Source organism: Catharus ustulatus, chromosome 3 (assembly GCF_009819885.2).
Source record: "Catharus ustulatus isolate bCatUst1 chromosome 3, bCatUst1.pri.v2, whole genome shotgun sequence".
NCBI lineage: Eukaryota > Metazoa > Chordata > Aves > Passeriformes > Turdidae > Catharus > Catharus ustulatus.
In genome coordinates, this window is record NC_046223.1 from 11,460,538 (window position 1) to 11,604,292 (window position 143,755).

Sequence of the window (143,755 nt, forward strand, 5' to 3'; positions counted from 1 at the left end):
TTTTGCCAGCATCACTCGTTATCATGTGGAAATCTCACTCCACCTGATCTGGAGCAGGAGCAGCAGAAGGTGTGTTCAAGCACCTTTGGGCAATGATGAATCATGCTCATGGCAAAGTCCGTGGCAGCTCCTGACTGCTGCCTGCTAGGAAAAGCCGTCACCGGAGCAGGCTAAGTGCCTCTACAAAAGTGGAGTTTGCCTGGAGTCCATGCCAGCCCTAAAGCAAAAAAAACCCAAACAACCACCCATCCCCTCTGGCCCTACATCACTATTGCCAAATACACCTTATTTATACAGTGGAGTGTTTTTCATACCGTAGAGGCCTGGGAATAGTGTTTGTCACAACATAAATATATTTATAGCCCATATGTGTCTGCATTTTGTTACACGTTTAACTTCATAGGCTAATAATTAATAAAGCCGGGCTCTATTTATGCTTCTGCAGCAAAAAATATGTTGAATAGTATTGTGCAAGAGGCTTAGGATCTGCTGGCCCCAAACAATCTTTCAGACTGACAGAATAGAAGGATGAAAATGGTATGTCCAAGGTTGGCTTCCCCAGAGCACAACAAAGGAAGAGAAGAGCAGCTATAGGAGTCCCTGGGACAGGGCATATTTAATGCACTTTTGTTCTTGATACTAAAAAAAATCAGTGTGTCTGGAGTTCCTGTACTATTTAAAAGGAAGAAATCTCCAAACAAACAACAACCACCACTAAGAGTTCCCAGGTTGCATCAAACAAGCTTGTTGCAAGTTTGAGATGCAAGTTTTCTTTGCACCAGCTGATTTTAAAATATGTTGTTCATTGTAACCACAGATCCATGCAAGGTCCTCTCATTTCTTTGTCTGCCCTGTGGCAGGGTCAGTTCTACCCAAATACTTCTTCTAAGTATAACTGAAATGGTCCTATAAAAGCAGACTTCATGGACATAAGCTGTATGTGAGGAAGTAGACTGACAACAGATCAAGTGAACTATAGTTGACTGACTCAAAATTTCCTCACCTCACCAGCTGTGCTGGTGAAGCAATGGTTGTTCTTATCCACAGAGTGCATTCAAAATCTGCAATAATGGAGACTCCACCACGTCTCCGGGCAGCCAGATCCAAGGTTCAGTTAAGATCTAAGTTAGTTCATAAACTTAGATCTGCTGTGAAACTGTAGAACTCTCAAACTTGTATCTACTAAAGTAAACTGAGGAGCAGGTTGGGACCAAATATCTACCTACTGTTGGGGGTTTGCTTTCTTAAAGAAAAAGAAACAACCCAAAGCAAAAACTTTTGTATTCTAGGCACTTCTGCAGAGTTTGGAAGTAAAGCAAAAAAGCAACTTCCTGCAAAATGTATCGATTGGCACATTCACCTGTGTGACACTGAATGAACTTGTCCAACAAATAGACCTGGAAGAAAAAAAAAGGGAGGAAAGGTGCTACAAAGCCCTAAACCTCTGATATTAATTTTATTAAAATTTAACAAGGAGTTATTAATAATGAATGCAGCCGGGAAGATGGGAGAACGGCAGTGGAACAGCCTCGACATTCCTTGTTAGCCAGATTTCTCTCCAGAGCTGGGAAAGAAGAGGGCAGCTTTCAAAGGACAAGAGGGCTCCTGTGAGGGACAGCTGGAAGCAGCAAGCTCTGTGGGCTGCATACATAGGTGGAAGAGTACAATAATTTCATGACCATAAGGCGCACCAGACTATAAGGCACACCCCCCAAGGAGCTGGCACATTTCGGAACTTTGTACATCATATAAGGCGCACCGGACTATAAGGCGCACCCTTTTTTTCATGCAAAGATCTGTGCCGTGCGCAACAAAGTAACGAATTAGTAACGGAATCCCGCGATCGTGGAGTTTACTGGCAGGTGCTCAATTTGCAAACATTTTTCACAGATCGGTGTAGCCTTTAAACGCAGCCCCAAGCGTCCTCTCCGTGCACGGGGCCTGGCACTCCCACCCACCCCCGGCGCCAGCTGGCGAGGCAGGGCTTGGGGCGGCGGCGGTTCGGGGCGGTGGCGGTTCGGGGCGGCTCAGGGCCATGGCCGCAGCGGGGGCCGGTGGCACTTTCGGGGCCAGCGGCGCTGCTTACAGGGCCTCAGCGGCGGACACAGCCGGCGCTGTTTACAGGGCCGACGATGCTGCTTATGGGGCCAGCAATGCTGTTTACGGGGCCGGTGGCGCTGCTTACGGGGCCGGCAGTGCTGTTTTCGGCACTTTCCTGCGGCGCTTTCTCGCCACTTCTCACCGCTTTCCCGTGGCGCTTTCTCACTGCTTCTCAGCGCTTTCCCGCGGTGCTTCTTGGTGCTTCCCCACGGCCGCGCTGCTTCCGCCCGCTTCTCCCGGCCTGCAGCTGCGCCAGTTCCCGGTTTCCCCCGCCCAGCAGCCACGGCTCCCGTGGTTCCCGACTCCCCCCGCATGGCTGCAGCTCCCGTGGTTCCCAGCTCAGCTCGCAGATCTCACTTCCGGGTTCGCAAATTTCCAAACTTTGCACATCAGATAAGGTGCACTGGACTATAAGGCGCACTTCCAGTTTCGGGGGAAGATTTTAGTCAAAAGGGTGCACCTTATAGTAGTGAAATTACTGTATTTTAAGTATTTTTTTCACTTTTTTTTCACAAGCTGAACTGAGGGTGAGTTGTACGCATGTTCTGTAAGGAAAAGATGCTCCTGAATTCAAATGCCTTGAGTATAGCCTGGGGAATTGGGGTAATTTCCTCACTGATGGTGATTTACTGTGTGAAGTTAACTCTGTCTCCCTGTGTCTCCCATCCCACACAGTATTATCTGCACAGAAATCCAGTCTCATAGCTCTTCAGCCAAATTTTGGGAGCTGATGTTCCCATGGCAATGGCTGATGTGACACACAGAGCTGGGGACATGATGGATGTTACACCTTGAGCATAAACAATTCCATTGCCTGTTCACCTCACAGCAAAGCTGTCTGGACCATTTCCTTTGGTGCTGCATTACCCAGCGTGATTCATGGGGACATGCAGCACATCCGTGACTTCCCTTTCCCTCTTGCCAGGCCAGCTGCCTTATCAAAGAAAGGAATGGAGCTGATTAGACACAGCCTGGATTTTTTTAAGCCCCTAGCAGTTGCTTTAAGGCTTATGCGGGCCTTTAATTAATGTTGTATTTGGATGTCCCCCTAAATAGTGCTAAAAGGTTCTCTGGTCCTGTGGGACCTCTTCTGTTCCCTGAAGATTATAGTGTCATTCATTTGACAACAATTTGATTTGTTTCTTGAAGGTTCCAGAGTAAATTTTACTTGGCCCTGCTGAGTCTGGATTCCTCTTATCTCTCTTAGCTGTTGTTTAAGCTCTTCTCTTCCTCATTTGGCCTGTATTTCCTGTCTCTGGTTCTTACCATGAAGCGTGTTAATAAGCATCTGGATGCCATTAACATGTTTTGTGAGAACAGAAGCAGAGTAAAAAGTAGAAATTGAAAGCAGAACCTGTGTAGAAGTAAATCTGTGTTCTTTTGTGTTTCCATCAGAAGCAACCTCCCAGAAGAAAATATCTTTGCAACTTTCTCGCGCTTGTGAAACAGACCCTAATGGCAGTCAGGTAGCTTGTAAGAACACAGTTTAGACAAGGGAGTTGCTATGCAGCAATAAGAAATGCTTTCAAGGATCCAGGAGGTATTAGAAAGAACTTGGCTATGGTAATCTCAGAAACCCCTGTCCCAGTAAGCATTCCTCTTGTGGAACAAAAAGGGGCAGGAGAGAAGAGCGCTGATCACTTTTCTCCTTACTTTTCAGGGCTGGGTGAATCCACAGAGCATATCTGAGTCTCTTTTGAAAAGTCACCAGCAGATGAAGTAATTTGAGGCCTCACCCACACCACAGTTTATTCAGCCAGCTGCGTAGGTTTCTTAAAAGAGGTGCTTTTTAATACAGCATGTCAAGCACTGAGAAATGTCACTTTGATTTTGACATACTCCCCACTAAGTATCATGTATTTTCTGTTATGCATTGTTGTCAAGGTGAAGAAATGAATTAGCATGGATTTTTAATTGCTTAAATGTTGAACTCTGATATAAGCTGGAAGGGAAACACCATCCTAGATGAATAAAGAGGCTGTACAAGAGCTGATCATCCTCTGGTGAGAATCCAACCTCTCCAAATGTAAGGAGGAGATTTCATGTTGTTTCTATCTCTAGCTGCATTGAATCAGTTGCTGGGTTGTACAGAGGCTTCTGCTGGCCGCTAGCAGACAGCAGGGGACAAGAAAAGACTCGATTGTCTGAAATCCAGGTACTCCTCATTTCTGGAAGTCTGGGGAAAGGCTGCCACCTGCTGTAATGCAAAGTAATGCTGGAAATACATTCGACTTAAATCTCAGCAGCCGCGTTGAAGCTGAGATGAGCTCAGGATAGGAGCAAAGTAAAACAAGTGAAGACAAACTGTGCACTTAAAGACCTGGTGATGCTTTTCACACAGATCCCTCTCCTAAAAATGGCTAATACCTAGCACGGCCTTAGAGGAAAAAAATCTTCCCTGTGGTCCCCACCTGCTTTAATCCCTGGGATTTCCAGTCAAGGTCAAAGACAGGACAGAGGCACCATTCAGAAAGCTGCTGGCCGGGCCAGCCTGCAGTGAGGGTGCTGCTTCCTCAATTTAATCTAGGCACCACATCATTCCACAGCCTTCCTGTCACAGAGTTATAAAATGCTGAAAGGCGTGTGGTTTTCCTCTCAGCAGTATGTGTATGATACCTACACTAGCTACAAGTGAACTTGGCTGTAACCTCTATCCACAGGTCTTGCAACCTCGAACGGAGCAAAGTCTAAAAATATCTACAACTCAGGGCTTTTATCTCTGATCTTTAAAATAAAACCTGTACTGAGCCCTGTGGTATCTAGAATCAAATTCTTCTCTTCAAAAGTCACTAAGACGCCAGCTCTGCTCTCTCAGTACCAACATGGTCCATTTTTTCCGAACTTTCTTTTTTTTTTTCCAACCATCACTTTCTTTGAAACTGCACATCTTGATTCACAAGTAATCTCAGAAACAAGAGCTTTTCACTTGCCTGAGGTGCTGCTTGGATCAGACTGTTTTCCATTACATTTTCCTGAAAGCATACCACCAGAATCCCTCCCTTTGTAATGCTGGAGTGGCCGTGGCTGGATTCAAAGGGAGCAGTGCACATAACAAAGCTAGCCTGGAAAGCTGACATAAAGAAAGCCAGAGCCCCTGATGATTCAGGTATTAATGTACTCCATCAGAATAAACTGCTATCTGATAAAATGGGTTCACTCCAGATACAAAAGAAAAAGCTTTTAATTTTACGAAGCCTCTTCTCTGGAGACTGAGAGAACCAAGAACTGTGTGAAGCGCAAGTCACATCTGCGGCATATCTAAAGTGCTGAAGAATCACCTGGAGCCAGGAAGAGCTCTGCTACCCTTGCAGACTTGGAGGAATACATGGTAGGGCATTCAGGAGCAACAGGAGAGACTTGGCATCCGAATTGTATGGGCTGTCAAGACATGATAATGTCTTGATGGAGTCTATTAAGAATTGTTCTTGAAAGAGCCATGTGAGGTGGTGGCCCTTGAGGTGGGCCAGTCATGTCTTCCCTACAAAGGTCTGAACCTGAGTTCTAACAGTTAGCATTTGGTTGACATGATAAAAATAATCTTCAAAATTGTCACCTGTGTTAATTTTGAGAGTCAGTAACATTGCCCTATAAAACTGCCATCCCATTCTCCATGTTCCTAAGCTCCTGTCTTGAAAGGTTCTCATGGCACTGAGCACCAACAAGGCCTGGAAATATGCTCCCTGCGACTGGCATGAAATATTAAGTCTTAATATCCCTTCACATCACTTGAGACAAGAAGAGGAGAAACTCTCCATCTGCCTTTTCTGCAGTGTTCATTATTTTACATATTTCTTTTATATCCCTTGCTTCCTCCAAGGAGAGCTTTTCCTCGAAGTTTGGCTGTTCCTATCATTGTTTAATGCTGCTCTTTTAGAGACAAGATTACCCACTACACTCAGGGTTCCTGGGGGACCTGCCCCTCTAATTACATTTAATCACTGTTTTCCCTCACATTCCCTATGGATTGCAGTACCTTCTTCATTTTTTTACAAGCTGAGCAAAGGTTTTCTATGGAAAACTGAAAGCTAGTAAGCAAGGATCCAAAACACTATGACAAGAAATGAGGCCAGGTATTCCTAGAGATGACCCAGTTTTTACAATAGTTGGATGCTAGTTCTGTCACTAAGCAGTAATCGGCATTTCCTTATTATTTAATGTCTCTCGTATCTGAGAAAACATCGAGCTACTTTGTTCTTTTTACTGTTTATTTTCTACAGCACAAAACTCACTGTTTCCCGTTTCTTTTCCAGGAAGACTCCACCGAAGACTCCTGAGCTGGCATGAGTGTAGGAAAAAAACCCTGTCATATTTGTTTTGTAAGAATGCCAGTTTAACTCACATAGATGAAAAAGCAGCAGTGGAAAGATTTTCCTGGCTAAAGCCACTTGGGGTTGGAGAGCCTTTGTGGGACTATATCCTGCGTGCCCAGGGTAAGGGTGTTTGTTGGGCTGAGTCACAGTGCCCACAGTGCAGAGCTGACGTGGCCCTTGGCAATCAGTAGGAAGCACAGATAACTGAAATGCTCCCATAAAAGCAGACTTTATGGACACAAGCTGTACGTGAGGAGGTAGACTGACAACAGATCAAGTGAACTACGGTTGACTGACTCACAATTTCCTCACCTGACCAGCTCTGCTGGTGAAATGATGGCTGTTCTTACCCACAGAGCGCATTCAGGCTGTGAGCACCTCAGTTCACAGGCCCAGCCACACCATGTGCCTTGGGGAGCTTTGTTATGCTTTAAACCAGCCTTTCTTCTCAAAGTCTCCAGAAATCACCCACTGGGTCTTCTATGATCTGGAGGAGAGGAGCTTTCTCAGGCTGGACTGGTGTTGTCACTGTCACCACGGTGTTTAGCAGAAAGATGACAGTCAGAAAAGCAAGCAGCAGGAGGTAACCCCATGGCTGTCATCCTTTCCTTCTGATCCACAAAGATGATGCAGTTCTAGTTTATTTTTCCGAAGGGGAACAGAGGGCTTTGCTGCTAATACAAAATGCAGCAGAACAGTAACAACATTTAGCTCAGAGGTAATGTTAATGAAGCATAAGGTAGAAAATCAAACAGTTTGTTACTTTCCCTGCATGAGCAGATAACAAGACTCTTTTCATTGCAACTGGAAAGCATTAAAGGTCATGGGAGGGTGCATGGCTTAAATGTCACTTTGAGGGTATGGCTTTCCCCTGCATCTCTGACACAATTAATCACTGGCTTTGAAAGTACCTCTCTGGTGCAAGAGAAACACAGACCCAACGTTTTCAGCTAGATCAGGGCTTCCTGGGCAAATGTCAACTGAGGGGTAAGCCAGCTCTACATAAAGGTCATTTCATGCTAAGAAAGTGACGCAAAATTTCTTCTTAAGGCTGCTCTGACCAATTCACTGAGATGAACCCGGCAGGATAGCTCCCTGACTCACTGAAAATACCGCAAGAGCAGTGTTGTGAACCTCAGCAGCTGAGCACTTAGGTCAGTCCTGCACAGCTGGACTTGGCTCTGGCTCAGTTTGCTGACCAGGACTGGACACATTTCAGCAGTGAGTGAGTGGATCAACCCATGATTCATACACGGGAGGCATGGAAAATTGTATCCATGCTGCAAGATTCACCTTCAGCCTCAGGCTGACCCATAGGGCTAGAGGGGAAAATTGGTTTACCACTAAGCCTGTAGGAAGGGCTTTCCCCTCAAATCCAGCCTCTGTAGTTAATAATCATGTACAGCTGCTTCTCTGCTGGGGATTCCCTTTCCTTTTGCCTTCTATTCTCTTCCTATCCCCTTCCATCTGTTCTCTTTGCTAGTGGAAAGTAGTTATGTAGATACTCTCAGGTCCAATTCCAGAAGGTCATACTACTGAAAGCAAACTGTGAACTCCGTTTGGGCAAATCCAAACTTTCCAAATCAGTTATGAGTGGTTGCAGGAGCCATGGAGACACCCCCAGCCAGCTGGCAACAATGTTGAGGCAGGAATGTCATCCTCAACCCACACAGCCAAGGACTTTTGTCTGGGTCAACAGCAAGTAACAAAGCAGGACAGGGCTAACACCACCTCCCTCTTAAGTCTCTCCAATTTCCTTACCTTTATCCACATTACTAAATCCTGCCAACTCAGTCCTGCAGTTTGGATCAATACACAGCAATCAGTTTTACATTATGTTTGTGATCTTTTTGCTCACTTTATTGCTGGTGTGTCATATTTTAGTGCTTAGGAGACAAACAGACTCCAACTAATGTGATCTCCAAAAGGAAAAAAAACCCAGAAAAACCCCAAGCCACCATGTTTTGCCCATGAGGAGTGTCTGAGCACAGCAGAGGCTGTAAGGCACAGAGATTTCTGCCAGGGAGGGGAAAATATGCTATGAAAATATTGTGAGTGACATTTGCAGGTTGCTGGAGGGAAATCCCCATTGGCTTCCAAGAAGCATTTAATATTTAACATGGTTGTGTTTTTTGACTGCTTTTGCTATTCTAGCTTCCAATGAAGTCTGTTTGAGCTGTGGTAATATTAACTCCAGAAAGCCAAGGATAAGAAAGTACATCTTTATTTACCAAAACATGTCTATGAAAGGTATAATGGGTGGCCACCGACACTGAAGCCCACAGCTATGAAGTAATAGTAATATTAAACTAGCCTTTCTTTTTGGTAGTGTCATGATTTCTGCTCTTTAAACTCAACTTTTTAAAGGGTAAGCGGTGGTCAGGTCAGACAAGAAAGTCATCAAGGAGTCCCTGATCCTGGTGATACTAATTTGCGATTTATTGGCCGAGTCTGCAGAACAAATTGTACGGAATGAAACCCTGCCGACCTTGACCACCAAGGAGCAGAACAACATCTTCGGCCCAGTCTGTCTGCGGCCAGCACCAGACAAAAACACGACTCAGCGGGCTGCAATCCCAGGCGTGAACCCGTGCGACCCACGGATTTCCACACTCGTGCATCCACACAGCCACATGCTTGGGTTATTAAACACCGCCGGAATCGCTGCTGTTGATTAACCGGTTTCCCTGTGTTTTGTTGTTTGCCACAGGACCACGGCCGAGAATTCAAGCGTGTTTAAGGCACGATCAAGCATGAGGCTGCTACTGCTTCAGTGGGACTTAACGCGTCCTCCAGCAGCTTCTGCGGCCTGACGGAGAACTACAGCCTGAAATACAAACCTGAGTCAAACGGGCTGCAGAGCCCCCACGGGGGTGTTCAGGGCCGAGGTTTCCCAAACGTCGACCGTAGGCACCGCAGGCACAGCCCCGCAGTCCCAGCGCGGGCAGCGGCAGCGCAGCCCCTTCCGCCAGCCGCGGCCGCGGCTCCTCCCCCGGGCGGTGGCAGAGGCGGGGCCTGGTTCCTCCCGCCGCCGCCCGGGCCCTTCCTGCGCCGCCCTGCGCCGGGGCACCGACGTGTCGCGGCGGAGGAGCCGCGCTAGGCCGCGCATCCCGCCCGGCGCCGCAGGTACAGCTCAGGGGGCCCACCCGCCGCCGGCCCCGCCGCCTCCCGCTCCCGCCCCCGCCCGCCGCTGGGGCTCCCCCGGGGAGCGGCCGGGAAAGTTTAATTTCCCCGGGCGCCCTTTGTGTGGGCGGCCCGGGCGGCCTGGACCGGGCGGCAGAGCGGAGGGACGCGAGGGGAGGTGGGCGGGGGGGACTGCCCGCGGCCCGCTTTCCCTCCTTCTCTGCAAATCCCCGTTCGGAATTTCTATGGTAACCCCCGGTGGGCAGCGGGCGGTGCCCGGCGGGAGGCGCGGGCAGGGTGCGGAGGTGTCGGCGTGCGGCCGGGCCTCCCTCATGCGGTCACTGTCCCGCAGGTCCCCGCAGCATTCCCGACCATGCCACGGGGACAGATATGACGACGGCCTCCGGGAGATACTCCTGGCCTGTTCTCTATAAGGTATGGCCGGCTCGAGAGCTAACGTTTAGAGCAAGTATTGAGTGTTTTCCTCTGGCGCATGGCAGTCAGGATGGACTGGGATGTGGAGCGCTGAAGGGCTCGTTGGTTCCATAAGCCATGTAGGAATGCCATGATCCTAAAACTGTGTGATGGGCAGATTAATTTCTTGCATTTCTTTACTTTAATTTTTCAAAGACGGTGCGTGATGTTAAGAGAGGTTTACCTATGGGGGTGTAAATTGCCTTCTGCAATCCCAGAAGAAACTTTCCCTCTCCGACTGGCTAGTTTGGGCCTCAGTACGTTGCTGAGTCCCTTTTTCTTCTCAGTTTTTCTTATATTCTCTAAATACTTAGGATTTCTGTTAAAAGACATAGGGTTATCACAATCCAGTGTCTGTTTTAAGGTGCATCAAAATAGTTACTGGGCTACAGACTTGTATGTATTTGGTTTTTTTGAGTTTCTAGCATAGGTGGTGTATTGACTTTATTGTTTTACCTGTACTGATGAAGTCCTGAATGAGAAGTCCTATGGACTTGTCCAGCTGTTTCTGTGCAGCCCTGCGAGAAATTGCTCTCTTACTTAAACACCCAACTGCAGTACATTAATTGTTGTAGTGGCTGCAGCAGTTACTGTCATGACCTGAGAGTCAGTGTGACTCTTTGACAGACTTTCGCAGACAAAAGGTCTTGAAATCCTTTAGGTGTGGGCTTGGTTCATCTGTTGGGTAGGAAAACAGTGCCTAAAATGGACTAATTGACAGGAGATCCATGGCTGTTCATGCAAAAGTCACTGGACAGCCTCACCAGTGAGGTCAGAAAGTTGCACAACAAGAAGCATCTCTACCTCTCCCATCCCATTTGCCAGTAACAGGATCTGTCCCAAATCTCCCTCTGTCTTCGGCACCATTTTTCTCTGTAGTGGGAGTCTGGAATGTGTGCAGGAATCTTGCCTTGTTGGCAGGCACAAACTTCAGGGAGTAGAAGGAGATGGACATTTCCAACGTTGAACGAAGATATTGTTTGCCTGGAAAATGTCAGGAGCTACTAGAAATGAGTGGAGAAAGCTGACTTCAGGCTTCTCTTTGGCAGTTTGAGCAGGAAGAGGTTGGGAAATGGAATCATGATCATGTAGGTATTGTTTCTTCTTTTGGGGCAGCTGCTCTGTGAAGAAGCCACTTCTGCTTTCCTTCTCCAGAGTACAGGGAAAATGAGGAGCTGTCAGTCTGAAGAAGAGAGAAGGCCCATGAGCATCATATTATCCTTCCAGCTGAGAGGTTCATAGTTTGCTTTTGGTTTCTACTTTTTTCCTTCCCTTCACACTTTATTTCTTGTCTTGTTTTATGAATGGAGCAGAAAGAGTAAGCAGGTGAGCATGAGTGTGGATGTTCTATGTACATATTTCTGGGGCCTCATACAAGTAAATCCAAATCATATTTTCCAGCAAATCTAGAATTTGTCTTCCTATTTTTAGCTTTTTGCACCCACCAAAGTACTCGTACTTAGTAGCTTAAATATCCCAGCTTTTTCTCTTATCAATCTGGTCCTTAATTTTTAAAAAAGGGGGCCGTTTTGGATGTGTGTGGGTGTGTGTTAGGGCTAGATTATTAGAATTGGAGTAGCATATCTGGCATATTGTAATGTGTTAGAGAGTTTCCATCATTTTTATACAGTCACTGTAAGCAGCAGTGTAAGACCTTCCTTTTGGTTTTTCGCATTCTAGGTGTAGCATGACCATACTGGGTTTTATGCCATGGAATTATTTTATTCTTTGTATCAACGGAAGCTGTTGGAGGGGTGAAAAGGAAGTGATGTGAATAGAGGTGATCAGTTTTGTTTGATCTTCTGTTGGGCAGGTATGAATACCGCAGGGACCAGCAACAAACATGGGTGGCACGGTCTGTTGCTCACGAAGTTAAAGTTTGGATGGTCTTGTTTGCAGAGTACCTGCCCTGTAGAGTGACAGTGCACTGGCATCCTGTGTCAGGACTTGATGTGAAGTGCACTGAGCCTGCTTTTTGACAGTCTCTGGTCATAGCTTTATGCATGGTGTCAAACTGTGCAATATTTTTATTTGGCTCCCTCATAGCTACTTGCAGTTCAGGACTTGGGTAAGGCTTCGGAAACACAGGATACCCGTGAAAATTCGTATTTTTCGGAAGTTATTTTCTGATGAACAAGTGGAACCTAGCCCTGCTGAAGATGGCAAGTGGAGGGGCTGTACAGGGAATCATGGTTGCCATGAGAATCTTGTTGGACTCTTTTTGTCACGTCAGGACCTCAGTGTTGGGATTTTTGCTGGGACTGGTGCAGTTCTTCTGCCTTTTCTTCGCATGTGACTGCTCTGCGGTGTCTGCCTTTGACAGATTCATAGCAGGAATGCCTGCTGGGGCTCCTTGGTCTTTGTTCAGCTGTGTGGACCTCTCTGGAGCTCTGTAAGATGCTCGTATTTCACTGTTTTTCAAGGGGGGTAATGCACTCTAATGCTGATGCCTGGAAGAAAAGGTACAAAGAGACTTCATTCTCATCTTGTGTGATAGTAACTAACCACAAGGCCTTTTCTGACATGTATTTTTACTGCTTTGATGGTTGTTTCTGAATGATTCTGACACCTCTTGTGTGGAAGAAGTGGGTGCATAATGACCTAAATAGCAGTAGGTAGGTCTGTTTCTCCAGCACAGAAACTGCCTTCTGATTTCAAATTAATGTTCAGCGTTGGGAGGTTGGGTTTCCAGATGAGAGGAAGTGTATTTGCTGCAGTGGGTACATCACGAGTGTTTAATGTAATTATTTATTTGGTACCTTAATGAAAGCAAAATACAACTTTGCAGATAGCTTGTCCAAAAGGAGATAAATTGCTTTCCAGTTTTTGACAAAATGTTTCCACTTGTGGATTATTTTAAGTAACAAGACATTATTCAGTGATGGGACTTTTGAGGGTAATTCTTTTCAGAGGATCTCATTCTTGTGTTTAAAGAAGTGAAGCTCAGCTAAAGCTTTTTTCTTTTTTTTTTCTTTTTTTTAAAATCTGCTGTTCATGTGGCTACAGCTGTGAAGGGCAAAAGAAACCAGTACAAAATGTGATAATATGAAAGTCAGATGTTGTTTTATCCTGGCCATGTGGGCTACCCATGGTGCTTTGCAGTGGGGATGCAGCTGTTCTGTTCCTTCTTTGGAGTCACTACTGTTTTTTCTTGCCTGTTTCCCTGTTTGAGGAGAGTGTTTTGAGATGGCCTTATGAAGGAGACAATTTAAGGGGAGGGTGGTGGTATTACTCTTTGGGCTATTCAAGTGCTCTTGCTGTTCCACAGTCCCCCTTCTGCAGTTTGCTGGGAAGGTAGCACAGTCTGAGGAATTAGAATCTGCTGGAGCATAACAGCGTGTGTGGCTAAGCAGGGCAGATGGTAAATGCAGATAACTCATACATTGCTTCCTTGTTGGGTTGATTTCATCCCAGCAAGGCTAACCTGGATGGTCCTCAGTCATGCTAACTTTGCAGAGAAGGTACACCCTCGCTGTGGGAACATGGGGCTGGGGATACTGTTGGGGTGTGCAGAATGCACTCAAATACATGTTTGTTTGTGAATAAAAATACAATTATATTTATTAGGCTCTCAGACCAGGCTCATATGGCCTCCTCTCTTAAGCTGTGTGAAGAGGTTTCATGTTGGAGTATGCTCCAAACATAGGTGGCTTGCCATGGGGACGAGTCACAGCTCTCTTCTGATTCTGGCCTCGTTATTCCCCTGGCAGTCATCACCTTCCTCCTCTGAAACCCCAGGGTGGAAGCAGGTATTCAGAAAGAGCTTGGATCAGCAGAACAGCCCCCCACAGCTTTAGCCTCAGTCTCTGAAACTGCTTAAATGTTTCTGCTCCAAGCTAACCTTGGCTCCCCTGCTGCAATAGGGATGTCTGTTTCAGGGCACCAGTGACAAGCATGGAATTTTCAGCCTGAGGAATTAGCTGGTTGAAAAAAAACGTGAAAGCTTGCGCTGTGCAGTCTGGCTCTCATTGTCTTACAAAGGTGCTGTGTACTTTGCTCGTACCATGGTTTCCCTGTTACAGGGTGGAATCCTGCTGATTTAGCAAAAAGAGCTGTGTAATAATACATAGGGAAAGCTCCACTTTTGAGAACAGAGTAAATATGTTAGGCCAATAACAATACACCATTTATTAACTGTTGAGGTCGTGGAAGGAGTCTCTTGTGCATTTTTGTCTTTTAGTTAAGTTTCAGGTATGCTTTTCTTTAGTGAGTGTCTTTAGTATTTATCATATCTTCTAGAAATGGTGCAATATCTTGCTTTAGCTTGACTTGTGGCTTCTGATAGTTTTCTATTCCAAAGCGTGTTGGGTAGCCAGAAGAGTGCTTGAAATGTTTTCCTTTCACTCTGTTGTTGCCAAAGCCATGACAAGCAGCAGGGACTTTAGCATGCCATTTGTGTTCACAGAGAAACTTCTCCTGCCTTACCTTTGGGATGCAGAGCATGCCCCTTGAAAAGTGCCTGCTGGCATCCAAGCTTGGCTTGTTGTGGACAATGAGGAATACTTGAAGGAAACTTGCTCAGTGTTGTATGTTCAGTTGGAACCCTGGGGACTCTTCCCCTGAAATCTGAGTGTCTCTTCTTAGGTGTCACTATTTTTGAAGCTAAAATAAAATTTGGAGAGCAGATTGGATGAATGATATTAGAAAAACAAAACATGTGAATAATCAGAATATGGGAAGGCAGTTTCTGAAGAACTTTTGTACAAGTCCTGATACTTAAAAAAAACAAGCACATCCTCCAGAGTTACAAGCACCTTGTGCAATTACTTCTGAGTAATACACTTAGTTGTTTGTTGTGCTCTCTTCCAACAGCTGAAACCTCGGGTGCGAAACTCAAGAGTCACAGCGTAGTCATCTCAGAAATAACCTCATGTGATTAATGCCTTGCTAGCTCACAGAGCTGCTGTTTCGCTGACTGTGCAGTATCCAAGTGTGTGGCTCTTACTCTCGTCACCACAGTATTTTGTTCCGTGCTGTGTTGTACAGCTGTGTCATATCGTACTTGCTGAGCAAGTTACTGAACAAGAATATTTTTGAAGAGGAGGCTGTAAGTTGGAGTACAATTCTTTGTGTGCTCAAACTGTAGGAATACTGTCAACTCAGATCATCACAGCTATTTTCATTGTTACCATGGCTGATTTGGTTTCATTTCAGCGGTATTAAGTCTTTACAGTGACAGTGTAATTTAATGTAATCTTTTTAAATAAGGAAATTAATACAGTGTGTACAAAATGGATGTAATATATTGTAGGCATGTTGCAAAGAGAACCATAATCCTGAGTTCCAGGTTCCATGACTACTCTGGTGTCTAACCTCTAAACATTTTTTTAAATTGCATTAGTTTAATACACATTGCTAGACAAAATTTGAATAAATTATGGTGATTAGTGGAGAGAACACGGTTGATCTAACCCATTTTAATTGTGTATAATTTAAACGCTGACGTCATTAAGTTACACAGGCGCACGTTATTACTACAGCAATATGTTCTAAGTAAGAGACTCAGGGGACTCACCATTTCATAATTCATTCTGCACAGTTAATGCAGTTAACTGCATTTACCTGCCTGTCATTCTGCACAGTTAGTGCAGTTAGCTGCATTTACCTGCCTTTCACTTGCATGGAAAATTGAATGAGTTAAAATACTCTGCCGAAGTTTTGTTCGGTATTAACACTTTGTTCTGTGTTAACACTGAGTTTCATTTTTTTGGTATGTTTAGATCAGCAAGTTTGTCTCTTATTGGGTATTTAAGTATGTTGGTTTAAGAGCTAGTTATAGGTTCATTTGTCTATAAAATGTTCAGTAGTGGAGCACAAGGAGCTGCTGTTCTGTTGGTGAATAAATTAAAAGTTTTTAGTTGTGGGTAAGGTTAGTGTACAGAAATGAGTGTAGGGCAGTATTTTTGCCTTTATATGGGCTTGGCACGTATTCCTTTGTAATGTGCATTTAATTCAGGTACTGTTGTCCAGTTTTCTTCATCTTTTTGAAGTTACACTTTATTGGACAATTTAAGGACTGCATTTTGAGGAATGCCTGGCTTTGGGCAGTACAGAGATGAGTTTTTTCCTGTGCAGATGTGGTTCATTGGAGTTAATTATCCATAAGGTCCTGACTTTTGAGGGTACTAGAATAGCTGCTAGCTATGAATAATTTAGTATAGCATCAGATTGCGTGCCACTTAAGAAGGCCTCTGCCTATGAAGCCTTATATCTTGTTGAAATACACTCAACAGTATGAAGGTTACTGCTTGCACTGGTGTTTTATTGTACTCTTTTCATTCTATTTTAAGGTTTGTCAGTGAATATTTTATGGCGATATGTAATGAAAATATCTGTGCAAGAATAGATAAAGCTTGTTTTTGAAATTCTGAGGTGTTGAGCTACTCTTCAGTCTTAAATTGTCTTTTAAATTTGTTCTAAATCTTTGACTAGCATCACACAGATAGCATTTTCTCCACTCAGATTTATGTAGTTGAGACAATTCATATCCTAGACAATTCTTTTAGTTGGTACTTCATTGTGGGGAAAGGAGAAAGGCTTAATGTAAGGCTTGCAAGAGTTACAGTATTTCAGTGCCTTCTACAAATTGCCCTAGTTGCTCATACATCTAACTAGAGCAGACTGTGGCTCATATTACAGAGGATTTTTCAGGAGAAAAACTGCATATATAACATTTTGAAGCAGTTCCAAGTGCAGGTAAATTTACTGTATACCTTCAAGAGACTTGGTCATGGCTACATAGCACTGGATGTGTTTTTTAAGAATGCTAAAATGGTAAGTGTTTGTCATCATATACTAGATTTTTCACAAAACCACCTCAAAACATTTGGGAAGAGCTTAATGAAGAAGTTACTTTGGAAATGTCAAGGGAAGAACATAAAAATGTGAAAATGCAATAAAAGTAGTAGACAAAAAGGGTTTTGTGGGTCTTTTGGGGGAGAGAGATTAATGCTTTATGATATTTACAGAAGATATGCCAGATGTTTGGAAAAGTTTTTTGTCTGACTACTTCTGACTGTGCACACTCTCTGCCTGCTAGTTATATTTTTCTTAAAAGGTGCCTCTTCATTGGGATGCTCTGTTATAGCTGAACATCTTTTAGAATTGTTTTGTAAGACACTTTCAACTTTGATTAGAAAGTAGAACCTTTTCTTTTTCTTTTCCAAATGAGATTTGTAATATATGTGATGCTGCTGAAAGCCAACACAGTGAGGTACAGCCATCCCTTGGTGCCTGCTTTAGCACTTGAAGATAAAATTGGCCTTTAATCTTTCTGTTCTCCTTTACAGGGTAGTGAGTAATTTATGTGTCCATTAAGGGTTAGTAGTTAAATGCTAAGATTTTGCTAGATGTGTTTAATTTCTCCTTAAAGGCGAGGATCCAGATGGATCCTTTTGAACCGGCACTCCTTGAGCTGCACAGTTTTAATAAGCTCTCAAACCTCTCTAATAATTTTGCAGTGTACTACTGTCTGATACTTTGATGGAAATGCAGTTTTGTTTACAGATGGAAAGAACTCACTAAGTTCAGCCCTGGTGTAAAATTTTTAAGGCCATTTATTTTCAAATTGGGATCGTAAAATTGAACGGAAAATTAGTGGGACTTTGCTTACTCTGGAGCTTTTTGATCTATAATTTGTCTTCTCTGTGCAAATACATTATGCTGAAATAAACTGTACTTTACTAGGCAGCCATAAAAGTTGAATTGTCAGTTTTCCTGATTGAAGTACAAGGTTTCCTGATATTTGAGAGGAAATTCTATTGTGAATATGTGCACTGTGGCTGCAATAGTTGTGGCAAGAAAGGAAGAAGTGCCTGAAAGACTTGCTCTTTTTCCCTAATATAACATTTTATTGGTACTGTGCACAACAACAGTCTATCCTCCAAACCTACAGGTGTGTGAGGAGTAGACTATGAAGTTACGTTCTGCCTTTTATTTTTGTGTTTAAAATAAACTTTCTCCTCTTGTTGAAATGTGTCAGTTGAACTATTGCAGTTAAAAGCAGTGCTGGAGTGTCATTGTTTTGATGGTGTGTCCCCAGAGCTTTATTAAAGCCTTGATATCTATTGTTTCCTATTTAGCTTTTATCAAGTGGTGATTTTATGCAATGGCATCAAGCCACAGTTCTTCACCAGTGCCTCAGTCAAGCAGCAGTGATACTTTCTTTAAAAAAGAAGTGGATGCCACGAAACGTTTTCGTCCTGTGCAGTCCCTGCCGGATGTGTGTCCCAAGGAACCCACAGGTAATGCTGGTGTGCAAGGAGTGGGAAAAAGCAGCTCAGTTTGCTGAACCATTACCAGCTATCCAGTCAATATTTCTTGTATACTGGGTGTAGTGTACTAAGCCATAGTCTTATTTCCAAGCATGCCATGATTCTGTTTTATATTAAGTCTCTGGTGTTGTTGTTAAACCAGATTTTGGTCATGGTTTCAGCTGTTGTGTTGCACTAAAGCTTAGCTTACAGGAGTAGGTGGAATGGGATCTTAAGAATTATGGCATACAGTGCTAACAAATTGCAGCTGTCATTCTGATCCAAGATCAGATTATTAGAAATACATTTGTGGTTGGAATCTTTTTCTCTTCAGTAGAAGGTAATGTTGAGCTGAATCTATTTAATGAGTGTCAATACAGCACTTCTGTGTTCAAATCTTGAGTTGGTTAATCTCATAGAAGAAATGCAAGGTGAAGTGTTGCAGAAGGAGAATATGATCTGTTGTGTGCATAGATAGTTCTAATCTAGTATGTAATTGATAAAATATGGTTTGCTTAAGAAACATATTTTAGCAAAAGCTACAGCTTTGTTTCTCACCCTAACAAACTGTCTTGTCTTTTGTGCTGCAGGCAATCCCAATAACTTACATGACAGCCCATCTCTAGTTGTGGATCAGCAAAGATGGACTATTTATCATTCCAAAGTCAATCTCCCAGCAGCACTAAATGATCCTAGGTTAGCAAAAAGGGAATCTGATTTCTTTACAAAAACATGGGGAGTGGACTTTGTGGACACTGAAGTCACGCCTTCATTCTACCTCCCACAGATCACCAAGGAACATTTTGCATTATACCAACAGGAAATCACTCCGGTAAGAACCCCCAGTTAGATGCATATAGTCCTAAGGACCAGAATGAGAGCCTGTTAATTAGATTGTTCCTGCTAGTAGCCCATTGTACAGTTAGCTGATAATTAATTTGCTTTGTCAGTGTTGGTTGGGTCCGTTAGACATTTCTGGTTTCCATTGTGTGGAAAATGCTCTCTGAATTGTCCTAAGACAATTTCATGATATTTTTAACTTCTATTTCTGAGTACTGAGCTCTGCACCTGGGCTTGCAGTTCATATTTATTCTTTCTGGTTGTTAATATGTTTTTTTCCTGTAAGGATTGTTTAAGGATTGGGCTCTACAATGCAACATTAGCATTCTCAGACCTTTGGATCTAATGACTATATGCTGCAAAGGTTGGAGATACTTTTTAGGAGTCTTCAGTCTAAATTTATACATTAACTTCTTAAACTATAAAGAGGCCTATTATCTTGGTGATTTCTTTTGTAACAGGGAAGTATAAGCTACATCTAAGGACTCCAGGACCAGTAGGAGACTTCTACAATCTCTTAAAAATACAAGTGTCAGTAAGTATGTAGTATTCTTTTTTTAAAAAAACTGAAAGAATGTGTAGAAGTCTCCTGCTGTTTTCTGCTTCCTTGGTTTGTAACTTTTTTTTTTTTTTGCTGGTTTAGAATCAGCTGCAGGAAGTGTTACTTGTGTAATTATAGTTAAAGACTGTGGAAGGGAATTGTGTACAACTGAACTATTGCCTTTAACTGACATATTCAGCATTTAAAATGTTTTAAGGTTTCATTCTTTAAAATTAGTATTTCGTGCAGTGAATGCTAAATGAAGGAAGATTTTGTAACTGAACTGTGATGTAGCTTCTAGCAGAAATCTAGTTAACATTGGTGTTCTTTAGAAACATAATTTTTGACCACTATAATCTCTGGTGGTGGTTAAAATTCAAAACTGCATGATGAAACAAGATATGTGGTTTCAGCAAGGTATTCTTTAGTAATATGTGCAAGTATTTTCTACTTTATCCAATTTGATTTAGCACTGAGAAAGGATTCTTTGTGTGTTAGTGTGATTTCTGAATTAGTGAGCAAATAAGTGTTTTATGTGTAATTACACTTGATCTATGATTGTATATAATTATGTAGAGAATTTATTACACCTCCTCAGTAACTTCTGTGTTCATTTTCTCTTGAGATGTAAAGATGCAGGAAAAAAGCAACATATCCACTGTAGGCTGAAGTTTTTGGTACCTTTCACCTGGACAAACTTTTTCTGAGCTTGTAAGAGGAAGAAAATACTGTGAACTTGCGGAATTATTTTGCATAATTTAGTAGTGTTTCACTGAATGTTTTGCTTCAAATGAAAAAATTCTGGGTTTTAAGCATCAGAATAATTCTTTAATATATTTTCTCTTCCACAGAGAGAGAAGGTTCATGAAAGGTGCAAGAATATTTGTACTCCTAAAGATACCTTTGACAGGACACTATTACACACTCACGGTACAGTCAAAGCCTCCTTTAGCCATTAAAAATTGTTGTCTTTTTGTATCAATATGTTATAACATCAGTAGCAAATGTTAGGAATGTTACTCATCATTGATTCTATAATGTACTAATTGTCTCTGTTACTTGCTTGAGGTCTTCATGTACAATAATAGCTGATGATTTCTTTGAAACAATAATTGAAAACTCAGACATGGTAGGCGGAGAAGTATTTATGACCACTGCTGACATTTTATAGGTCAAAACATTTGTGATACCTGCTTCTAAACTTTTTCTTGGCATGTTTGGATTCGTGGTGGGTCATTGTGGCTCTGGCAGTGTTTTCTTTAACTGCTTTTTATTTTAAGATCCATTGAAACTTTTGCATCAAATTTGTATCACCTGTTGGCTTCCCAGTGAAGACCTGCATTGCCATTCCTGTATCTCTGCCATGAGGAAATTGTATCTCAAGATGATCTAGTCTAGACCATCTGCTCAAGCCAGGGCCACCTTTGGGAGGACAATGTCCAGTTGGACTGTGAATCTCACAGATGGGAATTACACAATCTGGGCAATCTGTTTCAGTGTTTTACCACCCTTGCAGTAAAAATACTTCCTTGTGTTCAAATGAAATCTTTCATGTATCAGTTTCTTTCTGCCCATTGCCTCTGTCCTGGCACTGTGCACCACTGAGAAAAATCAGCTTTGTGTTCTCTGCACCCCCATCAGACCTTTAAGCACATTGACCTCCCCTGGACTTTTCCAGTCTAAACTGTCTCTCCTCGTTTCTTAATCATCTTTGTGGCTCTTGACACAATTCACTCCAGTATGTCTAGGTCTGCCTTGGGCTGGGGAGCTCAAACCTGCATATGAAGGCTCAATTTCAGGACTTCATGGAAGTAGTTCAACTAAAAGGAAACTAATAGGCAAGAGGCAAAATATAAAAAAATAAAGACAAGTAACAGGAAAAGAAACACTCATAACTTGGAGGAAGTCTTTATTATTTAATTTTATTTACTTTCTCAAAAATGTTAGTATAAAAGGGTTAATTTATCAATCCTTATTTGGTAAGTCTTACCTCTATCAATGTCTACAGGTAATACAGTAAAAAAGATTCAGTGGTTCACTCCTTCTGATCAAGTTGTTTCAGTTTACTTTCTTCCTCCTTTTCTGTGCAAAAGGAAGCCCTTCTGCAGGGTTTCTCTGTATTGGTGTTACTTTGGAATAGCTGTTCCAGAATGAGTCTGTGCTGCATCCTGCAAAATCAAAGTGCCATCTTCAGTCTTAGCCTAATCTATTTTAAAAGAGTCTGAGTGTTTTTAAAAACTGTCACCAAAGTAACTGGGAGCTCCTTGCATAGCTGGACAGTTCCTAGTAGAAGCATCATTTGGTAAACTGAAGCTTGATTTTCTGTAAATTCTGCTGTTACTGTTTCCTCTCTTTCTCAAACTTTATCCCACAACACTTGGCCTTTCACTTATGTAAGAATTGGTGTGTCCAAAGTCTGAGGACAGCAGGATGATTCCAAGGTTGCCTTTTGTACTTAGATGCAAATAAGGTAAGAAACAAATGAAGTAAAAACCAAAGAGAGCAGCATGGGAGGTGATGTTGAGGTAGCACTGCCATGTTTGTCAGGGTTGAGCAGACTGTCCAGCAGAGGTATGGACTCGTTGCTTTTAAATTCCTCAACTTTTTTGTACTCCAGTATGCCCCCTCTTCATAATGCCCCCTAAAGTAATGAGTAAAGGTGGGACGGGGGTTTTGGCTGAACTTCAAAAGTCTATATTTGCCTTTTCTTCAAGTTCTGCTGGGATATAATGAAATGAGTCTCTTTCCAGCTCAACTCTCTCACCCTCTGCAGTTGTTAGGTCAGCTGCTTTCTCAGTGCTTGGGACTCTGGCCCGAGCCCTTGTTCATCCTTCTTGCCAGTCTTTGTGCATCTAATCTCCAAGTGCTGTGCAAAAGCGATTATATGGGCAGCTTCAGTCTGAAGCATTAAAACTGGAGTGGTGTTAGAAGGACCTTTTACTGGCCCTTGCAGCACACTAATGAATGTGAAGTGCTAAGTAGATTGCTTTGTATGACTAACACTGACACTGCCAAAGCAGCCAAGTGCAAGCTCTTTTGAGTAGTCTGAGCATGAGACCTGAACTGCAAAGGACAAAAGAGTGCTTCAAGGAATCAGAGTATTTCAGGTTGGCAGGAACTTCAGAAGGCCTTTACAGCAACTGCCATCTCAGAGCCAGTTCAGCTATGAGGTCAGGCCAAGCCATTCAAAGCTTTACCAAGAAAAATAGAAATACCCAGAAAAAATCTACAAATATATGTCCAGAAAATCTCCAAAGTGCCCAGCCCTTTTGGGCAGCTTGCTCCAATGCTTGGTTGTCCTCATGTTGTCGAGGTTCTCCTCATGTTCAGTCAGAAAGTTTCATTTCAGTTGGTAAGCCTGTTCCCTCTCTGTGAGGAACATTATATCATTGTCTTGAAAACTTCCTCATGAGATTCACTTGTTCAAGGAAATTGTTTCCCATTGTTTGCTCTTGAATGACTACCTTTGTTTTGTTTAATTTTAGATAAATCCAGGACAGATCTGGAACAAGTACCTAAGGTATGGCTTCTGTGCACTCTGAGCTGTTGTAAGGCCTTCTCACATTAAGTGTTGGATATGTTCATGTGCTCTGTTTTTTGAGAAATTTTGTCCTCGCTGATGACTTAGGTTGATTCTCAGGGGGATCTGTAGCAGTCAGAATTTAAAGACTAAGGATGAATTGCTTTGGTTTTTTCCCTTCTTGTTTTCATAGTTTCAGTTTTTCTCTTAAAGTATAATACCATTTTTTTTTTATCTTTAAATAAATGAAGTTAAGACCTCAGAGTGTAGCAGAATTAGCTGGTCTAGGAGGAAGTGAATAAAGGGAATACTGAAGAGTTTGAGAAAACTTGAATATTGCCTGGTGTATAGCTCAGCATTAGGTTTGAATCCATGATCAGAGCTCTCTTGCATGTAAGCATGGAGTGTACATGATGTGGGTTTTTGTGTCAGGTTGACAAAAAGCACAGCTCCAGATTCCATTTTAGTAGGAATAATTGTTTATAGGTACAGTAAGAAGTCAGAGTGTTAATATGGGTCAGCATCTCTGTGCCAATCGTGTAGGCTACAACTTGAGTAGCTGTCACTGCAGTGTTTAAAGTCCAGGAAACAAGAATGCTTGAGTGTGGCGTGATGTGCAGTCTGTGTTGAACCTTTTAAAATTGCACTTCATAAATAAAACGAAGAGGGTCCTACTGTTTGCCTGTGAGCTCAAGGTTTTGCCAAGTATGAATAATGTCATCAGAGAGAATTTTAGATTAATAGTTCTCCAGGAGGTGTGGTTACTGTTACATGTTGCTGACTCTTCCTGTGGCAAGCGCGGTTGCTACATCCTGCCTGAAGGATGTCAACTTGAGGCTCTTGTTCCCTTGCGGCCCCCTGACAGCTGGCTGGATCATCAGCCTCCTTGGAGCTGTGGCCCCAGGAGTGACCAGATCAGCAGCAGCAGGATGCCCTTGTTAGTGAAGAAGCTTTGCTCAGATCCTTGAGAGGGCCCACCTGTGCTTCAAAGCTGCCTATGTTTGCACACTCAGGGTGTTTAGGTCATCTCAGGTGGATGGATACATACATAGTTTTGGAGCTGTGACTTCCACTTTCAGGAAGATAAGACTTTGTCAGATCACCCAAGCTTTTAAAGTACATTGGTTGTAAGGTCTGGAATGAATTGGTTTGCCTGGATAAATGAAGATCTGGATTTTGAAATCAACAAATAAGGTCTCTGTTAGCTCAATGAGACAGGAGATGTGCTTAACTGGGGCAAAAAATATAGGGGTGAGTGAGGCACATTTATTTCTTTTGTTTTTCTGTTTCAGATTTTTATGAAACCAGATTTTGCCTTGGAAGATTCCATAACATTTAATGCCGTTTTACCATGGTCTCATTTTAGTACCGCTGGTGGGAAAGGAAATCGTGATGCAGCTTCCTCCAAGTTACTTCAAGAAAAGGTGCAACTTTGACACAAATTGTGGTGGTTATCCATCAGTGCTGGTGGATACTGCAAAGGAACTCCATGGCTGCTGCTGTGTAGTGTTTCTTGAGACATCATTGTGGGCTTTGCTGTCTCTCATTTTACATTGGGTTGCAGATTGTTAGTAAATTATGCAGGGAGCATCCTACTGAAAGAGAACTTTTTTCGCTGCTCAGTAAATGTGTTGAATCTGGAAAAAATAATCTGTGTATGATGTAACAACTGGCTCTTCATGACAGCTGTAACTTACTGAAGCAGCTATATATGGAGAACTTCAGAGGTGTGGGGTAGTTTTCTTAGGGAGGAAGACCAGTTCCATGAGAAGGAAAAGCTGGGTTGCACAGATTGTGTACACTGTGTAAGACTATTACTTTCCAACATCTCGGGAAAATTTAAAATTCAAAAAACCACAGGCACTGTGGTTTCTGTGCTAAAAGCAATACTAAATCCTATGGTGTTTGTGTTTTAGGAGATTCCTTCTGCTTTTTTTGTTGTCTGCACTGATCTATTTTTACAATGCACAAAGGAGAACACGAAAGAAGAGCTGTTTCTTTTGTATTGGAAACGGAAGTGTTTTCTTGGTTGTTTTTATCTTTTTTTGCTAGTTATGTAGTGATACTATAGAAAATCTTATAATGAATCATCTTTACAGTACACCCACAAAATGCTTTTAGAAAATCTGAGTTATTTTGGAGTCTGTGAGGTACATTAGGAAAAAATAACCTGAGATTGTCTGGAAGGTGTTTGCAAATTTCTGGGAATTAGTCTTCCTGCTCTCCTGCAAACTCCGGAAGAAGAGACAGGCTCTGCTGGAGGCTAACTCAAAGGTTCGTTAGGTTGTCCTCTACACCTGAAGTTAGAGGAGAGTTTCTTTGGGAGGTTTTTGGGGCAGTTGCTGTCTGAAGATAAAAAAGCAGTATCTGGCATGTGCTGTGAACTTTCCAAAATGTGCCTGGCAGCAGCAGCATAGACACTCAGAAAAAACTTGTGTTGAAGCAGACCCAGAGCCCTCACTGATGCAGAGGAGTGAAAACAATACTTCTTATGACTGAAATTAAGCCTTTTTTTTTTGTTTTGCTTTTTAAAGCCTCTGAAGTGCATGAGGTTTACACTGAACACGTGTAAATATGCACCCTGCTGCCATAATTGACCCTAGCTCCAGGCACCATTTTCCAACAGAATTTTGAAAACCTTGTCTTAACCAGATCTAATTACAGCCTTTTGGATTGCTGTTGATCTACTTGAAAAATTTCCTCATGATGTTTTCTTCTTTACCCCCTCCCATGTGTTGCCCTACATTGGGACTGTAAGCTCTTTAGGCAGGTGCTGTTTGCTCTGTTTGTTCTGCCTTGTTTAGCATAGTGAAGGGACCTGGGGCGTTTGGTTGGCACAATCACATAAATAATTATTTGTAATAGCCCTTTCCTTGATCCTTGTGTCAGAGTCTGTCTTGGCTTTCCCTGTGGCTACGTGTGTCACAGCTGGTTGTGGAGAATGCTTCTGATTAAATTAGATGTGAACCAAATAGGTGGGTTTGCATATTGTATGATTCCCTAGTGTATCCGTAGGAAGCAGTATGAAAATACCTCCTAGAAGGAAATGTTCTCCATCTGAATTCCTTTCCATCTCCAGTTGGCCTTTTGGAATTCAGCAGGAGGTTTGTATGCTTGGCACCTCTGAGAAAACAGGTCATCTGAATATTAACATTCAGATGAGCATCCTAAAGCCTCAGTCCTTTGAGTTTGCATATTCAGCGTAAGCCAGAACACAGAGCTTTTACAGTCAAAGAATCAGGCCAGCACAGTGGTCTGGTAACTGCTGGACAGAGAATTTGAATTTCAGGTTCTGAACGTGTAGGTGTACTCTGTCTCTGGGAGTCCCACATTTCCAGCACACAGGAAATAGGCCTAGTGCTAATTCCAGCTGGTTGACAAAAGTACAACTGCAGCCAGAGGTACCCTGGAGATTTTTCTACTAAGAAAGTACTACAGCTTTTTAAATAAGCAGAGCCATTCCAGTGGTATGTCATCAAGTGTAGTGGCTGCACCTTTAGCAGCTTCAGTGAACCAAATTTCATAGCATATCTGCATGTATATACTGTTGCATGCAAGCAAGTATCCAGAGCTGTCTCTTGTAGCCATTGTACAACCATGTGGTACAAAACTTTGGGTATTTTAGATTAATTTGCTTCTCTAACTTTTTATTGTCAAGGAAGAAAGGCATCAAATCAGCCTTCCCACAGTGATTTTGATTTAATTTCAAAAGAAGTTATTAAACCACAATGACAAAGGGATTTAACTTTTCTTAGCAAAATTTCCTTTTGATACAGTGTGACAAATACTCTGAAAGTGTATTTGCATGGTGATAAAGCTTCCAGGTCATAACAATAATGTTGGGTTTTCCTCTTCCCTCCTCTTCCCAGCTGAGCCATTATCTGGACATCGTGGAAGTAAATATTGCTCATCAGATTTCTCTCCGCTCAGAAGCATTTTTTCATGCAATGACCTCTCAGCATGAGTTGCAGGACTACCTCAGGAAAACCTCCCAGGCTGTAAAATTGCTTAGAGAGAAAATAGCTAAAATTGATAAAGTAATGTGTGAAGGATCGCTTCGAGTTTTAAGACTGTCACTCACCAGAAATAACTGTATAAAAGCATACAGTAAACTGAAATTAATGGCTACTGTACACCAAACACAGCCCACAGTACAGTTGCTGCTCTCCACTTCGGAGTATGTTGGAGCTTTGGACTTAATAGCAACAACACAAGAGGTGTTACAGCAAGAGCTTCAAGGTATTCACAGTTTCCGGTAGGTAGCAATGTGGGAAATACCTAAAATGTAAGCAGAGCTGGAATGTGTTGAGCATGTTATGTTGGCTGAAGGGATTTGTTCTACCTTTGTTCATTCATTCACTCATTCTTGGAGGACTTAATACAGAAGGTATAAAATCTAAGTGTGGCAGAAGCAGCAGTGTGACTGATGCCTTTGCCAGAGATGGGGTGGTTTTTTTGGTTTTTTTTGGAATGGGATGAACTTTTGACATCTAAATGTTTTGTCCTCTCTTCTGGTTTACAGATGTTTTAGGGGTGCAGAGATGAGAGCAAAGGTGTGGCTGGACTTTAATCTTGCATGCCTTGTAGATGAGAGGTGTTTTCCATGTGGGGGTCTGCAATCCTCCTGCAGGCAGCACCCCAGGGATGGATAGGAGTATTAATACAGTAGAATCCTTCTAGCTGATGTAAAATAAGCTATCATAAGATCTAGATAGTTTAAAAGTGGTGTATGCAAAGCTGCCAGTGTGGCATGATATTGGCAGAAGCAGTGTGTGGTTAAATCAGCTCCAAGGCTTGCATCAGCTAGCTGAGGAGCTGTGTGCTGTTTTCTAAGTTGAAGCTGGGTGAGGAGTGGTTTGTTTAGAGGTTGTGTGGTTCCTGCACCCCAGTGGTCCACAGCTTGCATAATGGAAGCATGGTTGCTGCTCAGACTGTAACATGAATGCTCAGAACTTTATAGTTACTCTTCTGTTGAGTTCCTAACACCCCTTCTAGCTAGTTTGGAAAAATAATCAAATTTTATGTAGAAAAGATTTCATGAGAAAGTACTAGGAAAAGTATTAAAAATGAAAAAAGCAATTAAGAGCTAATAAATTATTGTGATAAAGTTGCTGTAAGTGTTTTTGTTGAAAAACCTAGAAACATACCATCTAAAAAGTGTAACTTGTCTCTCTTCAGACACTTCAAAGTTTGTCCTCTTTAGTGTTCCTGCTATTAACCACTTGATTCTGGTGCACAGCACTTGTCTGAGTCACCCTTGTATTGACCTTGGTGACAAATCTGTACAACCTTGTGACAGCATCACTTAGAATCAGCTGTGTTTTGCAGCTGGGTAACCTGTGTACTCTGTCAGCAGAGAGTGCTGTTCTCTTGTCATTGTGGTTGATTGACAAGATGTCCCAAGGATCTGCCGTTGTTTCAAAATTACCCTCAGGTGTGGAACATATCTGCAGGTAGATCATAATCTTGTCTGTAAAGAATAATTTCTATGAGTAAAGCTTAGCTAGTTGTTTTGGTAGTTACAGACAGTGATGTGAGTGGGAAATATCCTCTCTGCTTTGGACAGTAAAGGCTTACCAAGGCGGGTTAGGGGCTATCTAAGTGATGTACCCCACCAGAAATGCAAGCACAGTTGAGAAGTCCAGCACAGTTTCCAAATCTCACAATGGCCTGTGTGTATAACTTGTGTGAAGAAATAATGTGCAGTGGAAAGATGGTAGAACTTCTCAGTAGAATGTTGTGTTTCTAAAAGTAAATAAAATTTTTAAAAAAAATTAAATTGGTGGCAAGCACATATTCTTCACCTTTCCCCAAGAAATAGCAAAGAGATCGTCTTGCTTTATTCTGAGCAAGAATGATGCAGTTGTCAAGTTTTTATAAGAGACTTCTACAGCAAGAACACGTTTTCTAAATACCTACTATTTTTTACTAAATATCTGATAAAGAACCCCCCAACATCTTGTTTTAGTGTTTCCATGGCAGCTTGTAGAATTTGGTGTTTCAAATTCAGTCATGTCAGAATCATCAACATAAAACACTAAGAAAACTAACCAAATCAATTAATTTTTCCCTTGTCATATTGTATGCAAAGAAAAGTGTAGTTTCTAGTTGTAGCAAAAATTGAAAAAAACATAGAGGTTGTGTGAAGTAGCACATTGGTGTCTTTAGTCTAAGTTAATGTCCCTAATGTTATGTGTCAGTTCTAACTGCTTGCTTCTACTCCAGGATAGAATTAAAGTTTTAGAGCTCTAACCTTTTCAAGTTTCACCCTTTTAATTTTACAAAAGAAAGCTAATGTTTTAACTAACTTAAAAATCTGTGAAAACACTTCCTTCATCATTTTAACAGTCCTTGTTGGGGTGATGGAGGTACCGTGATTTCATTTCTTTGTGGGGAGTGGTTGATTTGGTTTTTTGTTTTGTTGGGTTTTTTCCACAGGTATTCTGGCAAACCACACTTTTGTAGTATTTTATGCTGTAAAACACAGATACATGGAAAAATAGTTCTCATTTGTGTATTTTAAAAGAAGTTTTACCGTGCAGTCATCATTTAACATGATCAAGTTGTCATAGTCATTGTAGGGATCTGATGTGTGAGTGATACCTGTTTAGAGATGATTACCGAGTTGTTTTGCTGGAGTGTGAATTAAGGTTTGACTTGTTCCTGAATGTTTCTGTTTGGAGGGATTTTTGTGGCTGCTAGGGACTAGAACCTCTTGGACAAAGTGGTGAGGGCAGATACTGGGGTCTGTTGTTGGATGTTTCCATAGCTGGAGTTTGAGAGGACAGGTTTTGGTGTGTTTCAGTGCAGTTCAGCACAGGTAGAGAATAACGTACCAAGGAGCATCTTCATGCTTACCTCAGTAAGAGCCTTTGTGTTGTGACTCCTAGTCCTGCTCTCAGTTTTGCAGCTCCAGTTATAATAACCTTTCAGGTATTTTCCTGTTGCATCTGTTCTGAAATGCCCATGGCTTGGATTTTCTACAGGCTATTTTTGCTTAAATTAGATATTTGCAATGTGTTTGCTTTGTCCATTCCAATAAATTATTGAACAACAATTTCAAAAGCAGGTACATCCCTGGTCACCTTGAAATTAAAATAAATAAATAAATCTGCGCGACTCAGATCCAGCAAGATTCATAGACCTCTGCTCGGTGCTGGCCATGTGGGTTTCTGCAAGGAGGAGGAACCTAGCATTATGACAGCAAAGGTTCCAGCTATACCAGCACAGAGTGAAAGCCATGTTCATCCCCCCCATTTTGTGTCTAGCCTTATGTAAAATATCACAGCTCTTCTTAATTCTCATTTTCAAAGTGTCTGTGTGTTTGTTTGTTTTGTTTAAAAAGGCAGTCTGATTTTTACAGATACTTGTTCCCAGCTGTTAGTGGAAGTTGAAAACTGGAGTGTTTGACATCTCTGAAGTTCCCACTTTTAAAGGGTGGTTGGTATTTCTGATGTGAGAAATTCCCTTGTGGCTCTGTATGACAACAGTCTGCAAAATATGGTTTAAAATCTCCCATACGTGGGAAAAACATTTTTCATTTAGAGCCGCATAAAAAATGGCAAATTTGAAAACTCCTGTGTGTTCTCTGAAAGACATCCTGTCATGTGAATTTAGTCTGTGACCACATCAAAAGCTCAAATGATTGAATTAGACCTTGTGTGGACTGATGATCTGAGGAACTTGACAAGCAAAGGAAGTATTCCTTCTTTTTAACACCTTTATACTGACAAGCACTGAGTATTCATAGTTCTGGTGCACTCATTGGGCAAAAAGGTACTTGACACCTTCCAAAAAAAAAAAAAAAGCCCTACTTCCAAATTTTATCCTCCATCAATATTCAAGTCCATATGTTTTGGTGTAAGGTGACAGTGCCTCTGAAAAATGCGTGATTTCAACTGCTCTGAGGAGTGAAAGATTGGAGCCTCCCATTAAGCCAGCGTTGATTGCATGGAAATTTCCTGCTGGGTGGTTATTTTCTTCAACTGTGAACTAATGATTCGTTTTCAGGTTGATTATTTGGCTCATATCTCAATGGCTGGTTTTTTTAGGCATCTTGGCTCACAGCTTTGTGAACTGGAAAAGCTGATAGATAAAATGATGATTGCAGAGTTTTCAACTTATGCTCGCAATGATTTAAATAGACCCCTAGAAGATGATTGCCAAATTCTAGAAGAGGTATGTCTGTTATTGAAATAAACTGTCTCATGAATATGTTTGCACTTTAACATACTTAATTAGTACCAACTAATTTACTCAGGTTCCTAGTAGCAACACTATAATTTTAGACTATTTATCTTCTCATCCCCACCTCTCTCCTCCCATTTATTTTTGTGCTTGATAAGATTAAATAATTCTAATTAAACTCTGAACAGCAATCCAGGCCCACTTTTTCAAAATCATCAGTTCTCTTTTCTCTGATTAAATGTATATTGAGTTAATTTCATAAACCTTAGCATGTAAGTGGAAAAGAACATGGACTCTCATTTACTTGGTTGTAAAATTCCACTTTTGCAGTGAAAGCTGATATTTGCATGTTGTTCTTACCCTGTTTCCCCATGCTTTTGTGGTTGCTTATACCAAGCATATGTTTTCCCTGAATGCATGCTTCATTCACAGTATATCTATAGATATTTATTCCTCATTCCTCTGAAGATCATAAACATATGAAGATGAAGCTATTGTGGTTGCTTTCTAGCCCGGAAAAGATTTTTTGGGATTTTGCCTGTGGGGCTCTTCAGTAATTGCTAGAGCCTATGACCTGTTCAGCCTTGTTTAATCCATTTCATGAGATGTAGTGGTTGGCAGTAGCACTGCAATGCTCCCATTTCTGCCCTGTGGTTTCTTGCCCTCTGTGCTGTAGCGTGCCAGCCTCTCGCTTGGGCTGTGCTAAGTGTCAGTCTTGCTCAGGATCAGGAAACTCACTCATGGTCAGAAATATCCACAGGTTTAAGCACTTGTGAATGTGGCCAATTGAGGAATTGGCAGGAAAAGGGGTGGGAGAAAGAGACTGGTATACCAGAGAGCTGGTATTGCCACAGGGAACTTTTTTTGTATAGGCAAAGCTTGGCATTGGTCTGGAGGAACTGGATTGACCTAAATGCTGTTCACTGTGTGCTTGATACATGAACTTTCTTACTGCTGTGCAGTTTCTTCAAATTGTTTCTTGTCTTCCCCTTGATATTTTTCATGTGTGTGTGGGTTTTTTTTACATGTTCTTTTTTCTTGATAGGAGAGACTTGTATCTCTAGTATTTGGACTTCTAAAACAAAGGAAGCTAAATTTTTATGAAATATATGGAGATGAAATGATTAATACTGCAAAGAATATAATTAAACAGGTAAGACAAACATTTCTAATATATCTGACAAGCTTTCCTCTACCCCTTGCAAATAATTTTTTTAGTCATTAAGAATACCTTTGATGAAGTTTTTTGGTGGCTGTTAGTGTCTCAGTTGAGAGCTTGCAGACACTTAAAGGGCTCCCTGAAACACAGAGGTGTTTACAGAATAACTTTGGGAAGGTGTAGGTAACACAAGCTCCCTGTTTTCTCTGTAAAATTAACATTGTTATGATCTTTCCTTTCTCTTAACACTTGGGTCTCCAAAATAGTAGAGTTGTGTCATAACACTGCATTTCATTAAAATGCCACAACAAAACAAACACTTCAAAACCCCACTGCAAACCTCTCCCTCCAAACACACTGTAAAGCAAAACCCTCAAGTTCTTGGTGTAACACGTAAAGGTGAATCAAAGAATTTACCATTTTAAACAAATTAATTCCCTGCAAAGGGTCCAGAAAATATTTCTTGCCTTAATGTTAACACAGATCTAGCATAGGCAAATGATAAAAGGTTGAAAAATATCCTTGCCTTTTTCTGAAAGAGCAAGGTGAAGTAATGGAGAAGGTAGAAGTGCTTACCTTTAAGAAAACTTTAAATTTAGCCCCAAGTCCTTTTCTGCACTGGTGTAGTGGTTTGCCATTTAGGGCATAGTATCTTTCAAGCCAAAAAACCTTATTGATAAATAAATAACCAGCTCAAACCTGTAACTGAACATTATTCATATTACTTCTTTAGGGAAAATACATTGGCTAATTTGGATAGTGACATGATGACTTTTGTTTGCAAACAGATCTTAGGCTGATCTTAGTGTGTGTGTTTGGTACTTCCAGTTTTACTCATCTTGTTTGCATGCATATGTGAGAGTATTATGTAAGAGTGTAAGAATTTTTTTTTTCCCTAGAGATAGATGATTATTTGAAGAGTTATGCTCTGATGTGCTATGAACCCCCTCTGATTTGTATCTCAAAGGCTCAGAAATAGGTGCTGAGTTGGGCATCTCCTGTCCTCATAGCATAGTCTGCAATTCACAGCTGTATTATGGGTTGGGAACTTGGTTTATTAAAGTTTGGATTTGGTTTTTTAATACTGTTATTTGAAGGTTTTTGTTTTAAACCAGACTTGCAGACTTGGCTGTTTTAATCCCTGTCACATTGCTACCCTGTGGTTCTGTTGGTCTGGTTGTACAAGGTGGATAGGCCCATATTACCAGTAAATTAAAAAAAAAAAAGGAACTATAACACAGGATAAAGTTGTTCATCTACCTGGCAGTCTCCACTGGCTTTTCACTTGGCTGAATCAGCAGTCATAAGGAGACATTTTTCCTTTCAGATTCTATGTTTGATCATATAATAAACAAGGCTCCCTATTTTTCTGCTCATTCTCGGTCTCAAAATGTTTTTCTCATTCTGCTGGGAAAATTTAAGTTAGGTTTTTCTGGTTTCCCCTCTGCTTAATAGTAGACAACATTTAATCAAATTCCAGTGTAAATTTCTGTTGAATAAGGAAAATAGGCAGGATTTGAGTATTCCTGTGTGGTTTGTGCAATGCTTTTGTATGGTGGCCCATTGTCTCAACTCTTAGGGGTACTTTTCCTTAATAAAGGAAACTGTTTTCTTGCCACACCTCAAATGGGCTTCCTCTTCAAATGCATTGCTGGGCTGTTTTGGTCAGTAAATTTTAGTAGGTTTTTGTTGCTAGGCAAGTATAAGAGCAAAGCTTTGTAAGCACTGAGCACACTGCATGGTTCAAGAACAAGGTTCTGTTCTTCAGAAGCTTCTGTACTGACCACCATTATTCAGAACACAGGTAAAACCCATGTGGCTTGAGTTAGCAGCCCTCAGTCACCATTGGAACTGTACAAACTTACTGTAAAGCAAGATGAGTTCACACTCTACTGCTCATTTGTTCAGTTTATTGACTGGTATTTGGGAGAAAAGCCCTTTTTCAGTCTGAGTGGAGTTGATTTGTACCTTGGGCTTACAAGTAATGGAAAAAGAGATTAATGAAATGGCTGTAAAACTCTAGATGTGTTTGGAATGAGAATTGGTTGTACTGGAGACCTGAGTTGCTTTGGAGGGTTTCTTTTGTTGTTTTTTTGTTTGTTTGTTTGTTTGTTTTTAGAGAAACAAATTGTTAAGTGATACAAGCATGTCTTTCTTTTCTTATTTTCTTATTTTCTCCTTACTTAACTTGAGGGTTAATGTAATGTGTTTGTTATGAAACTCAGCAGTGGTTAGAAAGAAGCTAAGATCTTTTGTTTTGTTTTTTTCCCCCTTAAAATTTGGCAGTGTGTGGTTAATACGGTATCGCAGATAGAAGAAATAGATACAGAAGTGGTTGTTAAGTAAGTATGCAGCCAGATTTTATGTTTTTGTTGTGGTGGTGGGTGGGGATAGTATAGTATGTTTTTTAGCACAGATAAATTTTTTGTTCTAATTTTTGCTTAAATTTCCCTGTAATTAAGGATTATGCTTCTCTTGCATTTTAAGACTCTGCCTTTGTCCACCTCTGGGTGGATATTATTTTACTTCCCATTCAGATTCTAATGTTACCTTAAATCTACCTTTTAAATAAATACTAAAATTCTGTGAATCTCACTACATGAAGCATATATCTTTTGAATATATGGGGATACTTCTTGAATGAAGAGATCTCCACTTGAAAGCATTCCCTGTTGCCTTAATCTGGGAGTTTGTATTAAAACACGTCGTTAGTTTAAGTTCCTCCCCCATAATCAAGAACAAGAGCTATCCAGAGAGAAGACCAGACAACTTTAGCCCTAGAAACGGTCCATCCGGAACCTCACCAAGCCCAACAAAGTCAAATGTCAGAGCAGAAATGGAGATGTAGCCAGGCTCTTCTCAGAGTTTGCACAGAGGGCAGTGGGCACGATGTGGAAGATGAGAAATGCCGGTTGAATCATAGGGAGAATCTGTTCCCCGTAAGCCTGGTCAAACACTGGAACTCAAGCCCAGTGAAGCTGTGGGATCTGTGCTCTGGGACTTGGGCTTTGACTGACCCAGGGCTCAGAGCCCAGAGCAACCCAGTGCAGTTGGACCTGCCTTGAGCAGGGCTTGGCCAAGGCAGCTCCGGAGGCCCCAGCTCCAGGGGCCCCTGCCAGCTTCTGTTTTTTCTATGGCTTTATGATTCACTTGACTCAGCAAAGTGTTACCCCAAGATAATAAAAATAGTCCAGCTGATAAAGCAAAGTGAGTTGCAAAACCTGCATGGATTTTATACCCAGATTGGAAATGACTGAACACATGGTCATTTTTACACGTTGGATATTTGGTCACCATTCTCCAGCATTTAGTCTTCTGCTCTTGGGACCAAATTGTGTATTACAGGGTTTAACTTTTCTTCTGTCCTTGATTTTTCTGCCCTTTTGCCACAGACAGCTGACTTGTACTTTAATAGCAGAAGTGGTCTCATTTTTTTTTGTAATTTTCCACCGATGTGGTTTGTGAAAATGTTATTAACCCTTCCCTTGTTGGTAATACATACTTATCCCAGAGAAGAGAACATTATGCCCAGGAAAGAACTAAAGGATAAATGTGAAGCTTTTTTCTTACAGTATGATCTAATTCTATATCCCTCCTTCCCCACTCCACTTGCCTTGTGTTGGTCATGACTGTTGTTTAGGTGGTGTCTGTTGCTTACCAGGTAAAAATCTAGTTTTCCTTATATTTGCAATTCCATTTAAAGCATGTTTTCTTTTCCTTTGTGTGCCAGTAGGCATCATGGCCAGCAAACAACTGCTGTTTGCTGAATACTGCTCTTTTTTCAGGCTTGCGGACCAGATGAGGAAGATGAATTTTCCTCAGTGGTTTGATTTACTGAAGAATATTTTTTCTAAATTCACCATCTTCCTCAAGAGAGTAAAGGTAAGACATTAATTTACAAACAATTCTTGTAGTTCAGGCATGAAAGGGAATGAAGTTGCTTTTCCATTTGAAGTCTTAAGATGTTGGTTTTGCTTGTAGAGTTCAAACTTCTGATTGAAGGGAGATGTGAATATCGGCATCCAGGGCAAAAATGATTAGTGCTAACAAAGAGAGCAGTGGCAAAGAGATAATACTTCTTTTGCTCGATTACTTCTATTCTAAGCTGCTAGGGATTAGGACAGGGCTTTTGTACATGTTAGATTGCTCCAAATGAGGTTTCTTTCACCTGTCTCAGAAACATCAGATATTGGTTGCCATCAGACAAATGGGTCTGCCTCCAAATGCTAACTACACGACAGAAAATACAACCAGGATTTAGTTTAATTTTGTGGCCAAAAGAAAATCTCTTTCTAGCACAAGCTTGTGGCACTGGGTTTTGGGGTGGTTTTTTTTGTAATAAAAGTTGTATTTCATTCTAGGCAACGTTAAATACTATCCGTAGCGTGGTTTTCTTGGTTCTAGACAAGAACCAAAAAAACAGAGACCTGGAGGACACGTTACAGAAGAACTCTGCTAAGGAGAGCATGGTGGACAGCGAGGTGGCCTACCTGACCCACGAAGGAATGTTCATCAGTGACGCCTTCAGTGATGGGGAGCTCCCAACCGGAGCAGCTGACTTGGCCTCCCAAAGGAACACCTCCCCCAACAGCGAGCCCTGCAGCAGCGACTCCGTCTCGGAGCCCGAGTGCACCACTGATTCCTCATCTAGCAAGGAGCACACGTCCTCTTCTGTTACTCCAGGAGGAGTAGAGATGATGTGAGTGAACACCCTGCCTGTCTCCACCTGGCAGCATGGCTGGAACGAGGGGTGAGGTGCAGGCGGTTGTTTCTGGTCACACAGTACAAAAATTACTTTGGAGGAATGTGCTTTTTAGGTAGGTGAAGTGTAGTGGCTCTCCCGCTAGAGACTGCCATCAGAGTGCACTGTTATATTTGCCTTTTTTTCACCTCCATATGTAGTGGTACAGGGACTGATTTATGTCACTTCTTCCAGAAAAGAGCCCCTTCTTCATTAGTTTTTCTGGGGAGGCCACTTGTGTAGAGAGCAAGAGAAATGTGAGTCCCTGAATGACAGATTATTTGTCATTCATGCCTTTAGAAGGCAGAAAGCATTGCTGTTCCCTGTCTGTGTTCCCTGTGGCTATTTTTCCTGGTGGTTTTTTTGGTTTTGGTTTTTTTTTTATTTAAGATGGCTTCATGGCATATACCTTGATAAATTCTAGACAAAAATTTTCTGTTTGTCATCAACTATCTGACCTGCATACATAAATAAATAAATAAAATCCATCTCAGTGCTTTGGTTACATAGGCAGTGCTGCCCTGAGGTGTTCCAGTCTCCAGAGTACCAACCTTTTGGCATCCTTTTATGCACCCCTTACTTGTGGCTGCAAGTCAGAGCTATCTTTTGAACAGAACAAGGCATAATGTGTGTGGGACTCGGGCATGAACCACTTCAAAAGCCAGCATGTCTGGATACAGAGTTATATGAAGCAAAACTGAAATACCTCTTGTTACCCTGCTGAGAGATGGAAGACAGCAAGTGGCCTACTCTTGCTGCTTAGTCCTTGAGTATCTGTACTTACATGTTGAAGCAGCTGTTAGTTTTGGTAGAAACCTTCCCCATCAAATAACTGCTGGCTGAAGAAGATAGATTTAAAATAAATATGCTGTGCATAAAACACAGGCATTTGTATGTCTAAACATCTGTCGTGTGCAGGAGGAGAAGTGATTTGTGAAGGAGTCCAGGGTTACATGTAAGAGCAGGAAAAGGGAGGGGGGTTAGATCCAAACTAGTCTGGAGCACTTTGCCAAGTTTGCTAAAAATGCACCATCCAGCTAGAGCTTCTCAGGAATAAAGTTGTTTCTGAGGCCGGTTGCATAACTTTGTTCTAAAATGAATTTAATTCATCGCTCTTCTGGTTTTGTTTGCACCTTTCCTCTGTATTTGGATACACAGAGCAATGTTAGCCCAAGTTGCTGCTCAGTGGTGTCCTGAGTTCTCTTCTGTTGTGCTGTCAGTCCTTGGGCTGGCCCAGAAGATTGCCATCTTCACTAATGGCATAAACCATTAACAGCAGAGCTGTAATAAGTGCTGGCCTCAGAACAGTAAACAAGTCATACAAGATTTTGTAAAAAGCACTGCCTTAAGAACCTGGAGCCTAAAGTGGTAATAGAATGAAGGCTAGATAGATTAAGGCTGTGGAGAGTGCAGAGTAACTATTTTAGGCCTTGCACTTGCATCAGAAGAAAAGTGCTGTGTTTTATCTGTCACATGCTTGCGATGCTGAAGTCTCACAGGAGCTGGATAAATTTTAACTCAGTAAATTGTTAATTGCATTTGTTGTATCAATAATGACGATGTCATGTTTACTCTTAGATCATTAATAGCAATTAGAATGCAGAATTAAAAAAAAAGGATGTGCCGTTATGACTTTCTTTGTTACAAGAGGCTGACAGGACCTTGACAGCAGCTTAGAAGATCCCATCTGTATAAAATTATTTTGGTGATTAACTGACTGCATGTGACAGGTCCTGCAAGGCTCTTTCCTTCTGTGTGCAAAAATACTGTTTGCTCCATAAGCTGATGCTCAGCCAACTGGTTCTGTCATTTGTAGGATCAGCGATGACATGAAACTGACTGACCTGGAGCTGGTCAGGCTGGCAAACAATATCCAAGAGTTACTTTATAATGCCTCTGATGTCTGCCACGATCGTTCAGTCAAGTTCCTCATGGCAAGAGCAAAGGTGAGGTGCTTGGGTCAGACTGCTGTGGTGCCTCATGCTTGGTGAGCATTTGCTTCCAGGTTACTGCTTTAATGAGGGTTCTGAAGCAGCATCCATGATGGGAATACAGGAACTGTTCCTGCCGCCACAGGCTTTGCATGGTCATGCTCAGAGCACACCAGTGTTAACATAAATCATTGCAAGGCAGCATTGGTTTCTTCTACCTATTTCTCTTTTTGATATTCCAATTTGCTGTCTTGGATGCTTCATGCAGAGAATTCATGTCTGTGGCAAGGTAGTTGCTTGCACTGCAGTTTGCCCTGTCTGTCACATACAGGGTTAAATAATGTGCCTCTTCAAACTGTAATAGCCCTCAGACATGCTGACTAGTTATTTCCGCATGTCTCTGAATTTTTGTGGTGTTATGTCGCCTTACAATGGTTTTCTTTGCATGCAGGATGGCTTCCTAGAGAAGCTGAATTCAAACGAGTTCGTTACTCTTTCTCGCTTGATGGAAGGCTTTATCTTGGATACTGAGCAGATCTGTGGCAGGAAAAGCATGTCCTTGAGAGGAGCTCTTCAGAGTCAAGCCAATAGATTTGTGAATAGGTTTCATGAAGAGAGGAAGACAAAACTAAGGTACCTCTGGGTAGACAATCTTTGTGTTCTTCCATTAATAATTTTATGTGTTGTATGCCAGCTGAACACAATCTTTTGTTGCCTACAGCATCAGTAAACTAGTTATACTTAAAAGCAGGGAGCGAAAAAATGGTATTAAATCCCAGTTATTTCCACTTGATTTGGACTTTAACTGTTTTCTTAACTTGTTTTTTTCAAACTGAATTGTTCTACAGTTACTTAAATAAGTACAGTAATGGCTATAGAGAATAGACAAAACTAACACTTAAGGGCAGGATTGCTCTGTTTCAGAGGTTTAAGAGTAATTCACTTTCAACTACTTTCTTAAAAAAACCCAAACCGCTCAGAGGAGCAGCCTGACCAGTAACATCCATCAAGTCTGTTTGCTCTCATCCATCAAAAGCTGTTAAAATTCCAGTATTTATACATTACTTCATTGGCAGTGATCTCATAAAGACCTTTATTGCCTGGTGTAGTTTTTGGTCCCCTATGAAAGGTTGAATAAACAAATTGTGAGATCTCCAGACCAGCCTAGTGTTGTTCTGTTTTGCTGCTGACAATTGTTGGGCACCTCCTTCTCATGAAGATGACTGACATAACATTTTGGGCCAGTGTTTGTTTTTTTTTTAAATTGTTTGTCAGCATTACAGGCAAGAGAAGTGTCAAGACAAGGTATTTCTTTCTCAGCCTCCTCTCTTTTCTGTTTATAACCAGCTTGCTTTTGGACAATGAGCGCTGGAAGCAAGCTGAAGTTCCTGCTGAGTTCCAGGACCTTGTTGATTCGGTGTCAGACGGCAGAATTTCTCTTCCTGAAAAAAAACCAACAGGTGTGTGTCTTGCAGTCTTGGTGTGAAATGAATTTATTATCTGTGAATTCTGCTGTTGAATATTGATGAACATATTCTGATGACATGCTGGATCTGTGTTTGCTTGCTGTCCTTTGTGGGGATGAGACGAAAATTGATAGCTGTTCTCTTTTCTTTTTCTTCATTTTTTTTCTGTTACTGGTTTTGAAATGCTTTGTGCTGAAAGATTATCTGTTTGTTTTTGAAAACGCCCAGAAGTGTTAGCACAGTGAGAGAGCTACCTTTTTATACAAATATTCCCAATGTAGAAGCTTGCAATCTGTGCACAAATTCAGCCTTTTCCCACAAGGTACTGCTGAGGAATTGCAAGGGATTGAGGGACACGTGCATGTGCTCAGCCCTCCTTGTGTGAAACAAAGCCTACTCCTTCCCACTCCTTCCTCTGCCAGTTCAAATAAAAGGCAGCATGCCATGTGGCTGCTCATGGAAGGGAAAACTCATGTTTATTCAATTATTTACCTTGCCACAGAAACCTCATTTGACCTCAGAAGTCATTTTTTCCTCCTTCCCCATGTGCACTGTGGGAATGCTTAATGTGTTCTTACCTCATGGGGATACTCATCCTATATTGCAGTGATGGTGGGGGGAAGTGAATACCCAGAAGAGGAAGAAAACATGCAGAGAGGGGGAGAAAAATGGCAAGAGATTAGAAGGAAGAAAATACAGTGATGTCATGGTAGAGAAACCCTGACCTACCAGAAGGAACATGGCTGATAACAGAGAGTGAACTAAAGCAATAATCGCTCCAGTTATGGAATATGACACCAAAATGTGTTCATCAACCATTGCTCATAAAATAACCTCCTTCGAGCACATGATTTAGCATGAAAAACTGCATCAGTAAGAGCTTCTGTAATGAAGCCTAAAGAAAAAGTAATTTGAAACTAAAATATTAATATACACAGCAAATCACTTGAGAATGTATAGTAGAAAACCTAGTGGCTTTTTCTGCCTTTCTTCTATTTGTAACCTGTTGTATTTGGAGTTTTAAAGTCCATAATGACTGTGGGACTATGAGATTTTTTGATCTTAAATCACAGCAGATAATGAAGTAACTTTATGGGTTGTAAAAATTTTGATGGGTGATCAGCTATTTACTAAATCCTGTAAAAGAGAGAAGTGCTTGCTACAGAGACTGTGGGTTTTCTCAAACCTTAGCAAGTGAGCACTGCATTTTTATAAACAGTATTTTTTGCACTTGTTTTTAGTCCAACTCACTCCTTTTCCTGTCTTACTAAAATATCTAGCTACTGAAGAAAGAAAGCCAGCTGAATTCCTAATTGTTGAAGGACAAAAGTATGCAACAGTTGGGTAAGATGCACTCTTTTCTCTTAGCAGTGGGTTAGTTGGCAAGAACTTTTGAGTAGAACTGTGATGAATGCTAACCACTTTAGCAATCTTACTTAAAATAAAAATCCCTCTCCTTTCACAGTCTAGTTTCTCTTTGGTTCCCAACAGTTATAAAACACTACAAGCTCTTTGCTACATTAAAATGTCATTTTTTCCCTGAATGGCTAGGTTTCAATTTATAATTTTATTTGAATGTTTTTTTCCAATTATTTCATGAAATCACACACCTGAAAATACAGGTTTGTCTTCTGAGCACACTGCTATTTCTTGCAATCTCGGTCATCTCTAGCAAAAATTGTAGACTCAGAATAGTTTGGGATGAAGGAGACTTTTAAAGATCATTTTGTCCACCCTGTCTGCAGTGAGCAGGGACACCTTGCACTAGGCTAGGTTGCTCAGAGCCTTGACCAGCTTGCCCTTGAATGTTTCTAGGGCTGGGGCATCCACTACCTCTCTGGGCAGCCTGTACCAGTGTTCCACCATTCTCATTTTAAAAAATTTCTTCCTTATGTCTAGGGTGAATGCACCCTCCTTTAATTTAAAACTGTTTGTTGTTCCTTATCCTGTCACCAGCAAACTAGAAAGTTTGTCCCTATCTTTCCTATAAGGCCCTTTAAGTACTGAAAGGCTGCAGTAAGGTCTCCCCAGAGCCCTCTTTTCTCCAGGCTGGACAGCACCAAAATACCTGAGTCCACTACTGAATAGTTGCTTATCTTACTCAGAATAAGCATCTCAGAAGCTGCATATGCTATTTCTTGGTATCCTGGCTGATTTGAATTGGAAAGTGGTTTCTTAAAGCTGGTTATATCAGAGACATTTTAAAATGTATGATAGTTATTTCATTCATTTAAAAGCATGCTGTTTCCAGAGACTGTGAGGCTTAAGCATTAATTATGCATGAGAGTGTTTTTGGAGAGGGAGTAAAGCCTGGAAGATCTCACTCCCCAGAGTTCTAACATCAATTTGCACCAAACTTAAAAGGTGTGATGTACAGGATGTCTTGGACCAGCTGTCATTTTATGAGTTGCTTCATGATGATGTGTCATTATTCAGTTGGAAACAGAATCTGATGGCTGAGATCTTCTGTGCTAGGCAGATGATATCACTGCTGGAGAGCATTTCAGGTCAAGTAGGAGCATTGCTCTAAAGGATAAAATTTGCTTAATATATGATGTGTTTGATAATATACCTCTGCTCACTTGAAACTTGATATATTTAGCTCTGTGAGGCAATTGAGAGCTTCACAGTGCAAATATTTGTTTCATTTCTACACACTTCTACATCCAGTTTCATTGCATCTAATCAAATAAAATGCATTCATCACAAATGCCTCGTGTTCACAGAACATTCTCCAGGTGTTTATTTTCCATTCACTTGTCATCATCTTTCTGCACTCTACTGCCTAGAGGAAGAAAGAGATATAACTTTCTGAAATGTTAAAATATCTATTCTGAACATTTGATCTTGCATCAGTTTTCCTGCCTTCTGTGTGTTTGAATTCAAAGGACATGCTTGCCCTATGGGCAGCCTTCTTAATTCCATTCAGGAGCTCCCAAATTCTCCAGTGCCTGCTGACTTCAGGAGAAATTACAGGTGTTGAACATCTTTGAATATTTGGTGCTGTTTCTTCACAGCTGCCATCTCTGTTTCTGGCTCCTTAGCATTTATTACATATTTTTCAGAGATTTTCTTTCCTATGAAATACTTCCACACACCACCCTGTGGAATGGGTATTGGTTGTAACTATATCTATGTAAATCTCCTTTTATGTTTCACTTCTGCTTCCACATCAGTTAGTGGATTTATTCAATGCTATAATAATCTCTATAGAAAGTGTTAGGTAGCTTTCTATCAACATGACTAGCCTGTGTTTGATTTTGCAGCATCTTTTGTGCACTGAGATTACATACTTGGTTTTTTCTTCTTTTTCAGGACAGTATTGCTGCTAATAAGAATAATCCTGGAGTACTGCCAGTGTGTGGATAACATTCCTTCCATCACCACTGACATGCTGACCCGCCTGTCAGATTTACTGAAGGTATGGCTCCAAATGGGCTCCAGTGCCAAGCAGGGGCAGGCAGGGTGCAGAGAACATGTCTTACTCTCAGTAATACTCATATGTGTCTGTGATTTCATATAAATCACAAAAATTATCTAGGATCATTTTGTTTGCTACTGTGATATAAGGAAACCTTTCAAGCCAAAGGCATTAAAGATGCAATTTGTTGTGGGAATTAACTCTGGCTGTTCACATGGAATATTGGAAATCCCATCTAGTAGTATTTGACGTAGCTCCCTGTCCTTCAGGTTGGGTGTAGGATTAATGCTGCTGAAGGAAAAGCAATTTGATCCCAGATGCCGCAGAAGTATCTATCTGTATTGAGGAAGGAAATAAGTTTCTTGTTTTTTACAAATCAGTAGAGGTATAGTCAGTAAAAGCATGAGAAATAGTATGGGATGAAGGTTCTGTTGTAAAATGTAAAGGTGATGAAACACCAGAACCTGTTGGTCATTTATTTCTCACTAGAGAAGAGGAAAGGTGGTAAAGCCCAGACACTGCAAGGTAATATAAGTAATCAATAATAAAAGGAGCACCTTAACGCACCTTAAAACCTTATATATATATATATGTATGTGTGTGTATATATATATATACACACACATATATACACATATATATGTATCTGTATAGGCTCCAAAGCCTAGCAGTTAATTTATGTCAAGGTTTTCACTTTTATCTTTGCCCACAAAAGTCATATCAGGTATATAAGTTCTGACAATGAGCATAATCAATGAAAGATAAACAGATTCAATCTCCAAAACAATATTTTACATAAAGTGGGGGGCAGGGGAGAGGAAACAAACTCTAGGAGAAGGACCTTTAAATATTTGTCCTGTTGGTAGTTCATATTTTAATAATCAGATGCAGGAAGATTGCTCCTTGCGGTTGTCAGATTAATGCACAAATTTTCCCTTTTAAAAGCACTATCCAAGGCAAGTCAGTCTGTCTGAGCCTGCCCCTATTCAAGTCTCCTCCAGCTGCTGCTTCCCTCAGGAATTGCAGCACCTTTTCACAGGTAGAATAACAGTGGATGCATCAAACTTGCCCAGATTTGCATATCTGTGTTACTTCCCTCTCCTTATCTTACCTCATTCTGGCTCTGTCATTTGTGGTTTAGTACTTGGTATTCAAACATCAAGTGCAGTTTAATTACTGTATTTTTTATCTGTCAGGTACCATCAATTGGAGAGATGTCAAGAACAGCTAGGAAAAAAAAAAAGCTCATTTATTACACTTTGAACAAAATAGAGCCACTCCAGGTGTCCTGGCACTGTACTTTTTGTTTGACAGCTGTCAGAGCCAGCAAACTTTGAGAGTAGCAAGAGCTAGACTTGATTGTGATACAAAGTGGAAAGCATTCCCAGGTAATGAAGTTACAGGCAGTTCTGAGTTGTGGCTGCAGCCTGAGTGAAATGACATCTGCTTGTGGGAAAAATAATGGAATCTTTTAAATTGGAAAAGACCTCTAAGATCAATCGTCCAGTCATTTACCCAACACTACTAAGGCCACCACTAAACCACGTCCCCAGGGCTACATCTACACACCTTTTAAATACCTCCAGGGATGGTTACTCCACCACTCTCCTGGGCAGCCTGTTCCAATGTTTGACAGTCCTTTCAGTGAAGAGATTAGCCCTAATATCCAAACCCTGGTGCAACTTGAGGCCATTTCCTCTTGTCCTGTTGCTTGTGGAGGAAGAGACTGACCCCTACCTGGCTACACCCTCCCATCAGGGAGTTGTAGAGAGCAAAAAGGTCCCCCCTAAGCCTCCAGTCTTTTCTCCATACTAAGCACCCCTGTCTCCCTCAGCTGCTCCTCATCAGACTTGTGCTCCAGACCCTTCTCTGGGCACACTCCAGCACCTCAGTGTTGTGAGGAGCCCATACTGAGCACACGTGGCTGTAATTATGAGGGTTGTTCAGTTGGTGCAGACAAGAGAAGGCTCTTGGCCTTCCTGCTGGGTGCAGGAATGCTTTCCTCCCAGCAGGCACAAGGAGGAGGTGTTGCTCTGTTCCAGGCATTCTGTTCCCTTGCTGCTCTGTCTGCGTCAGGACTTCATCTGGGAACAGTCATTACCACAAAAGGCAGGGGACAGTAAGTGTGCCCAACACCCTTTACAGACCAAGTTTTTGATGGTTTGCCTCACAGTTATTACTAACCTGAGCTAAATACCTCAGAGGAGCTTAGGCTGTGTGGGATACAGCTGCCTTTGGCTCAGTGATTCTATTTTAAAGTCCACACAGAGGCTTTAGAAAAGTTTTTGCTTTTCTGGAGAAGGTGTTTCAGATGTTTCAGTGAAGTTTCAGCCACTGCCCTCTGTCTGAGAGCAGTGTAGGTTATGCCTCTCTCAGATCAGGGGCCATATGTAGCTCTGGTTCAGAGGTCCGGGTTGCTTTTCTGGCCCTGGATGCATCATTCTGGGAGCCCCGAGTAGGAGGAGGCGTGGTTCATGGTGACTCTGTGGGCCTGCATTTTGTGACTGACACCAGGCAACAGACAGAAAATTATTTCCCCTTTTTACACAAGGAGTGTTGAAATTTTGGGTTTGTTCTTCCATTATCATGAAGAAAGACCTGTGAAACGGAATAATGCCCCTCTGTTGCAGACACAAGCTGCAGGGCAGCCTTGTCACAATTTCTGCTGCATTTTCAGGTGTATGAAAAAGGGTCAGGTCTCTCTTAAGTTTTGCCTCTCAATATCAGCAGACAGTTCTGTTCAAATATGAGCCTTGGGACTTCTACTCTGCATTCAGTGCAGGAGTTGGGGACAACAGCAGTGGCTTTTCTGCTGCATCACCCAGACCCAGTCTGGAACATCTGGTGTCTCAAGCTGGATGAGGAAGCAGAATTCCAGTGTAAGACAGAACATGCTGATAGCAACTGTCTTACTATCCAGAGGCTTTGTTGGCCTATGGTGCTTTTAATGATAACTTCTTTTTCCTGGAAGTAAGTTAAAGAGATCTAAGCATGAGCTGTCCACACTACCTGGAATTCTTACAGGATCGGCTTTTCATCTTCTGTGCGTGATTTCTTTAATCCAGTTTTTCATAATGTTACAAACATAGATTCTGTCACCTCAGCAGGAGGGAGTTTCAGTGCTTTCAAGTTTCCTTTAGCACCAGCAGTAGAGAAGGTCAAGAGCCTGAGCAGAAACCTTTTGTCTTGATGTTTTCCACTCTGATATTATGTGGCTTCTCTGCTGAGGAAAACTAGTGAAACTCTGGAACTGGCCTTCATAATAAATTTATTTAATCTTGCAAAATTCTGTTGATGGTGTTTCTAAACTGTGGGTTTATGCAATTGGTAAAGAGTCAACATCCGTTTTCACTGTCCTTTTTCTCACAGTATTTCAACTCTAGAAGTTGCCAATTAGTGCTTGGAGCCGGTGCATTACAAGTTGTTGGCTTGAAAACAATCACTACGAAAAACCTAGGTATGGATTTCTGTATTTAAAATGTAAAAGCTTGTTCCCCTGCCTATTAAAAAAAGTACAGAAAAACCCTAAATATCTATGATAAGCTGTGTTTGAGTTGTGGGGCTGTCTGTGGACACAGAGGGTGATAAGACCTTGCCAGTTACCTGCCTGAAATGTAGTTTTAAACTTTCTCCTGAAATTAAGAGCCTTTGGTTGATGGGTTGGAGCAGGTGTTTAAACTAGAGTTCCATGTTTCAGGGTGAGAAAGTGGTTACCAGTCTGCATTTCCCTTTTCAAAAGGGAGCAGACTGATGAGAATGGGTTGAGAGGCTGTAGGCCACAGCTGGATCAGATTTCTGCTGCAGTATTCAGCCAGTGTGGGGACCACACTGGCACTGGTGTATATCCTGCTGCTGGCTCAAGTCCTGTTGGAATTGGTTTGTTTGGGATCCTGTTGACACTGCAGCAGGAGCAGGTTTAGGGCAGGTCAGTGCTGGCAGGGCAGGGTGTTATGTATACCACTGCAGCAGAAACACTGCTGCCTTGGGAATATGGTTGCTGAGGCTAAGTAGCTGATGAGTCAGGTCTTTAGGTATCTCTCCAGTGTCTGTGTGTGCTCAGGGCTCAAAATGTCAAGTAAACACTTAAAGCCTCTTGTAAAATCAGTCCCTTATCCCATCTTACCAAAACTGGGTGTGAGCAGCCAGGTACCAGTCTGGCATCTTCACGGGGTGGGGGTTCCCAGGGAAACAAACGTGTCCCTCCATGCTTTTAGAACAGACAAAATCCCACTGTGTGAAATGGTGTCAGATCTGTTACATATGTCAAAGGAGACATTGCACTTCCTGTGTAATAACTATGTTATTTCTCTTCCTGGATTCACAGCCCTTTCTTCACGTTGCCTCCAGCTCATTGTACACTACATTCCCATTATCAGGGCTCATTTTGAAGCTCGGCTGCAGCCAAAGCAGTTCAGCATGCTCAGGCATTTTGACCACATCACAAAGGTAATTCTTCTGACATTTCCTGAAATGCAAGGTTCTGCTTTTCAACTGTACTCTGAAGAACATGAATGCCACTAGAAAATGAAACCTGCTTTCTTTCCTTACAGGATTATCACGACCACATAGCTGAAATTTCAACAAAGCTCGTTGCCATAATGGATAGCTTATTTGACAAACTATTATCCAAGGTAATGATTTATGGAAATAATTATACACTCTCTAAATTGCAACTGAATGTCTCATTGTATACAGTCTAGATGTTCCAAATGGAGTCTTAAACTTTCCTAACCAGGACTTGTTTGAACTTCTTTTAACTATATAGAGGGAAAACTCTGTGCTGTTCTCATGAAAGTGTCTTGTGTTCACATTTCCCACCTGGGTGTCAGTCACCTTCACTCGCTCAGAAAAATTAAATGTTTCATTGACTGCTTCAGCAGGAACAGCAGTGCTATGGCTGGCACGATGCTCCAGTGCTCAGGAACTGAAGTGCTCTCCTTCCACTGACAGCTCTTGTCTGCAGCCAGGCTCAGCCAGTCCCATTTCCTGCTCTTTCCAACGGCAAGGGCGGCATTTCCAGCAGCTGAGGAAACAGTAGGAAAGTGCTGAGGAGGAAAAGTTTTGGAGGGGAAGGACCAGCCCATCTGTTGGGCTGTAGGCCTGGGGGAACTGGAGGTCTGTGCTCAGCAGTTCCTGCACTGGAGCAGCATTAGTACTCCTGGTGTCTTTTGGTGTTTGAACAGTGCTGGAGTGTGGTCCTGGGCTGGATCTACTGACTCACCTCAGGGTAGAACATACTGCAACATCTCTTTGGCCCACAGCTACATAAAGTATTGTGACCTTTTAAAGCTTAGTGTTGTGGTTTGGATCTTAGGGTTTTAGGGGGAAAAATAAGCTGTTTCATGACATTAAAAAATTAATTTTTTCATGTGGCAGATTTGATTGATTGGCTTGGGCCAACATCTTCCTTCAAGGAGCTCATGAGAAGCACAGTAACAGGCTGGGGAGAGAGTGATGAGAGCTGTAGTGGGGCAGTTGTGACAGGCAGCATTTCTGTCTTCCTTGCTGTCTCTGTTATTTTATTGTTACTTTATGTTGTGCTTTTTCATTTCATCTGTTTCTTTACTCTGTCAAGTAGTGCTGCCTAAACTTAAGGTGAAAAAAAAAAAGTGAAAGCATTTATATTGGAATTTCCCACTCCTGTTGTGTTTATTAAAAAAAAAAATTATTTATGCTCTTCTCTAAAGACCAAAATGGTCTTCTGGTTTTTAGGGGTTTTATCCCACATGAAAGTAGCTGTTATGTGAAGTAACATGGTTATTTGGCCACTGTAGCTCTTGAGAATAAAAGACAAATGCAAGAATTTACATTATTGATGCTAAACAAGTGTAGCCCACAACAAAGCAGGAATACAATTTATGTTCTTGATGGCAGTTAGTGAGAACTCATCCCTTACTATCCCTCCATCTTCACAGCCCATCGTCCCTTGGGAGCTGGTACAGGATGTAAACTGGGGCTATTCCTGTCCTCCAGAGTTCTTGAAGGCTGAGTGACAGTGCTTGGCCCATGTCAATGCAGCCCACAGAGTCCAGAATAAAAGGATGGTTGATTTGCTTCCATTCCTAGCACATGCCATCATTTGGCTCATCTTGTTCCTAAAAAATGAAATCTTGGCACTGAAGGCTGTGAAGAGCATAAACCCAAGACATTTCTAAATAGGCATGTCAGTACAACCATGCCAGTGTGTTCCTGGATTCAGGTGTTTTTCTGAGTCCAGCTATTTCAGTGTCCTGTGGATGAAGTGGTCACCTGCTCTGAGATGCGTAAATCCACACAAGTGAGTTCCATAGCAGTGCATGCCCGGCACACTTCAAACCCAGAAATTCCTGCTTTGTAGAAGATGAACACCTGGTGCAGTGGACAGGACGTTGACCTGGCACTGGGTAATATGAGCAAGTTACTTCTGCATCTCCAGGCTGTGCTTCCTCTGGGAGCTCTATTGCCTGGGAACTGTCCTTACCCAGTGCCACTGAGACAAGGCAGTTCACAGCAGCATGGACACCTCCCAACAGCTATCTTTGGCAGGGAAATGCAATGAGAGTGGAGTGATTGAACAGTGGAAATAATAAAATCAGCAAACAGGAAAGGCTTGTTCATTACCATGAATGGAAAAAATCCAGCACAAGTTCTGAGCTTCTCTTGGAACTTGCTGTCTTGTGACTGTTTGGACGGAAGAGCAGTGAGGTTCTTTCTGATCCCTTGTGGTATTAAAGCTGTTGACCTCAGCTGCAGATAAAAATGGCCAGAAGATCTTGGGGTTCTTCCTGGGGCTGCTTTTCCCCAATGATGAAGGATTGGGTGTGGCAGTAATCACGCAAGAGCCACTGCTGTAGCCTCCCAGTTCCCTCTGGCTTAACAACGTGCTGGGAAATTGGAAACAATTTCTTACTTAACTTCTTGTCTTGAGGCACAATCGATCCCTCAAGTTGGGTGGTTGTTCCCTGGAACAGAAAGCATTATTTTTCTGCTACTTCTCCTGTCAGAATTAGGTCATTGGTTTGGATTTTCTGTAAGGACTCTGAAAACTCCCCATCTCTTTTTTCTCTTTTGTTCAGACAAGCTTTGTTCTCTTTTGCAATTCAGGCCTGCATAAAAGCAGGCATCTTTTCCAATCCATTTGTAAATGATGTAGTTACAACGATTTGTTTCTTTCCTGAGTTGTACAAGGCTCCATGGGCAAGTGTCACTCTCCCAAAGGTGACCTGCCAGTGTGTCACCCAGGCCTGTGATGGCACAGCCTCTCCACCTGGAACTGCAGAGCTGGCTTCACTGTTTCTGGGACAGGTTTTCAGTGTTTCTGAAATCCTGTTTAGATCTTCCCTATCCAGAGTGGGGACATAAAAATTGTGTTCCCTTTGTAGCAAATCTCTTGCCATCTGGTGTTTTCCAGTACCTTGTTTCTTGGATTTCAGGCACCAGGATAAGGGACTTCGTTTTCACTTTGCTTTCCAATGTATTTCTGCGTTGTTCTTGTGGGGGTTTTTTTGTATTGTGATGTGGTTGGGGGTTTATTAACGGTAAATAGATGTGATTTCAGGAGTTTCTATTTTTTTTATGGTTTCCTTTCCTTGATTCTTCAGAAATTTGGATTTGCATGATCCTAAACAAACAGTTTTCTTTTGGGTAGTACTCAAGGGGCAGATTTCCCAGAGGCAGAGGTGCTTGTCTGTCATTGGCTCATACCAGTCTGAAGGAGAGGGCCAGCTCATAGCCACGAGACCTGCATCTGCAATTCCTGTCTGGATCAGATCATGCCCAGCCACCCTTTTAATTTGTGGTGTGCTAAATGGATCTTGATTCCTGATGTTATTAGGAATGCAGAGCCCCAGGTGGCTGTTGGGAGCTCTCCTACATAAACCATTTTAAAGTGGCAGAAAAGAGTTAACTGTTTGTGTATTTATTTCCAGTATGAAGTGAAAGCCCCTGTTCCTTCAGCATGCTTCAGGAATATCTGCAAGCAAATGGCAAAGATGCATGAAGCTATATATGATCTCCTTCCTGAGGAGCAAACTCAGGTGAATGTTATTTTTGAGCTTCATCTCACAGCTCGCCTGCAAATGCACATGGACTTGGGAACAAGAGAGACTTTATCTGGGGAGAGGGGAATTCTTTTTTGAGTCCTGGTGAAACCCACACGTTAAAGAGCTTGGCAGAAGTCACATGGACAGCTTGGGCTGAGCTGAAGGAAGTATTCCAGTGTGTAGGGAGAATGATGAGACACACAAAAAGGATGGATTTCAGGATTATGAGCTGCTTTTTAATGTCTAGAGATGGCAATCCAGGAATTAGTGCTGAAATGCCATGCAAATGGCAACACTTCGGGGCTTGAGTGCAGCCCTCTGAGAGGATTATTCTGCAACACTGCTCAGAATCAGTGGCTTCCAAAAGTCCCTAAATTGTACCAGATGTGTTTTTGCAGGATTTTGCTGCAGTCATTGCTACTGCAGAGTTGCAGATCTTAAGGACAGGAGGGACCAATCCAGTCATTGAATACAAGTTGTCATTTCTCTTTCACGTTAGATTAAATTCTCCTTTCTAGCACAGAAAAGAGATTTGTTATCTTCTAGGCTTAATACAAGTTGCTAGATATTTCAAACAGAGAAGTTCATGTTACAAAGTGCCACATATCATGAGTAGGTAAGGGTGCCCTCTATGTTATAGCTGCATGCGGCCAGAAAGGTGAGGCCGAAGCACTGGCAGAAGGAAGAGTCACATGAGTTGCAAAAACAAAACCAAAAGTCAGTGATTGAGGGTGTTGGCAGTGTGTTTCCCCTCTGGAGGCGGTGAGCATGGGCACAGTTCGTTACTCTGCTGCTGTGGTTTCTTCCAGATGTTGTTTTTACGAATTAACGCAAGCTACAAACTCCACCTGAAGAGGCAACTGGCACACCTCAATGTGGTCAATGATGGAGGACCTCTGAATGGGTGAGTTGGGGCTCTTCTCTGCTTTCACTGTTTAAATAAGCAGGCATTGTCTTCTGCAAGGAAGTCATGATTGCAGAATCACAGCTCCATGTTTTAGTATGTCCCATTTGGAGCTTCCTTACAGTAAAGGACATGACTTGTGCCATTCCACAATAACTAGGAGTGCAGTCCACTTGGTAACAGACTGGGGGCTGGACATTTTCCAGCTGGAAACTTGCTTGTAGGTGTCATCAGCTCACGGATTACTTTCTCTCCCTTTGTGTGACAGCAGCAGCCACAGTTTAATTAGCAGGAATTGTGTGATTCCTGAAGCAGTTTAGAAACATGGATAGTGACTCATGATGCTGGCAGAGTAGAAATAGGAGAAAGCAGAATTTCATCTCTGTAGTGGGCAGCTCTGCAGGAATGGTTTTTAGAGCAGAAGTAGATTTGAAACAGAGATTATGCTCACAGAGCTTTTCCCCTTCCCTGACACAGCCCCCTCCATCCCCAAACAGGTCAGCAGTACCTGTCCTGAGAGAGGGGGCCTGCCTGTGCCTGCTGTCCTCACCTCCCAGGAAAAGCCTCTTGCAGGCTGAATTCTGTTGTCAGTTGGATTGTCCCCTGAAACAGTGGAGTTTTTAGTTGTTTCTGATGATCTGGGGGCAGTGATGTATTTGCAGTGTAGCAAGGTTGAATGAAACTCATGGGCCTACCCACATGCAAGAAAAGATTGTCTTAGGTTGCAGAAGTCAGAGAAGAAAGTTGAAGTTGATGTTTTAAATGTCACTGGAATGAAAGTTCTCTTCCTTTCCTGTTTGTTGCTGCTTCTCTTGCTTATGTGCATTCCTCCTTGTACTTTGTGAGAGTTTATCTGAACTGGTTCTCTGTGCTCATGGTGTGTTCACAAGGTGACGTTCCATTGCCTTTGCTACTTACAAAGGTGTTTGTAACCAATCCCATGGAGTATCCACTGCAGCCCCAGCTGAAGTGAGAGCCCCAGATGTGCTCAGGGTAGCTCTCACTGGGATTTCCAATCCCAAACATGGTGCTGTGCTATTTTCATCCTGTGCTGTTGGTTTTGTTCTGTCCCTGTGGCTGCGTAGCCTGGATCCCTTTTGGATAGGAGGGTTGGGGGAGGTGTCTCCCAGCAGTCAGGAGGTCTCAGCTGGCCCAGGACTATCTGAGGGCAGCAATTTTGTACTGCTGCATCTCTTAGGGAGCTGGGGCTGTTTGAGAAGGGGAACATCAAACCCTGGATGATGCTGCTGGTCCAGCAGGCTTCACTGAACAGGTTTTTAACATGGTTGTCTGATCCTCATTCTGTTTAAACTGCTTGTTTCTGCAAAAATAGTAAAATTCCAGGCCTGTGGCTCTTGTTTAACTTTTTTACTATGTAAATGCAGCTTCTGTTCCTACATCTTGCTAGCAAGAAGTATCATGATCCCTGACATGTCTCAACAGTATCTGAGGGATTTTAATTCTGTATAAACTGTTACAAACAATACAGCTGTTGTGCTGTTCAGTTGCTTTTTACATTAATCTTAGAATCACAGAATCATTACTCTCTAGAATACAGAAGTTAATGTTGCAATAATTAACATTCTTAGTTGGAATGGAATCGGGGGTTTAAGTCTAGATAAGCCTGGGATTACAGCAAGAGAATAGAAGTTTTAAATGCCTAATTCCTGCTGAGTTTTCTGAACTCATAGTTTGATCTCCCTTCCCTAGAACTAGTTTTACACCCAGCAGTAATCCTGTTATGGATGATCACTGCTGTAAAATAAACCACATCCATAGCATTGAGTTTTGAACTCATACTTAAAATATCTAATCCAGGCACAGGCTTTGAAGATGTATTGTAGCAATTGTGTGCCAAAATCCTCGACAAACCCCCTGTCTGCTTGTCCAGGCACTCCAGGTGATGTGATGGGGTTACACTGTAATCTTGTTGTGTGTTTCACTGCAGGCTGGTTACTTCAGATGTGGCTTTTTACACTGGAAACCTTCAAGCTCTGAAAGGCCTTAACAACTTAGATCTAAACATGGCTGAAATCTGGGAGCAGAAGAGGTGATAATCCATTGGGAGCAATCACTTGGCTCTGACAACAGACTGACTTTCTTCTAAGCAGCGTGACATCGGTGAGGCGAATACTTGAGCCCAGAGCCCCAGAAAGGGCAGGATTGAGAGTCGGGGGAAGCTTAGACTCGGAGGGAGCTGCAGGGAGAGATCCTTTCAGTCTCCTTCAGCAAGAAACAAGTGATCAGCTGTCTGTGCAATGTTTTTTCATTCTCTCTGGAAACAGACTCAGGTTTCTTTGGACCAAATCCAAAAGAACACATAGCTGTAACACAGCTGTAGTTGTCTAGAATGCTCTGTATATCTTTATATTAAAAAGATGCTTTGCATTTCTTCTAGTGCAATGAAATTCACATGGTGTCCCACCTTATTTAATGATGGTACAATATAAAATCTTGCAGTTGGAACTCTGTAGAAAAATGTTTTTCTCTATGAAACTATGCTGTTCTAAAATTTATTTTTTTACAGAACTTTATATAAATAAATGTCTTTTGATTGCTCGCATATAGGATTCAGCTTTGTTAGGGAGCAGTCCTGTTCCAGGGGATTTCTCAGGACCTAAAATCTGAAGCCAGAATTTTCTGAGCAAGGGCCAGTTCCTCAAAGCTAGTCCCTGTGGGAGAGAGGAGTGACCTGAGCCTTGTTAGCAGAGGCAGGGTAGCAGTGGGGCCCCTGGGGGAACTGGAAGGTGGAAAAAAGGCTGGTGTAAGGATGGCAAACTCCAGCTGCCCATGGTCCCTGCCAGGGCAGGAAGAGTTTTAAAGTTTTTAGGCTGCTTATAAAAGGCTGCACCATTAAGGAGAGTACAGCTGAAATCCATGTATTTTGGAGTTTGTAATACTACCTTTAACAGACTGGAGGCTGCCAGTACTCAGTACAAGTGCCTGTGTTTCTCACCTCACCCCTCTGTACCTGACCCCAGTTGAGTGCCTAACCCTGAGATGATCATGTCTGATGGAATGGTCGCTGCTGCAGTGTGTGTGTGCCTGTGGTGCCCTCAGCCAGGCATGGTGACCTGGTAGCATATCACATGTCATTGTCAGTCAAAATAAAGCTCTAAAATCACAGTTGTTTTTAAAGACCAACTTCTTTAATGATACATACCAGTGTTATACTAAGCTTATAAAATAAAATTGTCTGCATGTAAATACAAGAGAAACATTAAGAAATCAATAGTGATCAGGACAGGGATTTCAATTCCTGTACAAATTTAGAAACTCAAGAGAAGATAAATTAACATACATGGCTGTGACAATATGAACATAGGTGTAGTCAACGTGATCCATTTATTGAAAAAAGAGGGCAGATTGAAGATTTGGATATTAACAGGAGATCCAGTCTTAAATGGGATGTGAAAAAGCAAACACCACACGTGGCTACTGAGGCATTTTTCTCAAGTATTGGATTCTTTGGGCAAGTTTGGAACACGGATGATTCCCACTCTCACGATACGGAAATGGAGGTATTGACAGCCTTACCCCAGTACCTCGATATACAACTGGGATAGGACATCCCACTTGTAGTTTGGGGGGGGGGGTTGAAGAGGGCTACAGGTTGTGAGCACATGAAATACAGGGTTTTAAGAGCCTGTTTAGCAGTAGTGAAACTTGGTTTTCAACTGTGCCTTCTTAAAATGTCACAGGAGTTGCCAACCATATTGTCCCACATGTATTGCTTCACAGCTTTATTTCTGCAGTTACAAGCAATTCAAAAACTACTGCATGGTCGAGGCAAGCCTCTGAACTTCTTATCAAAGAAGATCTGTCCATCTTCCCGCAAGACAAACAGTATTGCACTTCAAGGTTATATTAACTGAGTTACAGAATCTCTTTAAGGACTGAAGCATTACTTAGCACATCCATGGCGCTTATGTGGCTGCTTAAAGATAAGCAAGAGAAATTAATTTTAAATTAATACTGCAGGGTACTGTGAAGATGACAAAGCATAGGCCCTCTGTGTACTTAGATTTCTAATGCTTAAAAGGTTCTTCCATGACAAGACTGGTCTGGCACAGCAGCCCCAGCCCTGACTGTGCCCTCTCCTGGACTCAGTGGTCCAGGATCCGCAGATTGCCAGATACGATTTTGTTCTCTAGTAGAGCTCCAGCTGGGATGTCAATCCTGTCACCATGGTTTGCAATGATGATGACTGTTCCCTGGGGTTACAGAAAAGAAACAAGGATTCACAAACTTATCTATTATGTGTTGATGTGGAAGGAGGGAGTAGGTTGTCTGGAGGAGCAGTCAGGTGTCAGCTGTACCACAGCCAGAGCCTGAATGCATTTAGTTGTATTGTTTCTGCATACAGAAACACTGGGGGGTCTTTGGGAGTCTTTTTGCCCCAGAACAAAGATTTTAAGCAAGCTTTAATTTCAGTAATGCTAGATCCTATCTGACTACAAGCAGAACTGGTAACTTAGTTGAACACAGGGTTGCTCTAAGGGCTCCTGTTGTGTCTGCTTGCTTTGAAGTGGAAAACGTTACCCTAACCCCTGGGTGGGGTCCCTGGAAGGTTCCTGTTCCAGCTAAACAGCAAATGTGGGGACAGAGAGACAGCTCAGAGCCCAGGTGATGCTGCACCACCTTCCACCCCAGTCACCCGCCAAACTGCCCCAGAGAACTGCAGGTGCTGCCAGGACTGGCAAGAGCCTAAGGAAGAATTTGAGAGACAAACTAGCTAGCTCAGCTCCACCATTTACTAATAAACTGAGAACCCCAAAGTGATGCAAAAGGGCCCAAAAAGGGGTGGCAAGGCCAGCCTGGGAAGGGATTGGGGACTGAGCCAGAGGACAGAGGTGGCAGCAGTGTTTGAACAGAGATGTGAGGGCTGTGGTGCTTTCAAGGTTCATAAATAAACCTCCCCTCAGCCTAGGCCTGCACAGAGCAGCAGCTCTGGCAGCAACATCCTGCACTCCATCACAAGTGTCACCCTTCAGCCATGGCTTCTTTGGGCCAGTTACCCAATTCCCAGCAGTGCTCCTATGGACTCTGTGTACAGGTACTGCCTCAGGATCAATTGCCAAGGAGAAGAGATTAGTCGTGTTTATTGCAGCAGCATCCTCACTGCACACTCACCTTTAATGAAACATTCTTCCCAAATGTAACATCACCTGAAACCGTGAGATGATCCAGCTCCAGCATATCTGGAATACTTTCAAACCTTCGCAGGTAATCTTGAACCTTTTGGAAAGAGGAAATATCAGAGCCAGTTTTAAAGCCATCTGTAAATTAAGACAAGCATGGGTGGGTGGAGCCTCTTGAATACTCTTCAGGAAGCTTCCCTTAACCTACACATGAATCAGTACTTTTGTTGCTACTTTGTAATTGTGATTTCTTTCGGAAACAAGTGCGAGGAGCAGTAGCGGGGCTGTCCACCAGCGCTGGGTGAGCTCTGGGGAGCACACACAGCCAGCTCACCTCCCATAGCTCAGCTGAGGGGTGCAGGAGTACCCAGCACACATGGTAAATATCTGTATTCTCACAGCCTTTACTAAAAGCAAAAGGGAAGGCCTAGGTGGGCAGAGGCAGATAAAGCAAGCCCCACTTCTCATTCAGTTACTGCTATGAACTGTATCTTTATTCAAAGACGTGAACACCACGTGTTTACCTTTGTGAAGGAGCTTCCCAGTTTGACAAGAGGCACTGTTGGGAATTCGCGCTTCTCACTCATTGTTAGAGACCCCGCGTTAAGGCTGTACAAATTGGACATCACGAGCAAGAGATCCGAGGTGGTCTTCACAGGCAGGAAACGACTACGAGGTACATTTATCCCCAGAGAGTTCTCAAAACTCTTGATAGCAGCACCAACTGCAGTCTCCAACTGGATAACATTCAAGCCTCCGTCCAGAGTCTGGAAGGGGAAACTCACATGAACACAAGGAGCAGGTCCCAGCACTCAGAACTGGAGCCCAAGGTCAGCCACAGCTCCACCCTCACCCCTCCTCTGGCTCTGGGAGGCAGCAGTGCCTGTTAACCCACCCAGACACTAAAAGTTTGTTTGGGTCAGTGTCCTCTAGACCCTTGCCAGCTGATTACCTTTGGGTTAACAATGATCTCCATGTCAATGGCGTTTTTTCTCTTGCAGCCTTTTAATTGCAGACAGAGCAATCCACAAATTGTTGGTATTGAATATTTTGAATTTTGACACAGACTTGAATTCATCCACGTGTGCTTTAGGGACCTGAGCTATCTCCACCAGCCTCAGTTTATTCTCGTACTGTGTCAGTGTGCCACCCTGCAAGGGGCAAATGAGAGGATTTAAGTCCTGGTCATGAAAAGCCAGAGAAATCCTTCCCTCAACACAGGCAGATGCACTGGTCTGTTGGCATTTGAAGTTGAACCACAGAGAAAACACATTTCTTGTTTTTAGTAACCAGCTACCAGGTTACTAATTATAGAACATGTTTAAAGTACAGTCAGGACCATCCAATGATCATATTTCAGCACTCCAAGACAGTTAATTCCTTTAATGAAGGTTGTTGAGAATATTTTGCAAATGCTGCTGTTGACAAAAATCACCCTCAGCAGTACTTTGTTAGATGATGGACCAAAAGCTAAATTAAATCTAAGCATTCTTACAGTGCATTCTTATAGTCAGAGCTTCCCTAACGAATACAGAGAAAATCCAAATCCTCATTCTCACATACAAAAGTAGGGAGCACAGTTGCAGGACAAATTACTGCAGGCTACAAATATTTGATACACATCATAAACCTCTGAGAAATGTCACTCCTGGACTTTGTACAAAGCCAGGGGTTAGGGCAGGAGCAGATGGGCAGCTGTGCCACACAGAGCTATGCAAGGCAGGGCTGGGAAGTGGCTCAGGCATTTTTCTGTGAAACAACAACTGCTGCATCCCAGCCCTCAGTGCTGCTTTCAAGTTTCCACCTTCAAGCTTCTGCCCCTGTGTATGTGACAGTTTGGAGAAGGTGCAGAGGTTGTGACCTGCACCCTGCACAAATCACTTATGCTTCCAGTCCAGCCCAGACTGTTCTTGTCTGCTGCTGCCCAGAACACAAATCAAATCTGTTCCATGAATTAAAACTTCCTAAACTTGCTGATTTTGTGCATCTCAAATTAGATGCGAGCTGATGTGTTAAATGGTGCCTAAAATAGCTATAAGGAGACTGGGTGTATGTCTGAATACATGGATTCAGAAGAGGCTGGAAATGGCCACCAACACACTCAGACTCTCACCCATCTCCCTTTACCTTCACATCCGCCCGGGTTTTGTTTGTGACTTCCATGACAAATTCGCAGCGTTTTCCATTGGGTGGGTTCATGAGGTGGTTAAGAATGTAAAGGTCCACAGTGGCACCCAAATTATCTATATTGGACACAAAAATATATTCCTTCCCCTCTGCAATGAGGTTATCCAGCAGCCCAGAGTTGTAGAAGCTGGCGTAGATGTCTCCATGGCCTGGAGGGTACCAGCACTCCGTGTTCTCTCCTGAGTAAGAGACATCCTTGGCTATTGGCAGCAGAGTTTCCTTGTTAATTCTGGGATACCTGTGAGGACAATGGGTCTTGTTACATTCTCACCAGTGTCAGACTAGCATAAAATAAAAATACCACAGTTAAGGTGCAGCTCTGTGGGCTTCTGGAGGTGTGCTTTTCCTGAGTGTTTTGAACTGGAAGACCCACCCAAATTCTGAGCTGTCACTGAGAAGCTACAGAATGCAATCTACTACTCAAGGATTTAAAGCTGCCAGTTCTCAGGCCACACCACAAAACAACTTTCCTCTGACAGGCAGATTCAGAGCGTATAAAAAATACCTGTGACCCCAGGAGCCACCTGGATTAGAGTTTGTTTTTCATAAGAAACCATGGTCTGTCTCCCTCCAAAGCCCAAGGATACTAACAGCAAATTCAGGAATCAAGTGTCCAGTACACCACTGTTCGTACAGTTCTTAGAAACTGGGCCCCACACACCCCCCTCTCCCCAATTTTAATACATTGCCCTTGACCCTGCCCAACCCTCTGATGTTTCAGTCTCTCCACAAGGCCCAAAAGAGACTGAACATGGGTACAGAATACACCATTGCTACCCCAGCACCTCAAACTCAAATCCAGCCCATTTGGAATATGGAGAAACAAGCAAGGTTTTCCTTCTATCACAAGTGGAGAAGTCTTTTGATACCTGCTTTGATTAAAAGTATATATCTTCACACGGCTGTGACTGTATTTCTGCAGGATTTTCTTTGTGTCATCGTCCGTGTTGAAGGAATTCATGAGAACCAGAGGAACATCGGTGTTGTAGGATTTGTTTAAATGCTGAGATGGGAAATAAATGGTAAATTCAGCATGTATTATTAGCTTTAACTCCTGACATCTGAGATTTTGGGAGAAAGAAATTAGGTGAAATGGACTGGAAATAATGAATGCATGAGAAAAAAAAAAATGCACTTACACTACAGAAAGGATAATAAATCAGGTAAAGGAAAATAAGTACTTGTTAGTTGTAAAGATAAGACCCAAACTAATTAATGTATCTTTAATTAGTGAAACTTTGTTTTTAAACCTGCATTGAGGTCTAAAATTTGAAACCATAATGCCACAAAATGATCATTTAAAGTTTTAGCTACTGTTGATTACAAAAGGCATGTTTTCCATCAAATTTGTTGCAGTCTGTCTGTCAAGGTGGCATTTCCACACTGTCTCTGCACAAGAAGCACTTCCAAGTTTTCTTGGCAGACAGGGATGGACAATTGTATCAAGAGCATATAATAAATGAAGCATCACCATGTTAATTATTTGGGAATCTATAGTATGGAGCTGAAATACATGAGAGCATTTCCACGAGCACAACAAAGGCAAAAAAATCAGTGATCATGGCAGTTCCACCAAAAATAGAAGGTGCAGGGGAAAAAGAAATAGACCCTTGAGAGTTTTAAGCTTTGTGTATCAGCTCACCCTCCTCTGCTGGAGCATTTGTGATCATTACACTTTAGTGGAATCAGAGACTTCCACAGTGATGCTTTCAAGAAAGGGCTGCATCAGTTGGATTGAAATTTGAGTTTGCCATAGAACCATGAAACATGGGAGACCCACTCCAAACAACATCCCATTGAGGCAAAAACTGTTGGCACTCCAGAAACCATGGAGCAGGCACACCCCACCTCCTACTCAAATAATTGTTTTCATTATCTGCTGTAAGAGGAATATTCAGCATTAAAAACATAAGCCGAAATGTCCTCTTCCAACACTAGCAGCTGCTATTTTCTTTTGCTCCTCTTTCTTCAGAGGAAAATGCCAGCAATCTCTTCCAGCACAAGAGTTTAAGTGCATCAAGGAACTTGGAGCTGCTGTGGAAAGCTTTGTTCTAACGCACATAAAAAAACCTTTTTTGAAAAGATAAACCTGCAGCTGGAGGAGTCAGAACCAAGCCCAGGAGCTACCCATGCCAGACAAGCTCTACAGTGTGACTGCTTGTGTTCCTGGACACGATCCCCCCGTCCAGGCTGGTGTGCACAGGCTGCATCAAACTTGTCCTAACACATGTGTGGGGCACAGAATGCAGTCGCTGACTGCACTGTCCCTTTCGCGTCCATTCTTTCCAAAGGAATTCTTTGCTTCATCCCAGCACCGTGACCAGACCTCATCTCCCTCTGCTCTTTCTTTTGGCAAGCCTACACTTGATCCCTCTTAAAAGGCTGTGCAGGAGCAGCTCAGTCTGTGTTGCCTCCTCCAATGCAGCGAGCAAAGCTCATCAGACATTACCTCGATCTGCTGCACTGTCAGATCCAGGAAAGTGTTCTCATTCCGCACCCCGATGAGGCTCTTGGGGCCTTTGCAGCCCATGCTTGTGCCCAAGCCACCATTGAGCTTCACCACCACCAGCTTGTTCAAGACAGAAGCAATGTTATCAGGCAGGCCTCTGGCCTTGATCTTCTCATAGGGCTGGATCTGGGAAAACAAATCAAAAACAAACAAACAAAAAACAAAAACAAACAAAAAAAACAGCAGTTAGATATCTTTCAGAAAGAAATTGCTTTCTCCTAAAAGCTTTCAAAACTTACAGTCTGGTGATAAAACATGTATTCACATGCCTTATGACACTAAAGAACATCTGCAACATGAGCCTACAATAACTGATTTGTAACAATACAAATATAACCTGGTTTGTTACTATAATAAATAACCTCTTCTCTCAAGAGTTTCTATAGACTTTGTGACACCAGGCACCACTGGCTTCATTCAGATGAGAAGTCAGGCCAGTTATGCCACTTGTCACAACCCTTTCCCTGCCCTGCAGAAGGTAAGGGGTTTTCCTTGGGAACCATCTAACTCACTGCCCCATGGGATTGTCTCTCTCCCCCTTCAGTCAGGCCACAATTTAAGAACCAGATTCTACATGCAAAGCATGTAACTTTCCTTCCCTGAGCAGCTTAAACTTTTTTTTTTTTTGTGCTCTGAGGTTGTCAAAGGCAACATTCTTGGGAAAATGTTGATTCTTCAACTCAGTCTAACTAATTCTTATTCCAGCCACTACTCTGACTCTGATACAATTCATTTCTCCAGACAGCATGATACAGGATGGAAGAGAGTTCCTATTCTTATTCTGCTGTTTTCAGAAGGTGTTCATCCAGCTCATAATAAACCTTACAGGAAGTCTTCTACCTCACTGACAGCCGTTTCCTACAGGTTTAAGGACAGAGTCTGAGCTACATTTGGGGCTCATGAGCAAAATCAGTCTCATAATGACAGCCTGCCTCACATTAGGTACAGTTGTCCCCTAATTCAAAGCAGCTAAGTCAAAGAAATAATGGTGACAATGCCACAGTAAGAATCATGCCAAAATTGTTAGAGCAGAATCAATAAAGAATTATCCTTTAGCCTGCCCTTCTAGAGATTTTCTTTTGAAGAAAAGCCCTGGTGCTCCACTTCTGTATCATTCTAGCTGCTAGAAAATTATTTTAGTTCTGATAAGGGGTGTGTAAGATCCACAGTTAGTTTTCAAAACCAAATACATACAGAGGAGTTTCCAGAGCTGTGTTTGCTTTGGGCAAGGGCTGGGGTTCAAATGGAAATTCACACTGCCCTGGAACAAGGGTCATATTTCTTACTGGCATATGCGGGGGCAGAGAGGAAGGCTTGCGCAACTCCAGCATTCCGGGACACCACGGGCAGCAGATCAGGGCAGATCCCTCACATTAGGGAAATTTTGCCCCATGGGCTCTGGAAAGCCTATAGGATGTATTGCAAGATAACATAACTCCAAATAGAGGTCTTGTGGCTTGGACAGAAAGCAGCACCACAATCACTGCCATTTCATGAGGATAACAAGCAGGAGCTTCCTTCCAAACTGCCAGGAACTTTTCAGGAACAGAAGTGCACAAAAAGCAGACTCTTGCTGTGCTTTGTCAACCACAGAGATTATGTTCAGGCTGAAACACCCTGAAAGACAACTGCTCTTCTCATTAACAACGAGATTATAAATCCTGCGTTTAATGTCTTGGAGGTACATCAGGAAGCTCAATGAACATTCTGCTACCAGCAGGACCTACAGAGATTTGCACTCACATTTACTGCTTCCCATCTACTCCAAGGTCAGTAACGCCCTGCATTAGACTTGTACATGGATTAAAAACATTTCATCTGGAGCTTTAGCTGGGTGGGATGTGAGTCACATCCATGATGTTCTGACACTGTCTGAACATCCAAAAAAATTATCTCAACTTTCAAGTCTCACTATGTTCTTCTTGCATCACTCACAAAAAGCAGAAAGTCTGACACTCAGTTCAGGGTCAGACTGCCTCAAAAATCTTTTGTTTGAGTGCCAGCTACCTTTTGATGTTTTCACTATCATGCTGAAACCAGCTTTTGCAGAATATTCAGAGTAAAATTCCTGAAGAAGTAACAGTTCCATGAAGGACTCAGTTCACTGGATGTCGCACCAGTTACAACACAAAATCTGTGACTCATCCTCACTAAATGTTTCAGTTTTTCTGGCACAGACATTGGAAACGTCATCTTGGCAATAAAGCCCTGGATCTTGAAGGGTCTTTAATTCAGAGAATAACAAATGTCAAAAAGTCAAGTTCCAGCAGGAACACTGCAGCACTAGGAATGCTGGATGCCAGTGCTATCAATCCAACAGTGCCAGCCATGTGCAGGCACTAATATGCACAACTACCTCATCACCTACAAGTTTACACACAACTGGAGAAGCACTCCACAGCAATAAAAATCAATTCTTGCTCTAAGGGTGTGGAACAGTGTGCTTGACAAGTAAGTAAGTGCTGATGGGGAAATTCTAGAGGAAAAACAGGGGCAGGAATGACATGTCTTACAGATGCATGGCTGCAGTGTTACTCACTTGAGACATGTCTGGCAGTTTGGGACTGCTCTAAGATGACATATGCAGCTTCTTTTGTTTTGCAGCCAATGTCACAGAACTGATTTCTTGGAACAGCCTGGATGAGGCAACATGGGAAGTTTGGCTAACAGATTCAGCAGCCTACTCCTACTGCAAGGAGACTTGCAAGAGTTTGTCAGAGACAGACAAAATGAGCATCAGGGCTGTCATCGTGGGCAGACCGGAAAGGAGGACGCCCCTATTAGTTAATATGTACTTACAGTTCAAGGAAATATTTACTCAGCACAAAGGGACAGTTCAAAAAATAGTACCAAAATAAGAGGTCTCTGCCCTCCTGAGACCACACCTGCAGTGCTGCACCCAGGTCTGGAACCCTCAGCACAGAAAATCGGTAGACCTGTTAGAGCAGTGCAGAGGAGAGCCACAAAGGTGATCAGAGAGAGAACAGCCCTCCCATGAGGTCAGGGTGAGGGAGCTGGGGGTGATCAGCCTGGAGGAGGTTTTGGGAGACCTTACAGCAGCCTTCCAGCACCTAGAGGGGGCTTACAGAGGAAGAGAGACACAGGCTGACACTGAGAGGAGAAAGAGTTTCCAACTACAAGAGGAGAGATTATATCAGATCTTAAGTTCTTTACTCTGAGCGTAGTAAAGCAGAGGAACCAGTCAGTCAGAACAGCTGCAGCTGCCCCATCCCTGGAGGTGCTCAAGGCCAAGTTGGATAGGGCTTGGAGAAATCTGGTCTAGTGGAAGGTGTCCCTGCCCGCGGCAGGAGTGTGGAACAAGATGATTTTTAAGGTCCCTTCCAAACTATCATAGAATCATTCCATGATTCTATGAGCCCTTATAACCTGTTTCCAAAGTCAGAGATTATGATATTTAGCTTTAGAGCAAGGGTGCAATATTCATTCTTTTCCTTCACAATAAAGCTCACTGAGGTCACAACCTGAGTTGCAGACAAGAATCCAGCCACCGGGGAAGAAAAAAAACAAAGGTTGTAATAGACAAGTTCCTTTCGCACTCACATTGCTTGGATGCTCTCTTTAAATCCCAGATGAGGTTCTGCATTGCTGTTCTGAGTTAACTTGATCACTGCTGTTCTCTCAGAGGCCTCCCAGCAGGACTTTGCTATTGCTTCCAACTCAAACAAACAGATCGCTGTACTCTACATCGAGGGGATTAAGTTACACTTGCCATGTCCACATTCTTTACCTCCTCTCCCTGTTCACTGGCACTCTCAGTGTTACTTCCTTCTCTGGAGACTGTAACAGTAACGGGTCCTAACTATGCGAGCTATCACTGTAAGCCTGTGGACATATGAAAGCAAAGCATCTGGAAGGAAAAAACAAGTCAGAGGTTTACCAATATAGAGTGAAATTGGTTCAGTCTTCTGTTACTGGCATCAGTAGAAGTTGTTACACTGAAAATGTGGAGGTCAGGAATGAAGTCTCCCATTGCAGAGTAAAACAGAAATACTACAAAGCGATAATTTCTGTTTCTATTTCAACTGAAAGGAGCCTTTACTCGTCTTCAGGAAGAAGCAGAAGCTACATTCAGAGAACAAATACAACACAGGATAACACACTAGATGACCTACAGAAGTCTTATCAGAAATTCTGCTTCTGCACAGCACAGTCCCTTGGCACTGGGCAAAAGCCTGAAACACTCTTTTCCCATACTCTTCGCCTAAAAGACAAAGCCCATAAATCCGATAAACTATTCATGAACTTTTTTAAGCTGCTAAATAAATAAAAAAGCAACAAACCCACACTTGAACACATTTTTGTGTGCCTCTGTTTACAGATACACACGTATGTCTGTGTGTTTATACGCATGGAGGCACATAGATACCTCAACATATGCTTTTTGCTCTACTAGGGAACAGTTGAAGATTATACTTGCCAGAACTCCCAGCAGCAAAGCAATTCTCCAAAACAATCATAGGCAAAAAAATTCACACTGCAGAGAATTGGTGCTTTCTAGGCCATGATTCTTGCAGTGTAAGATTCTCCAAGCAGCCAAGCATCCCACCACCTCATAAAACAAGGTCATCCCTACAGGCAATTATAAATCACTTGCAAGATTACCAGCAAACACTTCTTCTATACACCTGTCCCAAAGAACTCAGTACTGCAGTCCTTCAAAAGTTATTCTCCTTTACCCCTTCCAAAAGCTCATACCAGCTAGAATAGTAATTCTGAAGGTCTGGTCTTCAGGAAATCAGCTCTTATTTAATAATTCATATTCATAATATGTCATACTCATCAGCAAACAACAATCTGGGAGATGGTCCCTTGGAATATGCCTTATGAGGAACTCTCTTCATTTTCCACAGTATGTCCCTGACATGACTGATGCATTAAAAAGGAGGGAGTGGATACAGTAGGGAGAGAGATAGAAATCTTATGGTCAGCAAAAAAGAGAAAAGAAAAAAATAAAGGAATTAACTTTGCTTTCAGTTTTCATAAGCACTCAAACACTTCCTGTCAGATTAGGAAGTCCAAGTATCCCTAAAGAAAGGGATATTTACTATGAAGTGAAGAAGGCATGGAAGGAAATTTGTTTGCAGATATTTTGCCCTAGCTCTCTTTTGTGGCACTAATCAAGCATGATTACTTGATTTAGAGTTAATACCAGGAAGCAGAATTTCATTTTCCATCATGCATGCACCTCATCGGACCAGAAATGACCTGATTTTGCAGAATTCTTAACTTCCTTTCTCTCATCAACAGTTGCTACATAGTACAGGGACACATTTGAGAATGAGCAGTACAGGCCATAAGGAATAAAGGAGAAATATTCTTTCTAATTCTGCCCTTCTCCACTCAGCCCCCTGTGACTAAGTCAGACCTCTCTTAGTTCTTTTTTAGTAGCTTACCATGCCTGGGAATATGCCCCAACTCTATTTCAGAGCCTTACCACAACCTCCAGTTTGACATTTGCTCCAGATGTCCCACCTGAGTACTTTCAGACCTTTACAAAACTTGTAAGTTTTTCCACTGAAGGTGTGCAAAACTTGAAAAATAGACAACAGCTCTTCCTCTTCACAAAGCAACCATTCACTTGCATCAAATTTCTGTACCTTAATTCCTTCTCTTGGCACAGGGAACAGTTTATTCCTTTGATTGTCCTAACTACCTTCTTACATATTTAAAAGACCTATTGCCTCCTCCCCAAGCCCAGAATCTCAGGTCCCCTACACTGAAAGAAATCCCCTTTTCTTCAGCCTTCCTTGTAAGTCATCTTATCTAGAACTCCAATTTCCCACCCTGGCCTCTTCACTGAGGGCAGACTTCTCTCCCCAAAGCAACACTTCATTCAGTGTTACAGTACAGAAAAGAGACATCACATGTTTTTGAAGTTAAAAGAAAACACTCAACCTTGGAAAAACCCTAGACTTGCTCTAAAACAGCATCATTCTTCAACGCTTTATAGAGCAGCCCCGCATCTGTTCTGGAAGTAACTGGACAGCCTGCCTTTCATGGGAAACAGAGCCTCGATTGAGGCACACAGAGAGCCTCAGAGAAACCACAGGCCTGGGAGCACACAGAACTCCTGCAATATGCCAAGATAACTACACTGGGAAAAGCCAGAATTCGTAGCACAACTACACCATTCGTTACACAAGTGTCAAAGGACAGTCTAGGGCCACTGACGAATCGGTAAAATGAGGTTAGGTTTAATAGGAAGTATTTATTTCAGTACTAAACAGTGCTGAAAAAATACATAGAGCTTTTTCAGTAGCAGCTCAAATTACAGGTTATAAGTTAGAACAACACAACGTTAGAAAAACAGGCCCTAAAACACCCCACAATCAACTCCTTGGTTCAGATCCCTCACTACTGTTGAGCTGCTGCAGGTTACAGAAGTTGCTAAATGAGCTCTATTACCCAGCCCACTTGCCATATGTCCCTTTCAAATTATTAAACATAAAGGATTGCTGGATAGTCTCATCTGAGATGTGCAACCTTCTCCTACAGGCAGGAGGGAAATGGGAACAGCAAGGCTCCTCCCTACTTCCCCCCTAACACAAGTTTATTCCAGAGAAGGCACCAAACAGTGAAGTAGCATCTGTCCCATTTTGTTCCTCTGCTCCCAGAGCAGCCAACAAAATAATACCAAAGAACTTGATACATATGGTAAGCAGAACCTGATGTTCAGGAAGACATACAACATATGTCAACAAATAGTTATTTCTCAGTTAGAACCCAAAGTGTTGTCCTACATGGTTTCATAGAACCACAGCAGATAGACCCATTTGATGGGTGAATACATCATTTGCCTTAAGTAGCAATTATCAGTTTGATTTTCCTTACAAACTGTCACTTAATCAAAACTTACAGAATCTTCTGGAGGTCTCTGAATCTTCCCCCAGTCCACAGATGGTCCCTTTTCTTGTAGGAATCTATGAAATAGCTTCTTAAATCCTTCTAGGTCCTTTTTAGTGTGCTACAAAGAAAAAATGCATTAGTTAATCCTGGTAGTCAATGCACACCTACTCAATCACAGAAGCATTTCTACAAATTGATATGCAGTCTATTAATGAGAGTAATTTCATTAGCACTGAAGTAGACAAGCTAAACTTTAGGTAAAATCCCAGAAGTTACCAAAAACTAACTTTCACTAAAACTCAGAGCACAAAATCAACTTGGATATCTACACAAGTCTTTTGTCAAAATCATAACCATTATAATTTGGCCCAATATTGAAGATAACAGCTTTACCCTCCCTTTCTGTAATCCACTGAAGATTACAAAGAACCTTTAATAATTAAAGATGATTAAACACTAAATAACTCTGTCACCCTGTCCAGAGGGAACTGAAAGTCTCCTACTGACATTGAATCCTGGCTACTCTTCCACACAGCATCAGAGCACATCCTAAAAATAAAGACCTGGAAATCCATGACTTAGCTCCTTTCTGAGATTTGCCTCAATGTCCTGCATCCCATTTCTCAAGCTCTGAGCAGCATTCATTCCATGCTTCTTACCTCTATCTCATTTGAGTGGGCAGTTGCAAGTATCTTATCAAGTTCTACTTTCATTGAATACTCCAGCTCCTGCCGAATGACTTCCTGAAACTGTGAGGAGCCAGCTTGAGACATTGCTTTGCTGAAATCTTGAATAAAAAAATAAAAGAAAATTTTTTTTAAAAATAGCTTAATTAGATTACAAATAGCCTTCAATTTTCTTTAAAAAGACTGATGAACTCATAAAATCTAGTTTTGTTTTATCACTGTGCTAGCATTCCAGGAATCGCAAGGTTTTGTTCCTAGTTACTTGGGGAAGAGATCTTAAACTGGATCCAAAGAATAATGACCCTTCTTTCAAAACTCAAAAGAACCCCAAAGGACCAGTGGTCCATCTCAAGAAGTATCCAAACAACTGCAGCACCACACTTTTCTGATAGAGAAGTCACATCCTACCACATCAACACACTTTAGCAAGAGTGAAAAAGAAGAATTTTCTTTGTGAAAAGTTATGTAGAACATTGTGATTGACGGTACCTCTCTGTTCCACAAGCAAATAAAAGCATTTGCTTTAATTATTTACACAGTGCACTTTCACAGGATCTTCTGTTTGTTCCAGTAAACATTCCCTTACTTTGTCATGAGTATTTTCACACTACAGCACGCATTTCAGTTACTAAGCAACCTAGAAAATTGGGCTGTCTATCACTTCAGCATTTGTTTTGTTTTTGAAAGTGATAAACTCCACAAACATGAAAAAGAGTAAATATACAAATATTCTATAAAGTCCACCCTGTAGAAAGAACTCTGAGAGAACACAATTTTTCAACAGAAAGCATTGAAAGCAAGTGTATTCTCAAAAGACACTCTGAGTATGTTCTCTAAAGACCTCAGTTAATTTAATTTCTGCCAAATCCCTTGAGTGATCACTTCCCTGTAACACAGAGAGTGATGTATTGCCAAATATAGCTGGATTTTAGAAACACTCTGAATACTAGTGCAAAAAAGGGACAGGAGGGAACTTTACAAGTGAACAGAACAACACTGACAGAAAACATTGTTAGAAGAGTAAGCTGCATTTAAAGTCTACTTATCGAGATCATGCATTAAAAGGTTTTTCTAACTGAGAATGTCTAAGAAAGCCAAAGATGGTTCATTTTAATGCAATTTTTATTTTATTTTATTTTTCTAAGCAAAGTATTCCACAACCTCAGCCTCAGTGACAGTATCTAATCCTTGCTTTGAAGCCCACAGAAGCCATTTTCCTGACTGCACTGTTTTGCAGGTAGGGGAGGGAGAGAAAAAAAAAAAAAAAAGACAGACAAGTGCTGCAGTGCACATAGTATGTGTGGTGCAACACGGGAAAACGCCAGCTCAAGATGAACAGTACACTGAACAATAGGTCCTTTTTTAAACCAAATGCTTCATTTAGTAGTAAAAGCAGGTAAGAGTTAAAAGCCTGGTAGGCATATCTTTCCGGGTCAAATGTGTAAAAACAGACAGTTCTCCACCAGGAAGCACTTTTTCCTACAGAAAAACAAGGTGTGTGTACCAGCTTCATGCTTAATACCAAACTGCTACAAGTGCTCCCTTCATTCCCATCCTTTGGGGTGAGGCACAGGGTAACAATTGCCAAGAGATGCTTCCATATGTTTCTAATCTTCCCTGCAACATGTTATATATAATACACCACTTCTGCTACAGCAACAACAAGAGGCCATTTCTCACTGCTCCCCAGCCTGTAAAACATCTGAACCTCCCAGTATGATGCAACACATCTCCTAAGGAATTCTGCAAGTCCCAAGTCTCAGCAGGGACCTTCAGTGGTGCCGTGGAACACACTGGGGTCGAGGGAGGCACAGCCAGCCTCCCCGCGCTGCCATGGAAGTAGGAAAAGCTTGCTCTGCTCATATTAGCCAAAAGACTTGTGTCTACCAGAAAAAAGCACTTAGACACTAAGCAACATCACAAACAAATCGAGATGAAAAGGCACCATAAAAGTAAATAGATGACAATGTCCTAGTTTAGGGATCTTTTTCTTTCTGTAATATTCTAAGTTCTTCACAAACTGAATGAGCAAATGCTAAACACATTTGATCACCAAAATCCTCACAGGAAAGCAAAGCAGACCTGTTGCTTTTTCCAATATCAGGCATCAGGCACGCAGAGCAGCAGCTGGATGGGACAGCTCTTACTGAACCCCAGCCTGCCAAAGCTGCCAGTGCCATACCCTTCATCAGCAGTGGGGCATATTTAGGCTTTACATTTATCAACTACTGCGACCCCTCAGCCTCACCCAGACAACTGTGTCAGGACAAGGCTGCTCAGGCAGAGCATTGCTGGTGCTGTTAGTCCAATTATTGTTATTACTACAGGGAAAGAAAGAGGCAGGACATAGCTGGAGTCCATAAAAACACGTGCTTGCCGGTGAAAGTATCTATTCTGCATAGGTAAGAATGTAAATACTGTAACTAAGAGCAGAGAGAAACAGTAAGCGACAGCTCTTGTGCTCTTAATACATGACTGTGAGGCAGAGGCTTTGAGCATTTATCTTGGAAATGACCACCAGGACTTGGGCTGCACTCTCTAAAGGCTCCCCAAAGCAGGATCGGGGCATGCCATGAGCAAACTTGGCTCTAGTTGTTCCTGCTGCCCCTCAGAGTTTTTGGGAAGGAGTTGGTATTCATGTATCTCAGCCTACAGCTGGCAGAAAGACAACTGCAGTCCTTTAACACAAACTACAGCTGAATTTAACAGCCTGGGTGAAGATTGATTTCCCTTTTCACCCAGCAGCAACAAGGAAGTTGAAAGGCCAGTGCAACTGCATATCTGAAAGCAGTTCTTTCCTGCAGGCGACTGAAATTTCCTAAGGCCATAATGAAAAGTAGTTACTGTGCCTCTAAAAATCAGATGGGAGGCTGGGGTGGTGGATAATCATGGGAAGAGATTTCCAAGGATACACGTGGTCATAAAATCCCAAATTATGGGAAAAGGAATGCCTCTTCCAAGCTATTTTGCAACCAACGCCTCATACTTCAGCCTCTTTTATGAAAACAGTGTTCTTGAACACTCATCAGACATAAGAAAAGAGTGGATAAGGTAGTGGAAGACTCTTGGGGGACCTGCCCACACAGGAAATGAGCACAGACCAGAAGAGCGTGACTAAATAGTTGAGACTTTCGGAGAACACTGGGCTTTGCAAAAGCGACACAGAGGATATCTCGCTTTAATGCCTTTGCCAGAAAGTGTTCCCCCAAGCAGCAGAGACAGGATGGCACTTCAGTCAAGTTCATGGTGGCGTTTGATGCATGGAGAATTTCACTCCAACCCTCCTGCTCCCACCCACTGTTATTTCTAGCAGGCTTTTGTGCTCTGCTCTGACTGCTAACCTGGCCCCTGCCCTCACAGCACAAGCTACAGCACACAGAAGAGTATTGGCAGGTTTATGATGCCTAATTTTATAACTGACACATGAAAAAAACAAATCATGGTACATCAGACCAAGCCAATAGAAAGGGGGAATTTGCACACTACCAGAAACAATGTAAGGGGCAGATCTCCTCAGGAAAACTGCATAAGAACAGAACAGTGGTCACCTCTTACTGGTCACCTCCTTTCTGCTGTCCTTCCTCTTATTTTACATTAAAAGAAGAGAAAATGTTAAGACTGATTAATTTTGTTCATTAATCCACTCAGAAGAGAACTTCACTGCCTTGGTACTGTGTGTACAAGGAGGAAGCACAGGAGGGAGTTGTGGCACAAGTCAAGCAAGAACTTCTGTCATGAAAAAGCAGGGAATCTCTTGGGCTGAGGGTTAGGAATTGTGATTACTTTTGCAATCCAAGTATGTATACAGAAAGACCTACAGCAGAAAATAATTTAGATCTCCCTGGAGCCAGACTAACACATAAAAAACCAAGAAGGATGGCCAGTAAGTTACAACAGTCAGCTAAACAACTCTACCCTTGAACTCTGTGCTCAGGGTACAGAGTGAATGCCTTAACTTCCAACAATTCCGCTTAAAGTTCAAGGCAATTTTTATCTCTGGCAGGGATAAAAGTCTCTTTAAACACTCACACTATAACATGCAATGCTAACAAATACTACTTCGAATTTTAGAACTGAACATACCCACTCAGCCTCTACAAACATTTTCCTACTACTAGAGGCAAAATTTGCCAACACATGCTGCACTGAAGCATACGTGAAGTGAAACCTTTATGCTCTAACTCTTCTTGATGGATGAGCACATTAGCCTGAGCTAACTCAGAAATTTGCAACCTAGGAAGCTGTTCTTGCCAGCTGCACACGCCAAGAGTTTAGGTGTTACAGTCAGACACAGTTGAATTTCCCAGTTTAGCAGATGATCCTCATGCTAAAAATACCACTTGACATGACAACATGTTTTAGTAGTATTGGCCTGACAAGAATATCTAATCAGTAGATAGTTTTGGGGGGTTTTTTGAGGCTTTCAGGATTGCCAAATGACTGGTAGCATTTTAAAAACCAATTATGACCTTTACATAGGTTTCTACAGCTTTCTGTTTCAGAAATAACAGCACTTCTCTGCAAGATGGCTACCTTCAGCAGGAGTCAGAGATAAACCAATTCCACTTAAAAAACAGTTAGCAATATATTTCCCTAATCAACTTCACAAGCATTTATCTTGATAACTTTCCAAGTGGCCAGTTGAGCAACGTGCTGGAAACACTTTCCTGCTCCAGGTGCCTGCTTTCTGCCCAGTTGCCACAGGGCATTTATAGACAGGTGGTGCCTTCACACAGCCAGCATTATCCAGCCCTGGACATCCACTGTGTGAGCGACAGTGATTTCCCAGAGGCCAAAGTTCCCAAGTTTGTATAGCAAACGACCTGCCCGTGTTCCTTCTGCAGGCAACATTACATTTGTTCATAGGCCTGCGTGGATTTATATTAAGGAACCCCACAGGCATGTATTTCATTACAAAAAAACACACCTGCACCATGAGGAATATAGGAAAACACGAAAAGAAAACTGCAACGGCAATGCAGCAAAGTAATTTTTCTTCCCAAAAGGACCTCTTGTGGGCTGGTTCCCTCTTTCACAGGGCATCCAAAACTCAGACCACGTACACACAAACGCTCACACATGCGGAGAGGAGTAAAGGAGAGCGTCGGAGCCTACAGGGACCAAAAAACGCCAAAACACAACCAAGCCTCAAAAATTTTTTAAAAATTGAAAAAAAAAAAAAAGAAAAAAGACAAAAAAGCGAAGACGTTCAACGTCGGCATCCATCCTCCCGCAACTTTACCAGACGGCTTAGCGGAGAGGAGCGATTTGTGCTGGCGAGGTCCCGCAGGATCCCCCAGCCCGTGGCCGTGCACAGCCCTGGGCGCAGCCCCGCCGCCCGGTCCCGCCGTGCGCCCGCAGAGCCGAACCGAGCCGGGCCGGCCCCACCGTCGGATCATGGACAGGGCTCCGGGGCAGCCCGGGCACATCACAGCCCGGCTGCTGCCCCGAGCCACCGGCAGCGCGGACCCGAAACACAGCGTAGCCCCGCGTACGCACGGCAGAGAAGCGGAGAAAAACAAAGCGCGTCAGCTTACCTTTCACGAGAGCCGACATTTTCGCGCTTTAATAAATAAACAAGCACTTGGGCAAACACGGAGCACCTCGCTCGGGGGGTCCGCCCCGCGGCGGGCAACGAAGGGCCGGAGCGCGGCTGCCGCCCCTGCGGAGGCTGCGGCGGGAGAGGCGGCGACCCCGGCCTCGCTAGGAGCTCCCGCCCGCCCGCCGCGTTGCCCCTCCGCCGAGCAGTCCCTCCCGGGCCGGCGGGCGGGCGGCGAACCCCGAGCAATTTAAATTTCATCAATGGAAGAGGCGGACCCGCCGCGCCCCGGGTTTCGCCACCCCCGACCCTCCCCTCCCCTCCCCGCCGGGCCGGGCCGCCCGCCTCCCCGGGGAGCTCCCGGCGCGGCTCCTCCCCGCTCCGGGACGCGAGGGGACGGGACAGGCCAGGCCGGGCCCGGCCGGCGCGGCCGCCCCGCGCTCCGCCCGCCCCGCGCGGCCGCCAGGCCGGGGGCGGCTCCGCCCCGCCCCACCGCCGCCCCGGGCCGGGCCGCGTCGCGGTGCCCCCCCGCCCGGGCCGGGCGGTGCCGGCGGCGGCCGCGCCGAACCCACCTCGTCCTGCGGCACCGCGGGCGGGGGGCGGGGACCCGCGTGCCGCGCGCACCCCCGCCCACCCCCTCCCCCCGCGGCGGGGGCGGGGCCCGCGCCCATCCCGGCGGGCCCCTCGCGCGCGCCGCCGCCGGAAGTGGGCGGGGCCCGGGAGCTGCCCCCCGGCCCTGAGCGGCGGCCGCGGGAAGCGGGGAGGCAGCGGAGCCGGGGAGACGGGGGGTCGGCCGAGGGCCCGGGACACGGGACCTGTGAGCGGCGGCCGGGCGTGCTGCACCCGCTGAAAAGCAGGCTCAGGGGCGCCCTTCTCGGCCCACAGCTCTCTAGCAGGAGGCTGTAGCCAGGTGGGACTCGGCCTCTTCTCCCGGGCAGACAGCGGCAGAATGGAAGGATATGGCCTCGAGCTGCGCCAGAGGAGGTTTAGGTTGGACAGTAAGAATTCCTTCAGAGAAAGGGTGGTTGGACATTGGAATGGGCAGCCCAGGGAGGTGGCGGAGTCACCGTCCCTGGAGGTGTTTCAGGGAAGACTGGACGTGGAACTCAGTGCCACGGTCTGACTGACACCGTGGTTTCCGGTCAGGCTGGACTGAGTGATCCCAGAGGTCTTTCCCAGCCTGATTGATTCTGTGGTTCTGTTAAGTGTTTCTGGTTTATGGAGTGTACCGTGCTTCCATCCCATGTTCATGGCCCCATTCAGTGCTGGAGAGGTGCTGCGCTGGTGCAGCAGCCCTGGGAAGCACGCAGGTGCCAGAAGCCAAGCATTGCTCCTGAGCTAGGCTGTGATTTCTCTGTTTGTCAAATATTTTCCCTATTTTTGCCTGTGGACACTTCCCTGTGCACTGTGGTGACACCCAGTTATGGTAGAAACCCCCATGACCCTGCCTACCATAAATACCCTCCCAACACCCTGCAGGTAGATCACCACCCTGGTTTTTACTTTCTCATTTTTTAAAAATCAGCTCTGTATAGCCTTGCAATATATGATTATATATAAAATCATATGTAATACATCACTGAATCCTTACATCCACACAGAGTCAAGCTGCAGACCAGACCAGTTACCATGATCCTTTTCTCTAGACATTGATGGGAACTTGCTGTTGTCTTAAATGCAAGACTAGCTCCACTCCTGTCCTTCCACTGTTAATTAAAATGCTTGGGTTTTAAACCTGTTGCTCTCTTTCTACAGCTCAGCTCTGCTATGATCCTATATCCAATACCTGCAAGCCAAACACAACCTAGGTAATCTCTGGATAGGGGCAACTTTTGTACAGCTGTCCTTTTAAAGGGTGGTTACAGGCATGACCCACAGGGCAAGAAGCAGAGATAACTTTTTATCTGCCACCAATAAAAGTAATTCAAATAACCTGTCTCACTGTGATGCAACCAGGGGAAAACATTCCCTCCTTCACTGCAGTTTATGGAAGGAAGGGAACAGTCAATTCTGAGCAGTGGTGGTGTCAGTCAGTGTCACTGAGGAAGTAACCAGAACTAATCCATCCAAAACCAGCAAAGTTTGGTAAAGCTCTTGAGCTAAATTAAATTCAGGGAGAGGTTTATCTCACAGCATGCAGGCAAACTGCTCGTGCAGCGTTCCGGTGCCACTGCTCCCAAAACGCCAGCTGGGGATGTGCAGGGAGCAGCATCCTGGCAGCCCATCCACCTGCACCAACATTTTGGGTTAAGTAGACACAGGAATGCTAAAGAGAGGTCTAAATGCCCCAAATGAAAAAGAGCCTTTTGCTCCCCCCGTGCCTGATGTCACCATCTCAGCCAGGGAGTTCAGCGTCTTCCAGGAACCTGGGGCTGTGTCACAAAGGAACAATGGGGTAGAGGCACCGAGCCCAAACCACTGCCTGGTTTTATACCTCATAAATAAACTGCCTCGTAAACATGCCTCATAAATAAAATAAATAAATACAGTAGTCATGATTTCCTTTGGTTTCATCAACTGAGAAGCTTACACCAAGGCAAAATGCTGCCAGGAGTACTGGTCCCCTCCCCTTATTCCAGCCCTTCTCCTCATCGCAGTTTTGGCTCTGCGCTGGCAGTTTTTGGCTGGGAGAGTTGTCTTTAGTATGGGCTCATTCCTGGCTTGTAGGTGGGCGGTGACAAGGGGACGTGGAAAAGCCTTTATGAAGACCCAGCATCACACTTTCATCTCACTCATTTATTTCTTCCTTAGCTGTCCTTATTAAGTTTCCCACTGAGGACATTTATTTTCCCTCTCTATTTTTCAGCCACTTCATTTATTGCCAACTGGCTTGTTCCAGCTGAGAAGGGTCAGCAGATAATGGAAATCTGTGTGTTTATGGGGAAAAGACAGTGCAAATGCCAAGGAAATATGGCTGGGAGGCAGCTGGAAAGGCAATGACATGAACATTTTAGTTTACTGACTAGGTAAGAATAGAAAAATCTTCGTTGTTTTTGTCCAAATAATATAAATGGTAACACAGCTGCCTTATAGCCATTTCTTTGTTAATTATATATAATATATACAGTAATGTATACTGTAAATAGAGATATAATATATCTCTATATGTATGTGTAATATACGTATTATATCAATACATACTACAAATACATAATATATAATGTAACATATATGTAATAATATATGTGTAGTGAAATGCATATATGTAGTAATATGTATATATAGTTTCTATATCTTGTGTGTATTATACACATATATTTTTCTATACTATATAAATATGTATTTACAACTTTATCTACAATATAAATCCATTAATTTATATTATATACATATAATTCCAGGTGCATCCAGGATTCCAGCAAAGTAGATATGGTACACACATGGATCCCCAAGGATGTGTGTGTGTATATAACATAAATCTTTATTACTTAAAGATTTATATGTATTTAATCTATGTACATTTATGTCATAGATGTATATATTTGCAGACTATAAAACCTGTATATAATATATATAGGTATATATTGTAATTTTTCTTTCCATTTTTCTTTTTCACATCTGAATTTTGGCCGAAAAGAGCAGTGAGTGACTGGCAGCAGTAAAAGGCCACCTCTGGGTCCCTTTGGGTGGGGCACATGGGTCGCGCTCGCACCTGAGCTTTGCCGGCTCCTGTTAGTGCAGTGAGTGCAGCAGCAGCCCAACACATTCCCCGCTGCTCCGGAGCTTTGTTTCCTGACCAACACCCATTTGCAGGATTTCCCAAACAGGCTCATCAGCTCCCACTCCCTCTTAGCCTTCCAGTTGTCCCTGTGGGCTGGGAAGCAGCCGAGTTCAAACAATCCGTGCTCAGGCATCAGCTGGGGAGGACGTAAAGCATTAACGAGTTTAATAGCACCAAACAGGTCAAAGGTTTCTAAGTGCATCATTAAAAAATATCCCCATGGCACTGATCTGTGATACCCCAGGGTTTCAACATGGAGTGCAGAAACTTGTGAATGCTTCTTCTGAAATCCTTCCCACGTGTTTAAAAAGGTATAAAAATCCACATTTCATTTCATTTTAATTTAGTTTGGTTTAAGAAAGAGAATTCTCCCTACGCGTGCCATGTTCACTAGCCATTGTTCAACTCCACGTGGTTCAATGCTGGTAAAAAATAAAATATTAAGTTAAATTAAAAGAAGAGAATATTTTAAATTCTGTAACTTTGTCTCTTTTCTGTGTTTAAAGCAAGGACACACAGCACACCTTTGGGGCAAGAGCTGAAAGCTATTGAATCAGAAATAAACCTGGTTGTACCTAAACATCTGTTAACAACTTCATTGGGGACCTGTAGTGGTTTTGATTTGTCAATTTGAAAATTTTTGGCTAGTGTATTAGTTTTTGTGGTGGGTTTAATGTTGACTAAATTGCCAGTGTACTTATTAGAATTATTTATTTATTTGTTTGTTTTTATTGTGAGATGGACAAAAAGTCTGGAATAATTCAGGGTCTATTTTTACCTCCCTTCTTGCAGGAATTTTGTGGCAGCTGGTGCCTGGTGGCATGCAAGCCGCGCTCCCGACGCGGGGCTGGGAGGGGGCGTTGGGAACAACGCAGCCCTCTCTGGTCTTGAGGTGCTGGGGGGAACACAGCCAGAGGGGAAGACAGGTTTCCTATAGGTCCTGTCCTGCCAGCTGCTTCTCTGCATGCTGGAAGTCTTTCTACTGTTTTTTCACAGAAAATGAAATCCTCCTGACAAGCCCTTATGACAAACGACAGATGAGCCTTGTCCTTATCGCCACCCCGTTGTCACCCCTTCACATTTGCCCCTGGACCTCTTCCCACCGCTATAATTAACAGCAAATCAGGTGTCAGCTTGCTCTGTTGGACACAGCCGTGGAAATTCCTGGCATGGTGCTCTTCCTTTCTGGGCTGGAAGCCAAGTGCTGGAGACACGGGAGAGAAAGGGCTCATTACACCTGCAGCGGGGTGAGAGTCTTCCCCTTCCTCCCTTGCATGCTCAGGGCTGGATCCAGGACCTAGTTCCAACCCAGGGACCATGACTGGACATCTGTGTGCCCGCCCAGTAATCCCAGATGGGGAGAGTCTTGCAGTGCCACGCTAGGCTTGTCCATCTCCCAAGGTTTGCACCCGTGGTCAGGCAGGTTCCCTGCAGCCAGGAGCGGTGTGGTGAACCTTGGAATTCTGGTGCTGAGGGCCTGCCCTGGGCCTGGAGGTCTGCAAGGATGAGCCTCCCTCACTTTCCCACTGAGGCTGACTGAGCTTGGTGACATCTCAGCTTCCTAGTCCAGAGGATTAGGGACTAACACTGCTGGTGACTCTTCCTGTGGGTTTGGTGAAACATCTCAGTAGGATTTTGGTACCTGCCCCGCAGCTGGAAGCAAGGGGAGAGAGATGGTTTCCAGGTCACTCCACTTGGCCAAGCAGAGCGTGAAGAGGTGCTTGACCAGCCAGTAATTGGGTCTTAAATGTTGGACATGCAGAAAGAAAGGACATGCACTGGGGCATGGCGAACCTGGCTATGACAAGCACGAAATAGGTGAGTTAAGAACAAGACTAAAGGAGTTACTATAATTTTTCAGGTTTCTCTACCAATAGACCATGGGGTTTTCCTAATGAGTCATAGATCTGCAGAAAAACAAAGGCCAGGAAGGAGCTCTGGATCTGGGACCTCTGGAGGCCCCTCCTCCAACTCCTGCTGGATCAAGGTTGCTCAGGGCCAAGGTTTTCATATCCCAAGACAGATATTCCACAGCATTGTTGGGCTCCATTGTTGGATCACTCTAATGGAAAACATGTTTTTTCCTGATATCCAACTGAAATTTCTTGTCTTCCACCTTGTGCCCACTGCCCCTTGCATAACCTCTGAGAAGAACCTGGCTCTATCCAACTCTCTCTGTGCTCTGGCATTTGCCTTTGCTGGGCTTGATGAGGCTCCTGATGGACCCCTTCTAGGGTTGAAATTGTCTGGTTATCCTCTCTGGATAGCTCTTGCTCTTGATCATGTGGGAGAAATTTAAACTACTGACACATCTTAATACAAAACCTTGGATTATGAAAACGGAATATCTTCAAGCAGTTAAGAGACACATGCCTAAATGCACTAGTTTATGCTTCATCCAACAAGATGCAGAGATTTTTGGTTTTTATTCTGAAGTTTAATAAGTTTTAAAGCAAGGTAATTTAGGGTAACATCAGAATATGGATGAGAAGGGAAATATGTAATATTCTCATGGAACTGAACAGCAGCAGAGGCTTAAGGTGAAAGAGAAGGTTAACCCTTAGTTACAGGGTAATTTCACCACAAATTAGAACTGCAAATTTATCTGTACTAAAAATGTCCCTCTTCTGTCCCTCTCCTGTCCCTCTCCTATCCCCACATATCACAAAAATAATTTGGCTGCATTCTTACTTAACAACTACCTCTATATCTATTTCTTCCACCTGCAATTCTGTATTAACCACATGCCATCTAATATGAAGAAGAAAAAACAAGAACAAAACAAAAACTAAGCTTCCTTCTAACTGTTACTGAGCTTATTAACACACACATATTAATCCCTGAGGCAAACAAGGAGCAAAAATGAACAGGAAAGACCTACTGGCATCATTTAATGCTCTGTTTGTGCAGCAGCCCTCCCTTCTCATGTGCTGGGATCATGCCCAGGCTTCTGCAGCAGTCCCAGCTTTGCAAAACTCTCTTCCCACCAATGTCCCATCCAAAAAGATGACTTTTTTCCCCTATTCATAACATTTCTGAATATTATTTTCTTGCACAGTTACCCAACCAGTTGTTTTCTGAGACAAAATGAAACCTGTACTTACAAGCCCACATGCAACAGCACAACAGTTTGTCCCAGAGAGGGAATGCTGCTCTTCGGCCAACTCCTAGTCCTGCAACTCTGCAAAACCAAGCAGAAGACTGATCCTAGTGTGTCCATGTGATTCTTTTTCCTCCCTGAAATGCATAAAATAAATTAATTCCAGTTTTATTTTTTGCAGTGGTTGTGCCCCTTACTGGCAGATCACCAGCTTCCTTTGCTGGCACGTGCAGGATTATATGCACCACTGCTGGAGTAAGGAGCAAAATATCACCTGTTTTAAAGCATCCAAAAACCTCTCAAGGGCACCAGATCTTTTCTGGGCCCATGGTTCACCTGGCAGAAACCTATCTCTTGATGATGGTGCTGCCAAGCACCCTGAGAGCGTGGAGCAGCCCAAAGGGCCAGTGGTGACCTCCCAGTGTTCAAATGTGCCGCATCCTCAGTGCTGCTGCTGAGGGAGCCAACAGGAGCAAATGGGACCCCCTGCTTTGCTTTAGAGGGCTGCAGGCTGGGGTGACAGGATTGGGAAGATCTAATGGAAAGCCACGACTGAAAGCTGCTTCATCCCAAAACTCCATCAGTGACACAGGGCTTCCCAATAGCCGGATGCCTCTCCACAGCTGCTTCTCACAGACACAACACATGGCATGAGTGACACCTTCCTGAGGTCACTCTGCAGTGATTTCACAGAGCAGGGATGAGGTGTCCTGGTCTCCTATCTGGGATTTGGCAGGCTCTTGCTAGACACAGCCTGGAGACACTCCCTGCCCCTGGGAGAGAGCTGCAAAGATCATGTGGTCCTACTGAGTCCCCCCATGTCCCTTCAGGTGCTCATATTTAGGGAGATTCAGGAGGAAGGTGGGGAGTGCCAGCTGCTAGCCCATTTAAAATCATGGGGTTACCAATGACTTGTTAGCTTCATTTTGGTTTAATTTTAGACCTGCTCATTTTGGGAGCATTCTCTGAAAATACAGTTTATAATAGAAAGGAAAAGATTATGTATTTATTGCTACAAAAGGACAGATTTTTCACCTTTTTCATGTTCTAGCCAAGTCATCCACTGCCAGGCAAGCTCCCTGGAGCCCCTTGGAAATGATCTCAAGGATTTTTGTGGTAGGACACTGACTCCCCGCAAAGCCTGCGCTGCTTTTTATCCCTTCTGCAATGGAAATGGGTGGATTTCAGAATTTCATGCCTTTAGTTCTGGCCTGTTCACACTGGACTTCCCAGCCTCATCTCTGTGAAACAACCTTTTTCGCAGTTTCTCACACATAGTAAATCCTTTTATTTAAGGCCATATTTGTTTCCCTTCCTTAGTTAGAGAGAGACAAAATACTTTAGCTAAAATATCTTCTTCCTGCTACTAAATGGTCATGGAGAAGCCAGATGAACCATCAGAAAACATTTTATTTCTATTTTTATGTCCGCATCACTGCACATCAGTGTCCCTGACCAGTGAGAGGGGTGGGGTTTGGAACTTTAAGGTCCTTTCCAATGCCAACCCCCCTTGTATTCTATGATATTACCACTAGAATCCCTTTTTTGTGGCAAAGTCAGAATCTCAGATACTTTTGGATGACCTCACGGCTGTTCAAGCTTTGCTGGTGGCAGCACAAATCTTCTCAGAGCACTATCAGCCACCATCCTTTCCAACCAAGCTCGGTGTGGACGGGGTTGTAGTTTGCCCCCAGTACTGTTCTTTGAATGTTGGATGATAAATCTATCTGTTAACTGTGAAACATGCTTAATGTTTTATCTATTTTCAAGGACATGCTTACCAAAGTGCAACCCATGCAGTGAAACTGTGCTTTGGGCGCAGCCATGAAGGGCAAAACATCACAAATATAAAGCCTGACCCTTCTGTCCTGGGCACATTCTCACAGGGGAGGTGTGCTAAAATTTTCAATCCTGATCAAGTTTCCACTAGGGTTGGCATACTATGAGCCCTGAAGATCCTTGCCAAAAAAACCCTTGTCAAAAGAAGCACAATGAGTGATTCCTAAGGATCATTGCTCAGCACCTCAGAAGTAGAGGTCAGGATAGGAAACCAGGTCTCTGAATGACAAGATGAGGCCAGTGAGGAGCCTGAGCAAATAGCCTCATTGCAGCAGCAGAGCCACAGCTGCTGAGTGACAGAGACCCAGGGTGCCTCCACTGCCTTGGGCTATGCTTATTGCCAGGAGCATAAAATGCCATGTGCTCCAAGAGCTGCATTTTGCCCCACCAACAACTCCTGTAAACCAACAGCATTTCCCATTCTGCAAATGAGTACTGATCATATTCTTCCAAAAATATTTAATGTTTGGACTCAACAACCTTAGGGACTCCATGATTTTTCCAATCTGTGATTGTGTGATTCTGTATTAATTTGGCTGCTTCAAAGTCAGGCTTTTCTCCACAGCTAAACTACACCTGACCTGTTCAAGAGCACTTTCCTCTTTTTTTTTGCCCTAGTTTTGTTAAGCTCTGGGGTAAAACATGAGCAAGTTTAATCTTCTGCTGCATACCTTTGCTGGAGAAATCCAGCAACAGCCAGAAATGTTTTACAAGCTTATCAAAGGCAATAAATGCTCTCTGCTTGAGTGAGGAGGCTTTTGCGGGAGTTTGGCTGTACTGATGGGGAAGTAGCTCCACAATACAGGCAGGGTCCCTGAGCTTTATCCGTAGCTGTAGGAAACGCCCTCACTTGCTGCCAAGTTCGGGCTGTGCAGAGACGGCAGCACCGCATCCCGGGGTGCGAGGAGCCGGCGGGGGCGAGGGGCTCTCACTCAATACAAACACCACTGAGAAGCCAAACCCTGCGGCTTTCAGCAGAAAACTTTGGGAAACGATTTGTTAGGAAGGGCACGCCACGGGAGCTGTAGTGTTGCCAGTTGGAAGCCTCAAATAAGACAAGCAACAAGTTGATTTACTGTGATGGCCAACGAGCTGGGCCACATTCCGGTGTGTGGCAGGGAGGGGACAGTGCTGCTGCCTGTGTCAGCCACACAGATTTGACCCAGTGCTGGCCCAGGCAGCAGCTGAAAATGCTCTGCATGTATATGTATATACAGCTATAGGTATGACCAAGCTAGCCCGAGATTTGGCATCTCTCATCCATGCTCCACCACACTGGGCTTTGAGACATTATGCTCCTTTTGGAAGCTTGGGACTGAAAAGAAAGTTTTTAAAAAAAATTTAAAAGCTGGTGGTTTTTCATGCAAAGGGAAATAGGCTGAAAAACTCAAGACCAGAAAGTCAAATGACCATGCAAGAGGTTAAGCTGGCGGTACTACATCTCCAGGGGATGGTTGTGGCATTTTTGCTTGGTGCTGTTCCTGCTGAGCCTGGAGCTCAAGGGGCTGGTCCTCAGCTCATGGCAGCTCTGCCCAGCCCAGAACAGGTGCCAACTGTCCTCCCTGCCCTCTGTCCCAGTCTCAGTGCTGAGGTGGCTGTGCTCCAGCATGACCAAACCCTGCCTCCAGCTGCAGAGCCACCAGCCTCCCTCACAGCCACCTCTCTCTGCCTCCAGTGCCTCCAACCTTCTGGGAATGCAGTGGGGTTCCCCAGCATGCAAGAATCCATCTGCCAGACCTTTTGGAGAGCTTGTCCCTGAGGGAGAGACACCCCAAAAGCAGGCATGGCAAAGCAAGAGCTGGTAAAGGCAGCTGGTTAACAGCTGTGAGAGCACCACCCTGTTGCCCTGCTTGCCCAGGGTCCCTCTTTTAGGGGCCTCCCATAAGGAATGCAGTTGTTACAGCCAGTATTTATGGGCAGAAGGGGGCTGCAGCCCCCACCACCCTTCAGCAGCTCCACACAGCCCTACATGCTCCACATAGTGCTGCAATGTCTGCACTGTGGGGCTGGGCACAGCAGCACCCTTGCTGCTATAGACAATTTTTTACCTGCCCAGCAGCAGAGAACCTTGTAACAGGTGTTAAAATCCTGAATTCTCAAGTGAATGACACCTCTAGGATTGGGCTGTAGATTTTAGGGTCTGCCCTACTGTGTGTTGGTTGCAACCCCGTGGGACAGTAGATTTCATCTGACTGTCTGGGAAGTAGGGACACAAAGCCGCTGAGCTGGGAACACGACAGCTTGTCAGGAAATAAGCGAAAGGACTTTTTTCCAGAGATGGAAGTTTGATGAGATCAGCTCACGAATTCATGTGAAGGCACAGAGCAACTTCTGCGTTTTTTAGAGTCCTGGAAGATTAGAAACTCCCATAAACTTTAATGAGATACTTCTGCAAAACCATTAGTAGAAGCTGTTGAAAAGCAAATTATAGCCATTTATAGGGACCCAAGAAGCTCCAGCAGCTATTCGCTCAATGAGTGCTGGCAAAGCAGCTTTCATTTCAAATTTCATAGTCCCTTTTGTCAAGAACTTCCTCCATTCTCTTCTCAGGCTTTAATTAAATTTGTGCAGAAGGGACATATTTCTCCTCCCAAGCCACTTCTCCATGGACCGTACTGGAGCTGGATCCAGCCAGGCAGATCACCCACTGCACTCCAGGTGCTACAATTCTCTGGGGAAAACCATGGCCCTGAACAAACCCAGGCCTCACCTGATGGATCTGAAATTATGATGTAACAGGTAGCTTCCTCCAGGAAGCCCAAATGATGGGCAATTGTATCATTTAAAGCTAATTTGGAGAGACTCCTGATCTGAGCAGAAGAGAGGTGGATTTGGTTTTTGAACATATCAAATGGCTTTTAATGCCTTTAATGAAACCTAGGGAGAGGGTAAATTTCTTAGCTGCTCAACTTGCCTTTATAAAAAGGCACAATACATCTCAGCCTTTCCCAGATAAGAGAGCTACTCCAGCATGCCACCCTTCACCTTCAAGATTTTTCTGCAGGGCTGAGTCATTAATGCAGCTAATTAGAGACTTCAAGCTGATTATGAGAATTGCAGTAAGTGGAGTTACAAAATCCCTGGGCCTGATACTCCTTAATACAAAAGCCACTTTACACTGACCCAGCCTTAAAATACTTTGGGATGATGTAAAATGCTCTTAAAGCAAATGGGATCTCCATATGCATTCAGAGGGACTGGCACACATTACAGACCACCAGCAGATGAGGCTGATGGGGCTCTCAGACGCCCCATCTGCCCCCAGGTGAAATGAAAGCCTCTTCCTGGTTAAAGAGAGTCAGGTCTTTCACCAGAAATAAAAACAGAACAAAATATATTCAGGCAACTACCTGAAGAGCTGACTGATATCAATTCAATAAAAGCAGAACAAAAATGTTGCTGAGTCCATTTGCAGGTACCTCCAGGGTTGTATTAACCTTCACAGGCCAGTAAAACTCCCCTCAGGGGCAACTCTGACAAACTTTCATCACTGAACACTCCCTAAACTTCAGACGTATTTTGAACTGGATACAAACCTGAAAAGAAGAGCTCAACTTTTCCATATTAGTAGTACTGAGAAAGGAAATGATCTTCCAATATTGTTTTCAAATAACTCAAAGCAATAGATTGTCCACAGAACAACTTTTGAAGCCTAAGTACCAGGGATGCACTTGTGGCCTGGAAGTGACCATTTGTGTACAAGGTGCCAGTGCTTGGCCTTTTAAGAGGGAAGAGCCACCCTCTCCACAACAAATAGGATCCTACCAGCCCCAGCATGTCCTCATGACTTGGGATTTCCCAGAAGCTGCCAGTGGTGTGTCCCAGGGTGGAGGACTGCACATACTTGGCCATAATCTTTGCAGAGAAAGGAAGCTGCAAGGGAAGCCTTATCTCTGGGCTGAGCACAGCTCCAAAAATGTGACAGCAGTCATGAGACCCACGACCCCAGTTACCCGATGTAAGGTCACAGCTCTGGTGACATTTGGATTTGGATAGCATCATCTATCACAGTTTTGAGTCAGCAAATAAGTGCAGCCAATGGTTTACATTTCCTTGCCAGTAAAATAATGCAGGAAAATCATTTTGCTGGGAAGTGTGCACCATCCCACCCCAGCCTCCCTGAGCCTGTGGGGCAGGGAGGGAGGGAGAGAGCTGGGGTCTCTGAACATGTGGGAGCACCTTGAGGTCCTGGGTACCAGCACTGGGGTGACACAGGAGCTTAGACAGAAGAGCCAAAACACTACATTCCCTCCCACTCACTTCCCAGGGCAGATCAGCCCTGTCCTGTGCAGAGGCAGTGCTGCTGCTCGTATGTAACCTGTGATACGTAAAGGAACATGAAAATCCAGCTAAACCAGTATGCCAGGCTGGCAGTATCGGGGACCCTGGTGGAATGGCTGGTGCAAACTGGGACTTCATCTCCTTCACACCAGGTGTCCTGCCCTTTCCAGCACCGGCACTTTGGGCAAAGGGAAAACTATGGTCACCTTTGCCCCACAGCAGATTAGAGATCTCAGGAAGGACTTTTCTCCTGCAGTGGGCGGTTTGCTGGGGAAGAGGTACTATAAGACAGTGGGATGACACAGTGCCAGCCCTACACCCAATGGTTAGTGGAGAGATGGGATCAGCCTCACTCCCTCCATAGGCAGAGGGAGAGTTCCATCGAGCTTCATTGCTGCCAGGGCTCTCAAAGGAAAAATTATGGTTAAGTGGGACGAAGAGCTGAGAAGAAACCTGTTTCTGCATGGGAGCAAAGAGATGCTTGTATATAAATAAACACATTTAGGCATGTGTATGGGCATTTCCCAATTTAAACAAAAATACACATTTACATGGCTTAACACTCTCAAATTAAAACAAATAAAAAGATGCAAAGATTTCTTCATGTCCTGAAACCTTCCTGTTACCCTCACCTGCCCAAGTATTTGATCCAGAAGAAATGCTGTTCCAGGAGAGAGAGGCAGAGTAGGCCAAAGGACAGGTACAGCTGGATCTTGGAGCATTTTTGGATCATGCCTTGATCACAATAAAAAAGAAACACGTTTGCAGACCTTCCTGCAATCAGTTTGGTGACTTGTGGTTTCCTATTTTCTCCCATTCATCTCTTGCTTTTCTTCCTAGGACTTCTATCTGCAGATATTTCCCACTCTAAACTTAATTTTTCCCCAACCACTGTCTTTTGCCATGATGTTTTCCCACCACTTTCTTTCTGTTTCCCCGTTAGCTTCATCTTTTTCAGCTGCAATGCCTCTTGTCTCTCTATTTCCTCTAGACCAGCTAGAAGGACAACGGTCCTGAACCCCTTCCTTGTCCCAGATGCAAGAGGACCATTTTGGACCAGGAGCAGCTCGGGGAGAACTTCCAGGTGTGCTGCACCTTTTCAGGAAGGTTGTTCCTAGCAGGCTGGAGCTCAGCTCAGCTGCCTGCTTCTCTGCTTTATAAAGAGCAGTGGGTCTAAATTCAAATCCATGTTTTTCCCATGTATGAGGTGCTCCAAGCCTGATCTGGGGTTTCTTCTAAAATAAGGACCCAGTTGCTTCTTCCTGATGCAGCTCCTCTGAACCTCAGGAGGGCTTAGGTGGAGATTTCAACCAAACCAAACCCACAGATATCCAGCAATGTGTGAGTTAGCAAGCAGAGACTAAGGAAACAGAATTTAAATTATCAGGGCTGTATCTTCCACTGTTGTAAATCCTGCAGTTCAGCTGTGATAACGTCAGCAGCACGGGGTGTGGATCACTCATGACTTCAGCACAGCCCTTCAAAGCATCCCAGCCCTTCAAAGCATCCCAGCCCACAGCTTGGCTGGTGACCTTCCTCCAAGGCAGCTGGATGTGGCTGGTGGCTAAGGAATGAATACTTTTACAACTTGCTCTTTGCCGATTGGTTTCCAGTACAGAAAAAACATCTCAAATGCACGTTCCCACCTTGGACAGGATGACTGTGGAGCAGTGTCTAACAAAAACATGAAGAAAAGGAGCTGCAGAATTATTCCACAGCTTCACATTTCCCAAGATGAGGAGATGCAAGCTGCCAGCTCCCCTTGACAAGCAAACGTCTTTGCAGGAGGAACCACTCCATCAACCCAATCTGGACCCAAAATCCTAAGAGGAAAAAATACAAAACCTCTGCCTTGGACCCATAGGCTGTTTTCACACCAATGTATACAAACTCATACTGCAGAAATGGCCAGGAATATTCCCAAATTGTCCTGTCTGTACCACAGCCACAACAGTTTCGGCCAAGCCAACCCACCGTGTCCCAGACCATTCCCAGTACCTCTTCTAGCTCTGTGATGGGAAAAGGGGTGTCTGAGGAGAGAGGGCATCTTGTATAGAGAAGAGATCCCTGGTGCCTTTAGTGGGGGCACCTAAAGAGAAAGACAGATGTGACTGGAACTGCCACAGAGAGAAATGTGCTTTGAAAATAGTCATCTGCAAGTGCCAGGGTGGAGCAGAAGCCAAGTGAGAAGAGAGGCATTTTTCTCTCTGGCTCAATTGAACCTCTGCATTTGCTCCCACAGGTGCACCAGCACCCAGCTGAGCTGCCATGGAGGAGCCAGCATGGAGGAAAACCAAGCAAATTTCTTCCCCAATGAACCCAGTACATAACAGAGTTGCCACTGTGAATGCACATGAATAATAGCAAACCAGCATGGGAAAAATATCCATGGTTACCAGGCAAATTAATGTTCCAGCATAAACAGCAAATATAAATTAGGCTCATAACAGCCTTTGTGGGGGCATTGGATGCTTCAGAGCTAAACACTAGACAAGGCAGCAATGCTTGTTGTTAGAAAATCCAGGCTGGGAAGGAGTGGTACTGGCATGGAAGGAGTTTGGCAGCGCATGGCTCCCATTAAATCTTTCCCACATGTATTTTGGGTGGAGCTGTAGCTAGCTGGGCTTCTTTTTACCTTTTTTCAGGCATGTAATAAGGTAATGTCTTGTAATTCCTCATGCACAGCTTTCCACGTCTTCCAGGTCAATCCAGCAATCCCATTTTGCTCTCCTGGAGCAGGCTCTGGCTGTGTCCACTGTGGTGTTTTGGGGCCAGGCTGGTCCCATGAGGAGATAGTTTAAAAGCACTAGAAATAGCAGGGGCTGTTGAAAAGGCAGCTCTGTGCCGGGAAGGCTGCAGACGGACCTCGGGAAGGGAGGGAAAGCTGCATTACAATCCCGGCATTGATGGTCCCTCCTGCTGAGTGCGCCTTTCATCGCTGGGAAGGGTTACTGAGCCATCCCACATCCCAGTCCCACTGGCTCCTGTGGCGCTGGTCTTCCTCTACCCCTTTCAGGTGGGGAGGAGAAGACAATTCTGCTTTTTTCCCCCCTTAAAGAATACACACTTGTTGGACTCAGCAGCATGCGAAGACTTCAGTGGAATATTTTCACTAGCTGTGAGCTGTCCTGTGGTTAAAAAACAAATACAGCAGTAAAATACCAGTACATTTTCCTAGTGCAGGAGACAGAGTATCTGTTGTCATCAGTCCTTAAGAAGTGCTATTCTTATTTGCAGTCCCTGACCTCCAGTTTTATCCAATTGTCTGTTCCCCAAATGCTTTACTGGGAGCAGATGCCAAATATGTGTCATTAATTCTTACCATATATTGTTCTTTTGATATTCTGTAGTTGCTGTCAATGAAATGAGAAGGGGAAATTAGACAGCCAGTGCTATTCAGTTAAAGAGATTTCATTTCCTAATCCTCTGAAGAAGGGTATAAGCAGGCAACTGTACTCATATGAGCAACACTTGGACTGAACTTGTAAAAGTTGATCCTTCATAATTAGTTCTGTGCCCAAGTGTTAACTGACAAAATACAATGAAATAAAAATGAACACCAAGAGGAATTTAAGTTTTAAAATGCTATGAAGATTAAAACTCTCTGAAACATTGCCTCTCTGAATTGTATAATCATAGAATATCCCGTGTTGGAAGGAGCCCACAAGGATCACACAAGGATGCTTCCTTCCAATAATTCTAATAGGAATTTTTCCTGTTAAATACAACTTTCATTCCAAGACTGAGTCGTAAATTTGAACTATAATGAGATCCACTAAGAGAGTCACCATTTTCATGGGAAATAATGAGGCTAAGCATGTCTGGACTTTAAAGTACCCACAGAAAACTGCAAGTGATGCTAACCAAAATCTGCTCCACAGGGGCTCCTATCCAGCTGGTATTAAAGAACTGCATGCTGCTACCAAGGGGCAGCAATTCCTGACAAAGTAAATAAATCCATCTGTAGTGTCCTGGGTCCCAGCTCAATGACAGCACATGTGTCTGACTACGCAGAGACAGAATTTGGCCTTTCACTACCATCACATGGAAAACTACTTTAGTAGGATAAATTTGTTGATGCCAAATCCAGACAGAGAGTGTCATATGTTTAATTTTCCCAGTATAACTCAGCAAACTTCTATCCATGAGGCTCCACATGACTTTTTTCATTAAGCTGTACAGCATGTACCAAGCCCCCTGTCTTTAAGGTGACATTTCAAACCCCCATGGAGGAGGGACAGTTGTCAGGGCTGTGATTAAAATAGATCCTTGTTTGTTGGCGTGACTTTTCCTCAGCTCCCGGGAGATGTGGCAGTGAGCCCTGCCACCTCTCCTGAAATGAGAGATGACCCAGATGGAGGCACATATAACACCCTGCTGGATGCTCTCTTGCAACATGCCCTTGTTTGCACTCACTGTTTGGGCTGGCCATCCCCTTCAACCACTTTTTCACCTTTCCATCCCACAGGCTGCAGGCAGGAGGGTCCGATGGGTTGGCACAGCCCTTCTACCCTCTGGGGGCAAACCTAAAGACCTGGTACCACCAAGGCCATATACAGTGCTTTCGTGGGAGCACCAAGAGCAATAATTTGAGGTCCTAAGGGTGCTTTTTTTGTGCTTATGCATTTACACATCTTTCGGAGGACTGCAAGGATTTGTAAGGAGCCTCAGGGGATGACGTCCCACAGCGTGTCCATTACTTGGCACAGCCCTGGTGGTGAACTCAGCTATAAATAGAGCTGAGCCTCTGAGGCTGAGCCCACTTAAGCAGCTCTAATGCAACACCTGCTAATCAGTGGCCCCGGGGTGAGACAGGCATGTGGAGCTGCCCTGCCGGAGTGGGTTCCCAGAGCTAATGCTGGAAGACAAACTATTTTCCAACGTCACTTTTTCAAATGGAACAAAACGGATGAGACAGAGCAGCTGTGGCATTTGTCGTGTTGGATACTGAGACCTTGAAGATGCTCACATGCTGGCAGGGACAAGGCAGAGAAGACAGGAGTTTTGCTGGGGAAAATGACACAAAATGATGTGGTGACATTTAGCATCTTCTTGAAAAAGCTCTGGAAGAAACTCAAGCTATTTTCTGAATTAGAAATGAAAAAACAACATAAATTCCTTAAAAGTAACAATCCAGGATGTGTCCCACACTGTAGAATGGGTTGTTCCTGGGCTATAAACTTAAAAGTCTTCATTGTCATTCTTCTCCATAGATTTTCACCAAATCTCACTCTGACTTAGGTAAGCATCCTGGCGGGGATGTGACATTTATCATCATCCTGAAGTTGTCCAAGTGTCTCAAATCTCCTCTTTTTTATCTCATCATGTATCCCCGTTGAGTCAACAGCTTCCTTGGAGAACAAGCTATAAAAATACCATCTCCTTTCTAACGTTATGTCTTCCACCTGTCATCCACTTCTTCTCTAAATCCTCCGAAGTCAGGACCAGTATTTTTGGCTGAGGTGGCAGCAGACAAGACCCGTGACTCCGTCACACGTCTCTCCTGAAGGTGAGAGCTGACGAGGGCTGGGTAAATGCCAGTGCTGGAAACCAAGCTTGGCTGAACCCCAGCTGATCTGCCTCTCCCAGATGGCCTTGATTGACCACGTCTGCCCATCACCTGGTAGCCCTGCAGAGTGGATGACCAGGTGAAATAAACACAAATCAGCTTAAATATTGCTTTAGAAATTCTGTAGGTGGTTAGGAAGAGTGAGTTTTATGCCTTTTGTAACCAGGGAAATGCCATTTTTTCTTCAAATCCAACTCATTTTCAAGTGGGAAACTGCAAAGAAAGCAGAACTCACTTCTATTTATGTTTTTTTTCTGGGAACAACAGCTTCCAGGTTGACTGAGTTTTTCTTATCAAAGGGACTTTGAGAAATATAGGATTTCATCCTCGGTCCCACTGGGGCAGTGCATGTTCACTGTGAACAGAGGACGTGCTCCCCAGCTCCAGCTTGTGCCAGAGGGCAGGAAAACTCCTGGTGATTAAATATTAACAGTTATTTCAGTGCCTCTCCTTTGTTCCAGATCTAATGCATGCTCTTTCTCCCAGGAATGTGGTGGTTATGGTGAGCTGAGAGATGTGGGAGCTCAGTTATTATGCGCACTACTGATGGTGAATAAAGCCTTCAGTGGAGCTGAATCCATCCTGCCATTTCGGGCAGGGTGAATAGCTATGTAAATTACATAACAGCATCTAATCTACCCTTCCAGCTCTGATTTAACCTTGAGATTGATTTGTAAGCTCTTTTAAACTACAGTTCATCTCTGTCTGATCTACGACTGCTTGGGAAAAGCTGTTTGAATGAAACTCTCCAGGGAGAGAGACCCAAACCATTCCTTTCTCCTGAGCTCTCATGGTTGCCTTTACAACTCTTTCAAAGTGCTTCACTGGAGCATCACTTTGTGTTTTATGTATCGTAAATAAAATCTGGGTTCACCTGTAAAATAGTCACGTCTTAAATGATGCAAATTTGGAATTAAATAATAAAAAAAACAGAAGAAAAACATATGAAAAGAAGGGCTGGTAATTACTGGATGCAATCATAGTTAAGGCCTTTCTATCTTATGATCTTCTTCCCATTCCTCTGCTTGGATGAAAATTGATGACCACTTCAAGTGCTCCAATGCAGTGGCAAGCACACAGCTATACAGAGAGAGGATGTTAAAATAGTTATTTTGGGAGAGAAAACAGACCAGGATTGTGGAAATTCTCCTCACAACCCCATAATGTCTCCCATGACATGACAAGAGAGGTGGGAATGGTGTGGATTAATAATTTGTTTTTTCTTTCTCCCCCTCATGTAAACGTGATAAATCTCTGAAAAACCTATCCCTGTGTATAAAATCTAACACAAATGTGTTCACCCCAGGGAGTCTGGAAGGGAAACAGTGGTTTGGCCAAGCAGTTCCTCTATATAATATTGATTCTGTCAAAGCAGCATAAATGGAAGAGAAGCCTTTAAGTCTGAGTACCAAAGTGCAGCCTCCATTTGATGTAATGAGCACATGTTTTCTGGAACTGTGGTACCCTGGGAGCCACCTCCTTCCCAGTCTTCTGACAGGTCAGTTAATGGGCTCAAAGGAACCTGGCTAAAGGATGGTGGCCTGAAAGGTATCACAACCTTTTGCTTCTGTGTACCCAGTGTAGCACAGCAGGATATGAGTCAGGAGAAAAGGTGAGGCATGTCCTGATTGCTCCATGTTAGTTAGGTGCTCAAGAGCATGATCTGCCTTAGAAAAGCAAGGGTAGAATATCACATGGGAGCAGCATGGATGGCTTGATGCTACTTTCTCCATCTTGGACTCCTCTTCTTGCATTGTCTTTTTGCTGCGGATGGGGGTTTAGCTGGATTTCCAAGCAATCCACAGCCCCAGAGTTGCTGCAGGACATGCCAGGCATTCCTGTCTCAGAAAAGGAGCCAGCTGGCTTCCACTTGCTTCCAGCACCTCTGCACACCTGGGTGGAACTGGCCATTAGGTACGGCTGGCTGGCTGCTGAAACTGTGCCCAAGGGAAGAAGTGCCTGTCCTCTGTCCCTCCAGACTCTCACCTTGAGCTGTGCTGGACCCCTGCTAGGTCCAGAGGAGGATCCTCCTGCAGAAAGGGCTGGGTGGGAATAAGGACAAGAGCCTTCTCCAGCACAGAGGGTCCCTACAGACCCCACGTGCCCCTTACGGACCTAAAATGGCTAAGTGGGGATGACAGGAACATCCTCTTCCACAGATTTCTGGGAAAACTTCATAAGCCCTGCTCCAGTTCTGTACCCAGGGACATTTGCAAGTGCATTCCTGTGTCACTGCATCGGTCTTGCTTTTTAACCTGCACGATTTCCTCTTCAGCCTTCCCTGCAACCTCCATTGCTGGCTTTTGCTGGGAATGTTGATTGGAGTTGTCTGAGCAGCACTTTTCCCTCTGTCTCTGCACTCATGCTGTGACTCCAGTGAGGCAAAACACTGCAGCCCACCCCCAGCCATGCTGGCTGCCACCTGCACTCTGCTTCTTTCCTGGTTGATCTCGTTTGCCTTGCCAACACCAAAGCAAACACAGTGGAGGCACCGTGCGACACAGGCATTTCTCCTGCCACGTGCTCCTGCAGCTGTGTCCTTGTGGCCTTTGCTGGGGCTTGGTGACTGCCACCTACCTCAGAGACATGCTGGATGTGACGCTGCTGCCGCTCGCCTCACACCTGCCCAAGCAGTGGGCTGGGTCATGAGAGGGACATCATCCCCCTGACATCTCCACATTCCGACCTCTTGTCTGTCCTACTTCCACCTCCCACCAGCACCTTCTGTCCTGTCTCATCATCTGCTTTCTCCTTACCACAGAGATAATTCATCCTCCTCCATTCCCCTAAATTCTCTCTATCTCTGCCCATATTTCCCTTCTCCCAGATTCAGTAGCTTTTGGGATTATCCCTCAGACCAGCCTGGCTCTCCTCCCACTCGTCTCATTTTCACTTAATTAGCTCCTCCTAAATTGAAGTGATGTCCTCATCCTCCTGGCCAGGTTGTCTTTCTAACAGTGTCACACATTTCTTTTTTGTGTCACCTCTCTTTGGAGTTCAGCCTGCATTTTTGTGAGCTTCAGTCACCAGTTCATTTGAATACATCTACTTGTTTTCTCCCATCTCTTGAAATCCACACTGTTAATTGCTGTTTCTGACTAGCTTCCTTCACTTTGCTTTCAAAAGGTTTGTTAACCTGCGCTAGATCCAAAAACATACCTTCTATAGAGACAAAACCAAGGGAATTAATAAGCTCACACACACAAGATAATTCTCAACACATTCTAAAATGGGAAACAAATGAACGGACATTTTGTTTGGAGTAAATGGAAGATGATAGATGCAAAAAGACACAATGCAGAAAGAAAAGGAAGAGTGCTACAACCGAAAATGAGGGATGTCATTACAGGTACGTTATTTGGAGGGTACAATGTTACCTACTGGAAAGGCAAAAAGTGTCTTAAGACAAAGCTCTTGCACAAACCAGGGGAAGATAAAAACTTGTCATGATGAAAAATACCAGATGCTGTCAGTAGCATATAATGGACTGAAAAATACATGTGAAAAGCAGCATTGATTTTGTGTCTGGCCCTGCTTTTATCAAGGACAATAACCAAACCCAGTCAAAATCAATAGCAAAAGTGGCTGGGAAACCACAGGGCAGCTTTGATCAGACTGCATCTCTGTGGCTTTGATTTTCAGGTTGAACTCACTCAAACTGCATTTCTTGACCTTTTTCAGTCTGACGTTCTTAAAAAGAATATACTGAGGAGTCCCTTTGTGCCATGACACCCCGATGTTTGCCTTGCCAGTGAAATAAATAAAAAAAAAAAGGCAAGATAAACATTGAGTAATCCTTTACTATGTTTTACGGCTCTTTTTTTTTTGTTTAGTTGTTTGCCTGAGGATATACGTGATTTGGGTTTTTGTACTCACTTCCCTGACCTTTCCCTCCAGCTTCCCAGCAGTGCTGCCAGAATCCCAGCCGGAGGAGCACCACGTAGGAGCCGCGTGAATTAGGTGACAGATCATTTGCTCAGGTATCGCTCCCTTTGCCAAGAGACATTTTATCCCTGGGTAGGTGTGGGCTTCCTCACCTGCTCTGTGAGCACACCAGGAACCAGGTGACTCATGACCTGAAGGAAATGTTTGCAGTAAGAGTTGGGAACGTGGCAGCCCTTCTCTCACGGATGAAGTGTTCGGGCATTTTATGACCGGTAGTTTTCATAGTAAGGAAAACTTTGCAGGCAATATTTCTGTCAGGGTTTTCCCCTGTAGAATTCAAGCAGTTTTTCCACGATTAACTGTGTTGATCAATGAGTCAAGGAAGCATATCACTGGGGTGCTTCAAGAGGGACAAGTGTCAACTCCCAGAGATTTGGCTGTGTCACTTGTAGCCTGGGATTTGGAAGAGGGGCTGCGGGATACCTGCTCACAGCTGATAGGGGACAGCAGTAAACTTGTGTGCCCCCTTCAGCTCCTGTATTCCCTGTCAGCAATTTCCACGCCAGGAACCAAGATAAGCCCACTTATCCTGTGGGCAAGGTCATTACCCGGGTACAAAGTTACAGAGTTTGAGCAGAGGTTACTCTGAGCCCTTGTACAGACAGGGCTTGTGGGTCTGGAGAAAGCCCACAACAGCTATTTTTTTGTCTGTTTGACAGACTTGTCTTCTGTTGACTTCTCTAGTCTGGAAGGGAAAACAACCAGTGCTGAAGAGCACCATCATCATCCAAGCCCTGTTATATTTTAGCATAAAAGCCTCATTCAATTAACAGCAGGAAGGATAGGAGGCCCAACAGACAAGTATAGAAACAGACAATGTAGAAACTCTGAGACACCCTTTACTCACCACTCACCAAATAGAAATGAAATCTCTGGCGTTTTATTCCATCATCAAAGGTTTCTCTGTGTACCAAAATGAAACATGGCATCTTTGTGCTTGGGTGAAAAGTAAAAAAAAGGAAAGGCTGGTTTCACATCAAGGTGGTGCTTTTGGTTTTGTCTACCAAATAGCTCAGAGCTTCACAAAGTGCTCTGATTTGAGCTGCTCAGAAAAAGGCACAAATTCTGCATATTTTGGGACACAAAAATAATTCTTCCTAATCTCACCTTTTATAAATAACTATACAGCAGCAAAAGCTGGTACCCTCAAGACCCATTTGCTGTCATCGCCATAAGGTGTTTGTTAGCTTTAAACAGCCCTAATTAGCCCTTTTGCTCTCTGGATGAAAAGACCAGGAGCTAGGATGGATGCCTTTTTGGTGCTAAAATCACTTTTGGGAAAGTTGCTGTTTGGACAAGAATCATCATTTCTCTAGATCACTTCTGTACTTCTGGCAGGCACACTGAGAAGAGCAGAACTGTGAGACCAGAGGACAAGGAAAATGGAACATCTGTTTTCCTCTATACCTACATTGCACCTACTGCAGCTAATGTCCTAGAGAGACTGGGAAATACTGGATCTTTTTCTCCCCAGATGGATGGGGAGCACTGTTTCTAGCATAAACCAAAAAAAGGAAAAATAAATGGTCAGAACTTCATGCCCAGCACAGCAGAGTGGTGTCTTCTCCCGTGGCTCCCCTCAAAGTCCTCATAAGGTCCTGTGGGGACACCTCGTGGCTCAAGTCGCACCTTTGGTTTACCTTAAGAGATCACTTCTTCATAGCACCACAACCTGTGCTAAGTATTTTAGCTGCCAGTGTGACAGCCGGGAGGAGAGACATGAAGTCAAATTTGGAGGTAGGAAGTATGGGGAACGAGTCTAGACCAACTCTTCTAATGATTTCTTTAGCATCTAATGAAGTTATAAGTAGCTGAGTTTGAACCCCCCACCCTCTCAGATGCCCTTGACCAGCAGTGCTTGGCTGCTGTCTTCTGCTGGTCATGAACAGCAGCCCAGCCTCACAGAGGGCGGGGAACGGAGGCACTGGGGAGGTGCTGCCAGGAGTTCACTCATGAGTTCACTCACTCATGTGAGTTCACTCACTCACATCTGGTTTGTGGTGGCTGAGATCAAACACAAAGATTTCACTGTTACCACCGTGGGCACTAACAAGAAACTTAATTTACCCCATGTCTAGTTTCACAGTAATTCAGCCAGACAGGAGTATAGCATACCAGGGGTTTGTATTAATTATTTCTGTGCTTGTGCAACATGCAGAGAAATGCCTGGCACCTGCCAAGAAAAGCCAACCTCATCTCCTGTGGCTTAGCAGAGAGAAATGAGAATGCCTGGTAACCCTGTCTGGCTCCACTCTGACCCAGGTATTTCCATTCCGTGGTATCAACAAGCTCTAAACACACAGAGGTGGTGTCTGGCTCATCTCCTTCACCTCTCCTCAGGAAGGCAGATCTCCTGTTTCTTAGATGTAGATATTTATCATGCTTTGCTCTGCACCAGCACAAGCACCAGACCACACCAAAGAGAAGTTACCAAAGAGTGTTTGGTTTTCTCGTGATGGTATTTCATAATGAGGAGGATTTATGCTTTTCTCTTGAAAGCCCACAAAAGTAGCACAGCCATTTTCACCTGGGTTTAGCTTCTCCAGTTAGGAGAAGTTAATGGGTCAGGATTACTTGTCTTGTGGTCTGATTGCTGATGAAGAGATGGCTGCATTTCCTACTCCACTTGCCTCTCAGGCCAGTGTCACCTGGTGCATGGCCATCTCACCTGGCCATCCCACCTTCTCCAAAGCACTTGCAAAGGAAACTCTGATCACGCCCTGAACAGCATCCTTCGGCCAGGACTTTCAACTCCTTTTGCAAATATCTGCTGCAAGAAGCTGAGAGGCAAGGTGGGTCATCTGGCTGCTGTGGGCTCCTGCAGAGCCAACAACAGAACTTGTTTCCTGAATTTATAACTTGATCTCAAGTGCTGTTTTTACTGGGGAATGGAAGAGAGGGGCGTCTCTCAAGCAAGGGGAGTACCAAGTGCATGCAAGTTATTCTCCTTGTCATGGAGAAGCCACCTTCCATATAGACATCTCAATGGCGTGGAGACAGGTGTCCACACCGGTGGGAATGTGGGTATTTCGTCAAAACCTTCCCTCTCCTGTCCAAGAGTTTCCTGGGCCCCAGCCCCTTGCAGAATGGGATTTGTTTACTTTCTCATGGACAGGTATTTATTCTCCAGGTTTACAGGCTGAAGAGAAAAAAATTTTCAGTCTGACTCCCTCTCTAGTAGCTCCATCTGGAGGCTCCAAGAAAACTTGCACTGTGAAATTACTTTTATTTGTATTTCTTTATTTTACTATTTATTTAGGATTTAAGGTGGTCTTGGCATTGATGATTATGGTTAGCAGACTGGAAAAAAGAAAGCATCTGTGCAATTAAGTTTTTAGTAATAAATTAATTAAAGATTCCGTAAAATCAAAACAATGGGCTTATTTCTGGCTAAGCTGAAGACTCCATCTCTGTCTGTTCACTTCTCTATTTACCTGCAGTTAGACAGTTTTATTTTAAGCAGCTGACTGCTCAGCCTCTGTTCTAATTCAGCAGCATTTATCACGCTGCTATGCACAGCTATCACTTGAAGAGCTGCTGGAACGGTGATTTAAAAAAAAAAAAACCAAAAACTGTGACACTGTTTAAGCTGCAAATAGTTACATTTATGTAACTTCCTCTTTTATTACTACTGAAGTGTAGCTATCCTCTAGGATTTGCTACTTGGACTTCAAAATATGTCTATAAAGACATATGTAAAAAAGACCCCAAACTACAGGATATGGGGGTTGGGAGGTGGTGGGGGGTGGGAAGGAAATAAAAAAGGACATAATTCTAATAAGTTTATTCAGGACATCTTTCCTGTTTTGTAAATCCCGTGCCCTGAAAGCACTTGCCAGAGAAGTTCTCCTGCCTCCCTTGAGGAAAGTGAGATTCAGAGCTATTGATTGGATATGACATGATGCCTTACAACTCCACCCAGGACTGAAGCTCTGTGCTGAGGATCAGCATAATGTTGATTTAGGTTAATTTGTTAGAACTGGAGTTTCCAACTTCACCTGAGTTTCTGTGAGAAATAGTAGGAACAGCTGTACTAGGTAGGAGAAGGATGATGTGAGACAAACTTGCAATTAGTTTTTTATTCATTTGGGGAAAACCTTTATTTCTTCTCCCTCCCAAAAGAATTCTTGCTGGGAATGGAAAGCTGTCAAGAAAGCACAAAGAGATCAGCCTGCCTTGTGCAGCTTTCAGGAGCACGAAGGGAAGATTTAAGATATGGGGATTTGGTGCTCCATCACAAGGCATGCCAGCCAGGCTGAACAATTTCCAGCCTTCCCTGGGGGAGTCTTTCTGCTGACACAGACTCAGTCAGGAGTCCGAATGTTCTCAGCTGCTCCATCTAGAAACCCTCCAGAAGTGGATCTGAAAATTCCAGCCTTAATTTCCCCCTAAGATTTGTTTCTCAAAGAATGCTTATATGTACTCACTCAGGAGCTGCTGCTTGAAGTCCGAGCTTTTGTTCTCCTGGAGAAGCAATCAGCAAGTAAAGAATGGATGTGAAATCCTTTCCTGCACAGAAAGTCTTTATGTCCTGGAAATACCTCATCAGTAACTGGAGAGTAACTTCCAATAAAAAGAATATCCACCACGTGGTAGTTTATAAGGAGCAAGATAGAAAAGCGTTTGCATAATGAGCAGGTGAGAGACTTCCTGTTGAACTGATTCATGGAAATGTGGAGAGAACAGAAATAGTGTTTAAAACTCAGCATGAGGAGGTGAATGTCAGTGCAACTGTTAACTTCAGTGTATCAGGAGAGATACTCTATCCAGTACTAAGATGAACTATGCAAGTGTTCTGATACAGTGTCAGAAGCATTGCTTTACAAGAAGTGAGCTGTCTCCGGCAGAAGGCTGCTTTAAATCAGACATCAAAAAACAGACAGATCTTACAGATTTTCACTCTTAAAGCTAATTCCCTATGTGGTGATGCTATAGTAGCTATGGCACAGAGCATACTAACAGCATTTTTCATCCCTTATTTATATTTATCAGGCATAGATATGCAATTTTTCCTTTATTTAGCCTTTTCAGACCAGTAACTACATACACTGGAGGCATCTCCTGTAACATTCACTGCAAAAACACCTTAATTTAAAATAAATTGTAGCATGGTAATTACTGCAATTAATTCCTTCGAGGCCTAAGTTCATCTTAAAATGAGATTTTACTGACTTTGCATGAAACTGCCAGAGGACAGTCAACACATTGGCAGCTTTTTCCCCCTAATTTCTGCAGAGGTGCCCAAACTATCATGGAAAGACAGGTGTATGAAATTTTTTCCTGAAAACTAAACTCTAAGGGGTTCAGAAGAATAATAGTGTGTTGTGGGTTGGAGAGGTTTAGAAATTTTTCCCATTATTATGTTAAGCTAGCCGGGATGGCTCTCCTATTAGCCGTTAAGAGCTGGAGACAAAGGACTAGCTGAAGCAAGCTGATGGCCCCATTAGGGAAAGGTGGAGTCCTGCTTTTGTTTTCGGCAAGTAAGAGGACACTGGGGGTAGGAGAACTCTTACAGCTCGCCGGCCGAACTCGAGGAGAGAGGTTCCTTTTCTCCTGTTGGGATCAGGCTTCTTGGATTTGGACTGCTAAAGCTTCCTGCTTCCTCTGAACAACTGGGAACTGGGACGCCCAGGGTGAACAGAGCTCCTTCCTCACCCTTTTCTTCCACCTGGGGCATGAGGCCACCTGGCCCCCTCCCCTGCCCCTGCAGCAGCCGCGACTAAGAAGCCGCCCGCCCTGGTCCATCGGAGAGCCATCGGTGACTGAAAAAGGGACTGGGACTGAATTCCGTTCTGTTCTGTCACTGTTTTTTTTCTTTTGTATAGCTGATGCTGTTTTTGTTTGTCTTATAAATATATCAGTAAAGAACTGTTATTCCCAACCTATACCTTTTTTGTGCCTGCGAGTTCCTGAATTTCCTTTTCCTGGTAATACTGTCCCTTTAAACCGGGACATAGTGAAAAAAAAAAAAAGGGACAGAAACAGAGATAAATAGTGAAAAACAACACAACTATGTATACTTCCTGTTTATTGCTAGAAATGGATAACTGCTTGCAACAGTTGCTTCATAAGCATTCATGGCATTCACTCCCTGTGCCTTGTGCTGCAGCACATTCCCATTTTTTGAAACGCTTCTCTCCCCTTTCACCTCTATGTATAAGTCCCTGCTGCACCACTGTCACTGTACTTAAAAGGTACAGTAACCTGAGACCACTTATTTTTATGGATAAGCTCACTGATGTTTGCTGATTTATTTTATATTCTGGCTGGTAAACTATCAAAGAAATCATTCAATTTGCTTATAATTCAGTTTAATCTTTCCTTTTCTGGTCAAAGAATTTCTGCTTTTCAAATCCTCATTAAATGAAAACAGAAAAGAAAAATGAGTTGACTCCAGATATGACAGACCAAGATTTACTTTTGTACAAGGCAGAAACTTCTATTAGAACAGGACAGACACCAACTCAGGCAAAGGGAAATGTTACTCATTACGAAAGCGAGTAAAGCTTAAAGTTTAAACTAATTTTCCTCAGTTTCCTAAAATAGGTTTTCAGGGTTTTTTTTATCTTGCACTATCAAACTGCGTTAGTTACATAACTAAAACATGCAAATAAAGTGCAACAGACTACTCTTAGTCAGTACCTGATTGAACAACTTTTAATATTTCTATTGACAAACACTGTAAGCATAACCAGAGTGAACTGTATTTACTTGAAGTCTGGCCAGTGACAGACTTGGGTCACTGAACTACCAGTTCAAGGAGAATTACTGGCATTCATTTTCAGTTGCGACAGAGGAGCTGAAGTGATCATGGACTAGGACATGTTCCAGTAGTGCCAAATTCTAATCAAAACTCAGATTGTGCGTTAGTAATCAAGGCTGAGCCAACAATTATCCTGTACGATACACAGAAAGCAACTAGTATTGAACAGACAAAAAGTTTGGTCAGCAAATTAGTTTTACTTCTTTAATATTTTGCTAATAACTCAAGAGGCACGACAGTACCAGTAAGCATATGAACCTTAAAATGCACATTGGCCACAGACAGTAGTGGTGTTTGGTAGCAGACCTACAGACGGCTTTTCGATTCTTCCACTCTTAAATGATTTTGTATTTCCTCCTGACCTAGTCATGCACTGGAGAGGAATTCCACAGCAGTCTCCTTCTCTTCAGCTAACTCCTTAGCAGTAAGATCCATCTTCTCACGAGAAAAATCATTAATAGGAAGACCCTCAACAAACTTCCAGGTCTTGTCCTGATTGAAAACAAACAAATAAAAAGCCCTCCAGGTAAGAACAGGTTTAATTCAGTCTGCATGAAAGAAACTTTGCAGCGTAAGAACAAAGTTTATGGCCCTAAAAACCGCATCAGGCAGAAGTTAATTTCATTTCAGATAAAGAATGCAACCATCACCAGCTAGTCATGTCAGATTTGTACTTGTCTACCAGCACTTAGCTGACAATCAAGTTAACTTGGTTAGTAAGAGTCCTCTCTGTGAAAGACTGCTAAACCCCCACATCCCAGCAACTGCAGTCCCACACTGCTGTTAACAAGCTCACATGACAGTTTAATAGGTCTTGCAAAAGATGCATGGATTTAAATACAGCCTAGTTACCTTGATCACAACAGGGAATGAATAGAGCAGGTCTTCAGGAACACCATAAGAATTGCCATCAGAAATTACTCCCATCGAAACAAATTCCCCCTGAAACCAGAAAAGTCAGAGATAAATACATTTTCCACTGCTAGAAACAACCAAAATTTTCTTAATTTTTAATATCCTTTATCTCCTATGACACAACTTATTCCAGGAAGGGACAGATTTTTTTCCTCTGAACACACATACACTCTAGGTCAGTGTGGTGGGCATGGAATCAAAGCATTAGGCAAACAAGGACTTACTCAATAGCCATATCTTACCGCTGGAGTGCCAAACCAGATGTCCCTCACATGATCACAGATAGCTTTGGCAGCTGACATAGCACTGGACAGCTTCCTGGCCTTAATAACAGCTGCTCCACGTTGCTGAACAGTCTGCAATTAGGGAAAAAAACCCAACCATAACTAAATCATAAAGCAGCAAAATCATGGCTTGGTCTACATGCTGTTGGTCAATGCCAACATCAAGAAAGACCGTTGTATGTAATTATTTAATTTTATCAGTGAAGATGCAGTTCTTTCACTAAACAAACACAGCATTACAATCCAGAAATACAATCTAGAAGAGTTTTGCCATCACAAATGTAACATAATGTTTCAGAGGCTCATTCCTTAGCTTTACAGCTAGCTGACTTCTCTCATACCAACCAGATGTCTCAAGCTTTTCCCACCAGGAGACTGTGAGCATGTCAACAGTAACAGATGTCTCAAGCAATTGTCAATTAATGTCTTCTGCTGAACACCAGTGTGAAACACTTGCTGGTCTCAATCCTACAATACTTAATGAGTACAATTAATTTGAATTTCTGAAGATAGTTGACTCTACATCACCACACTCAAGTTAATAGTTTTTCAATTTAATAATTTTGGTAAAGCTTTATTCATCTAGGGCTTTAACAACCCAATTCCCCTCATATTCTACTTAAGTAGCCTGTGCTCTTGATCAATTAATACCATTATTTTGTTTTACCTACATTATTGTTTATTACTGCCCTATATTACGACATTTGCAGGCATTTTCCAGATATTTCAGATTCCTTTTCAGAAATGGTGCTGATGATGCCACATATTTAGAATTGGAAAGTGTGTATATGTATGTGTGTGTGCGCGTGTATGTCTGTGCACATGCATGAGCAAGGAGAGAGCTGCAAGCCTTTTCTGGGATCAGCAAATGGATCATCCCACTTCATCTACAAAACTGCCCCAAAAAGTCACCGTAGTGAAACAGCAGTAGTGCTTCTGTGTCACACAAGTTTCACCTGAGCTGCAATAAAAACTCTTTGCTGAATCATTTTAGCATTCCGGTTGGATTTTTCTAGCAGAAGACACATAGACTTTCCTGCCTTGAATTTTCCAGGGCAAATAACTGATAGCAACATGATACCTGAAGATGGCATATTCCAGTGAGAGAAAAGAGCTGCTTCAGTACATTAGTTACATTGTTTACAATTTCAGATGAGTTTAGGAGAAAGCACAAGCACAGAATGACCATTTAAAAAAAAAACAAAGAAAAGAAGAGGTATCTTACCAGGATAAAGTCTCCCTTCAGCCAGCTGTCATCTTTTATAGCTTCATAGACTCCAACTTCCTTTCCTTTCACATTTACCTTCGCATGGTTAACATCAGGATATTGAGTGGAAGAGTGGTTGCCCCAGATGATGACATTCTTCACATCATTAGCAGTCACACCAAGTTTCAGAGCAATCTAATTGGAAATTAAAGATGTCCATTGCATTGACTTCAGTTTCTCATTTCACAAGTTTCTTTGAAAGCATTGCTCTGTTTGTATTTAGCAAAGCTAACAGAATAGGCCCTTTTTACCTGAGATTTGGCTCTGTTGTGATCCAAACGAGTTAAGCAGCTGAAGTTTTCCTTTGGTATGGATGGGGCTGACTTTGACGCAATCAGGCAGTTAGTATTTGCTGGATTCCCAACAACCACAACCTAAAAATGAACAAAGGAAAGACGAAGTAGGTATTTCTGCAGAACATCTCCCTCCAGTGAAATACATTGCTTGGCCTTCAAAGAAGCTATCTAAAAGTTAAGTTTTCTAATCTCTTGGCTGTCTTCAATAAGATTGTTTTTTAAGCATGTCATTCATAGTCACCCAATCTTCTATAAATGCACATAAAAAATATTTTCCAGGTAGGTATTTTCTTTAAATTGACATCCAAATGTGAAAGGGAACAAGACTTACAGGGAGATCTGTACACCGACTACAGCCTGGCTTCAAACCTCATGCTATTAGATACAGGGAAAGACAGACATGTGCACACTTTTAACCAACTACTTTTAAATGTTTTCTGGACTGGCTGCCACTGCTTTATACAATTGCTTTATAATTAAGAAAGCCAGAACAGTTACTTATCTCGATGTTCACAGGCAGTTAGAAGTAAAATACTGCCTCAACTTAGATCAATTTATTGCTATGCAAAACTGATTTTTATTCATTCTTCATTTGTGCCTCAAATGACTTATGTCAAACTCCATATACTCTAAATCACACAAGCTGATCTGCAAACCTCCCTTTGTATTTCCCCTTTTGAAAGTGAGTTCAGTAAATGTGCCACTACTCCGCAATAGTTATATCGATAGTTTTTATTCCAACTGGATAAAGAAGTAAACACATCTTTAGAAGCCGTAGGAAGTTCATCAGCAATTAGAAGTCAGTTACAAAGCACAGTCAGAGTCTGGGTCTGAGATTAAGAGCAGTGGGAGAGCAGTCACATGATCCCATTAACTGTGCTGAAGGAATCTGAGAGAGAACAATTAAAATCTTCTACTCCAAAGAGTAAGATGCAAACAACCTAAATAAAGTCGTTTTTTGTGCAACTGTAATTCCATATTGCTACTGAAGCTAAGGGTCATTATGTTAAAGGACACAGATGGATATGAAGTAGGCAGCTGCATGCAGTTAATTCTCTTCTCCCAGAGAAGACTGATAATGAGCAAGACTACAGTAATTTCACGAATACAAGCCGCACCAATTTGACTAAGATTTTGCTCCTAAACCGGAAATGCGGCCAATATTCAGGAGCGGCTAATATGTGAATAATTTTCTGACATTTACAACCTCAGAAGAGCCAGCCAGAGTGCAGAGCCGAGCTGCTGCAAAGTCGGCATTTTGCGATTGTTACAAATTGCTACTTTGTTGCACCGCAGGTGGAGCCTGGCTGCCGGCAGGCAGCACGGGGGGCGGGGAGAGCGGCAGGAGAGCTCCCTCCTTCTCTCCTCTACCACAGCCCGGGGGAGAGACGGGGGGCCCCGCGCCGCCATTGCCGCGGCCTGGGGAGGAGAGGGGGGACCCGGGCCGCCCCTGCCGGGGCTCTGGGAGGAGAGGTGGGACCTGGGCTGCCCCTGCCGTGGCTCTGGGAGGAGAGGGGGGACCTGGGCCGCCACTGCCGCGGCTCTGGGAGACGGCGGGGGAGCCAGGCTGCCACTGCCGCGGCTCTGGGAGGCGGCGGGGGGCTCCGTCCCTGCCTGCCACCACAGGGCAGCGCCGGGCCATGGTGACCGAGCCCAGTGGCAGCGGTGGCTGGCCCCCAGTGGCCCCGCCGAGCGGCAGCGCCGGGCTGGGCTACCTGGCCCCGTCAGCAGCCCCTAGCGGGCCGAGCCTGCACAGCCTTAGCTGAGCCAGTAAACCCCGCCCTGCCACCGTTCTGTTACTATTTGGCAACTTTGTTGCATGCGGGTCCTCGCTGCGAACGACAGAGCAGCTTACATTCAGGTGTGGCTTATTTATGGACAAAAAACGAAATATTTGCCAACACCCAGAGATGCGGCTTATACTCAGTGCGGCTTGTATTCGTGAATTTACTGTACTTATTTTCTTTAAATACAGTTTGATGGGGTTGCTTTTCAAATTGGTGGTAACCAGTTTAGAGTATGTGTGGAATACAGCAACACAATTTAAGACTTACCTTTTCCACCAAACAAATTAATGACTAAATCATCCACCTATTTAAGACTCTGTTTCGTATCTGTGATCTAATTTCCAGGGCATAAGGAAAGGAATACCCACACTGAAAAGGCTCCTACTTGTGCAATATTCTACTACAATGTATCCAGATCTCTACATAACAGAGAATTAATATTTTAAATTCAGTGCCTATATTTACCTTGACAGTCTTTTTGGCATACTTGTCCAAGGCTGCACCCTGAGACTTGAAAATTTTCACATTTGCTTTGAGTAAATCCTTCCTCTCCATGCCCTCTCTCCTTGGCATGGAGCCAACCAGAATTGCTATGTCAAGGTCTTTGAATGCAACTTCCTCCTTGTCTGTTGGAATGACCTCTAAAAAACAAGGAAAGGGGGAAAAGGATTCAGCAAGACAAATACTCATGGCATAGTGCTAAGGGGAATATTCGTTTGTGCATAAATAGTATATAATCAAATCTTACAAAACCACCACCTTCCCCTTCCAAAAATACAAGTACAGTCATTTGGACCTACCTCCACAGATTAAATACTTGCCAGTAAATGGGTTTTATATACAAATATTTATCTAAATTGGAAAGGAGAAATCTATTTTAAAAGATACATTTAATTTGCCTCTAAAATGTGTACATAAGTACAGATGCTTTTATTCACTTTTATACTAAAATTTCAGTGGCAAGTACCAACATAAGTGGAGTTTTGCTGCCCCTTTAACAATTCAAAACAGAGAACATTTGATTTGTACAACAGCTGATACCTAAATGCTTTTTTTGTCATGTTTTATAGTAATTACACTAACACCTACTTGCTCCCTTTCTTCTGCTTGTTTAAACTATCAGAGCTCAGCTTGTTTACATGGCTTGAGGAGTGATTTTTTATTTTGTGTCTTCATAGAGAAGACATTTTTAAGACTAAATTAATTATTTTAAATTTAACAATAAATATTATACACATAATATAGTAATGTTATATATATTTCATGGTTGGGCCAGAATATGATGCACATATGCACAAATATCTGACAATTTCTTGTCCAGGCTGAAAACCCAGGATTAGATGATATAAACCCAGGTATCTGCATTGCCAGTTCTGTTCACAACACCTATTTGATGTCATTTTTTCTAGCTTACAGGCTAAGCTGAATTGATTATATTCCACAAAATACAAAAGGAAGGATCATCTAAGATTTTCATCTGCCTAACCTCCTGCCAGCTACAGGGACTCATAAATGCAAGAAGTGTACTGCAGCATCTTGTAGGTATAAGAAAAAATTGTTTTGGCCACCTCTGAGCAGTGGCAGAGCACAGTCCTGCAGCTCCATCACCACACCTTCCAGTACCGTCATCATAGGAGTGATGTCCAGCAGCACAAGTATAAGAGGCTGGAAAGAAAGAAAAAGTTTAGTGCAAGCTGGGCACAATCTGTTTTAAAAAAGAATTTGCCTTGTACTCTTTGTATGCTGTTACCTCATGCAAGATTTAAAACCCATTTGCAGAAAACAACTTCAGCACAACCAACAACAGACAACTTGCATAACAGAGCAGAACTTCCATTTGCCCCACTTCAAGAAGAAATTACTTGCTTATTGGTAAACCATTCTGAGTGTCTATGAGGAAACCAGTCTCAGGCACTGCAGTTCTGACATTCATTCATCCCTGCGCAATTCAGTGGTACCTGGTCAATTCAATTCAGAGTTACCTGGTCTTTGCCGAAGACATCGCCCTTGGCAATGCTGTAGAGGAGGGAGTAAGCAATCTGCCCAGCTGCTCCAGTCACCAGCACTCTGACAGGTTCACCCTGCAAGGAAATGACACAGCCTTACCCACAGCTCCACACCTCAGCCTCACACCAGCTAAAAATTAAGTTATTGCACCAATAACTTTATGATTATTTACCCTGGATGCGTGCCTAAAAGCGGATCAGCCCCAGCTCCTGGGATCACTCTCCTGGTTCTGCTAGAACCACCAGCAGTTTCTCTGCTTGCTTTTACAGAAACAGACCACAATTGCAAAAAGATTCCTAAGAATTGCTCCTGGAAAACTTACAAAATATCAGGAATGATTATGTATTTGAAAAATTTTGCATTCCCTTTAACAGCACTGCCTTGTTAACATAAGACAATACAACATACACCCCTACCCATTCATACTTGAAATTTACTACAGAACTTTCATGAGCTGTGACACCTGACTGGTTTTCAGATTCTTTCAATTTTGAGGGCTGTTTCCATTAAGCATTTTGAATGCTTATTTGCAAGCAAAGACTTATTGAATGCCAGAAACCAAAGAATCTAGTGGACTTAAAACTACTGCCTCACTGAACTGTTAGGCAGCAAATTTAACTAATCCACAGACAAAAGCTACATTATGAACAAATACAGACACTACTATCCATAATACAACTGTCTATTGTCAAACTGACCCCAAACTCCAAAAGACTGGGAGAAGACTGCCAAAACGTTACTATATTGCAAATAAGAGGAGGAAAAGGGCTTGCCCCGTAGGAAAACACCACTTTGTTAAGCAGAACCAGGACTGGGAGAAATCCAGAGGTTATTCAATACTGAAAATTAAAGGCTGCAAGAGTTTGGGTTGCTCAGCCTGTAGAAGAGAAGGTACCAGGGTGTCTTTTCACTACTCAAAGGGGACTTACAAAAAAGATTAGGACAAACTTTTTAGTAGGGCCTGTTATGACATGACATAGTTTTAAACTAAAAATAGGACTACAGACTTAGATAAGAAGTAAATACTTTACAATTAGGATGGTGAAACACTGGCACAGATTGTCCAGATAAATGGTGGTTGCCCCACCCCTGGAAACATTCAAGGTCTCTGGACAGGTCTCCGAAAAACCTGGTTTAGTCGAAGATGTCCCTACCAAATGCAGGGGGGTGGAACAAGGGTCTTTAAAAGTTTGTTCAAACCCAAAGCATTCTATGATTCTATCATAGAATCACAGGCCATGTGGTAAAGGACATTCGTAACCCAGTATTTTGTAAAACTGTTATTTGTATTTATCTTTAGAGGCAATAGGGCTGGGCAGGTTGTGCTAGGACAGGAACAAGCAGTCTGAGCAGCCTGCTGGAATGCCAAGCCCATTTCTTCAGAAAATTAAAAGATGATCATTTGAGATACAGACCAGGCATAACTGAACGGGAAAGAAGTGATTTAATTGCAATGTGGACTACATTACAAAAAGTGTAAACTGCAGAGCAAAGACAGGCCTTGCACTCAGTGCTGGTGATATTGCAGATACAATACTGAGTCCAGCTCTGGAAACCTGAGTTCATGGTCTGTAAGAGGAGGCTGAGGGTGCTGGACATGGTCTGGAAAGGTAGAGGATAAGGGAGATCTAACAGCAGACCACCACACCTTCACGGAGCGTTAGAAAAATAACACTGCCCCCAACCCCTCTCAGCAGAGGCAGAACAGGGTGCAACAGCTACAAATTAAGAGAAAAACTCTTGATTACGTGGTACTGCTGCAGCAGAACAGAGGGTTTGTATCACCTTCATCCCTGGTAGTTGTCAAGCCCAAACCAAAACACCTACGACATAATCTATCAGTGCCAAAATCAGGCTGGACAGGACAACTTCCAGACATGGAGCAAGAAAGAGGGCAGACTCCATGACCTCTACAGATCCTTTCCACCCAGCATTCCAGCCACTGATATTTATAGGAAAACCATGTAGGGCTTCAAGTGTGAGCGCTCTGCAGAAGTGACCAGCCAAGCACAGCTGCACCACACTAGAGTAAGATAATTTAAAAAATTAGGCCAGCTACCCCATTTTATCACATACTAGATAAAATCAGAGCATAAATTATGAAGTTAAACTACTGAACTTGCATATTTAGACCTGGCCTTCATTATGGGAATCATTCTTTAAATATCTCATTACCCAGATACCCATTACACTGTGTTGAAGTGCTTTATTCTCTTTTGAACTTGTCCTACTATGAGTTACTTCATCAAAACTCCACTATGAGGAGAAGGAGAGTAGACAAGCCCTGCTGGTTTAAATCTCACAACTAGTTCTGGTACTCCATTCTTAAGCAGGGAAATGTACCATAACATCTGAATAATGATGGGCAGCACAGATTAAGACGAGTATCAAATTTTAAAGCCAACTTTTCAGCATGTTTCTAAGAAGAATCTATGGTTTTGTATATAAATGGAACAATGAACACTATTTTAATGCAGCTAACCACACTAGTTAGTAAAATAAGTACTGGAAAGTTACAGTGCTGCAAAACCTTGGCCTGGCAAAATCGCCATCCTATAAAAAGTGATCCTGTACTAAGCTATTCCAGAACTCACACAGGTAATAGCAAAACATGTTTTCTTTATAATATAGGGTATCTGAAATCAACTGTGAATTGATTTCTGAATTTCCAGGGAACAGAAGAAAGATTTTAAGGCTCTTTCTTCTAAAGTAGTGTTACAAAAGAGGGAAAGGAAAATAGATATATTTTTTCCATTCTATGAACTTTATAAGCCAGTCTGATTGAAACAAAAAATGCCAAGCTATCCACTTGCATTGAGTATTCAGCATAACAAAGGAGAAGGAAGGAGTAGAAGATAAAAAAGTAAGAACCAGAACTACTTATTTTTTTACTGAGACAAACTTAGCATTTAGCCTCTAAATAAAACCCCAAACTTTCAGTCATGACTCAGCTTCACCTTCTCAACATAATTATGTTTGCTAACTACCACCCTTCCTGTTGTCCCCCATTTGGGGCTGAAGGAGGAAAACATAAGCTAAAATAAGGTGAGGAATACTGCCTACTTGTTTTTCCTTTCCAAACCTTCACTACATTGGATTCAGGGCATTCCCCAGACCCTTTTACCCCTGCACCAATTGTGAGCATTCAGCTGGATTAACAAACCAAAACCGTTGTGCTTTTTACTAAACATAGATAACTCTCACCAAAAAAAACCCCTTACATTTCATAATAAAATTGGTCTCACTGAGGGTCTAAGGTTACTTTTAGAGAAAGGAGAGGCTCCTCAAGAGAAGTTGTAGGTTCCAGACATTCATGTCCAGGCACTTTAACCCGTGACTTGGCTCTTGCAGGACTTTCATGCTGTGGTAACTGCAGGGGTGACCTTTACTCACCCTCAGGTATACAGGAATTAGAGGACAAATTCAGCAACAACTAGCTGAACTATTTTGTTCCAAAGCCTTCTCTACTCCACATTCAACTGATGTATAGTTAAAAAGCTTCAGGAAAATAAAAGAGTAGCAAAAGCTATGATAAAAAGGATGAGAAAAAAACCCCAGCAACTGAACATTGCATCCCCAGGTACCCTTCTTCATCTAATCCAGCAAATGTAGGACCTCTCCCCCTCCTAAACTATCACAGATAAAAGCAAAGCTTCCAATATCAAGTAAAGAAGTTGAAGTCTTAATGCTCTCCCCACACACTTTGGTTTAAGAACTCAGTGCCTCAGCTATGTCTGTGATTACAACTGATATCAGCAGAACTAAAACATTAGTGCCATACCTGCAAACAGCACTGCACTGCAAAACTGATTCAGGAGGTTGCAAAGGTAAGTAAAAGATAACTCACAACATATCAAATGCTGAATACGCAAGTGACAGACTTTGCATTGCTAATTGCAGTTATGAGAGATCTCTAAAGGATTATTGCTGATAAACTCATCTATAAAATACCATCAGCTTAACATTATCCTTGACTATTACAGCCAACCAAGCTAGTCCACCTTACTTTACAATAATTATTTAATCATTAAAATACATTTTTATCTCTTCCAAAGTCTAGAGTCTGCCTAAGGAACATTCCCTTTGCTCTCCCTTCTTTAAAGCAGAGCTGTGGAGACAATAAACATGTTTGGAAATGTAGTAGAAAGTCTCAGCAAGGCAGCTGTCCACTTGAAGAACACCACCAGCACTGTAGTTCAGAGACCACAGCAATTCCAAAGTCATTCCTTCATTAAGGAATGACCTTGACACAGGGGCCCTGTGAAACCTTCCATTTCATTGAGCTGATGGTGGTTGCACTGATATATGATTTCATTTCAGAAATTTTAAGCTTCTGCCCAACACCACATGCAAATCTGAACAGCAAAGGCAAGATAAAAACAGTGACGTTCTGAATAGTCTGGACATCAAAGTTAAAACAAGCAGTTCACTGTGAAACCAGCCCTTCCATATCAGCCAATGCTTTGAGAGTTCAAATACAGACTAGAACTTGCTGTTGTGTTGTCTCTCCTGGAAATCCATATTTTAAATAGAAAGAATAGGAAAGTAGGATAAAGTTTACAGATTTTGGTATTTTTTTAGGGTACAGCTGAAATAAGTCACATTTCAGAGCATGTAAGCATCCTTTCTATAGCAAAATACTGAAAATGAAGGATTGAATAACAGGGTATTGAGTCTGGAAAAACAAAGGGATGTTTTCATGCCGAGAAAGGAAAGCAAGGTCCCTGTGCAGGTTTGTGCATCTATGTACACATGCTGCAGAAAAGCAAAGCACTGCAGCTCACCTCTGCAACCTCAGGGCAGAACTAGAAGGACTCCTTGACAATCTAGAGAGTCTGAACAAACAGCTGGATTTCCGATAGCAGCAGGGATGAACCAATAAAGACATTTCACAAGCACTTTCCCTTGAGCTAACACAGATTCGCAACAAAACCTTTCACGCCTCACGAACGAAGGCGCTGACAGCCCCATCTCCCGAAGGCAATGCCGGCAGCCGCGGCGCCGGGAAAAGGCGCGATTTCCCCTCCGGAGCGCCAGGCCCAGAGCGGGGAGGTTCGCTGCATTCCGAGGGGCACATCCCGCCCTCCCCGCACGTTCCTGGAGAGAGGGGGAGGCAGAGCCGCCGCCAGGCCGGCACAGACCCCACGTCCCGCCCGGAAGGTCACCCTGGCAGGGCTCCGCGGGGGCTAAGTCGAGCAACGGGGGCTAAGGAGAGCCCCGGGGGCAGGCTCAGCTCCTCGGGGCGCCACGACCACCTCCAGGTCACCCCTGCCCCTCACTCCTAGGGCCCTCCCGAGAGCAGCGCGGTCAGGCTGGGAGGGCGACGCCATTTCGCGGTCACCTCCACCCGCCGGAGCTCCCTGCCCCGAGTCGAGGGAACCCGAGGGGCGCGGTACCGCCGCGGGCCCGGTACCGACCATGTCTGCAGGAGCGGCGGGTCCAGCGGCTGCTCGGGGTCACCTCTGCGGCGCGACTGCGGCCGTGGCAGCGCTGCGCCGAGCTGCCGCTGGGGGGCGGGGAGCGCGGCCGCGCGGGGCCGCCTGGGAGCTGTAGTCGTGGTCACCGGCGGCCCGCGCCGCTCGACTGCCCACGAGAACTGCAACTCCCAGAGTGTCTCGGGGCCGGCGCGCCGCGCCCCCGCACGCCATTGGCGGTTGCAGCTCCCCCTCGCCCCATTCATTGAAGACCCGCACGGCGTCGGAGGGGTTAGGCCGAAAGGGGGCGACACGCGCTCTCTTAGCTGCGCATGCGCACGATTGGAAGCGGTGGGGGCTGCGGCAAGCACCGGCTTCTCTGACCGCGCATGCGCGCTCCGCGGGGAGGATGGGAGGGGTGGCTGCGGCGGCGCATGCGCGAGGGGCGGTGCGCGCGGTTGCTGCGGTGACGCGCGGGAGAGGCCCCGGTGCCGGCGGTACCGCTGCCGCACCCGCCCCGCGAACTCGGAGCGCTCGGTGGGTGCGAGTGCGCGGCCGGACCCTGCCCTGCCCTGCCCTGCCCTGCCCTGCCCGGTGGGGCAGCCCCCGGGACATCCCGGAGCCGCGAGCCCAGGGCGGGCAGAGCGTTCCCCTCGCGTTTCCCGCGCGTTTCCCTCCTGCCCGACCTCCTGTGGGGAGCTGCTCGCGCTCTCTGGCGCTCCAGCGCGTTGCTCTGGGATGTTCTGAAATCCTGGAGTCCTGTTACTTGAGCCTTTCCATTTTATTTTCAGGGAAAGCTGAGAGCTTACCCGTGCTCTTTCGCTGGTAGAACTGCGTGGCTAAACTAGCGATCACTTGTACAAAAATAAAGCTGCTCATTTACTTTATATTTCGAATTGTTGAATGAAGTAAATTGCTTTGGCTGTGAGGGAGGCTGCTGCTGGCATAAATACATCAGCAGAATAGAGCTTCATAAATTCTGGTGTTAAGGTGTAAGAGAAGGTCTTGGATAGCACAGTTGATTTTTCTTTTCACTCAGGTCTTGATTCCCTGTTAGTTAAGTGTTTAGTGAAGGTCTCACTTGTCCCGGTATTTTTTTCCCGGATTAGTTTTAAATCTTACTCTAGCCCTTATAGTAGGTAGTATTGTCTTTAAAAGCAATTTGAGGAGCATCTATACTGAGGCAATTCTGCGACAGAGAAGGGAAGTTACTCCTTTGGGGCGGGGAGTGTAAAATGTGAACATTGGTGCTTGTGTAAAGTGCGAACATTGATGCGAAGTGTTCTGGTTTTAGCGAGTCCTGCTGCAGCCGCAGCCCCGAACGTCCCGCGCCTCGGAGGAGTCTCTGAGCACTTGGCAGCTTCTGCAGGGTCAGAGTGCGGGAGGCGGTGCAGTCATGCTTTGTTTCAATTGTCGAGCTATACCGATTTATATTGGTTAATAGTCGGAATTTGTAATACGAATGAAGACTGTAGCCAAGGCCCCTTCTGTGTTTGAAAGGCGAATAGCTGCAAGCAGAGCTGAGGGCTGGCTTGGTGGGAAGTGCAGGGAGGGAGCTTGTTTAACACAGCATTTTCCAGAGTGTCCTAAAATGCTTTACCCTGGTGACTCTTAACCTTTTCTGCACCCAGACGTTGTACAGACTTAATTAACACAATTTAAGATTGTTTAAGATTTAAATATACACAACACCTGATGTGGACCCACATAAGGTAATTTCCACTGACCATAACTGGTTCAGTGTAAATTGATTTCTTATCGACTTTCAGCTACATCAATGTTAGCAGACTTGTATTGATTTACTGGATTTCAGTTCAGAGCTTAACTTGAAACTTTCAAACTTTCTTCTGTAGGTAAGGCTCTTCTTATTCTTGGTCCTTTTCTACCCAAGTTTCTGCTGCTGGAATTATTTGTTGTTGGACATAACAACAAATCTTGTTGCTTTGTGTTGAAAGTAATTTGTTTTTGATGCAAAGCCATGTGTAAATGGTTTTGTTTGTCAGAAGCATTTTTCTCAGTTTATTTTCAATCCCAGTATTATTAGTCTGAGATGGACTCAGTTGATGTCTGTGCTGATTTAACTAAAGATACTGTAAAATGTTGCCTTTTATGAATGTAGTATAATTTTTAAAGTTAGCAAAACTTAACAGTTCTAGTATTTCCTTCTTAAATTTTGCTTCTACTTATTAAGCTTTAATGTTTTCCAAGCAAAATTTAAATGTAATTTTGAAAAATATTCTTTAGTGCTTCCCAGTGTTTCATTAGTATGAGTCTTTTGTGTAGCACTGTAAGCCAAAAATCTGCATAAATGGAAAAATTACATGCAAATGAAGTAATGGAAATTCAGTGTGTATGTGAATTGAGCTCTTTGCTAACTCTCCAAACACACTTTGCAATTTTTGCACTCAAAAGATACTGAATTATGTGGAAATTGGTAATTAAACAGCACACTGAAGTATTACTATGTTTTAATCTCCATTCTCTGGGGATTAAATATTGTTTTTCAAGGCAACTAGTAGTTTTGAAGGGTGGTCTGCCAAAATTATCTCTTAATTTAAAAAAAATATTTAAAAATTAATTATTCTCTGTTAACAGCTGGCTGTGTTCTTTAACTGTATTTTGGATGGGATTTTCTTTTACTTCATTGCCATCTCTAGAAACTGATGAATATTTTAGGTAAGTTTTAACACTTAATTTTCAATAATTTGTGAAGTTTTCTTTTCATCATCTTCTCTATGTCTAATACAGGTTTTTTATCTTATGCATTTACTTACAATTGTTGTTACCAAGTCATGTCTCTTGTAGATAAGTGTGTGTGATATAACTAACATTTAGAATGCACAAGACTGTGTAAGAAAAATTACCTATACAATAGCCAGGGTCAAAACTAGAAATGCTAGAATTGAAATAGTTTTGTAAATCTCTTCTGCATGCCGGTCTGAAGGAATAATACTAAGAGATTTTTCAGAAATAAGGAAAAACATTACAAAAAACCACTGAAATAGAATTAAGAGGATCAAAAGTTATTTTGTAAAGTGTGTGAGAAATCTAGAATAGATTTTTTAACAAGATAAAGCTCCGGATATGAGCAAGAACTATTAAAATTGTAGTTTAGAAAATTAATACAGGGTTGGAGGTTTTTTATTCCCAGTGCTAATGTCCCTGACATAACTTTTCACTGTCCATTTCTAAACTTCAGTCATGTAATACTGCATGGACATTAAATGTCATGAAGAAACTAATCTATAAATTCCACTTATAATCCCAGTTTTCTTTTTGCTGTGCTGAAAACTTTCTATCTAAAGGAGAAATTTTACCTTCTGTGGAAGTGGTTTAATTTTTTATTGCCTATTTTAAATTTCTTAACAGTTTAGTTGTTTTTTTAAATTAAAGTTGGTTAATTAATCATTAATTGATTTCTACAGCCTTCAGCATGTTTTTAATACGTAGCTAGGATGCAATAATACATCCTGTACTCACGTGCTTGCTGCCTATGAAGACACAAATGATCTATAGCTTGCATGTAATATGTGTTAGTAATCCTTATGAGCTATTCATGAGTCAAATACTAATAAAAATTGTGAAGAGAAAGTTAATTTTTATTTGTTTTCCCTAGGTAGGCCAATAGTATGAGCAGGTATTGTAGGTTTGGCAGGGGACACTGAGAGTTCAGCCATCCTTTGGTGTGGCTGCAGGGTCAGATCTGAGGTGGGTGCTCTGGTGCCCAAAGGAGTTCAGGGCTCCATCACTGACCAGAGGGGGTGGTGGCACAGTGGCTTCAGAGTGGTACCCCCAGAGCTGAGGGACCCTGGAAGATCTGTCCTCATCCACCACGTGAGCACCACTTTGGGACGGTTTTCTTCTCACAGTTGTTACAAGGTCCAGGATACAGAGAATTCCTGTTTAAAAACAAAGCCAAACAAAACCAACCCACAGACCAAACAACCACAACAGGCGTGCACACACTGCACAAAGACTTTGGCATATTGGCTGTAAATTCAGCAAAGTTGATCTCTGAATTACTGCAAAGTGTACCAGAAGAGTTGAAGAATTGTGTTCCTGGTGCAGGGAGGAGTAGCATTGCTGGATTCTTCTACCTTAACACAAATCTGTCTTTCTCTTAGTTGAACAGAGACTTTGTGGGTTTTCTACTCACTAATGTCACTGTGTGGAGAAGAGGCAGGTTGGTATTCTAAAGAGATGACCTGTGTAACAATTGAAGTTCTACCAAAGCAAACCTTGTACTCTTGAAGTTAATTCATTGCAACATTAAAAACACCCCAACCTGAAAACACCAGCACCCCTTCTCCCCACTAGATGTAAACATTAAGCTGATGTCCTTGTGAGTTTTTTAAATGACGTAAGCATTTAGTCAAGTGAAACAATTCAGTGAACTGAAACAGCTCCTGCTGAAAATAGATGTTTGCTTTTTCTCTTGTATGACTTTCTTTTGCATTTGTTCATTAACCTGGTGATCAAGTAATACATTTTGAACAAGAAGTTAGCAACCATAATGATAACTTTCTGTTTTCTAGGCTCAGTGCAGATGGATGAATCCATCTGCTTCTTTTATCCATCCTTTCCATGTCAGAATGACTGATAAATGCTCTTCCACGCCAAATCCTTTGCATAATTACAAGAGTTTTCTCATTAGGCTTATTTCTATGAATTATGATCACATAGTTTGCTTAAAATATTTCAGTTTATTTTACAACATCCATGTGAATTTATTTCTGTATTTTTGCAGAACCAAATTCTTAATAACTGCCACTATACAGACTAAATTTTTCTCCTTTTTTCCCCCCTAAGAATTGAATAGTGTTTCAAAGAAAATATCTCTAGAAATACCTGGGGAAGGAGAGTGCTATCTTATGGTGTTGATTTTTTTTAAGTTACGGTAATTTCACGACTATAAGGCGCACTCTTTTGACTAAAATTTTCCCCCGAACCCGGAAGTGCGCCTTATAGTCCGGTGCGCCTTATCTGATATACAAAGTTGTGAAATTTTCCAAACCGGAAGTGTGAGCCACAATGAGGGGGCGGTGCCACGGGAGCGCGGAGTCGCGAGGAGGGGCGGGAGCGGGTGGCCACAGCCAGCAGGAGCCATGCAGAGAGGGAGGGAGGGAGGGAGGGGGCGCCGGCCCTGGCCCGGGCAGAACAAGAAACCGGGCGGCGCCACCCCGGACGCGGGGGGAACGAGAAACCGGGCGGTGCCGGCCCCGGCCCGGGCATGGGGGAAATGAGAAGCCAGGCGGCCCCGGCCCGGTTGCGGGGGGAATGGGAAGTGCGAACCCGCAACAACCCCAAGCTGAGCAGAGCCCGCCCGGCGGCGGCATCGGGGCAGCGACGGCGCAACTTGGGCGGCCAGGGCAGAGTGGCGGTGGTGCGGCCGCTGCAGCCGCGGGAGGAACGAGAAGCTGGGCGGCACCGGGCAGGGGAGGAACGAGAAGCCGGGCGGCGCCGGGTGGGGGAGGAACGAGAAACCGGGCAGCGCCGGGCGCGGGAGGAATGAGAAACTGGGCAGCTCCGGGCGCAGACGGAACGGGAAGCCGGGCAGCGCCAGGCATGGGAGGAACAAGAAACCGGGCAGCGCTGGGTGAGGGCGGAACGAGAAGCTGGGCGGCGCCGGGCATGGGAGGAACGAGAAGCCAGGTGGCACCAGGCGGAATGAGAAGCCGGGCAGAACGAGAAGCTGGGCAGTGCCGGGTGGGGGAGGAACGAGAAGCTGGGCAGCACTGGGCACAGGCGGAACGGGAAGCTGGACGGTGCCGGGCAGAACGAGAAGCCGGGCAGAAAGAGAAGGCGGCTGGTGCCGGGTGGAATGAGAAGCCGGGCGGAACAAGAAGCCGGCCGACGCCAGTCCCGGCCCAGGCGCAGGAGGAAGAAGTCGAGCTGTGCCAGCCAGTGCCTGGGCCCGTGGGCAGCTACAGCCGCTGCGCAGCAGGAACCAGGAGCCACACCAGCTAGAGGCGGGCCAGAGTGCTGGGGCCCGCAGCACTGGGAGGGCACCTGGGGCTGCGTTTGAAGGCTACACCAATCTGTGAAAAATGTTTGCAAACTGACCCCCTACCAGTAATTTGTTACTTTGTTGCATGTGGCGCAGCTCCTTGCTGCAAAAAAAAAGTGCGAGCCGTGAGCCGAGCTGCGAGGTGGGACGGTGCCACGGGAGCGCCAAGCTGCGAGGAGGGCCGGGAGCGGGCAGCCCCCACCCAGCAGTCGCCGTGCGGGCTGGGCGGCACTGCCCAACCCCCGGCCAGCAGCAGCCGCGTAGGGAGAGAGGGAGTGGGCAGTGCCACGCCGCCCCGAGCCACGGACGGTCCCGAGCTGCCCTGAACCACAGCAACCCTGAGATGTGAGCTGTGGCCACCCCAAACCGCGGCAGCCGCGAGCCACTGCCGCCCCAAACCCCCCCTCGCCAGTGGGGGGCAGGCGGGAGTGTTGGGCCCTGCGCACGGGGAGGGCACTTGGGACTGCGTTTAAAGGCTACACCAATCTGTTAAAATGTTTCCAATCTAAGCACATGCCAGTAAACTCCACGCTCACAGGATTCCATTACTAACTCATTACTTTGTTGCGCGCGGCACAGATCTTCGTGGCAAAAAAATGTGCGCCTTATAGTCCGGTCCGCCTTATCTGATCTACAAAGTTGCGAATTTTGCCGATTCCTGGAGGGTGCGCCTTATAGTCCGGTGCGCCTTGTGGTCGTGAAATTACTGTAATTCTTTATGAAAGGAAAGGACTGATAAATTTTTATATTAATGGCATTATTCATATGTGAAATATAACTTTCAAACATTAATTTATCAGTAATATGTTTAAGAGGCAACTAAACACTTTGTTTTCTGTATGGAGGTTTTTCTGCAGTTTAGCAGATTCATTTTGGTATCTGGCCTGCTTTTTGAAACCTTATCCAAACGAATTTTTGGGCAGCAGCAGAGTCTATGGGTAGCTTTATAGCATATATGCTTGTAATACTGACCGTATTCAGTGTCTACTGATACTTGAGTAAAGAAAGAAGAAATTGTCTTTATTGATTCTGCTCACATACCCACACATACTCTGGAGTGACCTCCAGACACAAAGGCTTTTAATGTAACAAAAATAACATAGAAACATAGAAACCACAGGACTTGAAGGCACACATCCAAAGACCCTGAAACCCAGAAAGCACAGAGGTGGATAGATGGGGTGGAGGGCACAGGATCCAGTCAATAACAAGGGGAAGGAACAAAACCATATATGTAGCTGGCAGCCAGCCAACTATATATGGAAACATACAACAACACCTTATTTGTAACAAAGTGGTTAACATATTGGTTTCCATGAGAGAACTCTTCTTTCTATTCTTTTACCACGATGTCAAAGGATGTCCTTTCTCCTAGCTAGGTGTCTCCCAGAGTTTGAAGCTGAAGTTCTCTGCATCTGCATGTGAAGCAAGCTCCCCATCCATCCCAATTTCCACACCAAACTACCTTATCTCTGATATATAAATAAAAGTGTAAGTCCCTGATTCCAGCTGTGTGGACTCTATTGTCTGTACCAACACTACATAACTTGGAGTTTGCTGTTGCTCAAAAATAGTCATGCTTTTTTTTTTTTTTTTTAGTAGGAACCCATGAGAATGATCCTCAGGCTCTTGCTCAAAGATGTTAGAAACTTTTGGGCTTGTCATGAAGTCATTTAGAGTTGTCCTGTCAGACTTGGATGGTGCTGAGGAATTAGTTAATTTGAGCTCAGGGTAGTCCTGTGCCCAGTATGAGTGAGAAGGGAACAATGGCCATATAAAAATATTGGGAAATGGACTGCTTATATCATGATACAAATGATGGAAAGGTACCACATCTTTGGATGAAGGAGGCTTCTACATGAAGTAATCAAGAAACAGGAATTGTGATTACAGTTGGTGTTTTTCTAGTTTCCTTTTAGAAAGATACAATCATGCCTTTTTGCTCTACTTGCCATCTATCCTTACCTGTTAAGAGTAGCCATGGTAAAGCACTAACACAAGTATGGTGAAAAAATTGGACCTTAATTGGATAAAAGCTTTTTGAATGTTTTGAGTCCTATTGGAAAGGTGTTACTCTTGTCTATGCAATAGAATCTGCATTTGTTTCATGGCCTGTAATCCCATTTATTTACAATAATGGGCCAGATACTGTTTTTCAAGTTGCTTACTGTCTCATTTCGGAGTATATAAAGTATTGCTCTGAAATGGCCTTTTACTTTTATAGTTGCCTGACATACAGGCTCTGGCCTCAGTTTGTATTAGGCAAGAGAGCTAGAAATACACCACAGTTAAATTATGGGTTTGTGTCTCCAGGTGGTGCATGAATTTGTGGTTGAAGACTGAAGAAATTAATTTTGCTGAAGCAAGAAACAATAGGACGTTAAGCTACTATGCCAGCTTTAGATCTATGCTTCAAAAATTTTTTGCTGCTCAGCATTATTCAGTAATCTTTAACTCAAATTGCAGGAAATATTTGAAATTCCATTCTAACAATATCCAACAGAGAATATTAAAGAAGCATTAAATTTCAAATGCCTGAGGGAAAATGTTCTCTTGCAACACCGTGGGCATTTGGATCTCACTAGTATATGCTGTATTATAGTCTAGTATTATGCTTTACTTGGTCTAAAATGAAAGCCCAATTTTAATTCTATCTCCAAAAACTTGGCATACTGCAGTGAAAAATAATTTATTTGAATGTTGTTTTCTTAATACACTGCAACCAACTTTAAAGCTTCCTCATATAATACTCCCACTATGCCTTTTTGTAATCTGACCCTTTCATTAAGACTTCAAATATATTCCCAAAGACTTATCTCAGTGCTTTCTTTGCTAATTTGCAAGTTATAAGATTCCGAAGTTACCTAAGAAGTTTTTCTCATTCTATGCAATTTTTCTCTTAATAAGACAAAACTTTTGAGTATCTTTGTAAATAAATAAAACATCAAACAGAGGAACTAATAATATATTCTTAAAAAACAGGTGATGTGCAAACTCAAAATGGGGTTTGATAATATATATGCAAAATTCTGGGCTGGGTAATTTGGCAAACCCATTAGTGAACTTACATTAAAAAATGCTGATTAAACCTTTGATGTTTTATAATCTATTTATGCTGTATTTGATAGGAAAACTATTTTGGAAGTGAATCCCCAGCTTGCAAGATTTGGGGAGAGAATAAAAGTGTATCTAAAAGGTTTATAAAATCACTAGTTTGAACATATTTCTTATCATCTAAGTATTTCAGTGTTGCCAGAGCAAGGGCAAGTGCTGTGTTTCTGTTGGAAAAATAAGATCTGTGATCTTTGGAGAAATAGAACAGGGCTCTTCTCCACCTGCTTCTCACTTTTTTTCTGTTTGCACTTGACTGTCACAGAGTTGTGTCCAGGAGAATGCCAATATTGTGATATTTCATACCTTCATGGAGTTTGACAAGAGGCAGTTTTTTAACAGTAGTGGGTCAGTTGCCTGTGAAATTGCACTACTTGTGACTTGCCTGTCAGACTGTACTGGGGGGAATATGGTTTAAGACTTGAAACACACAGAGAGAATTCAGAATTCAGAGGAGCAGCATATTGCAGATGGATTTATTTGTTCAATGTAGCCATGTGAGACATAAATTAGTGAAGTGTCGTTAACAGTATCATTAGTTTAACTGCAATGCTAAGCTCTGTCCTTGCCGAATGAATGTCACTGATTCCTGTAATGAAAGCTGGGACTCCTCTGCAGTGCTGGTGGACATCAGCTTGCCTGCTGAGAGCCACTGGTGGGCTCTGAGTTGCCAGATCCCTTTTCATGGGAACTGAGACCTACTGCACTTTGATAAGGTGTCTTTTTTTCCATTGTAGTTGGTCCCAGACAGTTGATTCCAAATTTCTGAGTGAGTAGCATGATACATTGTCTTATATTGAATAAAATCTGAGAGATGATTATCTATTTGAATGTGCCTCTGAGGAGGCAGGAGTATCCAGTGCAGTGTAATAACACCATCTAGTAGCATATTTTTTAGACAGAAATGACTAAACTTTTAAAAACTGCATCTGTAAAGGACAGTCTGCATTTTTGGAGGACACTTAGGTGGTTCTGTAAATGCTGAGCCTGTCTTGCTTGAGAAATGGAAAGTTTGTAAAATGCATTAGAAATAGGTGTTGGAAGAATAGGTCTGTATGGACTTCAAAATCATAGCATTACATGCCATTATTACCAATTTTATCGTCAATTTAAAAAATATTATATTTCTTTCTTAAAGGTTGTATTGACTGTTCTTCAAATAGTAGTGTAAAGAAAAAAAAGCAGGCACAAATATAAAGCTTAATGTACAAAGCTGTTTCCCCTCTTTCTTACCTGAGCTATATTTAAGTAGGTACTTCCCAATCCGTTGCTTTGCCAGTTTTTGTTCCAATAACTTGACCAGATGCAGTGAATTGCAATGTTGCTTTTATCACAGAATGACAGAGTGGTTTGTACTGGAAGGGACCTTTGAAGTCCAACGTGCTTTGAACACCTTCCACTAGACCTGGCTGCCCAAAGCCCCATCCAACCTGGCCTTGAACACTGCCAGGGTTGGGACATCCACAGCTTCTCTAGGCAACCTGTTCCAGTACCTCACCAGTCTCAGAGTAAGGAATTTCTTCCTTATATTTAATCCAAATCTACTCTCCTTCAGATAAGAACTGTTGCCCTTGGTCTTGTCACTCCAGACCTCAAGTAAAGAGTCTCTCTCCCCCTTTCTGATAAGCCACCCTTTAAAGTATTAATAGGTTATCATAAAGTCTCCCCAGAACCTTCTCTTCTCCAGGCTAAAAACCCCCAAGTCTCCCAGCCTTTTTAAATAGGGGAGCTGTTCCTTTCCTCCAATCCTTTTTTTTGGCTCTTTTTCTAGACCCGTCCCTACCAGGTCTGTACCTTTCTTTGCTGGGGGCCCCAGAGCTGGATGCAGCACTGCAGGTGGAGTCTCAACAGAGCAGAGTAGAGAGAGAGAGTCCTCCCACTCGAGCTGCTGGCCATCTTTCTTTTTATGCAGCCCAGGATAATGTTGGCTCTTTTTTTTTAGATATTAGAAGAGTTCCTTTGTAAATGAAATTAGCAAGTTGAAATTAAGACAAATTGCGTAGTGATTTAATGTCAGTGAATGAGGTACAGCTTGTGACACAACTTAAAGCTCAGAATGTTCCTGTAACACTGCTGGCAAAGTCCCTTGCATTTTAGGAGTGCTGTTAGCTTTGTTACTCTTCAACTTGTACGGGTCTCTTCCTGTGGAATTCAGTAAAAGAAAACTTGTACTGGAAAACTTGTAACATAGTGTCATCCTTGTGTTAAAATAGAAAATCAGTGCAGCTATGAAACTGTGACATTGGTGGCAGTTTCATTTGAATAAGTACTCAGGTAGTAAGAAGACCTTACTCCTTGGGACTGTTGCAGAATAACTTGATTAATTGACTTTTCATCAAAGAGAAAATTAAATATTTATATTCTACAGAGATCTAGCTTCTTTGGCTCCTGTCAGTGATCATATTTAACTTTATCAACTTTTTTCTCTTGGAGCTTTTTTGATTTGTTTTCTGGGTAGAATATTTTTTTTAGTATGTGATATTGGGAAACCCTTTAAGTGTCTTTTTCTGTCTGTCTCATTTGTAATATCTCAAGTTGTATGCCTATTTAGTAAATTACTTAATAACTTAATTTCACTCTGCCATGCTTGTTTTCTGAATCTGATTACCAAAACTGCAACACATTCAGCTTCAGTGTGTGGCTGAACTCCAGCGCAATGACACACAGTGTGCTGGTGGTTGAATATTCCTTAAGAAGCAACCTGTAAAATATGCCACCCATAATTCCAGTGAATAAATGCCAACTTCAGCATGAGTGTTCTTTTAAAATGTGCACCTTGCTGAGGTTATTAGTCACTCTGAATTCAAGGATGTGTGAGCGCAGACTTTGCATAAAGCTCCAGGAGTGGCCTACATGTGAAGTGCTGCTGCTTGATTTTCAGAAGATGGCATGCTGTGAATTTTTAAACTCCCTCATCGTGGATGAACTGCAGCAAATGTCATTTTGTAATTGAGGCCATGTAAGTTAGTTATTCTACATGTGTTTCTAACAATGAAGTTTAAAAAATCTCTTTGGTGGGATCAAAGGAATGTTATCATCATGAAAGGAAATACTGCAGTATTTGCTGAATAGGGCAAGGAAACAGAAGAATGAAAATTCTGCATATTTTTTTAACGTATATATAATTGTCGTCTGTTTCATGGATTAGTATGGAGATGATGCTGTCAGCCTTCAGTTAAAAGTAGAGGAATAATGATAATGGTGGAAATTTTGCTGCTTCCCTTAACATGAACATGGATGATAAGGAAGCATCGCACAGAACTGTAACAGCAGCTGTGACTTTAATTTGAGTAAACCCAACTCAGACAAAGATTTTGGGAAGAGAAGTCCACAGATAAAAGTGAGACAGACCCTAATATTGTATCAGTCCTAAAAAGAGTTACATAAAATAAAGGCTTGTTTAAAATACAGAAATAACTTAACTCTGCTTCCCCCAGCTGCAGCCATGTAATGGTTTTGTTTTGCTCTGCCACTTGTGTGGATAAGTTAATTTAATCGTATCTTTTACATCTGTGAAAATGGAAAAAGCCAAATGTTGTGGCTAGTTAGAATGGTCAGTCACAGCTCTCCTTGGAGGGAAGATATCTCCACACTGCCCAAAATAAATGCATTTTCAAACAGTGTTTATTATAAGTGAGAGATCCTGGATGAAGTGTGATGAGTGACCCTGGCTGGACACCAGGTGCTCACCAAAACCACTCATTACCCTGCTCAGTGGAACAGGGGAGAGAAAATACAACAAAAAGCTCATGGTTCAAGGGAAGGACAGGGAGAGGTCTCTCACCAGTTACTGTCATGGGCAAAACAGACTCTACTGAGGCAAATCAGTTGGATTTATTTTCAATCAACTCAGAGTAGGATAATGAGGAGATAAAGGTGCTACTCCTGAGGCAATACCATCATTGCTGATGGGGTCAGCCTTGTCCAGTAGGGGGTTGCCTCTGCTGGATATAGGGAAAGCTTCCAGCAGTTTCCTCACTTCCTTCCCTGAAACCTGCTACCAAAACCTTGCCATGCAAACCTAAAACAGAAGGGTTCAAAGTTTTTTTTTTAAAGGGGGAAATATGTGTGCTGGAAATCGTAGTCCAAAATTTGTAAATTATTAAAGTTTATTTTGAATACTTGGGATTATGAGATTGCAAAAGTTGCTCTATAATATTGTCACAGAAATCATAGTAATGGGCAACTGCTATGATTAAAAAAAATAATTTCTCATTCTTCTAATATTTTTTCTTTTATTTTTTTTTTTGAAACCTCATGAAAGCAGGTTATCAGTGATTGATGCTGTAAAGGCATCCTTTATGTCCATCTCAAGAATAATTGTCAAGTACAGTAATTTCACGATTACAAGCCGCACTGACTATAAGCAACATCTCCGGGTGTTGGCAAACATTTTGTTCTTTGTCCATGCTCTGTCGTTCGCAGCGAGGACCCGCGTGCAACAAAGTTGCCAAATAGTAACAGAATTGCAGCATGGCGGGGTTTACTGGCTCGGCTCGGGCCGTGAGGGCTCGGGGCTGCCGACAGGGCCAGGTGGCCCAGCTCGGTGCTGCCGCTCGGCAGGGCCGCTCAGGACTGACCGCCACTGCTGCTGGGCTCGCTCACCCCAGCCCGGCGCTGCACCGCAGTGGCAGGGGGGCACAGAGCCTGCCGGCACCCGCGGCAGTGGTGGGAGGCGGGGATGGAGCCCGCTGGCACTCACGGCGGCGGCAGGCGGGGACAGGAGCCCCCCGCCTCTCCCCGAGCCGCGGGGCCAGCAGGAGGGAGCTTCCGCCTCTCCCCCGGGCTGCCCTGCTTGAAGGAGGGAGCTCCCCCGCCTCTCCCGGGCTGGGCTGCCTGAAGGAGGGAGCCCCCTGCCTTCCCCACCCCCCGCACTGCCTGCAGGGAGCCTGGCAGGCTCCACCCGCCGTGCAACAGAGTAACGAATTTGTAACAATCGCGTAAAGCCGGGTTTTACTGGCAGGTTGCTTGACTCGGCACCTCGGTTTGCACTTCCGGGGTTGGAAATGTCAGAAAATTATTCACATATTAGCCGCTCCTAAGTGTAAGCCGTGTTTCTGGTGTGGGGGCAAAATTTTAGTCAAAGCGGTGCGGCTTGTAATCATGAAATTACTGTACTAGGTTGTGTGCTCACTACCCCTGTTTCCATTACATTGCCATTTACCTGTGGCATAAATTTGAGCCACATGAGAAATGGGTTGGTAGAAAGAGGGGATCAAACTGTGAACTGATTAATAATTAAAAGTGCTGAACACACCAGTTGAAATTTTTGGCATTGTCTGATTACTTATTTCAATTTTTAAATTTTATTTCGTACCACGCTTCTATGAGATCTATTTTCGAGGTAAGGAATAGAGAGAACATGCACCATTTCAATGGCTGTTCATAATTTTGGGCTGCCAAACCAATGCTATTCATGCTGGCATCCTGTCTTTTAAGACAATTAAGTAGTAAATATTGAGGTAATTAAAGACAATTGCTTGTACTAGTAGAAAATTATTATAATAATTTTGTTTTCCAGATAACAATGCAGATTTATAATTTCTGTGACCACATCTAGAGTTTTACTCCCAGAATTGACAGGGAAACCATAAATAGTTGTTATTCCATTATGTTAAATGTCAGGGTATAAATTTAACTCTGTTTTATTTAAAAATCCATGAGGGCAGGTTATGATCCTTACATTAAATGGAGTCACAGCAGTGAAACCTGAGCCCATAATTGATTTTCAAAAACTTTTTCATATTTTGTCACACCTGTTGGACACAAGTCCTATACACAACTTGAATGGGAATGAACACTTATTGAAGGTTTCAAGAGAAGACTTTAAATTAATGTTGAAGTGAAAGAAAAGCAAGTTTCAAAATGCTTCTACTTTGCAATGATTTCATTGGGTAACTCCAAGACTATTAGCAAATTTGGTCGCTTGTACGCTATTCCCTCTTGTTCTGCGACATTTACAAGATTCCTCAAATTACTTTTTCTCCTCCAAAACTAGGAAGGCCTTTGATGGCAAAGCTGTTTTAAAAACAAAACAAAATACATCTTTCTTTCAACAACGCAACCTGGGTGGAATACAGTCATGAGGTGTGTTTAATTGTCAGTAATTTGGGAAGTTGTAACAAAATGTGCAATTTGGGCTATACTGAGTGTTTCTATAAATTTGGACTTTCTTTTTCTTTGTTAATGATTGTGGCTGAAAAGCTTCATCAGGGTGTAAAGAGCAGTCATTCATATCTATGTTTGTTTGTCTTTGATGATGTTATCAGTTTAGAGGTCAAACAGACATAGTGAAGTTATATGCTGTGTTGAGAATTAACGCAGATTATTCTGATGCCATTAACACTAATTGTACTATTGCCAGTGTCTTTATTATTTTATGTTTTGTTATGTTTTCCCCCTGGACTATTGCAGACTTTGTCAGTGTAAATTTTGTTATGTATATAATACTGCCTGTTTTAAAGATACTTCACACATTACTTTGAAAACCTGGATTTTTAAAGTTATGTAAAAAGTATCTGTGTTTTCTAAGTATAATTGCAGGGGTTTTATTTAAAGCATTTTAATCATCTCCAGTTTTGCCTGTTAGCAAGGTCCTTTTTATCCTAAGAAACTAAAAGTGAAAGACAAGTAAATGGTTTGAGATTATATGGATAATTAAGTTAATGGTTGTGAAATAGAACCTAAGGAATCGAAAAATGTGGTAGAGGAACATCAAGATGGTTTTCTAAATGCTGAAGGGTTTGGATAGGACATGCAGCAGAGTGACTGAGGGAATCACAGCCTCAGGGGCTTACTCTCTGTCTTAAGCCAAAGCTGAAAGTACAGCAAGGAGAGCCCCCACCTTGGCCCGCTGTGTGCAGCCCTCTGGTCTCAAAGGTAGTGCAGGTCATTGGTCTCAGAAATATTGGAAGTATTAACCAGATTCAATTCCCGAACTTCTGTCCCTGGTGAGGAAGCTGCTTCTCTGTTCTCATCTCTCAGGTTTCCTGCTGGGCTTTTGATGCTCTTTTTGCAGGGGTTTAGCAGAAGTTGCCATTCATGGGGCTGAGTGCTTGTGTTGCGGTCTTGGCAATAAGCCGCAGGACAACCAGAACGGGTGTCACTCAGACAACGCCTCCTTCTTTTGAAGTTATGAAAGCATAAATAGGGTCCCCTTTAAAACGGCGCCTGAACGGAGTAGGTGCTCTGACAAAAGTTGCTCGGTAGAGGAAAACAAAGCCAAGAGCACTGGGAATGTGATGCATTGACATCACCATGCACTAGAGGGCCCAGCCTGCATATAACCATTTCCCAAGAAGGAAAATAGAAGTAGGCTGAAGGAACTTCTGAGAAATTACAGTGATATTAGGAGGAGAAAGAGCTGTCCGAAGTTAACAGGGTTCAAAACAGAACTGAATGTGGAGAAAGGTGATAGAGTGACAAATGCATTCAACCTGAAAATGTAATCAGACAAGCATGTTCCCCTGCTGAAGAAGGGATTTAGCAACTTTGAACTCAAAATCATGTGATTTTTCTTCCTCCTCCTGGCTAGATTAAATAGGGGAGTGATGTTTTTAATATTATATCGTGCTTAACAAACCATTGCGTGCTGTGTCAAGTTCATTTTCCCTATCTGCTCTGGCTAAAACCCATTGCTATCTGTAGTCTAGCCTGAAGGTGACAAGAGATTTGAATCATTGTAATTAGGCACTCATCATGCTGCAAAAAGATACAACTAGCTTGATGAATCAGTATGAAAAAAAAAAACCTGGGTTGCTTTTTTTTTTTTGCTTTAACTGCAGTTGGTGCCTGGGAATGTGAGAGCAGGAATGAGCTCAGCAAGAACTGAGGCAGCTTTCTCAGCATGACAACTATTGTCCTGTTCTGTGTGCAGAAAAAGTTGGGTGGTTTACCCCCTCCAAGTTCTTCACACCTTGACACCTTCAAGTGTTCTTGGATCTCTCCCAGGTTTTACTTCACAAACATTTTCATGTGTACCGCTTCTTTCTGATTCTGAGAAATACACAAGAATTCATTTTCTGCACTCAAGCAAGAACTATGAAATGAATTATTGTTTGCCTTTTAGGATTGTTGCTCCAGGGCACACTTTTGCTGTGAAGTATAAGTGATGAAAAAGTGGATCTGCCCAGGTTTGTGGTTGGATATGGCAGAAATGGGGTATAAGGAGCTTTATCCCTATGAGGAAAGGCATATCCATGCACACCAAAAAGTAGGTTTTGGGACACTTATTACAACTGTTTTGTATTAATATTCAAATTTTCTTCTAATTTTTGCCTGTGTTTTAGAAAAGGTGCAGATAAACATCCTGAAATACATATGGCTTTCACAAGGTAGAGATGCATTGCTTTTTCACATTTTCTTTCTGGGAACAATGAGTTACCCTTCATTCTTTTAATGTGAAGATACTTTATCTTATCACTCATCCATGCATCTTTCCTCAGAGCTTGGATAACATTTTATTATTAAGATGTTGCATTGTTCAAAAACAAATCAGGGAATGGCATTTATTGCCCAGTAGCGTGCCTTATATACGGTGGAATTTTGTCATAATCACAAAGTGTCTAAATTCAGGGTTCTAATTCCAATTTATAAGTGCTCTAGTTTTCAAAAGTGAAACGTGACTATGGATTTATGTATTTATTTCAGTAGTGGCGGCTGAAATGGGATGGCATACTTTGGGAGGAGCAGGGAGCAAGCAGTATGTTGCTCACCCCACATGACTAACCTGTAACAGATCTTTCAGATCTTTGAAGAGTGGGTGTTTTTAATGACTGTGTTGTAGCACTTAATGGATAGTTTTTTAAAGCTACGCAGTTTTACTAGTCAGTGTTAAAGCTAAACAGATTTGGAATGTGCCAAAAATAAATTTCAAGCTGGGGTTTGTAAAAATTTACTTTTCTGAAGTGAGCAAATACTAATTCTGCTAGTCATGAAAACTGTGTCTTTGTCTCTATTGAGATTGTGGTTTAAATCAGTAAAAATGGAGTGCTAAAATATTACATATATAAATATATATATATGCACACACACATATATATAGATATATATTATAATTAATTTGGCTTTGCAACCTTAGGCATTTAACAAGAAGTATACCTGAGAGTTTTCCTATCTTTAAATGATGAAGTAAACTTAGCTCAAAATAGCAGTCCTAACACTTTTTTCCCTTCTTGTTATTTTTATCATCACCTGACTTGGGTAAGTAAAATCTGCTGAGTAAGGACACAGCATTATTTTCGGTTACCTGAAGGGACAAGTTCACAGTCTATCATCCAGTTCCCACATTCATTTTTGGAGCTTGTTGGCTGACTTGATGGATTTGGTGGATAAGGTAGAGATCTTAAAAGCGTCAAATGTGAATGTGTTTTTTTAAAATTCAAAGAAATGCAAATTTGTGTTCCCTTCCCTAGACTGCTCTAGAAAAGACTGTGACCTGAGCTCATGGATTTTTTTCCATTTGGCCTTTGATATCAGTCATTAACTAGATCCTGATGGCTGAAAAGCCTCCAGAGCAGCCATGGTGTGCTGCTTTGTGCTTGGCTGGCACCAAAACTGCATGTAGTGGCAGAGGAGAGGAAGAGAAGCTGAAGGGCATGGCTACAAAGAAGTGAATGAGCTGCATGTACTGTAGCAGGAATTAGGGAAGCTCAAGGGAAAAGTGAAGAACCCAACACGGAGGTTTGGGAATATCAGGTTTGGCTTGTACATCACCAATGCATAGAAAATCAGACAAGTTGCAGTGACCTTCACTGTTTTGTCTGTCCCTTGGATTACAACCTGTATGTGTTGCGGCATACAAGAACACTGAAAATAAAATTTTAAGTAGTGAGTAAGTCTTGTTGCCATTTTATTCTCAGTTTGATTGCTTATTCATCATGGGCGATGTTTCCTTTGTTTTCTGCTGACAGAAGAATGCCTCCTTGTTCTTACATGTTGATATATGGCTTCGTTTGAGGGAGAATGTTGGTGTTGCCTTTAGCACAAATGATGTATGCATTTGCATTTCTGGAACACTTTCAGGGTTTCCCATTTCTTTTATCTCCTTCACAGAATGAGAAACTGTTTTCTAGTTTATCTTTTCTGAAGATCAGCATAGATTGTTGATTACAGGGTGCAATAAATTAACTTGTCGACTTTTGCCACATTTCATGTTTATGTTATATATCTGAACAATGTTGAAGATTTATAGAAAACTTTAAAAATTAATCTGAGATGTAAATTCTTGAGAACAAAAGGTTTTTTTAAAAAAACCTGGATTTTATTTCTAAAAACCTACTATATAAAATTGCATGTCTCTATCTAGAACAAGCTTTTAATTTTAATTGCTAAAGGGGTTTTCAAGTGATTTATTAGACACCTGACTGCAAAACTGAAAGTATATCATTGTAATCCTACTGTTGTCTTTATTTGCCTAAACCAGAAAACAGAATTTGAAAATACAGTGTTCATTAGAGTAAAAAATACAGGTTTTTTATCCTTTTGTGTTCTCAGTTTGCTTTTAAAGGAATTTGTTTTCTTACTGTATTTTAAAATAGACTTGAAAACATCACTGTATTCACAAGGTAATTATTCATTATTTTTTAAATCTGATATTACTGAATGGGTGGGAGAAATTTGTAAATTTTACTTTTTCAGTAGAGTATGACAGATGGCCTATCCACTTATGGGCAGCATATTTTCTTTTCCAGTTGCAATATATAGAAACAGTTTAGGTCTCACCTCTCTATTCCATTTTGACCTTCTATATAGAACTAACACTTTGAACACATCAGTGTTTTGAGCTGGAAATATTACCCAAACTAATCCTTTTTTTCCACAAGTTGTTTGTAGTGAATTCTTGAATGCTACAAGAAGAGAATTAGGCAAACTACTTTTAGCAGACAAATTTTTGTTTTTCATAAAGAACAAACCATTTCTGGTCAAGAAGTCACCCATTTCTCTTTTTTTTTTTTAAATGTCTTGGTCTGTGGTCTCAGAGGAAAATCCATGGATATTTCTTTCATGGTTTCAAGGAATCATAAAGTGATTTTAAAAAAATCAACAAAACAAATCAAGCATCAGGCATTTAATTCCTAGTTCCTTTTTTTTTTTCCTGTGTCAGTTTGTTACATGTAGAATTTCAGTTTTATCCTTTCAGATTTGAATAGACCCCCAAGAAATTTTTCTTCTTGAATTCTGTTAAGCATTAAAAGACCTTGAATCCTACCAAAAATTTAGCAAGGCCTTTTAACAACTTTCTGAGATGAAAAGGTAAGGGCTCTTCACCTGGTCTCCCCCTGCTCCACTGCCTTCCCCCAAACAGGACCTTCCTTTTGCCCTTGGGCAGTTTTTCCCATTCCTTTACAGTATAAACTTGATTACATGTCTCTGAATGCAGTTTAAGGGATCCCTGGGCAAGGGGCAAGTCAGACCTGAGAAAGGAATAATGTTCTTGCTCCCTAGAAATGAATTTGGACCTTTACCTATTTTCTCAAGGTAATTATTTTCTTTTAAAAGCAGCGCCTAACTTTTTCTTTTTGTAATATTTCCATTTATTCTGGAATGTTCATTCCTAAATACCTCGTAAGTTTCCTTGCCTGTTGAAATTTCAAGAACTCTGCTAACTGTGTTTTCTTTGTTGGTGGTGTTTCTTTCCCAGCTAGCTATTTTTACTTAGAATTTGTCTTGAATTCAGACACATTTTCCAAGAGCTCAGTTATTGGTTTTTTACTGTGGGTGAGATTGACAGCCTGAGGTTCTTTACCATAATTATTGCTTGAATTGTCCCATAAGTTGGAGTTTTCTGTGGCAGGGATGTGTGTTAGTACCTCTTCTGCCTGTTCTTTGAGTTTGATATATTAGAAACTCTCAAATACCAGAGTTTATTGTGGTGGTGTTAATGATGCAAGCTGAGAATTCTGCCTGTCCTGTTTTGTGACTGTGGCTTTCAAGGCTTTAAAGTGTTTTTAAGGGTAATTCTGTGTTGCAAAGAAGGAAAAATAGCAATTACCTTGTAATGGACACTGGGATCTCTCCTTCCTGTTTGCACTGAACGTGAGTTACCACATGCATGGCTCTGGGAGATTGGGAATTACCATCAAAATCCCAGCAATGGCTGCTATGGAACAACACAAGTGTGTGGGAACATTGTAACACATTTAAGAATTATTTCCTTTTAATCCATAGCAAATGTCACAAGTTTCATCACTTCCCTGAAGTGATGGTGGTTTCTTTTTTAATTTTTTTTTTTTTAAAGTCACATGTGGTAACTCAGGTTGAGCAAAAACCTGGGCCTGGAGAAGAAAATTGCAAAGTCCTTTACAATGTGATAGACTTTAACATATAAACTCTAAATACTCTTGTCTGCTTAGGATTGTCTTGATGATAAATAAGCTCTGCAGTTCTTGGGCATCTTTTTTCCAGTGCTCTTTTCTTGTACATCACTTGCTTTATGCAGCCCCTCTGTCACTCCTGTGAGAGAATGACCGTGATTATTTTAGCAAACTTTCTAAACTTGTTAAGGGTAGACTCCACTATGCTCAAGGTAAGAGCCCCCATTTATTACAAGTCCTTCATTTGGTACATCCTCTTCAGGACATTGCTGATGAAGTACAATCCTAATTCTTTGTCTTTAGTATTATGAACTACCACTGCAGTCTTTGTTCTTCTAATGTTGTCATGTGAGAAACCTTCCCTAGTGCTATGCCTCTTCCAACAAATTGGATTTTTGGAGGGCTTTCCTCACTTTCTATCTGCCTTCACAATATTTTCTCCCTCTTTCTATGCCAGATTGGTGAGACAAAGAAAGATTTGAGCCCTATGGAGGGAGAGGGGGTCAGGTTGACTACAAGGGAGAATTGGCGTTTGCATTTACAGTGTGTGTTTAGTGGATTGGAACGACATCCTGGAAGTTTCCCATCTCGGCATGTTTGCTGACATATGTACTGAGTTTGCTTAAAAAAATAGTAATAAAATAAAACTTCCTTATGCAGGTCTTTTCACTTCAGATAAGTTTTGGTGACATTGATATTTTTGCTCTTGTTTTGGTGATAAAAATGTTATTATCAATGTCATTAGCATCAAGGGTTACCAGATATTGATTATTTTGGAGTAAGTTCTAAAGTTATCTTCGTCTTGGGAATTATTTCTATTTAAATTGCATAAAAGTCAGTCTTTATTGTAACTAGGAGAAAGAAAAATTATGTTAAGAAAGCTTTGAACAGACTCTATGATTCAGGACCAGTTATGTCAGTTTGTGATTAGATGAAGTGCCATAGATTTGTTAATGGGACTGGTAAGAGGAGTATTGTTATGGCAATATTGAATTTAAACTTTTACTTCTTTCTTCTCATTGGGCAAAAAATTATTGTAGCAGATTTGAGATGGGAATTTCACCCCACGATTTTGTATTATGTAAATATAAAAGCATGCAGGTGTTTACAGGCAAGCAAATGGGTCTTCATGTAAAATGCTGGTTTATGAGAGGTGTATCAAGAACTGCATAGTATGAACGGGCGCTTTGAGGCTTAAACTGCAACCAAGCAAAAATGTGCAGCCTTCCCCTTTTGTCTATAATAGGGTCGACATTGGGAACCATGATCCCTTTGATCTTTATATAAAACAGATGAAAATGCATAAATTGCTTCTAATCAGAGATGAATTAAAGGAAAATAGCCTCCCGGAGGACAAAGCACCCCAGGCACCCATCAACAGCCTTACCAAATGACAGACCTGGAGGAGACTTCAAAGCTGCAAACACAACTGCCAGTGAAATCCACCCAGAATCAAGATGCCATTAAAAAAAAAATAAAAATAAAAAATTCACAGTTTACAAGTGCCCAGAACTCTCTCTTTAAGAAGAAGTGGCAAAAACACACCACATGGACTTACTTTTTAAGACACTAAATATTCTTTTTCATTTAGGAGATTGATAAAGGCAATGCTTACTTGTTTAATTTAGCGCAAAAATGTGCTCAGACATGACAAACATTGGTAATTTTAGTGTCAGGTAGGTTTTATTCTATTTGAGTGGCATATTGTTTAGAAACAGAAGTATATGTTTTAGTGGAAGCCGATCAGACATTTTTTGTAATTGCTTCCTTGGTTGTCATCTTTATTTGTCCCTGTGAACACAAGCATTGTTGACATTCCTCAAATTACACAAGAAGGAGGTAATGTAAGTATCAGGTTTGGTTTTGGAGGGGAGGGAAGGAAGATTTGAGGCAATAATTTTATTATGAGAATTTTCTGTCTGTGGAACAAAGAATAACTTTATCCCAAGTTATATCAGAATTCAGATCCTTTTCTAGCTCAGGCAACTCATTTAAATATTATTTAGATGTTAATATCAGTAATATTAAATATAAGAAGTAGTCTTGAATAAGGAATATTAATTGCTGGAGATAACATGAACCTAATTTTTACATTTTTGTTAGTATTCTGTTTATTAGAAGATATCAAAACTTAAACTTTTTAAAGATAGAGACTAACCATAATTTTACGGAGTACTAAAATTCCACTTTTGAGAAAGACTGATGTAGTCCCTACAATATAAGTACTGTTTTAGGAAGGATTTTACCTGCTGCCAGTTTTATACTTTACTTGTTCGTTGTGCACAGCATAGCATCTATATCCAAGCCCATGTACATTTGAGAGTCATTTAGTGCCATAAAAAGAACAACTGACATTTCTACATATGTAACTGACAATGAAATTGTTCAGTAGGCTGAATGATTTGCTGTAGGTGAGATTAGAAAGGTTACCTGATTAATTTAATAGGTAGTTATTTTCAGTTGCTTCTGACCTTAATTGCTATAACTAAAGTATGTTACATCTACAGCTTGGTTTTTGGAAAAAAATAAAAAGATTTTTCTAGTCTGTTTAAGGATGAAGCTAGGGAAAATTGCTGAGGACTTTCTTTCTCTTAACGTTTTTTAAGGTTCTCCCCCTTCCTGAAGACACTGGCATCTCTGTTTCTTGGAGCAGACGTTTTAAATAGGTTTTGAAAAATTGGTCTTTGTCTATGGTTTGGGAGACCTTCACCGTTTAGCTTTCCAAAGCTTACATCTTCAGTGAATGCACTTGTCTCACTTTTGGACCACTGACCCACCAGCACGTGAATGAGCAGAAATTGGCTCCTGGCACAACAGACGTAGCTGGACTTTCTTAGCGAAGGCTGATCCTGACTGATCCTATCAATAACTGCACTGAAATGGCAGAAGACTGTAAGGCAGAGCAGGAAGTCTGCCTTGTTCTGTCAAGTGGGATGAGAGCTACAAAGAGAAGAAAGTGAAGTCTGAAAATGAAGAAAAGAAAAATGTCTTGAATAGAACTTGATGGCCTGTAGCAGTGCGGAGCAAGAGCCTCTCTGATTCTGAACTTTTTCCCAGCATGAGAAAAGAGTTCTTTGCCACAGCTTACAAGTAAACTGTCCCCTTTCCCTTAGTTTTTGCTGTTTCTGCCTAGCAGCAACATCTCCTCTTATATTGAGTCATACAGCATTGACTGTTCAGCATATAAAGCCTGAAAACAAAGTCAATCTTTCTTTCCTTTCATGAGTACCTGGAAGATTTTTGCACATAATATGCTTCAACACTGCTGTTTGTTTCTCCTTCTTAAACTTTTTATTGTTTTGGATCCTTTGAATTAGACAGGGCCTTAATGTTGTTTGGATTCCCATCTGTGTCATAGCTTGGCAAAGAGAAATCTCGGTTCACCCTGAGTGAAAGTGGGTGCTGGAGCACAGCAGTAGTGTTTGCCTTCTATAGGGTATCAAGTGGCACAGGTACAAATTGCTACTGCAAGGCAACACAACAGCTTAACAGGCTTTTTTGGTTTTTAGGAAGGAATTCATTTTCTTAAATCCTCTCTCTGGATGCAAGGGAATTTTTTCTATTCCTTTCATATTTGCTATGTAAATCTATGTGGAAAGGAAGGATCATGTGTGACCATCTGCATTAAGCAATCAGCATGATGGATCCATCAAACTCTCAGCAATATCTTCAGGCTCCCTTAAGGTGGACTGGATGTGTTAATCAGCCAGTAAGTGCCGAATGCTGCTGCTTCTAAACTGGGCTCACAGGGGCATGAGGTGCCCCAGGGACAATTTATCTTGGGATGGTTGTGGTGATTCTTGCACTGCCTCTGCTTTGGGAACAATTCAGCTGTTTATGTTGCAGGTCCGCAGGGTACAGCTGGCAAATGGAGGAAGGCTGAAAATGGTGCAAGTGCACCATTGGCACTGAGCTGTACCTTGCATCAGTGCAGGACTGTGAAATCCCAATTTCACAAGCAGCTTAGCCATTCTGCAACAGGGTGAGAACCCCTTTGTTGCCAAGGAAAAGAGAATTAGGGGTACAACTGGTATGAGCTATTGCATTTGTCTGGTGATAATTTGCCCTCCTCAAGAACTGGCACACTGAACTAGAGCAATTGTATCCTTTAGCCTTTCCCTCAATCTTTCAGCATCCACACTCAAAAGCAATGTAGACAAGGAATAAATGATTTCAGGCCTTAAGTGCTGCAATGCTTGGCTGTACAGAGAAGTCCGGGTCACATTCTAGATGCACTCTCCAGAAACAAAGGTGTTTTTAAAGGAATTTATGTACCAGATTTCTTTACCTGCACGGAAATCAGGGTTTTTGCAGTTGGGATTTTTCTGCTTATAAAGAACCCAAACAATGAGTTCTCAAAAACTTTTAAACTTCTTCTGATCTAATAAGTTTGTTTGTGTTGAACGGGAGCCATGGCTCTGACGTGCATGCAAATGCAATTGCATTTTGCATGCAATCAATGGCAGTTGTCTCTGATTATGATAATTTGATCAAGAGTATGTATTCAGATTTTCTACTGTTCTATATTTACTTTAAGAATTGTGTAGTGGTAGTCTAATATGAAAGACCTTCATCCTGGCAGGGATGGGATGTGTATTGTCTGTCATGCTTCTGGGTTTCATTGTAGAAGCCCAGTCTTTAACAGCTTTTTAGTATATCTGCTTGTCAAAATACCATTCTTCTTTTTCTTCATCATTGTTTTTGTCATCATCATCAGGTTAGTTAGGAATTTGTCACCTTTATGGCCTTTCAGTCCACAGAAATGGAGTTATCATGTGGGCTTGTGTTCATTTGTGCCTAAATTTGCCTTTTGATTATCATCTGACACAGTATGCCTCATTTTTCGGGGTTGTGACCAAACAATGCAATGGGTTTAAATTTTCAGATTCCATAAAATCCCATTTTATCCAGGAAGGACTAAGATGTTTGTCAGAGTGTTCAATTTGTTCACTCCTTTGCCTTCGGCAGCTGAATGGATAACTTTGATAACCAAAGTATAACCATTGGTAACCATGACCACTGATTGTGGATGATACAATTCCTCCAAAGCCATCTTCCCCTGGCCCCTGGAACTTGCTATAACAGGTAAGGTATCCTAGATACCAAGGTTGAGCCAAATTCCTTAAGAATTTGGTCACTCTCCTAACACTTCAGAAGATAATTGGTTAGAAATTAGGATGTGTAATTGGTCAGTTTACCCTTAGAACTTCTCACTT

The 143,755-nt window shown here is 42.8% G+C and overlaps 4 protein-coding genes across 6 annotated transcripts in view; 2 read left to right on the forward strand and 2 right to left on the reverse strand.

The window, feature by feature from the left end:
- The first annotated feature begins 9,464 nt into the window (after nucleotides 1-9,464).
- Nucleotides 9,465-56,116, forward strand: VPS54 (VPS54 subunit of GARP complex). The gene is made up of 24 exons (XM_033056802.1): nucleotides 9,465-9,536; nucleotides 9,886-9,968; nucleotides 18,089-18,250; nucleotides 18,850-19,091; nucleotides 20,492-20,570; nucleotides 23,126-23,160; nucleotides 24,453-24,584; nucleotides 27,030-27,415; nucleotides 31,212-31,338; nucleotides 32,393-32,500; nucleotides 34,793-34,848; nucleotides 36,292-36,388; nucleotides 36,868-37,205; nucleotides 39,064-39,193; nucleotides 39,630-39,811; nucleotides 40,526-40,638; nucleotides 41,925-41,988; nucleotides 43,960-44,065; nucleotides 47,435-47,522; nucleotides 48,390-48,511; nucleotides 48,616-48,696; nucleotides 51,973-52,080; nucleotides 52,896-52,990; nucleotides 54,939-56,116. The coding sequence occupies exons 3-24, from the start codon at nucleotides 18,115-18,117 to the stop codon at nucleotides 55,042-55,044; spliced, it is 2,931 nt and encodes a 976-aa protein (XP_032912693.1). The 5' UTR covers nucleotides 9,465-9,536; nucleotides 9,886-9,968; nucleotides 18,089-18,114; the 3' UTR covers nucleotides 55,045-56,116.
- Nucleotide 56,117: 1 nt separating this feature from the next.
- Nucleotides 56,118-76,043, reverse strand: UGP2 (UDP-glucose pyrophosphorylase 2). The gene is given in 11 exon segments (XM_033056803.2): nucleotides 56,118-57,204; nucleotides 58,124-58,228; nucleotides 58,656-58,898; nucleotides 59,084-59,122; nucleotides 59,124-59,282; nucleotides 60,259-60,556; nucleotides 61,188-61,321; nucleotides 62,768-62,953; nucleotides 69,705-69,812; nucleotides 70,354-70,481; nucleotides 75,918-76,043. Coding segments are annotated over 11 exon segments (1,527 nt in total). The 5' UTR covers nucleotides 75,937-76,043; the 3' UTR covers nucleotides 56,118-57,096.
- Nucleotides 76,044-104,774: 28,731 nt separating this feature from the next.
- Nucleotides 104,775-117,210, reverse strand: MDH1 (malate dehydrogenase 1). Its single transcript, XM_033054357.2, has 9 exons — nucleotides 117,111-117,210; nucleotides 111,669-111,767; nucleotides 111,255-111,351; nucleotides 110,152-110,327; nucleotides 107,855-107,977; nucleotides 107,562-107,738; nucleotides 106,295-106,408; nucleotides 105,990-106,079; nucleotides 104,775-105,629 (listed from the first exon to the last, which is right to left on the reverse strand). The coding sequence occupies exons 1-9, from the start codon at nucleotides 117,111-117,113 to the stop codon at nucleotides 105,504-105,506; spliced, it is 1,005 nt and encodes a 334-aa protein (XP_032910248.1). The 5' UTR covers nucleotides 117,114-117,210; the 3' UTR covers nucleotides 104,775-105,503.
- A 355-nt stretch (nucleotides 117,211-117,565) lies between these two features.
- The window catches only part of LOC116993576 (WD repeat containing planar cell polarity effector), a 157,939-nt gene continuing 131,749 nt past the window's right edge, over nucleotides 117,566-143,755 (forward strand). For all 3 annotated transcript variants that reach the window (XM_033054358.1, XM_033054360.1, XM_033054359.2), the window contains exons 1-2: nucleotides 117,566-117,644; nucleotides 119,703-119,783. In XM_033054358.1, the coding sequence (XP_032910249.1) occupies nucleotides 119,731-119,783 (53 nt within the window). In that variant the 5' untranslated portion in view covers nucleotides 117,566-117,644; nucleotides 119,703-119,730. The remainder of the gene's footprint in view (nucleotides 117,645-119,702; nucleotides 119,784-143,755) is intronic.

Bases quoted from the DNA above. Each gene is read 5' to 3' on its own strand.
- VPS54 (XM_033056802.1), top strand. From the start codon at position 18,115: ATGGCATCAAGCCACAGTTCTTCACCAGTGCCTCAGTCAAGCAGCAGT. The intron at 27,416-31,211 runs GTAGGTAGCAAT...TGGTTTTTTTAG, and splicing joins CAAGGTATTCACAGTTTCCG to GCATCTTGGCTCACAGCTTT. The intron at 39,812-40,525 runs GTACCTCTGGGT...GTTTATAACCAG, and splicing joins GAGAGGAAGACAAAACTAAG to CTTGCTTTTGGACAATGAGC.
- MDH1 (XM_033054357.2), bottom strand. The intron at 107,978-110,151 runs GTAAATATAGGC...GTTCATTTTTAG, and splicing joins ATGCCAAAAAGACTGTCAAG to GTTGTGGTTGTTGGGAATCC. The intron at 106,409-107,561 runs GTAAGATACCTC...CCCTAATTGCAG, and splicing joins TGAAGGGAGACTTTATCCTG to ACTGTTCAGCAACGTGGAGC.